Raw genomic sequence first — 108,406 nt, 5'->3', positions numbered from 1 at the left:
TTTTGTAATGCGTTAGTATCATATGGATGACGAGGTGGAAATATGGAAAATCAATAATATCTATAAAAACTTTCATAATCCCGGTAAAGTTTCCAGGTTAACCAGAATATAACCAAATGACTGGACTAGTATATAGTAATAACATATAAGTGGTTTTTGTTGTTAATGTCGATTAGTTAATAGCAGATGAACTTGAAAAAACTTTGTTTTGCCTCATTGCCAAATCGTAGTTTTCATCTTTCGCTTATGATCTCTTTTTTAACTCTATTTTTGTAAATACATAAATAATATTCCCATTTGTTCATTAAGTTAAACTAAATAAATGTTTTTTTTTGCTTGAGTTTTAGAAATTATAATTTTGAAAAGCCAATTTTTTTTTAAATTCATGATCTGATCTATAGATAGATGATAAATCTTTAGATTGGGCTAAAATATCCATAAAGCGTGCATTGTATTAAATAATAATTTATTTAAATATTATTTTTAGCTTTGCATTTTAAGTGTCTGTGTTATTTATAATGTCGACAGTTCTGTGTAAGTGTAGCTACTGTGCTAGACCGCCTAGACGTGTACCTACGTCAATTACTATAAACAACTATACTCATAATCGCCTCATTATATTAAAAGGTTCAAATGACTCATAAATTTTTCAACATGGGCCTGTAGTCTTAAACTCTGCCGAATAATCACGTAGGCAGAGTTTTGGACAATTTGTAAGCGAGATTGTGAGACGAGTTGTTTATTGTACTTCAAAGGCCGGACTTAATATGCTGAACTGAGTTGTTGCTGCAAAAAAAAGCGTACATCCTTATCTTAAAAATTGCCTACTTTCCTTTCCTACTTATTATCCTTGGAAATAATGCATAATAAAAATATTAGTCTTTTAAGTGTTAATCGCAGAGCGCAGCTATTTTATTGGTGTACATATACCTATATATAGTATTTTTATTATTGTGAATTGTATGACTAGACATTGCAAATTATGTATATGTACATATTTTTATAATCATCTATGAAATGTTTGCGTGACTGTCATGTGGTTAATTCAATCTTTATTTAATAAAAAGTATTGTTATATTTTGAAATTGCGTTTTATTTACTCCATATTCCATATCTTTGAAAATAGTTCGTTTAATTTATCTGGTTGAAAAAATATATACTTGTCTAGTTTTCATGATTCTAATCGTTACAATACACCAAATAGTAAAAAAATCGATTACTCTGGCGCGGGACGGACCACGGTCCGGGAAGCCGGCTAAATGACGATTCAAAAGTGCTTCTGGAAGAAGTCTAATTGAATAAATGTTTGAGTTTGAGATGTCGCCACGGCGAGACGAAAGACGGGTTCGAATCCCGCCTCGTAATCGATTTTTTGGGATACGAACCTAAAAAGGAAAAACCCATATAGGATTACTTTGTTGTTCGTCTGTCTGGCAACACCCCTTTTTTAGGAACGTGTGGAGGTATCAAGCTCAAATTTAATATATATACGTATAGAATAAATACTCATGTCTTATAAGAGAACGCAATCAAAAGATACAGCCGTGAATGCTGAAAGTTTTCGCAAATTTCGACATTCCTAAGAGAATCAAAACCTATTTACAGGGTACTTCCCGTAAACTCAGAATCTTGAAATTCAGTACGAAGTTACATCTTATAGCACAGTAAGAGGAATAATTGCAAGAAATGAAAATTTATTTCATCATAATTATAAAAAATATCTTTAATAATTTGTATCGATTAGTATCGAGCTGAAATTTTTAATGGAAAAGCACCCTAGCTCTCTATGGATGTGTAGAGATAACTTATCCGACGTTCTATAATAAAGTGTCACGGTGTTTGTCCGCTATGGACACCTAATCTACTCAACCGATTTTTATAAAATTTTGCACACTGTGTTGTTTTATCCTATTTGAAGAATAGGATATGTAGTTTACATCTCAATTTCATCTAGGTTCAGAAAATATTTAAATTAAATGTATGTTTTATAAAAATGCATTTTCATTATTTCGACAAAAAAATAATTTTACGTCAATTTGCTGATTACATGAGTTATAGGGTGGTTGTATGTATAATATTAATTGTAGTGGTGTAGCCTGTAGGCATAGTAAGAAACAAATTAAATTTATGTTGTAATATCTATCGTTGTAATATAACCATCATTTTGGTCCTTCGAGCCGGATTGTTAATAAATGTTGACTATAGACAGGGTATAAATAAAAATACAGTAGTTTAAATTAAGCAATTTATTTCAAACACTAGTTAGATCAAAAAACGCTATATTTGTAACAACTAAAGCTGTGAATACACACATAAACAGGACGTTATACAAGCTCGTTCGCGTGTGTAGCCACAGCTTAAAATACAATATACAGTAGTACCAAGAAACAAACGGTCCAACAAATTGTTTAAGCATAACATTCTCGTGGTAATACTATAGATTCTTATATTAACAAGTTCATTCACACGCCATTTACATCCGGGATTAATTAACTAAAATTTAATACTATTCACGACCTATGACTAATTCTTATTTGCTTTAAATCACACGGCGAAAATTAGTGTTAAATTATTCACCATAAATATTAACACGCGAAAAAAAACGCGCGGCTTCGGGACGATTCCTGTACGTTTCGAATACACTGTCGTGAACCGGGCGTCACTCGACTTGCGCGTCACTATTTATGTTAGAGACACATTGAAAACTCGTAAAATTAAAATATTTATAAGTTTTTTATTTTTATTTTACAATAATATCATGAAGAGAAATTAGTACCTTTAATGCATATACATATCGGAAGATAACTATGAATTTACATATAACTACTGTGAGAAACTTTAAAATAACTACTGCTTCACAGCGCCATTTCGACACAGGTACTTTTTTAAACGAACGTTCGAGTATTCTTCGAGTTATATATGGTTGCCTTAAAACAACATAACTCCAATTTGTATATATTTAAATTCACGACTGAACACGTTCTTTTTGACATACAATATTCTTTCAAAAGAACATTCTTTCGAACTTTATTCTCTTACGATCATTTACAAATATTACGTTAATCGCAACAACACAGATAATTCCAGATCAAACTTCTAGTATTTTCTCGTAGTTAAAAGCCGTACAAAGCTATACAAATGTTCAAGTTATTATCAAAAGTCCTTATCAGACGTTTTAGCCAAATAGAAGCTCAATGAACACATGGTCCTTCGAGCCGGATTCGTATTTCCTTTTCGTATAAACGTCTTTTTACAGATATTGACACATTTTTACACAAATTCTTCATTGTTTGGCTATAAACGTCCTTAAATAGATGCATCACACGTATTTTTCAACAATTCTTCTTTTCCCTGCATACGTACTGAATACTTCAGACGTATTCTTTCAATCTTCATGTTTTTCCATCGAATCTTTTAATTTTGTCGATTGCACATCGCGTTAAATCTTTTCATTTTGTTAGTAGAGGGTGGTGGACATAGTTTTTCCATCAAATATTTTCATTTTGCTTTTAGCGGATGTATATTTACGTTTTTCCATAAAATCTTCTTATTCTTTGCAAGGTAGGGGTGGTATATCATTTTTCCATCTATTCTTCTGTTTCAGGGGGGTATACATCGTTACAAGTGCATGTAACGAGTCCCCCTGGTTCACATGTTCTGCCACGTGTTGGTCAGTATCATGTTGCTGTCGAGTCCGCGTGCGATCCGCTCGTGCACGGAATGCGCGAGCCACGTCATGCGCAGGCTCTCGTAGCGGGACGGGCATAGGTGCAGGGGATTGCCGCGGCGGAGGCCCTGTGGGTGATAAAATTAAGATATAAAAAAATATCTATTTAAAATAGTACAAGTTTGAAATGTGTGTTTTAACCCATTGAGCCCCAAGCGGTCCGATCGGTCCCAGACACAATAGATTTTCTATTGTGTCTGTGGTTCCGGGGCCTGAGTTATTAACAGAATTATGATTATGAATGTAAAATCACTCTTCAAGTCCACATTATAGTAATAAAAAAAAATGAAAACAACATAGAAGCAGCTACACAATTTTTGAGCGTTTCAACGCCTTTCGCAATCTCTATTAAAATACAGCTTCGAAGTGTCCATCGCCTGTATTATACTGAAGTAATGGCATTAGACGAGCTATATAGCTGTCTCCTACTGAAATAAGTCCTGCTTTAAGACATCTCCCTGGTGGTCCTTCGAGTGTCCCTTCAAGTGCACCCACCTGGTCGGTCTCCCCGTACGAGTCGAGGTAGGGCGCGGGCAGTAGGGCGCCGCGCGCGGACGAGGGCGCCGCCAGCAGCAGCAGCTCGCAGTCGCGCACGCGCAGGAACACGAGTCTCCCCTCTCCCCACCCACCTGGTCGGTCTCCCCGTACGAGTCGAGGTAGGGCGCGGGCAGCAGGGCGCCGCGCGCGGGCGAGGGCGCCGCCAGCAGCAGCAGCTCGCAGTCGCGCACGCGCAGGAACACGCCCGCGCCCGCGCCGCACCACGTGGCGTGCGCCACCACCGCGCCCACCAGCTCCGTGCCCGACCCGCTGCGGCCGCCCGACTGTAGTGCCATATAACGTGTAAGTAATTCATTTGTGAGAGATGTTAAGTGTGATGCAGCGTAACGTGTGTCAGGTGAACGATGTGATGCACCGTAACGTGTGACAGATGAACAATGTGATGCACCGTAACGTGTGACAGGTGAACAATGTGATGCACGGTAACGGGTGACAGGTGAACAATGTGATGCACCGTAACGTGTGACAGATGAACAAAGTGATCCACCGTAACGTGTGACAGATGAACAATGTGATCCACCGTAACGTGTGACAGATGAACACTGTGATGCACAGTAACGTGTGACAGATGTACAGCGTGATGCTCCGTAACGTGTTGGAGATGTTATGTGATAAAGAATTTACTATAAAAAGGAAAAAGGCAACATATCACAAAAATATCAGAAATAGAATGGATACATAACATTAAAAACTAATATTTCGTTGTTTATTAAAAAAAACCAACTTATAACACTAAATAAATGTCATAAAAACTCACCTTCTTCATTTCAATCTGGCAACAATAACTCTGCGAGCACAGTATCTGCCCGCACACGAGGCACATGGTCGGGTTCTTGCTATCTTCCCGCTCTGAGTTCGGACACGAGAACTCAGACACAATATTCATTAGTTCCGAGAAATCCTCCGGCAAGTTTATTAACCTCGGCGGCTCGCTGGGTTCCAAAGCCACTGTTTTAGGTATCTCCCCGTTAAACCACCTATCTGAATAACTACACCATTCCAACGCCTTTTTCCTCGCGATGGGCGTGTCCATTAATTCCCTGAATGTTGTTGGCATATCGAGATATCCGCACATCGTTTCCCAAGTGTCCCCACCAACCACGGTTAATTCTGTAGGCGGGTTGATATCACTCAAAAAGTGGAAGAATAAGCAACAACACCGGAGGAAGTCATGACACTGCTGCTTGACACTCTCCCAAACTTCATTTTCATTCACTTTCTCTATATCTAAGTTGCCGCGTCTCAATTCCTTCATAAGTTGAAGTAAGTTTTGTAAGTCTGGCCGTTTGATTTGTTCCGCGCCCTCCATGGGCTCGCTAGTGTTGACATCTATGACCATGAGGGCTCTAGTTATTTGCGCTCTAAAGGACTGTAGGGCGATTTGCCTCGCTAAGTGTGTCGGTCTCGCCGGACCCGCGGCTTTGCAGAATAAGGAGGGAGCTGTGAGCACTAACGCGACTAATGTGCCGAAAACGTGATGGGAAACTGGGGAGGTGTTTTCTAGGGTGCCTAGCGTGCTAAGTGCGTGGTGGGAGATATGTTTAGGTGAGGACCATATTGTTGGGAGGACGGCAGCTAATCGGATGAGGGCTTGTAGGGCATCTCTGTGCCGGGAGGGCAGGTCGCCCAGGAGAGGCCGGCTCTCCGCTTGTAATATCGCGTTGGTGCTCATTATTGTGTAGGATGTAGATCTGTACAAGGCAGCGAGGGCGTGTAGACCGCTTGATTCTGAGTTGCCGCTTATGGCGGGTAACATCTGTAAAGAAATTCATATATTTTAGATAAAAAATAAAAAAGCAATGTATTATTTAATTACACCATTACAATAAATATAATTATTAGCATTAAACATTAATTCCGCATTTAAATTGGTCACGTAGGTGCCTCGAATCGGTAATCTTCAACTTTCTACTCAAAATCAAAGTCAAAATATACATTAAAATTTCGAAGTGCAGCAGGAGGTAGTTCGGCAGTAGTGTCTCCACGGACACTTACACCTACACTATCACATATACTTACCGCCACAAAGTGTTCCACCAGCTGCTTCGATGTATCCGCATACGTCGGCAGCTCCGTGTCAAAGTGCGCGAGGAAGTGATTAGGCAGTAGTGTCTCAGCGTGTGTAGACACATACACTTCTGCCTCGTCTGCACTTTCGTCTTCGGGCTCGGAGGAAAGTGCACCAACACTACGTGCACGCGCACGGCAGTGCATTTCTTCACAGTACTCGGTGCATAAGTGCACGGAGGCGGAGCACACCTTTAATATAGAGAATCAAAATTATTGAGCAATATAACAAATGAACATTTATTTACTTAGAACAAATATAATCACTATCGCCTATTAAAAGATCGTTAAAAATGTCCGAGCGTTTTAGAAAATAATTATTGAAATTCACACCCATTTCGTGGCAGTACAAAGTCAAACAACACGAATTTCGCTACGTGGTCTTTCTAAAATTGAATGACAGCGCGTTATCAATTGTTTCAGTAGAGACACAACCCGAATTTCACGTTGTCGCCTGTTCAGTGTAACCACTACGTGTTTTAAAATATTTTTTCGCTCAATGAATGATTTCTGCCTAAGATCGTAACATATACATAAAGAACAAGAAAGGGGTTTGAAACTTTTTGTATGGACGCTGGCATATCGACCTGCCGCCATTTTGATTTTTTTTCAAAATCGCGGCGCACGATTAAAGTGGTATGTATGGATAGAGGACACATAGACGAACAAAAAATGTCTCATAACATAGTACCCTAAAGCGTCACATTACCGAGATATTTGGAGGTAAATATTCACTTATGAGTACAACGACAAACACTAAAAATAGACTTATTACGTGTCTATATGCATAATATTATCTCCAAATAATCACTCCCAGGTAGATTATTATTATTACAGGAAGAAATTAGGTATTCATTACATTACTTACATTTTTATGTAAGTATGTATGTTTTTATGTAATGAATGTACCTACTTTCTTCCAATAAACGGTTAATTAATAATAATCTACCTGGGAGTGATTATTTGGAGATAATATTATGCATATAGACACGTAATAAGTCAATTTTTAGTGTTTGTCGTTGCACTCATAAGTGAATATTTACCTCCAAATATCTCGGTAATGTGACGCTTTAGGGTACTATGTTATTAGACATTTTTTGTTTGTCTATGTATCCTCTATCCATGCATACAACTTTAATCGTGCGCCGCGATTTTGAAAAAAAATCAAAATGGCGGCCGGGTTGATATGCCAGAAAGTTTCAATGCCCTTTAAGAACCATACCTGATGTTTCAATTTCAGTATAAGTTTGGCAGCATCAGCGAAGGTCTCATCAGCGAGGGGTGGTGGGGCGGCCGGTGGGAGGGGGGGTGAAGGTAAGAGGGGTAACGCTGTATTGCAGAGTCTTTCACATAATGGGCAGAGGTACTCCTTCTTCTCTACGTCGAACGCTGCTGGTTGTCGGATGCGGTAAGGTCTGGAAATTAAGTGCAAATATATTTTGCCATGAATAGATATTTCTAGAATAGAATAGTATATTTGTATGTATTATTGTATGCGATAAGGTCTGAAATTTTATATTTACAATCTTTTGTTGCCATGAATGGATTTCTCTATTAATCTGTACATTTGTGTGAATGTGAAACGCTTTATTTCATTTGCGTATTGTTATCGATAGGCTAGTTAGTATTAGCTATACAAATGGATAAGGTTATATATTTTTCTTCATATTATGTCACCCACAAGGGTACAACAATGTAATAGTGGATATAGTTTTGTGCTCTTTAGCAAAGACGACATAACATAAGAAGCAATCTATGTTATTGTAATAAATTAATTAAATAAATACCATAACAGCTTACCTCAACTTCTCCTTATCTAGCACTCCATCGACATACTTCTTCCAGCAGCGCGCGTGCAGCGCGTGCCCGCAGCACGACACGTGCGGCTGTGCCGGCAGCTCAGCCGGGAGTGACGCGTCTGCTGCGACCACTGGCCCTTCACCCGACGCCCCGCCCCCCATGATTGTAGCCCCGCCCCCTGTAGCTGTGGCCACGCCCCCAGGACCTATAGCTCCGGGGAGAGGGGCGGGGGGAGAACGGGATAGCACGCGAGACTGTTGCACGAACGCTACTAGCACTAGCGGTTCCGACATCGCTTCGACGCGCCCCTGTGGAATTGTATTAATATGTAATTTATTAGTCAAATCGTCTTCTATAATATAAAATAATGCCCTTGCAAGATATAGGGCTTTTTATTATAATATGTATTGTTGTATGTTATTAAATGATGTCATGAAATTGCTTCCAAAGTACCAATTTGTGCACAGAATTAGACGATAATATATGGAGGCATATGCGTGTATGAAGATGCATACATCAAAGACACCTGGAAAGTTGTAGAATTATGTATATGATAATGCAAAGCTATGTAAGCATTTATATCAATTTATGAAGGTGACATTTTTGTATACACTCTGTATATTATGCGGGAATTTTCGTGCATAAGTGTATAATTATGCGGATATACATATTATGTGTATAAGATATATATATATACTTTATGGTGCAATATGTAAATCGAGTATCACCGATCATGATATTGTCATAGCTCATGTAGGAAACTCAAAGCAACCACAAAAACTACCACGATGGCGTACGAAGATTGACACAGACGCCCTCATAACTTCACTAAGAAATACTAATTGGAAGGAAACTCTTTCGTATACACAAGTCAATGATGCATCCTCCTCTTTTTATAATATATTAACTACCACCATTGAAAAACACTCGGTCAAAATTAAAGTAAGCCGCAGACGAACAATCCTAAAGCCTTGGATCACCCCGGGTTTAATTCGATGCATAACACATAGAGATAAATTACATAAAGATACCAAACTACATCCTGGTGATCTAACACGCCAACTCATTTATAAAAGATACAGAAACTTCTGCAATAAAATACTTCGAAATGTCAAATCACAATACAACAGCACACTTATAGAACAGAACAAATCTAACCCAAAATTACTATGGAAAACCATTAAAAATATAAGTCAAACCACAAATCACTCCAACCCTCCGATGGAACTACTCCAAGTTAGTAATAACATAAATACTTCTCTTAACAACTGTAATAAATATTTTACCACGGTCGGGAAAACTTTAGCTGATCGAATCCTGCATAAACTAAATATATCGCAAGAAGCACTAATAAATTCTTATGAATTACATAGCTCAGCATCGCAATCCTTTTTTCTCTCCCCAACCGACGAAATAGAAGTACGTAAAACAATAATTAGCATGAATAATGACGGCTCCCCCGGTTTGGATAAGCTCACAGTCCGTACGATTAAGGTCATTCTTCCTGAAATTATCACTCCTCTTACACACATATTCAATCTAAGTATAGAATCCGGAGTGTTTCCAGATTGCTGGAAAACCGCAGTTGTGATACCAATTTACAAAAATGGAACAAAAAGCCTCCCAGAAAACTACAGACCCATAGCTCTTTTAAGCATACTTGGTAAAGCACTTGAAAAAATTGTTAACAACAAACTGACCTCTTACTTAGAGAAATATCAACTAATTTCAAACAATCAATTCGGTTTTCGAAGAAACAAATCCACTGATCATGCAATTTCCCTACTGTCCAATCTCATATCCTTGCACTCAGAAAACGGACACTGCTGTCTAAGTGTCTTTTTAGATCTGGCGAAAGCGTTTGACACAATATCACATGGATTACTCATAAAGAAACTGGAGGCAAATGGAGTTAGAGGCACGTCATTAAACTGGTTTAGGAGCTATTTAACTGACCGCATGCAACGCATAAAAATTGATAATAAACTTAGCTCCGAACTAAAAATAGAATTTGGTGTCCCACAGGGAAGCGTTCTCGGTCCAACCCTTTTTATCATTTACATCAATGACATCCTTAAAATGACTTTAGAAAACTCCCACATAATTGCTTACGCCGATGACACTGCTCTAATTTTTCATGGCGCGGACTGGGAACAAACGTACAGGTTCGCAGAATCAGGATTATTAACCATAACAAAAGCCCTTAACAAAAATCTACTCACTTTAAATTCCAATAAAACCAAATATTTACCCTTTTCAAAATCTGCGAACCCCAGACTTCTCCCCAACCAGTCTCTCCAACTTCATTCCTGCACCAGCCCCAAATTCATTCATTCAACATGTAATTGTCATCACATTGAAACCACTCCCTCAATAAAATATTTAGGAGTTACCCTAGACACCAACCTAAACTTTCACCAACACATAACAGAAGTATCATCAAAAGTAAGAAAACTCATCTTCATAATGAAGAAACTTCGTAACTGCACCCCTCCAAAAATTCTAAGACAAGTATACATGTCTCTGTGCCAATCTGTAATAAATTATAGCATCTCAGTCTGGGGTAGTGCTGCCAAAACTCACCTCATGCAGTTGGAGAGAGCTCAACGTGCACTAATCAAAGTGTCACTGAACAAGCCTTTCCGATTCCCTACGAACGAACTGTATCGGGAGTTTAAAGTACTTCGTGTTCGACAATTATACGTTTTATCAGCTGTAAGCTTAACACACAAGTCGATAGTTTCGCGACCTGATTACAAAGATCTACTAAAGAAAAGAACATTCCGTATCCCACTTCCTGCATACAACACAAAACTAGCCAGACGCAGCCCAGCTTACTCACTCATTCACACCTACAATAATGTTTGTAAAATAAAATCTCTGAAGTACTGTAATATGAATAAATGCAATAAAATAACGAAATCTTGGCTTTACGAACTCTCTTACAGCGATACCGAAGATCTAGTTTAAAACATAAGGATTAACTAAAACTAAAACAAAGGCAAACCTCAACTGAAATCTTTGTAAGAAACAAAATTGGAACAGTTATAATATGTACACTAAATAATATTTTTAATGTTGGTTCCTATGCACGTACTTACACATTAACACACTCACCCATACACACACTCCCACACACACCCATACACACACGCTCCCACACACACTCTCACCCACACACCTTTTCACTCCACAAACACACTCCTTTTTAGTTATCATAATTTTTATACTATACAATATAATTCGCCATATAAAGGGACCTGTATACCGTTTCTGATATCCAAGATACAGGCAATAGCCTAGTTTGGATATCACTGCACTCTGTAAACTAATCCTACTGTTATGATCTTAATATTATCAATGTAATGTTTAAATGTGTTTTTGTTAATAAAGATTTTTAATTTTTTTTTTAATTTTAATATGCCCGTCTATACATATTTATGCAAAAAATGCGTGTATGAGTGTATTTGTGTATATATGCGGGTATATGCGTGTATGAGTGGATATGGTTGTATACGCGGGCATATGCGTGTATGGATGAACTTTCATTTTCATATACATATTATGTACCTGTTCCTGACACATGATGCACACACGCGGCGGGTCGCTCCCCCCGCCCCCCCACACTCCAAGCGCAGCACCGCGGTACAAACACGCCAAGTCTTGCTTCTGCTCCTCTTCTGTCGCCTGAACAATACAAACACCATTATATTTATAAACAAAACGGTTGAAAATACGCCTGATTTTTTCCTTATCGCGCGTTGTTTAATGAATAATGTGAATGACAAATGACAAATGAATTAGACACTTTGATTATAAATATGTAATAAAATATGTAATTTGCACGCTGTTAAATAACCCATTGAGCCCCGAGCGGCCCGATCTGACCACGACACAATAGATTTTCTATTGTGTCTGTGATTCCGGGCGCTGAGTTAATAACGGCTAAACATGCTGTTATAATATTATATTGTAAGTTATAACACCCTAAATACCATGTTGAAATGCAAATAAAGGATTGATTTATTTATTGATTTGCGAAAGGGGGCTAGACGGAATAAAGACCAAAAAATGTAACGACACTTTTTGTATAGTTGAAGCCGTGCGGCGTGCGCTTGTTTCACTGTCTGTCTCTCTCTCTCTCTCTCTCATAGACACCTCTCAAGTTTTTTATTATAATAGCAAGAATTTAAAATGGGCGAATCGAGGTAAGAAAAAAATGTTACCTGCTTTAAAGTAAGTGCAATATTACAGTAAATTATCTACCCAAACATCTAATAAATAAAGTGTCTTTACCTCAGTGGTGGTTTCTTCGAAAAGCGTCGCGTTGTTGGTGATAAATTTGTTCATCTGCGCCTGCATTTGAGCCATTAATTTCGCGCGTCTCTCGGCCGCTAGTTTAGCGCGACGTGCCTTCTCTTTTTCTAATTCAATATTAAAAGTTAAGAATTAGATCATTTTACTTGTAAAACAGAATATTTCAATCAAAAAAAGCAAATCTTCGAAATTAACTAAAATTTAGATGCGCTATATTTTACGATAACTTTTTTTTATGAATTTTAAATTTTCCATAATTTTGCAATGAAAATTTATTTGTTTTTACACTTAATATGTTGTTAAATAATTACCGGCTGTCTCATCAGCGGGTTTATCGTCTTGTTCAACTTCCATTTTGTCACCATCTCCCATTTCGTCGGTTTGACCCAGAAGTGATCTGAAAATGGAGTATTGTAAGTAAATATAACGAAGAAAATTTATTATCTTTGTACAAAATCAATCAAATTAAATGTCTAAGGTTTTAGCTAAATTTGTGTGGCGACATTCTGTAACAGTTCGGGCCGAGGCGCTATTACCTTTTTTCGTACTCAATAAATATATTTTCTGTCTTTCTTTCAAAACTCTGCACAACACGCGTAGGCAGAGTTTTTCTTCGGACAATTTGTTGTTTATCGTACGTCAATGCATTTGAACTGACCTGATCTTAGCCAATAACCAGTTGGCCAATGCCCTATGAGCATCCACCCTGGGACTCGTAGCCAACTTCTGCAGCAGTTCCACGAGTCCAGCACGTGCTGCACTTTCCGCAAACGCCAGGAACTCGTAGTGGCCGCTCTCTTCGTCGCGGAGCGCGTAGCCGATTAGATGTAGTGCCTGAAAGAGATTAATATAAATTATATGGTAATATTATGTAAAATAAATAATCAGGTACACTTGGAAATGGAAAAATGATTCTGAAATCGACATATTTTTTTTGCTTTATCGATAAAAATCAGAAGATACCAATACCTACAAAAAATAATGCACATTTTACTAAAATGACGAATGCGGTGGTGTCAGTCTTTGACAGCATGTAAGCCTCATTTGCGTGACACCATTTCTTGTAATTTCAAGGGCAGTAAATGCATGCAAATTGCAATACTTCAGGCACAATAATTGACTTTAAAATAAAGTTTAAACGCGTGTATAAGTAAAAAAATTAAATAAAAACACCAAGTTTTTTTTAATCAAAACATATAGTACAACAAAAAAATAATGTTACGTTTTGTTTAAGTCATTTATTGCTTCAATTTTATCGTATGCAAATTTGTCGTTTATATGGATATTAAAGAAGACCTGGGTATGAAGTTTCACCCCACACACACCTTATGCACTTGCGGCTCAGAAAACGATCTTGCTCGCAGATCTAGTGCCCTCTCTAGCACACAACGCAGCACATGCAATGCGCCATCACATTGTAGCAGATTCGCAAGTAGACGGAACGGTGGTGTTAACTTCGGTAAAGGAGGTGGTGGACAGCATTCGGGGAGACCTGGAATCATACACAATTTCATACACAATTTCAGTATTATTTTTTGGTTTCCAAGAAAATAATCATTTTTTACGTTAATCATTTTCGTGTAAAAATGTATCAAGGAATTAGAACTAAATTCTGAGCTTGCACCAAAAATTCATAATGTAGACCGGATATAAAGTTATAAACTATTAAAGAGTTGTTGTTGTCTTCACCAATTATGTTTGAGGATTATGCTACACGCCAGGTATGTGTTTGTAAATAACCAATAGTATCGCTTCAAACTCCAAACTAAATGAAGCGATATGATTGGTTATGTACAAATACATTTCACATCCTCGCACATTATAGGTGAAAAATCACCCAAACAATCCCCTCCCAACTCACCAGCAGCCTTCCTCCTATTCCTCTGCTCCTCCTCACTCCTCGACAGCTCCTCCCTCGTGTAGTGGTAGAAGAACGCATCGTACTCGTCGTACAGATGCGGTTTCAGCTTGTACACGCCGCGGTTATTACCACCGGTGGGTTTAGTGAAGTCCGCGACCTCGTGGATCACCGCTTCGAGTCCTGTCTCGTGTAGTTGGTCTTCTGGGAGCGATCTGGATGATTAAATAATAAAATATTTGAAAAAAATCGAAATGAAATATAAATAAATTCATCGCTTTATTATAAACACGTAAATGCTAACTGAAGAAAAAAAATAAACCGGCCGAATTAAGAACCTCCTACTTTTTAAATCGGCTAAAAATGCGTCTAAACAAAATCAATTTACATTTAAGATCACAAACACATGCACACACACACACATACATTTTTCCAGGTAATTTAGAATAAGTTTTACTGTATTCATAACAAAAAAAAAATACTTATTTGCATTGTCATTTCTTTTTCTATTTACATCTGAAAATAGTCAATTAAAATTACTAAAATTATTCTGGCATCCCTACAATCAACTTTAATTCTTTTTCTACAATTTTTTTCTTAAAAATATATTGTTATTTTAGGTACATATATACCTGTTAAGCTCCGAATGCGGCATCGGTTTGACGCAGAGCATCTGAATGATCTCCTTCTTTGTCCTGTCTTCATTTGTGACCTCTCCCACACCGGGCACATAGCGGGAACCCACGACTAGATAAAAAAATTAAATAAATAAATAATGTGCGTCACGTGTGTAAGTCACATGTGTGCAGTGTGAGTCACGTGTTAAAGTTACGTGTGTGTTTCACGTGTGTAAGTGTCACGTGTCAGTGTCGTACATGTCACGTATATGTGTTAAGTGTTAACAAACGTAAATACATATTACTATTCGTAATATTATTCTATGTACTTGTTCATCAGATGAGGCCACTTCTAAAGCAACTTATAAATTGACTTTATCCTATTGTATATACAATATTATATATATTTGTTCACCATATAATATACAATATTATATGGTGAACAAATGGGAGATTTCCTCGTATACGAATTAATGGTGATCAAAACGGTGATCAAACTGTACTCACTAGTTATAAGCAGGCCCAGGAACTCCTCCACCATGCTGATGGTGTGCCGCAGGGTATCATCTTCCACTGTCCGGGATTCGAACTCGGCACTCGCCCATTCAAGCAGGTTGAACTTGTTAAGCACGTGGATTATGAATTCGTTGCTTTCTATTAGCGAGGCGCCAATCTGTGTATAATTTCGGAGAAAATTTGAATTATGATGTCACTTGGAAGTATGATTGAGTAGAATTTATTTAAGTTTTAACAGTAAATAAATAAGCTGCTGATAGAAAATTTTCGCTTTTTATTTCTTATCAAGCTATTGCATAGCTACTATCGCAGGCCTTGAGCGCGGGGACCGAATCGAGAAATTCCGTAACGAAAAAACCTCATGCTCCCCACTCCGACGGGCGGAGGTGTGGCTTGAAGGCATAGCATGCAATAGCTTTACCGCGGCAGTCCCCGAGTGCCACACGTCTTTTTTACAAATTTTACATTTTCGACAAAGTTCAAACAAGTTTTGGTCTTTCGAGTCGTGCTTGGAATTACCGTCTATCCTCTGCTCGTGCATATAAAACTTTAGTAAATATTTAATAATGCCGTATTCTATATACCAATTTAGGGTTAACAAAAACACTTTTAGAAAAAAAAACCTTGTAAGATAATGGAATTAAACAAACACACCTGCAACATAACAACATCCCTGTCCAACATCTCTGCGCGACATTTAACATTGTGGTAGAAGTACAATTGGTTGAGAAGCGCGAAGCCGTTGCGGCGCCACATGCCCGCGTGTACTTGCGCTATCATGGCCGCTGTGCGTAAAACTGGCTCTGAAAAAAAAATATTTTTTATGACTCACTTTGACCATATTTACACTTGAAGTAAACACTATTTTATCAGTCAAAAAGATACGGTAATTCGATACGATAAAACAATAGAAATTCGACGTAATAATTTAATATGTATAATCCAAAAATTTGGTTACAGGTATAGTTATATATTTCAGACTTGATAATATTGCTCCTCTTATTTCAAATAAATATAATGTAATATAATTTAATTCCATATTAGTGAATAAGAATGACGTTTTGATTTAGATCCGGCTCGAAGGACCATATTAGAATTGTAGAGCAATCTGTTGTTAAAAATTGCCAATAAAAAATATACATATCTATGAGATCAATAATTGCGGCTATGAAGCGGCACTATGCACTGACACCGGCTCTTACTACACGTTATATGGTAACATAGTTCTATAGTTATGCTCCTATACATATCTCAAACACATCTATATGTGGGGGGGGGGATAGTTCCTTACCAATAAGCTCCTCAGGCGTGGGCTTAGGTCTATCCTGTCTATCAAACTTGCGGCTACGAGATAGTGGCCTATACACTAACACTTGTTCCTTCGACGTGTTATAGTATAATAGCTAGAGATGTGGAGGGGATAGCTACTTACCAATAAGCTCCTCGGGCGTGGGCTTCGGTCTATCCTGTCTATCGAACTCGCGGCTGTGGTACGCAAGTCCGTGTGCGTGTAAGTGTAAGTGCAGGCCGGCTATAAAGCGGGATAGCGGCCTGTGCACTGATACTGGTTCTTTTGACACGTCGTACGGGATCACTGAGGCGCTCTGATTGCCTAGTTCTGGAAAAGAAAATGATAAGTGTTACAATAGTAGTGGCCAATTGTTTCTTTTACATATTATCTGGTTTTTTCTTGCATATGTAATATGTCTTTTTTTCGCATATGTGCATGCGCGTGTGTTCTTAAATGCGTGTGTGTGTAGATAATTTATAATATAGTCGAGTGTATAAATGCGTGTTTAAGCGTGTATACGTACATCTTTACGTACGTGCGTGTGTATGAAGGCATGTTTCATACAATCAAGTGTATAAGTGCGTGCGTGTAAGCGTGTAAACTTGTGTGTATGTGCATGTGCGTGTACGTTTAAACATGTTTCACATAATCGAGTATTAACTGCGCGTTTAATCGAATCTTTTACCGTGTACATGTATGTATATGTATATTCACTATATAGTGCGTTTATAATATACGCGCATATACGTACGTGCGTGCGCATGTAAGCATGTATACAATCGAGTGCGTGTTTAAGCCTATTTTAACATGTTCATGTATATTATTTGTGTGTAGTCGTGCACTTGTGCATTTGGCGTGTTTGTCTCATGCACATATACACACCGGTGAGCCTGGGCTCCGGCTGCTTGCAGGTGTCGGCGTGCCGTCGGAGCGCCATGCGGTAGGCGGACGCGCACAGCGCCCGCTCCGCGCTGCACCACTCCAGCGCGAGCGTGATGCTGTGCGCCAGCTTCACGTGCAGGTTGAACGCGGACTCCCACTCCGGCTCGTACTCCATGTGCTGACCGACCTGGGACCCGACATCGATCGTAAATCATTAAAAATAAAAAAAATAGACAAGACAATATAGAAACTATTGGAAATGCTTTAGATCCGGCTCGAAGGACCAATAAAACGTGGGGACGAGAAATATTAGAGAAATTATGCAAATCGCGATAATTCCGGCTGGTATGACCTACAGGAAGTGGAAATATGAAATAGAAGGACTTATTAGTCGTGAAAACATAGAACGATAGAGAAATTATGCAAATCGCAATTGATCTGGCTCGAGGGATCGACGTGAGCGAAAACATACGATAATAAGTTAATTATACGATAAATTATGAATATTACTAAGTACATATATTTTTGCTTAAACAGAATATTATAAAGTAAAAATATCTTAAGTATTAACATGAGCGTGAACCAACATTTAAGACATCTAATCAAATCAAAATAAAAAATCAACCCACCTGTCTAACAACAGAGTCCATATCCTGCATCATGACGAGTAGATTTAACAACAACGACAGTCCATGCAGGAAGCCCTTGCGCAAATCATCGTCAAACGACGTCGGTACCGAAGCGAGTAGATACTTGACGTCGTACAGTATGAACTGTGCGCGTTTGAACGCCATGGATAAGTGGTTGCGTTCGAATTCTAGACGACCCTGTGGATAAATTGTACTTTTAGATAAAAAAGTGTGTGTGCCGAGCACATGTGTCAGAAGTGAAACTTTTTTGGCAAGATTAAAAAGATGCCAAAAACGTCGTCTTACTCCAATTCGTTACTGTATTGTGAAATTATGTATTGTCACCGATCCTTGAATTGTGCATCTGTTACTTTTACATTTTTTAACTAAATCTATTCCATTAAAGGAAAAGTCAAAATCGAGTCTAAAACGTAATCTCTAAACTCTTAAAATCAGAACAGTAATACAATACATTTTTATAATGCCTAATGGGGGAAGCTTGAAATCGTTTAACAAATTAAAACGCATAAAAAATGTACTAAAACTTGTTGCGCAAACTTCCTCCACTTGGTCACTTTTTGTCCAATTAGTTTTCTGACCGCTATATGTTGTTTATGGTGGCAAATAGACTATTAAGACTTGTGTATTCTTTTGTGACAAATAATATTTTTGTAGTGAAACTTCTTTATCGGGGTTGGAAAAAAATTTAGTGTAACATTTTTCGTTACGCGTGACATTTTTTTCTTATCCCTCGCGTGATTCGACGTATTTAACTGTAAAGTTGCATATCGTAAATTATTTTTGAAAAATAAGGTCATGAAGAAGTTTCACTTCTTACGTGTGTACACTAGTACATGCACACATTTTTTCTATTTCATACCTCAGCATTACACCGCCTCACACACTCGCTCACAAACGTGTTCATGACCACGAACAGCGCGTCATGTTTCGCTATCAAGTGATGTGCGAACGACGCGGTCGTGTACAGTTGGACCGACATGGACGATATCGAGAACGAGTGGTCGTGGTCGTCGCGGATGAAGTCCTTGAGGATCGAGCCTGCGGACGAATTGTGAATTCATGAAGGGATTCTTATTAATAGATATATTGTACTAGCTTGCCGTTCACTTCGTTTGCGTTGTCTAAAACCTTATAAATCTTTATATATAAAAAGTACGCGTCACTTTGTTTGTCCGCGATGGACTCCAAAACTACTGAACTGATTTTAAATCAGATTTGCACTACCTGTACAGTTCGATCTAACTTGAAAGATAGGATAGGTTACATCTCACTTTACAGTCGCAAAATTTTAAATTATTAATTTAATATCAAGTTTTATAAAAACACATTTACAGAAATCTTTAACCCATTGAGCCCCAAGCGGCCCGATCGGTCCACGACACAATAGATTTTCTGTTGTGTCTGTGATTCCGGGGCCTGAGTTATTGCCATTGCGACTAATTCCCCTCACCATAATTCTTCGTAAACAGTATCGCCATGGTCCGCTTCGTGGAGTAGTCCATCATCGTGGTGGCAATGAGCAGCCGGTGCCAGGCAGTTCTGGCGGCTTTCCACATGCGGCAGTCGTTCTGCATGACCCCCGCGGCCACGCCCCCCGGGCCGGCCCCCCCGGGGGTGGAGTCTATCCCCAGGGCCACTTGGCTCACCGCCAGGCGCAGACTCTGCTCTTGGCTCACGAAGTTTTGGAGCCTGTGTTTATTGGCATAGGATTGATGTACAAAGAACAAAGATGATAGAGTGAATAAGTGATGAAGCAGATTTTTTTTGATAACTTTCATAAAAGAAGTTTATCAATAAGTAAAATTTTGCTTCAGTCTCAGAATTAATTCTCTACAAGAAAACATTTACAAAGATAAACAAAAGTAAGACGTATTAAGTGCATTATTTAATTTCTGACTCTTACAATAAAACGAAAAATAATTATTTGTTATTTACGTTTTTTAAACAAAATTGTAACCATCCAACTAACTTATACTTATTCAATCCCCATTTACATGATGCCATTTTCTTGTACCAAGGTAAATCAATAATTTAATTAAATATTTTGGGCGCCATAATTTTCGCGCGATTTCAATTATTGTAAGCAACTATTTACACGCGGGTATAAGTAAAAAAGTCATTTATTGGTTCAATTTAATTATATGCAACGGGCAAGAAATTTGCGTCGTGTAAATGGGCCTTTATTCGAGTAATTCCCAAAAGCATTTTAACAATTTCCAAGTAAATAAAAGCAACTGACCACGTAAGCAGCTTCATGGCGAACATCTGGTGCGCGACGACGTGCGCGTGCATGACGAGCACCCGCAGCTCGGGCCCGTGCCGCGACGTGAACCTTTCGAACATCGCGCACCGGCTGAGCGACGCGAGCGCTTTACACGCTGCGCTAGCGACTAGACGCACACTCACATGTAGCGCTTTATAGCGCTCGATACGCGTTTTAAAACTAGACACGTTACTTTGTATTGTATAATTTACTAGCTGTGCTCCACGGTTTCACCCGCAGGCGGAGCACTGCGGGTGCTGTTGGTCTTAACGAGACGATATACATATAACCTATAGCCTTCCTCGATAAATGGGCTATCTAACACCGAAAGAATTTTTCAAATCGGAGCAATAGTTCCCGAGATTACCGCGTTCAAACGAACAAACTCAACTTTATAATATTTGTACATAATATATAGTATAAATTAGCGTTTGACGCGTTTTAGAAACAGACTCGTGATATTCCTTGTTGATTCAACTAATTACGTGTTACTGACGAGATATTATAATGAGATATTATATTTAAATGGATATTGTAATAACTCAGGCCCCGGAGCCACAGACATAATAGAAAATCTATTGTGTCTTGGACCGATCGGGCCGCTTGGGGCTCAATGGGTTAAAGAGAAATTCAATTTAGAAAAGACCTATCATGATATTTTCTTCTAATGCAAGGCTTGTTCTAAGAATTATTATTAATTACTGGCCAACAAACTTAATCAAATTTTCAACTGCTACATGCCTGAGTAACAATCATGCAACAAAATCAATTTAATTTATATTATCAAAGACGGGTCATTTCGTAGTTTTGCGAGTGTGCATCTAGTCAGTCGTTATTATTTGAATTTGTTTCAACAAATCCAGCTGAAAGACTTTCCCATCAAATAGTTGAAAATTATTGTCTTGGTAAAATCGATCGTATTATTATAATAAATACGTCACAAAATTGCTTGATAGGGCTTTTTATCTTTCAGCCGATTCATTGAGACATACTCGAAATTCATTATGTTGTTAAAATAATCATGAAAAAGAAAATTATTGTAATATTACATCTAATACAGATCTGAAAATTTTCATTTTCTACATAAAACAACAAAGTATAACAGAGTTTAACATACATTAATATTGAATATCTATTTCTTCTAAAAAAATGTGATTTTATAGTACTTCAACTTAAATCTAAAAGTACTTTTTTTAACCTACTAATCACATCCGGTCAAAGGAATCACATCCAAAGTGTCAAGTGTCAAAGGACACCGGATTAAAAAAAAGACTATTTTTTTATCAAAAACTGATTATGAGTGTGAGCGCTTTAAAGACGGCTACGTCTTCAAAGATCGCGTGTTCGAATCCCGGCCCATGACAAAACTTTCCTACACAAAAAAGAAAAAAAAAAACATTTTTTTTTTCAATTTTATCCCACTAAACTTACATCTCAATATCCGTCTTCAGTTTATCGCACACTTGGAACGAGTTGCACTTGACAAGCGCCCGCCCCTCCCTGTCTATGAGACTCACGAGTTCCACAGAGTCGCGGTGGTTGCACTTCATCACGCGCATTAGTGTTGTTATCACCTGGAAGTCATGAGTTTTATTTATAAAAAAAAACATACAAAAATAGTACGAATCTGATCCGCGTACGTAGGTTTCTATACAATTGTATATCTAGAATAAAAAAAAAAACAATTGTGTAGAACAAAGTGCCTTAAATCACGTAATTTAAATGTAATGCATAACAAAGAAACGAATGTATTGGTTTCCTTATTATTACTCACTAGCTGCGCCTCGACGTTGGTTAAAACTTATTCATCGAATAACGTATTAAACTAGCATTTCAAAAATGTATTCTAATTGTCCGTATTTGACAGTTTACAGGTGACATTTTAAAATGTTCGTGTAATATGTACTTTATTGGACGGATAAATTTTAACCAGGGATTGAAAAATCGGCCCTAAAAAGGATGTACAAACAGCAATTCGGTCACTTGTACTTTATAATATAAAAACAAAAACTAAATAATTTGTATCTGCATATTATAGTTACCTGTTCGAAGGTGTGCGTTTCGTCATTGTAAAGCACTGTACAATAACAATCCGGCTGGTCTAGTATCTGTAGGAGATCGCGTTCTGCGTCCTTTAATCTGAGAAATGTAATAATTGTTTAATAATAGTTTTTAATATCATTTTCTTTTGTCGAAAATAACAATACATTTATAATGATTAAACGTTATCTTTAAAAATATTACTAAGAGTTTAAGTTTGCTTTTTGTTGTAAAACAACAGAAATAATTTCAAATATAACTTATTGTGAACACAGGCTCTTGAAAAACAGTTTAGCCTGGGTCATTAAATGTATGTAGCAAATAATGGTGGAAAATAAACGATTTATTTATTATTTAATTTTTGGAAATATTTCCCACTAGTAGATGACACTATTACAAACACACATTCAACAGTTCGTTATTCAGTGTACATTTTAAATAAATGAATATAACCTGAGATCATTAGGCAAGCCGGGCGCGTGGTCAAGCGTGAGCAGCCTGAAGCAGTACGACAGACAGACGGACGCGACGATCTTCATACGCTCCAACACTTCCGGGCTCACGCTCGCCGTTTCCTCTTTGTCGTCTGGAGCCTGTTCATATTATCTATACTAATATTATAAATGCGAAAGTAACTCTGTCTGTCTGTCTGTCTGTTACTCAATCACGCCTAAACTACTGAACCAATTTGTATGAAATTGGGTATGGAGATATTTTGATAACCGAGAAAGGACATAGGCTACCTTTTATTGCGAAATATGTACCACGGGCGAAGCCGAGGCGGACCACTAGTTTTTGATAAAAATTAGAAAGTTTCTTTATTATAATACTAGCTGTTCCCCGCGGTTTCACCCGCATTGCTCCGCTCCTGTTGGTCTTAGTGTGATGAAATATAGCCTATAGCCTTCCTCGATAAATGGGCTTTCTAACACCGAAATAATTTTTCAAATCGGACCAGCAGTTCCTGAGATTAGCGCGTTCAAACAAACAAACAAACAAACTCTTCAGCTTTATAATATTAGTATAGATTGTAATATACTCTCTAAAATATATTATAATGTTACAGAAGGCTATAGCTGAAAAATAGCACAGCTTTTTGGTCATTGTTTTCACCAAATGCTGTGTATATATTTATGTTTTAATGTTTTAAATTTAATATGTATGATATTTTTGAATTGAAACTTCGCCGCGCGTTGGGAGTCAAATTTCAAGTTCGCGTCATGGCAATACCGTCACGTCATGGAGTAAAGCGACGCTTTTTGTATCTTCGAATCTTGTCAAAGATGTTTCACTTCTGACACGTGTGCCCGGCGCACACGGCGTTTTTTTTTTTTGTTTTATTATGTAATTAATAAATATTCTATTCTAACCGCGTGCAGCTCGCAGAAGGGATCTCGTTTCCAGGCTTCTGTATCGCCGCAGTCACAGCATCCACCGCCACCAGACTGGCCCATCTTGTACTTGTGGTGTCGGTGCGCGGACACTTTGAAACACTCGACGCATAGCACGCACGTGTTGTCCATACCTGGATAGTGGTAAATGTTCTTATTAAAACTATATGTAATGACGATTTATTATCATTGATTGATTAAATAAGCATCTAGATCACAGAACAGTAAGAACAAATAGAAGTGCGATGTGGGCGTGGCCCACGTGTCACTAGTAAGGTAAGATCACCTAACTCGCTCTCAGTTGTGCGCAGAAAAATATTCGAGTGGGTTGTCAGCTGTCAAACCTTTTTTCCATATTTATTCATTAATTAGGGCGTGTTGTTCGGTATTAGAGTGGAAAAATAATAGCTGACGAAATAATATCAGCAATCGAGGCATTTCATACCATCGGTAAGTTTTATTTTAATTTATTTTAAATATATTTTATGTTACAACTTCGCTTGTCGTAATTTGTCAAAAATTTATAAAAATATTAAGTCAAAATGAACCTTAATCCATAAGAAATTAGTACTAATATAGATTGAACAGCAAACAAGACTTTCTGGAATATTATTGCAATATACAAACGAATGTCGGATTAGTGATGCATGTGGCGCATATCGACAGTATCGATACTTTAGAAAAGACAAACATTATAAATATTAAATTTTATTTTATTTTTCCTTAGCTTTCATTCGTCCTATTTATTTATAGATTTTCGAAAGAGGCGTATTTAAAAGAGAAATGGATAATTAATGCAACGTGACGAGTTAACTGGATGCCGAACAGCAATAAGCAGTCTAACAAAGGCCACCGATACATCAAACCTACGGCAGTTCCAAGATTTAAAATAATGCATATTTCTGTTTGTTTTGTAAATATAGATTTATACTATTCTATTCCGTTTTTTATTTAAATATAATACATAATATGAAAAGACGTACTTAGTAGTAATAAACATACTCCAAAATGTGACACATTATACTATACTCATATAATAGAAAGAAAAAAAAATGCACAAAAAAATATTTATTTGTGAATTATCGATAACAAGGCTGACATCCCTTAGAGCATAGCATCAAGTTAATGTCATTAATGTAGAGTGACACAAATTTCAACCTTATTTTTTATGTGTTGAGGTTCAAAGTTATATCTATCGAAAACTAACGCCCTCTGTTGTGGAGTAGCTGAATCTTTTTCGAATTTAGAATTTCGGAGCAAAGAGAAACAAAACAGCTAAAATGCCTAGGGATGTTATATTAAAATAAACCGTAACAGGGTGCGTTAGGGTACATATTTAAATGCTGAATTTATAACCTAAGTCAGTTTTTACTCAAATTAAGCTGTCCAATCAAAGGCATAGTTTACTTGTAGTGTACTGTATAACTACCCGATCCCACTCATCGTCGCAGGCGGCCGAGACACGTCTTGGACGACTCCGACGATGATATTACCAAAGCTAACGCACGGCTAGACTCGGCGATTGAAGCCCAACGTCGAACAAACCGCGACACCGCACACACCACAGCAGAAAGCGTACACCGTCTTCGCCGGCGAAGACGAGGTCCCTTGTTCCGCGTTCCCGCGCCCACCCGGGTGAGCGCCTGTCCGATTAGGGCCCTTCCGGCCTCCTCCACTCAAGCGACAGCTCAAGCCGAGGTTCGTGGTCCCCGTCAAGGGGGGACGCCCTTGTGCATGTCGCTACCAGGGTGAACCTTCAGTTCACCCCCGCGTCCGCGTTAAAATGTAGAAGCCCTTCTGGCTAACATTAAGAAACACCTTACAAAAAAAAAAAAAAAAAAACTATAACTATCGGTTTAAATGTGTGGGTTTGGCGACACTGGTTTTCATACTAATTATGAAATTATAGCACTTCTATTTTGTTCTTACTGTTCTGTGATCTAGATGCAGTTGCAGTTGACGTAAGGGGATTCGAAAAGTATTGACAATTAAACAAAAATTAATAATGGAAAACACAAAGTTATTATTAGCTGAGATTGAGAACTTTCATTACCATTTAAAAAGTTAACATTTTAACTTGAAGTGTTCTAAAAATTAAAAAAAAATCCAACACCATGGAAATAATCCGGCTCGAAGGACCACACCCAATACGAACGGTCATTGTGTATATATTATATTGTATATATAGTAGTATCATTCCTGTCCACGTTTCATCTTTAAAACGAATATCTAAATCCATTTTAAAACTAGTAACTCATTGCATTTTTATACTATTTCTCCATACAATCCGGCTCGAAGGACCACACCCAACTACCCTTTTTTATGGTGGATTTTTTTTGCATAGTTAAAAAAATTAATTAACATAACATAAACATGTTAAATGTTATTTAATTATTTCGTTGTGTTTTTTTATTTGCGTGGTACGTAGGATTACACATACACATAACGTAGGATTCCTACCGACTAAAAACTTGCATGTGAGCTCGTAATATCGCTTGCGGCCATGTGTGCGTGTCTGGAAAAACGTGGGGGCCGTTGCTTCGGTACCTAGTGATGGAGAAAAGTATCAACCGTAGCGCTAACACACTGCGGCTCAAGGTCACCGACGCTGCGACACGTACACAGAGTGTCACGGATCTGCCACTACACAATGACGTCACACACACTCACCGCACTGTACAGCAGCACGAGCTGCTCCAGCGGTTGGATGAGCAGTCGGACACACTGCTCGGTGACGTCACAACTCACCGCACTCCCTGCAGCTGTACGCGGGCTCGCCCTGCTTGAACACCTTCCCGCAGAGCGCGGGGCGGCGCGGCGGCGGCGGCCGGCTGCTCTCCAGCGCGCCCCACACGAACTGCTCCAAGGGTTGTATGAGCAGTTTGGACGCTAGTTCCTCGTCGAACGACCAGTCTGGATGATTTAAGGGGAGAAGTTGATTTTTTTTTCAAGTTTATTTATTTATTTATTTACACTTTATTGTGCTGGCATACAAATTAAAACTTATAACTAGTCCAGCACAGAAGGCGGCCTTATCACTTAAGAGTGATCTCTTCCAGGCAACCTACTGTGTGGAGTAATAATGTGAAAGAGATATGAAAGAGATAATAATGTGAAGTTTATACTAATAGTCAGTCATAGTGAAAGAGATAATAATGTGAAGTTTATACTAATATTGAAAATAAATCATGAAAAGATGTTATTTTTGAGTCTATCCAATTGGATTTTAAGTTCACACGAATATTTGTGAATACAATATCTATTTTTACAATTAATATTCATGCGCACTTAAAATCCAATTTGAGACCATTTTTCAATAGCAGAAAGCTCTATATTTTTTATCATTTACCCTGGTTGAACCGTGCTTTCGTAAATATAGAAATGCGTGCTCAAAGCAATGCAAATAACAGGAGTAGTTGATACCATAAATTATGCAAAACCTGCGTTGCGTGCCCCATACTGTTAGAGATATTTATTTCAACGTTATGTTTCGATTAGATGCTAAAATTAGCAAAAAATTTATAGGGCTATTCTTATGAATTCAAAGTATTAGTTATCGTAAGGTTAGGTTAGCTCACTACTATTCTTGCAGTTGGTATTCTCTTATGTACTAAAGATTCACTTTTGAATCTACATTTCTCAATGATACATAACATCGTTACTTTATCACGATTCAGATTTGTCAAATTTAAAATCGCAATATATCCAATCTCAGACCATAGACTCGTCATTGGGATTAAAACTAAGATATAGAAGGAAGGTTGAACATCAACCAGAGCTCAATCCTCCTTCAGCTCAACATTATCTACCAACCTAAACATGTTCTGTTCGGCTGCGGCGAGTATATCCTCGGCACTGTGATACGCCAGTGATCTTGGAAGTGTGTCGGCGATAGCACCCCTTCGGCCATCTTGGTCCGCCATAGTTCCACTATCGCGTCGCCTCGCGCTGGCAATGTGTACCTGGAAATAATTTGAGCACTTTGTTAATTCTGGCCTTCCTGGTGACAAATTATTGGGAGTATATTTCGTATGCCTTTCAAAGAAAGGAATGATTTGACGTTGCACTTTATAGGACAATATCGGAATGATCATACAGTTCTACCTCTGGAACTAGTCCAGGGTTAACAATGCGATCACGATTTATCTTTAGAGTTTATTTATATTTTGATATTCTTTTTGTTTTTGTCGGATCTTCTATTACAATATGATTTCTATTATTATTTTCCTTTGTATTATGTCGTATAATTCATCAAAATATTATAGATATAAGAACCAAAGATTATTATCTACTGCAAGATACTAGGTCATCAAGGCAGCTGCATGCGGAAGGCAATAAATTAATTCGACTTTGAATTAAACAATTTATTTATCAATTAGGTATTTGCTATGCTCAGTAATTTTGCAAATAAAATTAAGGCTAATTACTCAGATATCAGGGCAATCTGAACGAAAAATACTGTATCGAAATCAAACTTTTTTCACTATCTAGATACAAATAACAAAAAATAAGTACCACGACTAGACTGAAAATCGTAAACAAAACATTCGTATATTGACCTCTACATCGTAGGGTTTCCGAGTATTACAAAGCATTTTAGTGTTTACGGAAAATATTTGTAACAAACGCCAAAACTTTTCTTATCAAGGGTTATTTTTAACCTTCCTTTACGTAACGTCCCATGCAAAATATACACAAAATGGTACAGAAAGTAGGGCATTTCTCCGAAGTTGTCCGCCATTTCTTATCTATTTAAAGACGTCCGTGATCTTATTTCATTTGCAAAGAAAACTATAATTGGGTTACCAACTGTTTACACAATTTATTAGTTTTGAAATTATTGCCTATTTATTATTTATATGCGTTCCAGTACTAGGACATTTCTTGAATAATTTACGATATGTTTAATTTCATGCGCGACTCACTATGCAGTGATAAATAAACGTGTATTAGTATTTTCATATTTAAGAAGTATATTTTAAAGTTTTAAAATATGTATTGGTTGAGACTTTTAATTCAACGGTACATATTAATTTATCCTGTTATCACTCAAGAGAATCACTACATTTAAGTTCATTCCTCATCCTCCTCTATCCGCGGCCCTCGTTATAGTGTGTAAGACTTTTCCGTTCAAAAAAATCAATTTACAAAGAAACAAGTGAAGCCCTAGTTATCACAGGTAACAAAATATTCATACAAATATTACGTAAAACAACACTCCGAGCGAAAATAATCGATTACTTACGTAACTTGTATGCGTAAGGCTAAAGAAATAATAACAGCATAGAAACGCAATTAATATCAGCATTATATCCACCATGATGATATAAGTAATAATAATTATGATGTCACCTTTGCTTGATAGGTACTTGTATGTACTGCAGTCGTTTTAACTTATTTATAACAAGTGTACCTGTTTTGAATACATATGGGACATGTAATCAATGCCTCTTAAATAACCTTTAATAATATGTTTATACAATACGATTATCACGATCGTATATCTTTACAAGTTGATTTTTTATCAAGAAATCAGACGGGATTCAATGTAAACAAAACCATCAAGCTTTATTCCAAATCGACCGTCGAACACTCTAAGGTTAAGGTATAGTGTGACATCAGCAGACTGAGTAACAGTATGACTAAAAATAACAAGACAAATGGAAACTTCCCTTTCGTATAAAAATCTGATAATAAAAATACATGAAATTATATATGTAGTAGGTACTTTTTTAACAGAAATGGTATGGGTACGGTGGTAAATGCATGAAATGCTGTGCTACATATTTTACGGGGTTAAACTGATCGGAGTGAACCAAAACTTTAAACATTTGCTTCGAAGTCTCTACTTATCATAACACCAACTTTATTTACGATCTAGTCTTGTTCTAGTTCTAGTTCTAAAAACGTTACTCTACTCACGATGACATATTCGTCCTTCAAACTACCAACCCGTCACTGAAGGTCGCCCATCATATCCCCAAATAACTTGTCATTTGGGACGCATTTGAATCGGGTCACCGCTTATATTTCACAGCCTCAATTCAGGAATAGAGCCTGAGGTAATCAAGCTATTTACTCCATTATACACCTTGCTCCAAAGCGATAAAGTGTAAAATAGAGAAACACACGTCCTGTGTTATTTTTTCGTTCGGTCAACGACTCAACATGACGTACCCTTTATGAGAGACTCCTTTATGAATCGTAAACACAGTAGATTGAGACTTTTTAACTTCCACTAAGAAATCCTTTTTCTTATTTTGAAATCATTTTCATGCTTAACAATGATACATGGATATATGTATTATGTACAGTGTAGTTGTCTGAAGAAATGATTTTTTTTTAAATTTTCTTTTTAGATTCATATTTTGAAAGCGCACCCTGTGTAAATAAAACAGGACCGTGCTTTGAAAATTACACCTAAAGAAAGAAAAACAAGTAATTTTATTTTAAACCTTTTTACATCATCATCGATCAATATAAAATATATTCTAATTAAGATAGATTAGACATAATAAATAATAACATACTATAACCACAGACTAATAATAATATACTACGCTATAACTAAACAAAGATTTGAAAAATGCACACGTCATAGTTCAGCAAACAATGCCACCGTACCTGGCACTGTACCAAGTAGAGCTCATCTCGACTTCCCAAACCTCATCCTGACGCCAATGACCCCGTTAGACAGATGGATAAACAAAAAAATGTATGAACGACACTATTTAATCTATACTAATATTATAAAGCTGAAGAGTTTGTTTGTTTGTTGTTTACGCGCTAATCTCAGGAACTACTGGTCCGATTTGAAACATTATTTTGGTGTTAGATAGCCCATTCATCGACGAAGGCTATAGGCTATATATCATCACGCTAAGACCAACAGAAGCGGAGCCACGCGGGTGAAACCGCGGGGCACAGCTAGTCCTACATGTAAACGAAAAAAATTGTGAGTACGGATGGACTCTCACGAAAATTATTATTTCTTCTATTGACCACTAATTTGCATGCAAATACGAAAACAATTCGATTGGTTATAGACAAGATTTTCTTAGAAAATGGATTACTAGATTAATCTATAGTTGCAAATTTTGGCTTAGGAATGATTATTATTAATATCGAGCGTAAGTCTATAATGAATGGACGTTCAAGTACCTACAGTAAGTATCGAAAACACCGTTTGGCTCTAACTTTATTTTAAAAGAATAGAAAACTTTGTCTTATCTGTAAGAGTGCACTTTTAATGGTGACTATTATAAACTTGATTAAAAAAATTCTAACATACCTATGTCATAACAATTGAACGACATATTTATTGGATTTTTTTAACTGATATGAAAAATAATTCTTGAGCGATAAAATGAAGTGAAAGAATGCGAGAATAGAAGTTTTTTAACTTAGTATAAGCGTATTACTTTACAATTTTAATGATTAATTCATTAAAATTTAAAAAGTAAACTATTTTATCAAAGGACCTCGCCTTCCAAATTTCAAGCAAATTACGCAAGCACAAATAAAATGTACATTGTTTGCGTGACAAAGCAAAAATCCCATCCATGCAAATACCAAACTTACATACAATCGATAATAATATAATGTTGACATAAACTTCTCAACAAATACATACTTAATAAAATTTGCGAACAATACTATTTAATCAACTTAAATACTACGACGCCTACCTATACATTATTTGCTTAATTATCATAAAAACAAATTATAATATACTTAACAAATAATCTTTAAGCAATCATGTAAATTCTTTAAAGAAAATACATTGGGTTGAAGCGCTTATTACTTTCACCACATTTCCTACCTACCTTCAACATTACAAAAAGTAAACTCAATAAAATACCACTAATATGATAAACACGAAAGTTTTTAGGAATGTATGTATATTTGTTACTCTTTCACACAAAAAAAAATATCGGATCTGTATGAAATTGGGTACAGAGATAGATTAAATTATAGTGGGGATAAGCACGTAGGCTACTTTTATCCCGATACCACGAGAGTGAAGCCGCAGGGTTGCTTGGAAGAAATTGCTTGTAAATAACAAAGCCGCCTTCTCCATCAAATGTACTGTTTTATGTAAAATTTGTATGTTTTGTTTGCAATAAAGATTAATAAAAAAAGCAACGTAAAGCTGAGCTGAATCAAAGCGTGCATAATAAACCAACACGTGCCGCCTGTCGCTGCCATATCTAAGCCACTACAGTCTCCAATACAATATGTATTACGTAACCACGACTATATCGTATGCATGGATTGACTAATTACCGTCTATGTCAATGTTACTATTTAATCGTTATCTATTAGCGCGATATCGTTAAATACCAATTCAGACTGAGGATTTGCTTGTATTGGGAGATAAACGTTCTCTATATAAATTCCAGTCTTTTAAAGAACTTCTGCAAATTACGACTCCATTAAGTTCGTTCTCAAGATGAAATGTTACCAATATTCCACATGCTATCATCTAGCCTTATGCTTAAATTCATCAAAATAGGATGACATAAATAGTACATTCTCCAAGCGTAAAGTGACGGGTACCTACTAGGGAAGCGCGTACCATCTTAGACCACATCTTAGCTTTCCATCAGGCAAGATTGTGGTCAAGCGCTTCCCTATCTAGACAAAAAAAAATTATACGTGTGCAATATTGAAAATGGAGAAATTGTATTTATAGGAAACAAGTGACTTGCAATACGTACAATTATCACCCACTTCTTGGCAGATTTATGAAATGTCAACGTAACGTAAGTTACATAAATATAGACTGACTTCCTATAAAATACATACTAGAACTTACATTATATTTGTATACGTAGTATATTATTATTAGTCTGTGATTATATCCTTAGTTTTAGTTTCTACGGATAAAGTACCTATAGCAATCCTAACATAATAAAATCAGGAATAATAAATAACTTAAAGTGAATTCAATAAGATTAAAATTCAAAATTAAAATGATTGCATGTGGTATTTTTGTAACACCTCGGTTATTATCTTTATCAAAACCACACGCAATAAAAACGATAACAAAATAAGGAAACGATTTTTAAAGCAAAACATAAGGAATCACTAGTCATAACAATAGACTTAGGTATTTTATAAGTGCCGTGAACAAGACTTTTTGAGATCAGAATAAAAGTTAATTAATATACTAACACTATTTATGCAAGCTTTTATATCGCTGGATGTAATAATTATTGCTAAAATATTAAAGTAATTTTTTTTAGAATCAAATTATTTGATGAAACTTGACATGCTAGACGGATCTGAGTTGAGTGTTGACTATAAAATTTATTAAAATTTTCACGACTGTGGTTGGAACTATTGTCGACATAATTATGTAATCGAAACATATTGCTCTATTCACCTATTTCCTCCTTAAAATAGGTACTTTTATATGGATCATTATTCTAAATAAATAAAGTTTAAATAAATTAAAAAGCCAATTTTACACCATTTCCTAACAATAGACTAAAATCATCTTTTAATTACCATCAAGGGCGATGTTATCGCAAAGCGATAAAGCCCTTTAAATTAAATAAAAATAAAAAAAAATTACCATCAACTCGAAAGAAAATAGACAAACCATTAACGATAGACCTATTACAAGGTCCCTGCACCTTTTATACATGCATCTTTTAGCAATTTTAATTGGCAAAGATAAGAACGCACGCGGCAAATTTTCCAATTACTTCTGAAGAACAATTCCATATTCCTATGTGCTGTAGACTTTAATAGCACGCCAAAACAACTCACAATTCATACAATGCACATACTCAAGTCCTTGACAAGGTCCCTATATGTACCGTACAGTTAGTTACCTTGAGAACGAGTCTCGATTATCTTATAATTCCTGCCTTCCGACATCCGGGTACGATGCTCTGAGCTGAACTAAACTTATGTTATAATTGCTAATGCGTGTTTCTAATTTGTGCTGTTAACCCTTCGACTGCATATAGGAAGTCTGAGTAATATCCTGCTCTAGCCTTCGTTAGCGGTACGAATGAACGCGTAATTTCGATTTTTAATTCAACCGACCGGAATATCGATCTTTAAAAGTGGGATTTAGCAAAAGGGGTTAACAATAGATATTAAATGAAGGTATGATTATTTTCTTATCTGCGGGGTAACAAGCCCATTGACTCAGTGACTTCGGCACCCCAATTGTTTTTAAAAGTTCAATTCAATTCGTCATGAAGATACTTTTTTCCCTCTATATTTATTCGTTAATTATCCTTTACCCAAGACACTAAATCTAACACGTCAAATGACCATAAACAGTTGGTAAACGTGCTGTAAACACCATAAACATACATTCCTACTACTCTATTTTAATCGGACCAATACATCATATTTTATGCTCGTAACTTCAACGTGGTTTAACCCTCCTATATCGAAGGGCAATCAGATGTGGTTGACCCTTTTAACCTCGTATCTTTAACGTGCTTTAGTGTCCAAGGACAACTAGATGTTGTCGCTCGTCACCCACCTGTCAGCCGGTATCATCTCGGGCGCGTCGTCTTCCATGGACTCGTCGCCGACCTCCACCTCCACCTGCACCGGCGGTGGCGTGCTCATCTCAGTTCACCTGGCTCCCTACCGACTACTGTAACAATATATAAAACTATATGAAATGCACTTTATAAATACATATGATTCTGTTTTCTTCTAATATTATACTCTTTCCCAAAAATCTTGGACGGTGTGAAAGAAACATTACAATGATCATAACAAATCAAGTATAGAAATTAGAAATACTCGATTTTGCTCGAGGTTTCGTCAGTTATACTATAGGTAGGTATATATTAATATTATAAAGTTTGTAAAAGTAAATCTCAAGAACTACTTGTCCGATTTGAAAAATGCTTTCGGTGTTGGATAGCCCATTTATCGAGGAAGGCTAAAGGCTATAAGCCTTTATATCATCACGCTAAGACCAACAGAAGCGGAGACACGCGGGCGAAACCGCGGAGCGCAGCTAGTGTACTATATTATGTAATATGTATATTAACTATAAGCTATAATTCGGTAAAATAATTTAGATTAAAGTAAGAATAGAGAGATTAGAGTTTGACCACGTTTGACACCCGAAAGACGACCGCTCTACCATTAAAAAATGAATATGATTCACCGATTTCATTCGAGATCGTAAGTAAAAGAGACATAGACAAATATTTCATAACGTTCCAATTTATAAGCAAACAAGTTACACATGTGTTCATACAATGTAACAGTGCACTATAGTCTATACAAGATCATATTGTGCTACAGCCAGAAGGCATCAAAGTAATGATGAATCACCCGCGCTTTGTGAATATTTATCAGTCCGCGAACCAGTCTTTAATCGCGTGTTCATCATTTCATGCGTTTGCTTTTCTTTTATTCCTTTACAGTGCATTCAACTTTAAAATATTATTAAAATTAGTTAAACACGGTTTCACCTGCGGACAAAACCAAGGGCAGTTCTTCCATTACCTATTTCAACCTTTCAAGGGTTAAAATTTGAAAATAAGAACTCTCTCCTGAAACGTTAACTTCTCCCCAAATTTTATACAAATTGTTGTTGTGGTTTAGTCCAGACATAACATAAGACTTCCGATTTCGATTTATAAAAAATTCATAACGATTTATTACTTCGAGAAACTGCACGACATGCACAAATTGCGTCATTTACCTACACTGATGTTATTTTGTGTTATTAAATATTAACATTATTAAAAAAAAATACTCACAATTAATAAAATGAACAAAATCACCCACTAGATCCGAAGTCTCAGGTTCGATTGCCAAAACAAACATTTACGCGATAGAAAATTATTTTCGATTCACGTGTGATATATCTAGGTATGGATTATTTTTATACGAAGAACTTCTATTGCGTGGGAGTGTAAATTTCGTTTCCAACGGCCGTTATTCGTTATTCATAACGAAACGAGTAAGCAGCGCAGCGTCGTGTTTGTTTTTCATTTCAGGCGGGAAAAAATAGCCAACGATTTACTTTATAGCGGCGCTACACTACACGCTGTATACAAAATTGTATAGATACACTATAGTACCGAGTACGTACTTTTCACTAGTTTTATATAAATATTCAGGTGTGATTTCGTCTAGAATTTTAATTATACAGGGTTAGTTTTCAATGACCGGCCAAATTTTTCAGAAATGGTTCAGAATCGATAACATTTTAGATCTAATGAAAAAAAAAAAATTTTTTTTTAATTAGATTTCATTCCTGTCCGCCACTAAAAAGCGAACGTGTGGACATTACAAAAGCACAATTCAGTTCAACAACCTAGATAGGTAGAAGTTAGCACACACATAAATTTGACGATGCGCGCACGCACACAAGTGCATTGATTCTGGCGGTGTTTACGATTTAGGAAATTTTTAGGACATTTTTAAATGAATGCTATTATTTTTTTTTATTTTATTCGACAATAATATTTCAAATGTACCTTTGGTTTAATATCTAGATCTTAATTTTAAATTTTGGCTGGTCATTGAAAACTAACCCTGTATAAACATTAAACAGTTAGCAAATGTTTACTTCATACTAAAATGATACAGCTTCTACAACCTGTACCTAGATAACTGATTCTTATTATGCATTACTTGTTAATGTTATAGTGTAGAGGGAATATACACCCCTAAATATTAGTATTAATATTATTTTCAAGCATTATCTTATCAAGTCAACAACCTCTTTAGTCCCCTCTCAGTAGGTCACACAGTCATTGTACTTAAGATTATCGTTATTTTGTTATTTTTCGTCGCCATTTTCATGTACGTGACCGACGCCGAATGGTTTAGAGGTCATGGTATACAAATAAAACAATTTTATTATGCGAGATAACGTGCAAATTATTATTGACAATTAGGCAATCGAAATTAATCGAACTAATAATGTCTCTTTTAAAAATAGTTTTACCATAAATGGAATAGGTACAAGTCACATGTTTCTTTGTGGTAATTTTCGTCTTTACGATATATTCAAATGAGTATGCGACGGTTTGATCTTAATTTTCAATAGAAGTAAGTGTGTATAGTGTCTACTGTCTACCGCAGACGTACCTACGGCGCGGTGTAGAGAGTAGAGATGATGTATGTTTATATAATACCTAAAAACATAAGAAATCTGCTTATTTGCATATTTAAGTGCATACTTGTGTTGGAATGCCTATATTTCAGAATAATTATAAAATAAACTACCAAATAAATTTTATTACAAGTGCATTTAAAAAAAATAAGGTAGCCTTGTATTTAGGGCTAAAAAATTGAACCAATTAGAACAAGAGAAAAGCGCGCCAAATTCCACAACCTCCTAGTTTTTCCACTTTTTTTATCGTCACCTCTAAAATGTCAAGGCAACGACCTTTCCGGGCATAAGGCGAAGCAAATTGCGAACACTTGTCCATATATAAATAATTATTCATATGTTAAATAAAAACTTGTTTCTTATTCTATTTCACCCTTGCAGACGTAACCTTGAATATGTTTATTGAACCACAAAATGTTATATATCAAGGCTTCAAAGTTCTAGGTAACACAGAAGTCTACTAGACTAGGTATAAACTGTTATGACATCGAGATCGTAATTCATGATATATAAATATACGCATTGAGTTACTATGTACTACGATACCTAGGTATTCGGGCATTTCTCCGCAACTTCACGTCAAGCGCCTATTTTACGTGAGAGACGGAGGTGGAGGGAAACTAGCTAAAACTGAAACCACCCGAGTTAAGCAGCTTGTAATTCACGAATGAAGAGGTAGATGGAACTTTCTAGATGAATATGTAACGGTCACTTGCACATCTGATTAATTTGAATATTTCAAAATTTCTTTGTACATAAAGATACTGTACCTTTATTATTTTCTTGGTGAAAATTATATAAAATTAATCAAAGATAAAATAATATATGTGACAAAGCACTTTATAATAAACATTCTAGTAAGAATACACTACATTTCTTTTAAAATTGAAGTAAATTGTCTTTCATAGTCAGTTTTAAATGATTTTCTAACAACAAACTGGTTAAAATAAACTAACCTAACTAACTTAGATCCATAACAACAAGCATCAAATAAAAATACATAATATAATATGTTCCTTAGTGATATTATTCAGGGAAACTTCAACATGGTTAACAAAATATATAAAGCGCTAACAAATTCAGCATAATATGATGCAATGATAATGTTTACTTGAACTACCCAGTGCGTATAATCAAATTATGTTTTTATCACATCTTACAATTTAACATTTGGAAAAATTGTGCAATTATCTTATTAACTAGGTATTTTAATCATTTAAAGATGTGTAACTAAAATAATTGTATACATATTATTTTATTCCTACATGCAATATTGACCTCAATTTTCTGACTAATCCCAATAGAGTTTTACCAAAGAACAATAACTTGTATAAGACCATGAATAATTAAAATGAAGCAATATAAAGAAGTATGAAGTAGCCAGCTACAAGATTTATATATATAACTAGCTGTCCGCGGTTTTACCCGCAGTGCTCAGCTCTTATTGGTCTTAGCGTGATGATATATAGCCTATAGCCTTCCTCGATAAATGGGGACTATCTGACACCGAAACAATTTTTCAAATCGGACCAGTAGTTCCTGAGATTAGCATGCTCAAACAAACTCTTCAGCTTTGTAATATTAGTATAGATTTTTTTTTCAGCAATACTAATCATTTTGTCAGTACTCTCATTGATAAGATGAAGGAGCAAAAAGGCGGCCAATAAAATAATTAGCAACTATATTCTAAAGGCATGATGTGCCAGATATGCATATAGACGTTTTCCCATAGAAATCTAAATAACATGTGTCTTGTTATTTAGATTTCTATGCGTTTTCCTTAGTTATTAACAAATTATAAAATTTGTGAATGGATAATAGATAAATAATAATTATCTTTAGAGATGATAATAATTTTGATATATGCAGTCAAAGATCCAGATAAACTAGTTTATTAACATAATATTAAAATAATTTAGAAATATTTTATTCTGCATTTACATATCGACTTTATTATTAACTAACTGTGCTCTGCAGTTTCACCCGCGTGGCTCTGCTCCTGTTGGTCTCAGCGTGATGACATATAGCCTATAGCCTTCCTCGATAAATGGGCTATCTAACACCGAAAGATTTTTTCAAATCAGACCAGTAGTTCCTGAGATTAGCGCTCAAACAAACAAACTCTTCAGCTTTATAATATTAGTATAGATTATCTACTTAAAATAGACAAGAGCTTTTAGTCTGAATTCATGCTGTAACATGTATAATTTTATTCCAATAAATAGCCTACAACTCATTCAGCTTTAGATTATTATCAACAGTAATAAAGCACATAAATTTCTAGGCTTATCATGTGATTTTCTATCTTAAAAAATTGGTTGCCTGTAAAGTCGGTATACGGGCGAAAGTTTTACGTGACAACGACTTTTTATGTCTGTCTCTCTCTTCTTAGGCGGGCTAACCATGCCCGAGTGGAAGGGACGCGTGCCTCTCACTCGCTCTCATTGTGAGCGCATAACGTGAGCGGAGCGTAGCGCAGTTTCTTGAAGTGTCACCCGGCAAACCAATTTATAAGACGTTGTCACGTCAAAAGCCACTGTTCAGAAGTTAATGAAAGATTTATATTTTATATACTACTAGCGGTCAGCCCCGGCTTTGCCCGTGGTACATATTTCGCAATAAAAGGTAGCCTATGTCCTTTTTCGGGTATCAAAATATCTCCATACCAAATTTCATGCAAATTGGTTCAGTTGCTTAGACGTGATTGAGTAACAGACAGACAGACAGAGTTACTTTCGTATTTATAACATTAGTAGGGATTTTGAAGATTACTTAAAAAATAAATAACTTTTAGGACTGTATGTAGTATTGTAAATCTCCTTGTATTATGAATATATAAACAATACAATAGAGATATCTACTTGCACGAGGAGTAGCCTAATAGTTGGTTATCATTATTTATGTTTCAAGATTGTAATATAAAATAATAATATAACTAATATAATACAGATAAAATATTTGTTTTTGTAGCTTCTTGTGTAGAGCTTTAACACAAAAAATATTGGACCATTATTTAAAACCATTTTACCAGTAGAAAACTTCCTCTTTAGTGAATAACATATAGGCTTTCTTTTATTTCAAGTAAATCCTAGGGAAACGGGGGCATAATTTGTTTAGTTTTTAAACTACAAATCTATGATTTATATCCTTAATAGTGCCTGTTTAAATAAATACATAGCTATTGAATAAATACTTTAAATATTCAGTTATAATAAGAAATAAACATCAGGCAATCGGACATTTCATTTAATAATGTTGTTTCTAGTCTTACAGGTGTCTTCTGTAGTTTTTGTTCACTATAAAAACTGTTGATTAAGAAACTAAAATAGCGAATCTCAATGATTATTTATTGTTTTATTTCTTTCAAACGTCACTTACTTTCAACTTGACTCCACTGTAGTCAATAGCGTGACTTAGATAGTGAAAGTTCACAACAATATTAAATCTCAAATGATGATTTTGTTAAAATTACTTCATAGTACCATAAAATTATAACAGCAGTGTTTATAAATCATGAGCTTTGTTTAAATTATTGATAAAGATTAGTAACAAAGTTAAAAATAACGTCATAGTGACTTTCCTTAATGTTTTTATCAACATTAATTAGAGTTGTATTCAATTTTTACAAAATATTAAATTTTATATAAATTTTTGAGAGTACTAGATTAAATACGATTATAAGTATCATTATCCATTAATTGAAGTTGTATTTTCTATTTTTATAAATTAAAAATAATATTTTATTTATGTACACGTTCGATTTTAATCTCGATCAATCTAGTAATGTTTAAAGATAGGTATTTACAAGCCTATGTTACGTAAATGTAAAAGTGTACATTTTTATTAGTCCGATAAGTAATGCATCAGACATAAAATGAAAACTGCGACGGAATAACCATCATAACAAAAGAAAACCTTACCTACCTTCGTTTGTAATCGCTAAATCATCCAACAGGATTTCTTTGTTCAGAAACGTCTCCTCACTTTCTTGTATTATTATTTTAAGAGCACAAAATGTTTTTATTACCATTGATTTTCAACAGAACGTACACTTTAACTTTTCACAACTGCACGATTTCTCTTTCATTGGCAACTTCAACAAACCACTGAAAAATTTGACGTTTCATCGCAGCATGAATTACCAAAAATAAGTCCAACAAGAAAATGATACAGGAAGAAACTAATTACCTACTGATTACAAGTGTGTTGGTTTATAATTTATAATTACGGAAGATATTAAAAATGACTCTATATCAGGATGAAGTTAAATAAAATTAGAATTGTGCGACAAATCACAATTCATAAATAGATAGTCACAGATTAGAAAATAAGAGTTCTTAGCACGTCTGTCACCGGCATTAACAGATATCACAGATTATTAAAATTAATGCATGAAAATTACCGGTTATAGAATTGGTGATTTTTCGATCAAGATCAAGTCGAGGGCAGGCATTGTATGTTTTATATTTAGATATTATGAGTTTATAAGTATATTTTTTTTTTACTGAAATAACATTCAATATCAACATAAATTAAACAATAAAAAGAATCATCATCATCATATGAGTACTGTAGAACAATAATTAATACTAACTTAGACTAACCTAAACACAGAACCTAAATAACTAGCCTGTTTTAGTAGGGAAGCTATGATTTGTACGACTTGAGTGTGAATGTGATGAGTGATAGGTGATAGACGACAAAACTGTGCGACAAAATATATAGCTCTGTCTTTTTCGCACGAAGTCTGGGACCCTCGCCCCCAGAGTTGTGATTGGATATTGACTAAAAGCGAGTGCAGTGATTGGTAGACTGACAAAAACAATTTTCATTCGATATAAAAACGGATTTCAAATGTGGTCTTTTATAGTCGAGCCAATTTAATAGGCAACATTTGACGTCTATCAATTTTATCTTCGAAGAGAGGTAACCTGCTTAAAAACATCGATTAAAGTGTATTAATCGATACGGATTTGAAACATTTGTCAATCGAATTTATTAATTTATGATGATTTTTATTCACAAGTAATCAATGCATTCGATTCTAGATGTCAGATTTCGATTTTTAGAGTAACGTCTCTAGTATTTAAAAAGAAAAAAGGTTTATTGACACAAAATTGTAGCGACGTCAGTTCTTCAATTCAGAAATTGATTATTATGTTTAGGATGGTTTATCAGTAAAATGAAATCTTAAAATTACTTGTATCGGTCATTATTATTATAAATATGTAATCGTAATTGAAAAAAGTTAAGCAAATGTGCAGTTCTAACAAAACGAAATATCATGTTATTCTATGTCGTCGTTACTAGGTTACGTTGTTGAATTTTGTTTAGTGTTGAACTGTCAAATGTTGCCTATTAAAATGGCTCTACGGCTCTACTATAATTGTTTTTAATTTTTTTAGTTTTTAATTCTACATTGGGAGTGAGAGAGACCGAAACCTGTGCCGAAACTAAGGTAAACTTTTAAATTTTCCTATAATAAATAAGTATATTACCTAATTTTAATTCCATTTAATTTATATAATACAAAACATTTGTGTATACTTATCATTGAGATAGTATTACTACGTATGGAGGAGACACCACGAACAAAATCTGTGCGCAATTTTTTTGCTCTAAGTTTTAAAAATTATGATCTAGTTAGGTACTTACCGATGAAAGTTATTCCTTTGCACTTTTCCGTATTATTTGTGCAATATCGTAACTCAAACTCAAACATTTATTTATATTATTTATATTAAACGTCATTACATATTTTAACATTTACCACCGATTCGGAAAGCAGTATCTACGGAGAAGAATCGGCAAGAAACTCCATACTTAGTTGCTCTTTTAAATCATGTCAGTTTTACAATTTATTTTTACAAAATACATTATATTATGTACATTATAATCATAATATGCCAAAGAACTGTCCTGTGGTTTTTACGCGACAACCCTCCATGGGTTTTTATCGTCCATATATTCCTTAATACTGTAATAGGCTCTCTGAATTAGTACATTTTTTATATAAGTTTTAAATTTAGAACTACTGAACTCTTAAATATTATGAGGAATTCTGTTGTAAAAGCGTCCTTGACCCATTTATGAATTTTTAACTTTAGCTAGCCGGAAAACACACACGAAGGTATATTTGATGCGTTTCACTTTAAAAAAAATAAAAAATGAGCGTGCAGTTACGCCATATGGCGTATGTTGAGCGGAACATAAGTAATGTAGGCGGTGTCATCTCCATATGTTTATCTCAATGATACATATACACATTGCTATCTACACTAATTAGTAATAATTCACTTTTTACCTTGAGCCACAGAGCAATAATATAGTAGCTTGAGCCGGTGTATCGGAGGAGCGATTTCATTAAGCCATATATTTTGAGGATTTGTTGCTTCTTCCCGTTATCTTATAATTATTATTGAACCAGCAAGCAATTATTTTTAAATCGTCATGAATTGAAAAAAAAAACAGCAGTAAAAATTAAAAAAAATACTGTGTGTAGGTAGGTAATAATAATAATAATAATAGACGGGCATTTCTCCGCAACTCGACGTCAAGCGCCTATTTTGCGTGAGAGAGGGAGGTGGGGGAAACCAGCTAAAACTGAAACCACCCGAGCTCCTCCATGAAGCCAAGCAGCTTGTGAGGGCTGCCAAAGGCTTCGGGGAGGGACCCAGGAGACCCCAGGTGTCTTGCCCTGTACTCCGCAACCCCCTTACATTCCATGATGACGTGGGCTGCCGTTTCCTCGGTCGCCATGCAAGCTCTGCATAGCGGACTGTCTGTGATCCCTAGATTGAAGAGATGTTTGTTGAAGGGGCCGTGCCCTGTGAGGGTCCCTGTTATTACGCGTAGTTGCACTCTACGTAGGTTGAGAAGCCGACGTGCAAGTCTCGAGTCAATGTCCGGTAGGGCTTCTCTGGCTTGCTTGCAGTCAGATCTGCTTGACCATTCTGCTCTCTGAGCAGTGCTAGTGAGCTGGGTAATCATCATCCGGGTCCAGCTAGCAGGTATCGGTATAATGGGAAAAGGTCCCATGACCGGTGTTTCAGATGCCCTTCTGGCTAGTATATCAGCAGCATCGTTTCCACGTGAGTTACTGTGTCCTTTTATCCATTGTAGTACTAGGGAATTTCCCAGGTCACATACCTTAGTTAGGGCTAAGTGACACTCAAGGGTCAACCCTGAAGTGATTTCATGGCTTTTGATTGCCATGAGTGCTGCTTTGCTATCCGATAAGATCCGAATCGAATAGTTTGTTACATTTCTTTTAATTATGGCCGAAGCTGCAAGTAGAAGTCCTAGGCATTCAGCCTGAAAGACTGTATTATGGGGTCCCAAGGGGTGCGAGATGTTAATGTTTAGGTCCTCAGAGAAGACCCCAGCACCCGTCCCATTTCCAGTCTTGGACCCGTCCGTGAAGATTAGTAGGTCTTCAACGCTGTTGTGTTCTGACGTGTATTCACGCAGCTGTATCTTATATTTCTTGTCAAAGATGAATTGTTTTGGGATCTTATCACTTATGGCAAGGAGTGAGGACTCCTTCTCGGCTGCCATAGTTAAGATCTTACTGTGTGCTGTAGGCAACATTCTCCAGAGGTTTTGTGTCTTTAACCTTACAGCTGTCGCTAGAGCTTCTTGTCTTACAAAAAGATGTAGTGGTGGCAGGTCGAGCATTGCCTCAATCGCAGCAGTCGGTGTTGTGCTCATGCTGCCAGTGATTGCCAGACAGGCGAGTCTTTGAAATCTCTGCAGTTTTTCTTATAGCCGCCGATTGTTGTGTCTTTGGCCACCAAACCACAGAGCCGTAAGTTAGCATTGGTCTTATGACAGTTTTGTAGAGCCACATTGTGACTTTCGGGGAGAGCCCCCATCTGTTACCAATCATTTTGTGGCACTGCCAGAAAGAGATGCTTGTTTTTTCGATCTTATTCTCAAGGTGTTTGTTCCAGTTGAGTTTATCGTCTAAGGTAATCCCGAGGTACTTAACCTCTTTCGATAACTGAAGTACGGAGCCAAATAGCTTTGGTAGCTGGTAGCTTCCTAGAAGGCGTCGGTTAGTGAATAGAACAAGTTCCGTCTTGCGCGGGTTCACTGAAAGGTCATATTTGTTGCACCAGCGCTCAACTATTAATAGAGCTCTCTGTGTAATTTCACAGACAACACTCGTGAACTTACCGGAGATAAGTATTACTAGGTCATCTGCATATCCAATGGTATGGAATTTGTTTTTGTTTAGTGTGCTGATCAAGTCGTTCACAACTAGGTTCCACAGGAGCGGTGAAAGTACTCCCCCTTGTGGGCAGCCTCTGGTGACCAGCACTTTCTTTGTTTTATCCTTGCTAAGTTGTATCTCTCTACTGCCTAGCATGTTTATAATCCATGAGGCTACTGTGGGGTTAACCTCATGCTGTGATAGGGCGTTTTGTATACTTGAGTAGTGTGTCTTATCGAAAGCTCCCTCAATGTCTATGAAAGTGCCCAGGCACATTGATTTTTCTTGTAGGGCTTCTTCTATTTTGGACACCACACAGTGTAAGGCTGAATCGGTAGATTTACCATGGCTGTAAGCATGTTGGTTCCGATGTAGTGGAATACGCACGAGGGCAGTATCCCTAATGTGTCTATCACAGAGCCGTTCTAGTGTTTTGAGTAAAAAGGATGTGAGGCTGATAGGTCTGTGGGCTTTCGCATCCGTGTAGTCTGTTTACCCTGGTTTAGGAATGAAAATAACGTCAACAGTCCTCCAGCTGGTCGGTATATAGCCGTGAGCAAGACTGGATGTCAGAATGGCAGATAGATGAGACGTGAGTATCGGTCCCCCCCATTGTAGTAAAGCCGGGTATATACCATCTGGACCAGGTGCCTTGTACGCTTGAAAGCTGTCGATTGCCCATTGTACTTTTTCCTTACTGACTATGAGCTCAGCAGTACTCCAGTTTTCATCACATGGTTTGTGGGTTGCTGTGTCTTTCCTTTCGTGTCGTTGTATGAATTTGCAGCCGGGGAAGTGTGTCTGCATCAGAACAGCTTCCGTCTCAGCTGGTGTTTTTGTAAGAGTGTTGTCACCTTTTTTGATCGATCCCAGCTTGGACGTATTGCAGCAGGAGATGACTTTGCGCACTCTGTTTGCTTGATTACAGGATTCAATGCCATCACAGAATTTCTTCCATCCTGCACTGCTTCTGAATCTGTGTAGGTAGGTATTAGTACCTAAATATTTTAGTAAAATGTGGATATTTTCTTTGTTCTAGAAATAAAACACAGCACAAAATTTAAAATAACTATTTATTTACAAGACATAACAAGCATAATGTTACAATGTACATCTATTTAATGGTGAGATTAGCAAAGCCCACGGGAGGGTATTTTTCTAACATTTCTGCCATGGCAGAGGGATAAAACGCCATAAATTTAAATCTTTCTCCCATCTTCTGTGGGTCCACAAGCATGTTGTAAGAGGCTATTAACTTTTCTTTATCTTCTTCATTTTTTGCACTATTTATCAATACCTGAAAAAAATAATGTTCAAGTTAATCACTACATAGTATAAAACAAAGTCGCTTTCTCTGTCCCTATGTCCATTTGTGTGCTTAAATCTTTAAAACTACGCAACGGATTTTGTTGCGGTTTTTTTTAATAGATAGAGTGATTCAAGAGGAAGGTTTTAGTATATAATTTATTAGGTTTTAGACAAAGCGTGCGAAGCAGCGGGCGGTAAGCTAGTACAGAATAATCACAGACAGGCAAGAGGCAACATTAGCTGTTTAGCTACAACAAAAGTTTTAAATTTTACTACTCGTAAAAAAAAAACATTTTCGTCCTTTTTTTATCTCATATATCTTTAATCACTTGCAGCAATATTACCTCTAATCTAGCTTTAGCCTGCATGCGTTCTAAAAAGTCCTTCTGCAGCACTGGACCCATGACGATTGCATAGTTATCTCTTCCCGGTGCCTTTGACGCGGCAACTCGTAACTGACTGAAGTCCACATCAGCTGTGAGATCTGATACACCTGGGTTTTCCAATGGATCAACTACTTGGTGTTTGTGGAAGGCCTGAAATTAAAAGAATTTGGTATTGTGAGTATGTGTAATTTATAATTATAACATAATCAAAAAGCTTTTTGAATTTCATAAATCAGTGTTCTTATTTAGTGAAATGTCATACAGCTACATTTTTCTGTTTTACTTCATTAAAAAAATCAAGTCAATCAGTCATAGTCCATATTTTGAATTAGATTTTGAGGCCTAGAATGCAAACCTAATTCAGAATTCTGTCTACTGTTTTTATACTTGACACGAACAAATCGGCTCAACAATTTTACCAAAAAAAACAATATTACATCCATATTACTACAAAAGTCTTACCCTGAAAGTGTCTCCCTTCTCACCCTCATGCCCATAATCTGCTATCAATGCAAGACCACCAAACTGGTCAACCCTCTCCGCCAATTGTCTGGCAATTCCCAAAGACCTTGGGCTGACTTCTAGCTCAGTTCTATCTCCCGCGTCTAGAGGTGGACGGACAAGTAATTTTACGCTTTGTGTTTCATCTCCCGATATTCTGTAGTATGGCTTCTGATTCTCGTCTAGATCTATTAAAATTTCCCGCCAGCCTTTATTCGTTTTCTTAAAGATAAAAGATAAAATTATTGATGGTTAATCAGAAATATATCAATTGGATCTATTAAAACAATGCCACCTCGTTTCAAACTAACCATTATAAACAAACACATTTGTAAAACATTAGAAAAAATGATGTACGATAATAGTTTTCTAGTAGAGAAATTAGAAATAAATCTATTCCACTATGTTTATTGCATAAAAGTGTTATTCCTTATTACCCAATCACTAATGTACATACACAAATTGTTATTATTGAAAAATCTTAAAACAGTACTTACTTCAAACTTGTGAACTGGTAATACATCGAAGAATTCATGTGCGATATACCATGAAAAGTTCTCTGGGACCTTCTTGAGATCATTATACCAATATACTTTTATGCCACTTACTGTTTCACCCTGAAAATTAAAAAAAAAATTATAATAATATCCCACTATTCATTCATATTTCAACTGCTTTCTAGCTAGCAACTGACAAGCAACTGACTAATGAAGAAAATAATCATGAAAATCAAATTAATTATTTAGGTAAATATGTATAAAAAACTATATTACCTCTCTGTCATAAGGTAATTCAATATCACTTTCTTTATGGCTCACACACAATCTACCAGCTTGCAACAACTGCATCGTCTTTGATATCTCCACAAGGTGTATACTCAGTTCATTGGATTTGTATTTAAACTTGTTTAAGACCTGACAAGGTAATATATTTATTAGAAACTAAATATCTGTAAGAATCTAGTATAAACACATATTCAATATTCAAGTCATTTCTTTCCTGAGTGGCAATAATACATTAGGTTTATAAAAATAAAGATTATGTTGTGTAAATGTTTCATTTCTTATTATATAAAAACTAACCCACCCTTAAAAAGTCAACCATTAAAGTACCATTACCAGGTCCCAGCTCAACGATTTGTAGCGGTTTCCCCGAACCCATCTTTTGCGTTTCCGAGTAAAACCATATTGCTAATACTTCTCCAAATAATTGACTTATTTCTGGAGAGGTTACAAAATCTCCCTGTTGACCAATTACTTCTTTTTTCATATAATACCCCTCTGTTGGGTTAGTTATCACTATGTGCATATATTCAGCTACAGTTAACGGACCATTTAAGCGTATTTTTTCCTTTAATATATCCATAATACTAGGAGCATCGGCGACTGAAGGCATTCGTAGGGTTTTTGGATCCGGTCTCTTTACAACTTTGTACCCTTTTTCTCTTTTACACATCATAGATAGAAGGGCGGGCCTACTAAATATACGATATGTGCTTCGTATATTCATGTTTCTTATTATTTTCGCTTACAAAATAAAAATTTCAAATCAATTTTGCGATTATGAATTCGATTTGACAATCAGCTGTTTTGGTCAAAGAGATGTATTATATTGTTTGTATGCTTTACCGGTTTTAAATTACAGTACTTTTAAGTTCTTAATGATATACTTTTCAGCATAACGAATCACATTTTATTGTTTTTATGATAATTATTATGTTAGAGCCAGCGCGCACGAGCAACTTTGTCTCCGCAACTTTTTTGTCTCCGCAACTATTTTGTCTCTCCCACCCATGGGCTAGTATGAAAGTGCGCGCACGTAGCGACGCAACTCCCCATACAAATTGATGGGAGAGACAAAATAGTTGCGGAGACAAAGTTGCTCGTGCGCGCTGGCTCTTATGTACATATGGGATTCCTTTGTTAATTAATTTATTGAAGAAAATCATAATAATATTTATTTACAATGCACTACAGTGCGTACAACACTACCAAATCATGTCAAAACTCGTGTCAAAAACATTTTTGGTGTCAGTGTCAAAATGACAGTATTTTAAATAACACGAAATTGTGATTTTTTGTGGAACGTAGAAAATTTATTTCTATAATAATTTATACTAAATAGTATAATTACTTTACATAGTATATATCGTAATAAAAAGTATAGATACATTTTTACAGTTGTATATACACAATACGAGCTGATAACCTAATCGGTACGAACAGTGCTCGCCACACGTGTTGATCTTAGGAAACATTAGCCAAAATGCCAGAAGAGGGAAATATGGATTCAGAAGCGAATACCAAGTATAAAGACGGTGTCAACCGTAATGCCCGACTCATAGTAAGAAATATTTCATTCAAATCTACTGAGGAATCATTAAAAGAACACTTTTCAAAATATGGAACTGTTGAGGAGGTCAAATTATTAAAGAAACCTGATGGAAGACTTGTTGGATGCGCTTTTGTGCACTTTACGCATGTCCCAATGGCAAACAAGGCGCTAGTTGAAACACATAAGAAACCATTTCTAGGTAGGTAACTTATAATATTTAATTACTATGACTAGCTGTGCCGCGCGATTTCATCCGCCTGCAAAATCAATTATTCCTATAGCTCGTGTGTTTTTCTGATTTATGACCTATATTATTGTAAAGTTTAATTTAAATCTTTGCAGTAGTTTATTGTGAAAGAGTAATAAACATAGATACATCCATCCATACAAACTTTCGCATTTATAATATTAGTAGTATAATTTGTATAATACTGGGCGTAATACATGGGTATAACACACTCTTGCTCTTACAGGTAGACCAATATATGTGTCGTGGGCAGTACAAAAGGACAAATACACTGGAGAGTTGCCCAATAGAGAACCAAATCTGAAAACTGTTAGCTTTTCTTCTGACGATGAAGAAGGAACACCTAGAGTTAAAGGTATGTTGACTATTGATTAAACAAATCATAGTTTACATAATTATGAAGCTAATAACTGATAGGTCCTAAGATTGATATTTTGTGAAGACAGTGGCATATTGATTTGGGTTGGCTATGATTAAGCATATTTATATATTTTTACTATTTTATTCTATTATTTTCATTCACATTTGCAATACTGTAAATGTTAGTATTTTTCTTCACCACAATTTTTGTAGGTATAAAACTAATTAAAACACACACATTTAATAAATATACGTTTTTTATTTTTTATTGATGTAGTCTACTCTTATTTACAGAAGAACAAAATGGAGAAGTAAGGAAAGCAAAAAGAGAGGAGAAAGTAAAGAAAGAGGAAAAACAAGTACGAATTAATCGTAATGCTCGGCTCATCATCAGAAATGTTTCGTTCAAAGCCACAGAAGAAACACTCAAGGAACACTTTGAGCCCTATGGTACTATACAGGAAGTGAAATTGTTGAAGAAACCAGATGGAAAGCTGGTTGGTTGCGCGTTTGTTCATTTTAAAAATGTACCCATGGCAAAGAAGGCTCTGCTCAATACAAATATGAAGCCATTTTTGGGTGAGTTAGATTTTTCATTCCGTATTCATGTGCTATTTATTATACATATTTTAATTTGTATGGGAATGATAATACTTTGGATATGTCACTTTGAGACTTTGGAATATGGGATTTATATTATAGTAATATTCTCAAATAACATCATAATAAGACTTATTCTAACCACTTTACATAAAAATGTATTTTAATGTTATTTTAATTATCACTACATAGTATAAAACAAAGTCGCTTTCTCTGTCCCTGTGTCCCTATGTATGCTTGAATCTTAAAAACTACGCAACAGATTTTGATGCGGTTTCTTTTAATAGATAGACTTATTCTCGAGGAAGATTTTAGTATACATATAATTCATTAGGTTTTAGACAAAGTGGGCGGAAAGCTAGTAACTTATATTATAAAAGTATATCATATTATTTAGTATAATTTTTGCATTGTAATATTTGTTATGTATTACTTTCGTTTTATTGTTATATATTGTTCTTATGTTCTTTCACAGGTCGTCCCATATCCGTTGATTGGGCTGTAGCCAAAGACAAATACATGCAGCATGTAGTTAACCAACAAATTGAGATGGAAGACCAGGTGAAGAAGGAAGACGATTCTGATTATGATGATGATCAGCCGCCTCTAAATATTTCTAGTGAAGATGTTAAGGAGGAAGTTAAAAGTAAGTGTAAATTTTATAGTTATAAAATAATAATCAAAAAAATGATACCAGAATAATGCTTTTATCTTGAAAAATCTTTGTATTTGCTAGAAAGATTACTATTCAACAAAAGCGCCTTGGACAGAAATCTGTTGTGCCATTTACTTGGGCTGGACAATATGTTATCCCTCAGCCCCCGGAATCACAGACACAATAGAAAATGTATTGTGTCTATTCCCGATCGGGCCGCTCGGTGATCAATGGGTTAATACATAGCTTAATAGCATGTGTTGTGTGCATCATCAATATATCATTAACTTTTGATCTTGAGTGTTTTAATTTTAATTTTTAAATTTTAAGAGATATAATGTAAAGATATAATTTATAACAGGTGAGTCAGACAGCGATAACAGTGACAATGAATCAGATGATGAAAAGCCAGAAGTCGATTCTGATGAGGATGAGAGTGATGAAGATGGTGAAGAGGATGAAGAGGATGACGAGGATGAGGATGACGACGATGAAGATGAAGCAGAGGATGATGATAAAAGTGTAACTAGTACACAACCAGAAAGACAAAGGTATGTTTTGTTTGAAGATACAAACTTAGTTCTTTTGCTATAGTGATTTTAATTTTAGAGAAAAATGTATAATCCCCTGTTTAATTATAATAAAAAAAACTTAAGTGTAAAATTTTATTTAAAGTTAAAAAGGTATGCAACAAATAGAAATTTTGACGTTATTTGTTTTGTCATGTCCAGTTAAATTAAAATTATAAATTTAAAGTATCCTCTTTAAAGATCTCACCAATGCTTGATTTTCTAGAAGTAATATAATATGTACTACGTAATAAAGGTATTAAACTATAAATTTCAGGATAAAACTCAATGACGCCGAGGATGGATGCACAGTGTTCCTAACCAATGTACCATTTAGTATAGACAATGAACAATTACAAGCATTTGCGGAGAAAACTGGCCCCGTTAAATATGCGCTTGTGTGTGTGGACAAACTCACTGAACATTCTAAGGGATCTGCTTTTATTAAGTTTGTGGTATGTATGTGTGGATAACTTTATCTATACATATAATAAATCTGTAGAAGGGTCAATTCTGTACATTGAAAATATTGAAAAAATAAATAGCAGGGGGTGTTACTGGATCGATACCAAGCCCAAATATGTGATTAAAAAAATTTTTCTCTGTCCGTCTGTCTGTCTGTCTGTCTGTCTGTCTGTCTGTGTGTCTGTATGTCCAGGCATCATGTGAAAACTAACGGTTCGATTTCGATGAAACTTGGTATAATTATACCTTATTATCCTGGGCATAAAATAGGATACTTTTTATCCCGGAAAAATACGTAGAAAAAAAAAATCGTAATTTTTCTTAATTTTTCCGCGCGGACGGAGTCGCGGGCGGAAGCTAGTATTTTATAATTTTATAATATTATATAAACTAAATATCGCGCTTTATCAGACAATACGACAAGAGGCTAGGTTCTTTATTATAAGGCGCCGACGTTTAATGAAACAGCTAGGCAAATGATTTGAATCTGTAACGTTTAGTACAAACCGAGTGTTCAAAGTCTAAAGTATCGCTTATTAAAAAATTCTGCCTAATACGCGCACAAGCAGAGTTTTGCTTCAAACAATTTTTTAGCATGATTCTTATTGTTTGTTGTACATCAATGTTATTAACCAAACTTTTATCTATTGCCAAATATCGTTTTCAGAACAAAGAAGACGCAGATCGTTTCCTAGCATTACCGCCCAGTGAACTCCGACTCGACGGTCAAGTTATGATGGTGAAGCCGGCGCTTAAACGGGAAAACGTACTCAAGGATAAGAAACAGCCGAAAGATAATAGGAACTTGTATTTGGTGAAGGAAGGAGGTTAGTTAATATAAATGAAATCAATTTTTAAATTACAAAAACTATTGTTACACATATTTTTCTATTACAAAATTTATCCAAAAATTCTTATAAAGAATGGAAAAAAACATGATGACGCAAATTCTGCGCCACGATCGATATTTTTTATTCGAAAGTATACTTTAGGCTAATGACGATCAAGATCATGATGTTGATGTTGTTATCGACAATGTAGAAGTTGTTGACGGTGATGAGAATGTTGACGATGAACGTGATGATAATGATGAGGATGTTGATGATGAGTTAGTGTGTTAGTGCATGAGTTTGAACTAAGTGAGTGCGTGTGTCAGTAAATACAAAGTGAGTTGGTTCACTGAGGTTGTGGTATGGCAGTGAGTGAGTGTTAAGAAGTGAGTGAGTGTTAAGAAGTTAGTTAGTACAAAGTGAGTTGTTTCACAGTGGTGGTGGCCGGCACGAAGGCGGCGCTGGGCGTGTCCGCGAGCGATATGGCGAAGCGACTTGCGTTAGAGAGGAGCAAGACGCAGATGTTGAAGAATTTAAATAGGTATGTTGATCGTTTTTTTTTTTATTTATAAAAGGGGAGTATTTGGAGGTACGTTAAAAGGTGTTATAAAGGGTGGTTTGCAGTTATCATTTTGTTAATAATTATTTTGTAAAGATCACTTTTTCAGGTGAATTGTTTTTATTTTTTACTTCAGAGTTGGCTTTTCTCTGTAAAAAATGTTTTTCGAACCGGTGGTATATTATTATTTATCTCTATTTAGACGATCCAAAAGTGTTTTTAAACGAAGTATAATTGAATTAATAAATATATGAGTTTGAGTTTCTAATCAGACCATGCCAGAATAGCATTTTTTTTTAATTTTTTTTTGTCTAATTTACATTTTTACTAACATAAAATTTCAATTGATCTTGATTGTGTCTTCTCTTTCGATAGATTCGTGTCCCGCTACCGTCTCGTAGTATCAAACCTAACACCCAACTACACGGACGACACGTTACGACGCCTGTGCCGGCGGTTCGCCAGCAAGGGCGCTGTGATCACTGAGGCGCGGGTCATGAGGGATTTAAGGGCGCCGTTACAAAAGGACGGGAAACACCCGTGAGTATAGCCTTTATAATACACATACGCATAACACACACACACACACACATCTATTATAACTGATAGAGGCAATGTCTGCAATAGATGTGGTCTTGTTGAACAAGGGGAACGAACCTACATTTAGTAGAGGAGAAGCAACCTCGATTGTTGATGTCACATTTGTAAGCAGCGTTCTCGCAAAGGAAAATACCTCTTGGCATGTCTCCGAAGTTTATACTACGAGCGATCATCGAGCCTTATATTGGGAGGTATCGAGCGGGCAAGTGAAATCCAGACCAGTGAGGCAAAAATCAAATAGAAATGGCTGGAAGGTCAGTATTTTCGACCCCGAACTCTTCCATGTAACCATGGACGATCGACCAACTCAAGCACGGCATGCGTCGGATAAGGCTTGGGAGATTATCAAGAGAATAACAACTGCTTGTGATGCAACCATGCCTCGAAGACGAACAGGGAATCTGCCACCGGTTTACTGGTGGAATGACAATATTGCCGAGCTAAGGAGAAAGTGCATCCGTGCTCGACGACTCTCCCAGAGATGCAGGAAAACACCTCACTTTCAGCAACTCTACAAGAAGTATAAGGAAGCTCGCTTAGTGTTAAATAAAGCAATCAAAGAGAGCAAAAGAAACTCTTGGACCAAAATGTTAGAAGAGGTAGAAAGTGATCCCTGGGGTAGACCGTACAAAGTGGTCATGAAAAAACTAAAATATAACCGAACTCCGCCACCTACAAATCCAACCTTCTTGAGGAAAATAGTCACGGTGCTATTCCCACAGCAATCAAAGCTAAAATATAAAAAAATTGATGATAAGAACTCCATAATACCACCTGTCACACACAAGGAACTTATTGACGCCTGCGGTAGAATTGGAAACACCAAAGCTCCTGGATTGGATGGCATTCCTAATGTAGCCTTGAAACAAGCAGTAAAATCCGTACCAGGAATCTTTTTGGAAACCTTCGACGCCTGCCTCAAAGAAGGGATCTTTCCCAAAATTTGGAAAAGACAAAGGTTGGTACTGCTCCCGAAAGGCAATAAACCCCTCGACGAACCATCATCCTACCGTCCTCTATGTATGATAGATACGACTGGAAAAATACTAGAAAGAATAGTTCATAACAGAATTGAAGAAGTGGTCGAACCGCTACTGTCGAACTTCCAATACGGTTTCCGGAAAGGCAAATCCACCCTAGATGCCATTGGACTTGTCATTGACATTGCCAAACAAGCGATTTCCGGTGCTAGATGGAAAGGAGGTTCCAAGAAGTACTGCCTTGTTGCCACCTTAGATATAAAGAATGCTTTCAATTCAGCAAGATGGTATGTTATAATGGCAGCGCTCTCAAACTTGAAAGTTCCAGACTATCTTCAGGACATAGTAGCCAGCTACTTTAATGACAGGGTCCTCATATATGACACTGAAGGTGGACCTAAGGAATACAGTGTAACCGGAGGAGTACCGCAAGGTTCAGTACTGGGTCCCCTTCTATGGAATATCATGTACGACGGGCTACTCAAATGTAAAGTGCCTAGTGAAACACAACTCATTGCATTCGCCGATGACCTGGCCGTGGTGGTTGTAGCCAAATACTCGGAGGAAGTAAATTGGGTTTTCGATAGGACTTTTCAAGTTATTCAAGAGTGGATGAACTCAGTTGGACTGGAGTTAGCAAAGCACAAAACTGAGGCCGTACTTATCACCAGTAGAAAACTGCCAGAAACAATGTCACTCACAGTCGGTAACTATGAGATTACAACGCAGCCATACGTACGCTACCTTGGGATAATGCTGGATTCACGGCTAAGCTTCAACCAACATGCTGAACATATAGCAACCAAAGCAGCGGTGGTAGCAACAACATTAGCCCGACTCATGCCCAATATTGGAGGTCCCAAACAACATAGAAGAAGACTGCTATCATCTGTGTCAACGTCCGTACTTCTGTATGGTGCTCCACTCTGGTCTGACGTGCTGCAAAAGCAACAACCCAAACGACAAGTCGCATCGACGTACAGGGTCAGCGCATTACGCATTGCCAGCGCATTTCGTACCGTCTCCGTGGAGGCATCATGCGTGATCTCAGGATTACTTCCAATTGAAGTCCTAGCAGAAGAACGGAAGAACCTATACAACCGCAAGAAATCCAGCACAACACTCACAATGGCTGAGTTGAAAAGGGATGAAAGACGAAGGAGTGTCGAAAGGTGGCAACGTATATGGGATACCTCCACTAAAGGAAGATGGACTCACCGCCTCATTCCACAAATTAAACCCTGGGTCAACCGAAATCATGGCGAGGTCAATTATTACCTGACTCAAATGCTTTCTGGCCACGGTTGTTACCGAGAATACCTGCACCGGTTCAAACACGAAGACTCTCCAGACTGCACAACATGCAGCGGACAGGACGAAAACGCCGAACATGTATTCTTCGCATGTCCAGATTACCAGGAAGCTCGGCAGACCTGGAAAAGTATAGTAGGAGCAGAAGTTTGTCCTGAAACGTTAGTAGCAGCGATGCTCTCATCAAAACAAGCATGGGAAGCAACAAGCAACTTCGCAACAGAGGTATTAAAAGACCTACGAAGCAAGGAGCAGATGCGAAAAGCTGTGGCGTAACAGCTAAATAAGGAGAAAAAAAGCAGCAATGCTATACGTCCCCCCCGTGAAGTAAAGCCTAACGGCCATCCCGCGGGGATATGGGCTGGAGAAAGAGGGTTGTTTTAGTCGGTATGGATCATGACACCACGATCGAGACCGACATACCAGGTCGCAGATCATGACCTGAGATACTTAACAGTATTTTTTCCCTCTATAATAAAAAAAAAAAAAAAAAACATCTATTATAAAGTCATAATATAGGTGTAAATGTTTTTTATGGAAGTGAATTAAGTAAGTTGAGGTTACACTTAGCATAATAATTCTTGTTCATAAAATATAATGTCGTTTTTAAAAAAAAATTAAAAAAGCAGCTTATTTGTCAACGCATGAACACACACACACACATTTTAGTTTTCTGTATGGTTTTCTTATAATTAATATTTTTGTTTTGTTTGCAGTTCCAAAGGCTACGGCTTCGTAATGTTCACGCGGCACGAGGACGCGCTCGCATGTCTCAGGAAACTGAACAACAATCCCGATGTATTTGACAAAAACAATGTGAGTAAAAAAATCTAAATACAAATGTCATTTCTAATCAAAGTCAAAATATAATCTTAAGTTTCATATGGAATTGTGCACAGAGGATTTTATGCCGTTAAATGTCCTTTGGTGCATTGTTAGAAATTTGTACGTATCGTATCAGATAAAAAAGATACACCTTTTTAAAAGAGACCAAAATGAAGTACACACATACAATAGGAGCGTTTGTGTACTCTGTAATCTTAAAAAATATCCCTTTGAGTAAATAAACAATTTATTTCTGGACTTATTTTTAACTTAAAAGTTCTCGAACAGTCATATTTCATCACTAAATGGGTCACCAAATATTAAAAAACTATTATTCCCTTTCAGAGACCCATCGTGTCCTTCTCAATTGAAGACAGAACGGCGTTAAACGCAAGAAAGAAGAGATTGGAGAAGTCGATAGCAAACAATCCTTTAGCCAACAAGGACACTGAAGATGGCGCTGGCAAAGGCAAAGGGAAGAATAGAAAACGAAAGAGGCCAGCCATACCCGACGAGAGTTACGCTAAGAAAACGAGATTTGACAAAAAACCCCAAGAAACAGTAGGAAAATTCGTTAAAAGACCAGATAATGATCAGATAGATGAATATACAGGGTTAACAGCAAAAGCAGGCGCGCCCCACAAAATGAGGAACAACCATAAACTAAGGATGCAAGCTGACGTCCATAGACAAAACGTTAAAATGGAGAAGAAGAAGAGTAAGAGATCGTGGCATTTGAAAATGGCGGCCAGAGAGCGAGTGAAGCAACCGAAACAAAAGATTAACAAGAATAAAACTGGGAAACGGAATAAGAAGAGGAAATTTAATGACGATTTTAATTATTAATGTGTAAATATATATTTGTTAAATGATTTTTCTGTTTTGTTTTATTCCTCTAGAAATATATACTGCTGTACTCCTTTGTCTAATCCTACTAATGTTATAAAATGTTTAAAAAAGTTTGTGAGGATGGATGTATGTATGTTACTCTTTCACGCAAATACTGAACCGATTACAATTAAATTTACCAAGTATGTAGAGGGTAACTTGTATTAACAGATGGGATAGGATAAAATTTTCACCATCTTCACGCATAAACACAGCGCTTACAGCACATCTACCAAAAATAATATAAATAATGTATCTAACTACTTTACGACATGACCAAAAAAATTTGACCATTTTATCAAAAATTCGTGCCTTTATTTTGCCCATATCTATTTCTTATCATTGATCTGCTCAAACCACATCATGATGTGGCCAATAGACATTCAACCATTTTCATTTAGCCTTTATGCCTTATCTTCACTATAACAAAAATATGGTGCCACCAAGCCTTAGGCTGGGTTGCATCTTGTTACTTAATACTTTTTCAATAACAGACATGTTAAAATAACGGTTAGAGAAAAATATATGAGTTGCAAAATTTTATAGAGATCGTCATAATTTTAACACTAACTATAACCGCTCGTGTATCACTGGTTCAAGCTATTGTTAAAGTTAAGCGTGGTTTACGTTAAATAAGCGTCAATTAAAAAAAAGAGATATCATTTGACTTGAGACTGATAAATACGTGGGTGCATGTCATTGAGATATACCTACATACTACTACTATACTTTTCATCGGTAAGTACCTACCTAACAAGATAGGTTTTTAAAACTTAGTTAGAGCAAAAAAATGCGCCCCGCGCACAGATTTTGTTCGTGGTGTCTCCTCCATACGTAGTAATATTATCTCAATGGTGCATGTACATTTCGTATTCAATGTTAAAGTCGCCGTTAATGTTAAATTTGAAATTAATCTTAACTATAACAAAAAATATTGTGCAACCAAGCCTAAGTGTAATATAATTTTTCAAATAACTTAGTTTTGAACTAAATCGCAGCAAACAAAATATGTATGTACATATTGATATCATTCATTTGGTAGTTTTGCTCTAGCAAAATCGGCTGCCTCATACCCAATATTGACGGTACATTTATTATTTGGTAATTGCGTATTACCAAATGCATAATTGCATATCACTACTGGAAGTCTTTCCAGTAGTGACATCAATGAAAAAGGTAAGGTGAAAATCAAGAAAATAAAGGAACCGTAGATAAATAAAACGCAATATAACTTCAAAAATATTTTATTATAAAAAACCTATTTCTAAATACTTTAATCGAGCTACACTTATATTAGGACATAAAACATAAATATCAAGACATGTTTGTCGATATAGTTTTTATATGTAATTAAATCTAAACAATTTTAATTTGTTTACTGCATTACATTCACCCTGTTGATGTCCTAGCCATATGTTTATTTATCTAGTTTTAAAAATAACTATAAGTGAAGAGTTTTACTTGAAATGTACGTATTTATGTGTAATTACATGTGCCCAATGTGTACAATACTTATTAACCGACTTCAAAAAAGGAGGAGGTTATCAATTCGGCTGGTATATATTTTTTTAATTTTTAAACAACAAAAAACATTTTAATATTAATCTTAAATTCTACCAATCAGTCGATACATTTAACCCGCTACATAATCACCACTCTTATTGCAATAACTTATAAATATAAAATATACTATGAGTGCAATACATATTATAAGGAACTTAAATGAAAAATACAAATTCGGTTGGAATTAAATACAAGGTATACTTTTTTAAATAGGTGTACAAAACGTTTTTATTTTATAAATACATTATAAACGTTCAAAAACTTTAATATTCTGTTACATTTATTTAATTTTACATACAATGATACGTGAAACATGATGAAAAATGAACTTATTTTTGAGGCAAACAAAACGTATCAGCAGCCATTAATATTTACTGCTAAAAATATCTAACAATTAGCAAAAAACATTGGAATAAACAACACATTTATAAAATAATATTTTTAGTTTATCAGTATCAAACATTTGATTTGTGTTGTAACTAATTTTACAATTCGTGTGTTAAATATTAAGTGTTAGTAGTTCATGCAAGCCCTGTGTTGAAAGTGTATGTGAAAGTGTCGATCAATCTTAGGTGCATGTGTGTGTGAAAAGAGGGGAACTTTAAGTAAGCATGTGTGTTTGTGTATGCATGGGCTGATGAGTGGCATTAAGCATGTGTGAGTGAAATTAGTATTCGTGTGTATGTGTGTATGTATATCAAGTGTTAATGTGTGTATATCCGTCTCTACGTGTATGTGTGTGTGTGTGTTTGCATGAATATCTAGTGTATTAATGGTCGAAGAATATCGAGTATACCTGTGTTTCTGTGTATATGCATGAATGCCCGTGTCTACCCATGTGTATGTGTTTGCGTGTATATCTAAGGCCTACGCGTGTGTATCTACGTGTATACACGTGTGTGTATGTATGTTCGTTCAAACAGCAGCGCGTTCATGTCTCTCTTGCTGAACACCGGGCAGGTGTCTCGCGAGATGAGCTCGTACTAGAGACACGTATTCCTCTCGGTGCTTTGTGAAGTGCTGCACGTGTGGAGACCGGTCCCAGCAGTGCCAGGTGCACTGTGGATATGAAAAATAATTATAATTATACATAATTCTTATATATAGTTTTTATATATGGCCGCCTCCTTGATACAGTGGTTGACGCATGAGCGTAGAACCGAGGGGTCCTGGGTTCGATTCCCGGTGGAAACGAAGAAATAATATGTTTCGGTCTGACAGGACACAGAAGGCTGACCTACTTGTCCCTAAAGAAAATCGATCAGTGAAACAGATGTATAATGTATATGCTCCTTACCTCACTAGGGGACATGTGACTTCACTTTTTATTATATATAATATGTCGTGGCCATATCGTAAATTTGCTCATTTCATGAAATGGTTGATCATTTCACGAAATGGTCGCATTTGGTCGCAAAGGATGCGGGTTCGAGTCCCGTCTCGTGATCGATTTTTTTCTATTCTTTATAAATTTATATTTATAAAGCATTTGCATGCCATAAAACCAAAAATATCAAATTCAACGAACTGTAAGCATTTGGATGCCATAAAAAATATCAAATTGACTTGTCATGTACGTACATTGATGCCCATCTTGAGCCAGGAGTCGCAGACGGCGCGGTTGCTGCGCTCGGCGCCGACCGGGTCGGACGCCGACAGCAGGAATAGTGCGGGAGCGCGACACAAGTTTGTGTGGAACAGCTGCGACGAGCGGATGTAGTGCACGGTGGCCGCGTCGTGGAACGTCTTCAGGTGATATCTGTAAAGGAAACATTATTATTACTCTAGCTTTTTGCCGCGTTGGTACAGTGGTTGTTGTGTCTTCAGGTGGTACCTAGTGATGGCGTGGAAAATGACTACTCTTCGATTATTATACATGATCATAATATACAAAACAAAACAGTCGAAAACAAAAGTAAGCCAAAATGAAACTTATTATAGTGGAGCCAATTTAATAGGCAACATTTGACGTCTATCAATTTTATCTTCGTAGAGAGGCAACCTGCCCAAAAACATCGATTAAAGTGAATTAATCTATTCGGACTTGAAACATTTGTCAATCGGACTTGAAACATTCAACAATTCAAGTAATAATTGCATTCGATTCTAGATATCAGATTTCGATTTTTAAGTAACGTCTCTAGTATTTAAAGAGAAGAAAAGTAAACTGACACATCATTGTAGCGACGTCAGTTCTTTATTCAGAAATTGTTTATTATGCTTAGAATGGTTTATTAGTAAAATCAAATATTAAAATTACTCGTATTGGTCATTATAATTAAAAATATGTTATTGTAATTGAAAAAAGTTAAGCAAATGTGCAGTTCTAACAAAACGAAATATCATGTTATTCTATGTCGTCGTTACTAGGTTACGTTGTTGAATTTTGTTGAACTGTCAAATGTTGCCTATTAAAATGGCTCTACTATAGCATTACTTATTTAAAGTTTATTCCGAAAATAAGTTTAGAATGAATGAATGTTTTGAAAATAAATACAAAAAATATAGATAGACAAGACTTAACAGAAACAGAAAAGGGCGGCCTTGTCGCTAGGTAACGATCTCTACCAGCCAACCCTAACAATGCAATGAAAGGAGATATAACTATCTAGTGGATGAGCAAAAAGAAGGCAATTTTCGTAACACATTGATATACATGTACAAATTAAACATAAGTAAAAATTTTTGAAGTGAAACTTCTTGATCGGGGTTGGAAAAAAAATTAGTGTAACATTTTTTCGTTACGCGTGACATTTTTTTGTTACGTGCTATCTTTTTCTCATCCCTACCACGCGTGATTCGACGTCTTTCTGTAAAGTTACATATAGTAAATTATTTTTTGAAGAATAAGGTCATAAAGAAGTTTCACTTCTTACGTGTGTACACTAGTACACATACACATTTATTTTTATTTTTATTTATTATGCCCAAAATTTTCCATCCTGTATATTGTGAAAATTTGACATCAATGACCTACTACAATCGGAAATTTTGATGGTCTTATCGTGATAGATAGCATCGTAAAAATAGATAATTTGCATTAAAATGCATATTACACAATAATTAATGCAATAATCCGATAATGATATTATTTCATATCAAATAGATTATTTGATTACTTTCCCAATACAATAATATCTTTGTGGTATCAGTGTTGACATTAGAGGTCAAATGTGCATGCGTTTGTTGTTAGGGAAGATTTTAAATAATTTAAATACATATAGATACATATAAACCGATTTGACGCAGTTTCGGTTTAAATTTGGAGTTTTGATAATTGTCACTATTTCGCATAGGAGCTTAAAGATATACTTGATTTTGCATACAGGTTCGTACGCGGGGGAAACCGCGTGCTATAACTAGTACATTACACATTTTTAACGAATACAATTAGGTTCTACAAAGTTCACCGAATCATTTAATAAAATAAACCAAACACACTCACTCCATATACGCCTTGAGGGTCTTCTGCATGATCTTGTTCTTCGGGAACACGGCTGCTGGCACTCCAATGGTTATCTCAGTTATATCGGCCGCGGAATCCCATATTTGAGCCGCCACACGGTCGAGGAGCGGTTGGTAACTGAAATTATGTATAGAATAAATAAAGGGGAATATAATAGATGAGGTATTATTCAGCTTGACGAAAACCACATTAATTATCTTTAAATAGTAGTAGTGTAGGATGTAAAATAAAATAAAACGCGTGTTTTTTTTGTTAGAAACGAAATAAACATCTTGACGTGACAACGTCTTATAATTCGATAGAGCCGGCTGCACGCACGAAAAAACATGACTCATACGGCGTTACCTCGCTCTGAGGCGTTCCGTAAGGTTTGAAGTGCAAGCGAGAGCGCGGAACGAGCGACAAAGAAGCACAATCGGCCTGACGTCACGTTCGACTACCGTCAGTAAACCGACTTTACAGACAACCAATTTTTTTTTGTGTATGCGTGTGTGTGTGCGAGTGTGTGCATGTTGCGCGTATGTGTGTGTGACTGTGCGTATGCGTTGTGGATGCGTGCGAACACGTGTTAAGCGTATTTGCATGTGCATGTATACGTGTTGTGCGTTAGTGTATATTGCGTGCGTATGTATGTATGTGCATGCGGACGTAATAAGTGCGTATGTGTGCGTGCGTGTGTATATACATATTGTGGATACATACGTATATGAGCGCCCACTTTTACCTGCCTGTGTCTGTACGAGCCAGTGTGCGTGCGAATATGTGTCTGTGCGTATATATGTAATTGCGTATTTGTGTGTTTGTGTGTGTGTGTGTAGTGTATACTCACAGCTGCTGATCCTTCATGACGTGCACGCAGAGCTCGCCCCACAGGTATCCGCCCACCGAGAAGCCGTGCACCACTAGCGGTTGCTCGTTGTCGTTCGCAGACATGAAACGTAGTAGGTCACCGGCTACTAGCTATAGGGAAATAGGGATTTTAGTAATTTAAAAACATTATTTCAACATTAAATTAGGATATATTTATATTAATAATCTTAGGAAAGATTTATAACAGAAAGATATTTTTTCTCTGTGCATAGACCAAGGGGGTTAGTAGTAATAGATTTCATATATTCACATATTATCATAGAACATTTTGATTCTAAAACATACCATATTTTTTCGATGTTTACTTTTACAAATTCGAGCAATCGTAATTTAGTAAATGTACAGATAAATTAAAGAATCAATTTTATTTTTCAATTATCGTATAGGCATGAAGCCCCGGTTTTTTTTCGAAGGTTAGATGGCCACCACTTAATCCTAAAATAGAGATAAAACCTAGCCTAATGTTACCTGCGATCCCTTCAAGGGCCACATGAGTTGCCAGGGCGTGCACGACACGGAGACCACGTCGAAGCCCTGCTCTAGGTACAGATTAGCGTATTTCATAACGTGCTTCTGCCGCGCTAGCAGCCAGTTGATCATTATACATCGGGGACGGTTTAGCTGTTTGTCCAGTCTGTGTAGGAGAATATTATTTTTTATAATATGTTTAGGCATAAAGGTTTTTTGCACTCTAGCCAAGTTTGATTAACGTAGTATAAAACAAATCAGCTTCTAGCTGTCTGTCTATGTATTCCTATGTATGCTTTGATCTTTACTGTGCATCGGATTTATATATTACTAGTGCTCCGCCCCGGCTTCGCCCGTGGTACATATTTGACAATAAAAGGTAGCCTATGTCTCAGGTATCAAAATATCTCCATACCAAATTTCATGCAAATTGGTTCAATAGTTAAGGCGAGATTTTGTAACAGACAGACAGACTGATATTACTTTCGCATTTATAATATTAGTATGGATTGATAGATAGGTTTCCGAGTAAGTTATTTGGTAAGTTTTAAACAAAGTGGGCGATGGCACGGTTGGAAAGTTAGTTTAATTATTATTAATGCCATATCCAATTAAGAGATTACTTATTAACATTTATACTCCCTGATTATATTATACATAGTATGTAATTAAATTAATATTTTTTAATAATTTCTATTAAAAAAATTAACATAGGTATACCTACACGAAAACCCGAAGTAGAACCTACCTACATAATTTATGAGTTTACAAAAGTAATCCAATAATAAAAATTATTAATAACCAGTCTACGTCTAATTAATGCGTGAATCAGAGATAAAATCATAAATAAAGAAACAAATCACACACGCTTTACGTGATTTGCACGTTGTTTCAACACCGTTGTTTGATGTTTCGTGGACTATGAACTTCATTCGATCAATACCAGTACACTTATTATTAAACACTAGCTGCGCTCCGCGGTTTCACTCGCGTGGTTTCGCTTCTGTTGGTCTTAGCGTGATGATATATGTATAGCCACCCTTCCTCGAGAAATGGGGTATCTAACACCGAAAGAATTTTTCAAATCGGACCGTACAACGTTCAAACAAATAAACTCTTTATAATATTAGTATAGATTAATAGACTGGTGGTGATTCTCACCATAATTATGATTGATTTTGTTTTATGTGAATCTAGAGGAGCTAAAGTTTAACTGTATTTGTTTTTGGCTCTGGCATTGTTGATAATTAAAACAATTACTTTCAAATATGTAAGGTAAAATATTATGTAGTTTCAAAAGCATTTCATACGACTGTAACAGACATAGTTAGTTCTCTTTTTTTCTAATTCTACTGCATTTAATTTAAAATTAAACCATGGTTTCAATTTCCTTCTTATAAAGAGTATGATAAGATAATTTGCAGAATCGATTGATTCAGAATAAATTATGCCTTTTTGCCTTCTTGATGGAAATTTCATTTTATGAAAATTGAAATTATTGTTTATTATTAAGTAGGTATGTATTGCGTTCGAAAATAATGATTTCAATGAAGTCACTACTCAATTTTTTTGCCAAATTATCAAACCTTCAATAGAAACATACAACATACCTACATAATTTTTATCAACTTGATTACCAATTCATCATTATTTTACTAGTTTGCATGTAAAAAGCCCATATACCTAATAAATCTATTTTAAATTATTACCCAACTTTATACGCAAGGCAATCAGACGCATTAATAATATAAAACCAAACAAAAAATAAAGTGAAAATAACTGTTTATATGCTAATGGTTAAATTACATATCTTATTACAATAATCAATAATTGATTGCTAACAGTTAGGCCTACGAATCATTGTTTGACCTTATTTAATATTAAGAACTTGTTTATACACTAATTTATTCTTTTTTTTCATTAAAAGCTTTTTTTTGGCATTTTTTTTATTTTTCTTAATTGTAAGAATGAAATGGAGTTTATATTTTTATATAATTAATAAAAAAATCAAACGGCGCTTAAATCCTTTATGATTTTGGCATCAGAGCGCGCCAAAATTCTTTACGACTATTATACTTCCAAATCTTCAGTAAATTTTCTATTCAAACTAAGACACAATAGCGAGATGCTCATCAAATAAAAAAATCGTACCTTATTGATTTAAATCTTCACAATAACTCATACGAAACCTATTTAATTCAAATGTATGTTAATAAACATACAGATTAACTAGGCTTATAGGTGTACAACGCTGACCTGTGTCGTAACACACGCAGATGTAGGACACTTGACTATTAAATAGTAAAGTATTGATTATTGTCTTGTTGTATTCACGGAAGCATCACAGTGGTTTATACCTACTTAAATATATTGTGCACAAACTACGCAGTACACATGAAAATTATATTTAGTCCATATTTACTATACTGTAATAAAAGTAAATTTTAGTGCGACTTTTATACGTAAATGAAGTGTTCATGATTTTTCTATTGTTAACTAATTTTTTAAACGTCAACAATGTTTTGAAATATATGTCTAAAATATATTTAAAGTTCAATGGGTCAGAGCCAAAGATATAAATAAGCTTCTTGGTCAGAGCAAACTGAATATTATCCCATAAAACGATAGTATATTATTTGAGAATATAATAAAATAAAGCATCTGAATCCTTTATTTTAAAATTAACTAATTTAGTATGATAGATTCCATCTAATAAATAATCAATAATAATTATCAGAGGAAAAAGACACAACTGTGCTTTCTTTTAACTCTAACCCAGAGGTAATTATTCCAAATGCATTAAACAATCTGATGTACTTTTATGATTTATCCAAATTTAACACACAACCACAAACCCTCGTTTAATCCACAACATTCACTATAAAGTGACACACTCTTTCTCCAACGAGAGGTCACAAACCACTCCATAATCTTACACTTACTCTACAAAGAGATCAACACTCACTTCATAGTCTTCGGGTCCGTGTTGAGCTTGACCTTGTCATTGCTGATGTACTGTATGTTCTTGGTGACGTCCTGCGTGTGCGCGCCTCGGTCGCTCCACGCCATGGCTACCGGCGCGCACGAGAGTAGGGGACGCAATCGGAACTGAAAAAAAAAAGACTTATAAGTAGGTATAATCTAAATCTTGAAAATATAGGATCGTGTTTAACTATGTATAGTTAACCCATTGAGCCCCCAGCGGCCCGATCGGTCCACAACACAATAGATTTTCTATTGTCTGTGATTCCGGGGGCTGAGTTATTAAAGAATAACTGAAGACGCTTTTATAAGATGAAGTTATTTTATTGTCACCGATCCATTTTATGGTCCATTGGGTATTTATTAGGTACATACAAACATACAGTTGAAGCTTATGAAAGCGTGTTAAAATAGTCAAAACAGTATGGTTACAGGTTGATTTTTATTAGCGTTTGGAAATCCTTCGTTCAACGAAAAAAATATATATACGCGGTATTTCTAACCACACCTCCTCCCCACTTCCCCTTGTGTTATTAAATGTTTTTTTTTTTCTGAAATATTTTTTTTAAGAATGAAATAAACCATTTATAAAAATATTACTATAATAAAATATAGCCTTTTTAATTATTCGATAGATAAATTACATTCTACACTTATCTCCGCAATAACAGTTGGAAAAAAAATTAAACAGCTGATATTATACAACCCAAAAATAATTACAAGTTTCTTTGAAGTCAGCTTTTTGCGCTTGACACAGACCTTGGTTTTGCTTGGCCTTGGTCAATGACATGGGGTCCGAAAGATATTTAGAGCAAGTTGAATCGAATGGATACTCCGGAAAGTTTAAATTGAACGTTCACAGCTAGTAACTGCAGTGGTTACATCATCAAAATTTTGTTTAGAAATAAAAAATCAATGAATTTTTATTTTTGAATTTTGAAAGAAACAGGTAATTTTCCATTAATTCATATTAGAAACAAAAAAATTTTAGCTAAGAAGCTAAGGTCTAAAGTACTCATTTTGAGTTTTTTTTTTTTTCATATTAAATTACCTACAAGTTACTTCTCTAACTTCCTCATTCTCAAAATTTATTTGAAAAAAAAAAATAATTATTTCCTAATTACTAATATTATAACTTATATAAAGCATTTGTTTCACTGGTTGGTTGAAAGCGCTATTAATTTCAAGCTAGGAAGAGTGGCAATAAAAACAGTTAGCAAAAATATTATTTTTTGACGAACGAAGTCAGCTAGTAGTTACATATAGGAAAAGTACAAAATGAGACCTCAGTGACATTACTATTCTTAGTTATGGATTGATTGACAATTGGCTCGAATGAATTGAACTGTATCTGTCTGAGTCTGCGGACCAAGCGGGTCCACATTCCGTTTCTACTGTTAAACGATGGGTAAACACATGTACGTTTGAATTTTGAAACAACACCGGCTCTGCTCTGTAGAAACTGCTAAACCGGTGGTAAATGGGAAAACTATGTTTTGAAGATTCAAAAGTTCTAAAATGTTTAAGTTTTAAATTAAGAGAAACATCAAAAACCAACCAAAAGCAAAGCGAACTGTTTACGAAATTAATTTAGCAACGGGAAATTATTGATTACATTTACACTGAAATTAATACTATGAAGAAAAAATTACGTTAGTCTATGTGACTACCATGTGAACCAATCTCCCAGTTTGATGTATCTCTTTTCAATCCAGCCAAGTTTCTGAATAATCGTGAACTTATTTTTACCTACTCTTATGTATATCTATGCTAATTTTATATCATAACCACGTTTTGTAATACCAGGAAGCCTCCACGACCTATACCAACAAAAATATCAATTACAATAACCACATCCATACAAACTCATCTCGATTTAACCAGAATTATAACTAAATTATATGTATCACTCGATTTGGCATGGCGATAAAATATTTGCATATCGTACGATATTGCGTCGTAACTGCATAGCTGCATTTGCACATTGCAATTGCCAATTGACACCACACATATATAGGTTACGCACACATACGCGTTCTATTTATGTGTCTACCCATGTCCGTGTGGGCGTATCTAACATTGTAGTTGTGTTTAATAAGTAGTGATATAATAATCTTTTAATAACTGCATCTATGCTTGGATCTGGTCAAACCAGGATATGAAATATTTCATGAGATTTATAGGCTGTCAAGACTCAAAAAAAATTAAGACTTTTTTAAGAAATTCTCCATCACAATAATATTGAATAGATTACAAGGATACGTAAGTTATGCTGGTAGGAACACCAGTTATTTTTGGCATTGACTAGCATTGACACTGTTAGTTTTATGATTTATCATTCTATCAGCTAAAAAAGGATAAAGAACACGTCCCAATTTCATAGACTCTTATAAAAGTGAAGTCCCATGTCCCCAAGTGGGGTAAGGAGCAGATGCATACATCTGTTTCACTGATCGATTTTTCTTTAGGGACAAGTAGGTGATCAGCCTTCTGTGTTCTGCTAGACCGAGACACTACTACCTCTATTATTTAAATGCTTAACAATAGAGGTCAAAACTCGATGAACTTTGTAACATAGAGTCACTGCATGAAATAAGCTGATAACAATTTTCTTTACAGCTGAACACTATTAAATTCAGAAGTACCTTCATATCAAAAAGGTTCAATTATAATTATCTTTTCGTCTTACGCAATTAACGGATATCGGAGATAAAAATACATAATTCGATAAGATAAAAGCTAGACACAACATAAATTAGATATTTTTGGTGATAAAGTGGCACGAGCACGATACTCATGAATGAACATAAGTTTATAAATAGTAAAAGATTTTACACTGATAAAAAATTCATGAATGTAAATATGAATATTATATTTAGTAGCGGCTTCGTTCGTGATAAAATTGTTTTTTAAATCAAAGTAAGTAGTTATGTATTGTTGTCTGTTGACGACTTATTGTGTAAAAATTCTTTATTTTCTTGAAAATGCTTAAATTGAAAGAAGCGTCTCAATGGTTTTTTTCTATAAAAAAAATCAATTACAGTCCGCTTGTTTCACAAACTCGGAGAACGGCTGGACCGTTTTAGATTATTTTGATCTCCACCGGGTCATCTAGTCATTGGAGAATATTTGATCAAACCACTAAAGCCCAATAGATATAATGCACAGCTAACTTGTTTCCTAATCGTGTTATCTAAATGCGAGTTTTAGATTATCGGAATTAAACATAATAAATACCTACATTAATATCTTGCCAAATGAAATCCTGATTTTACTAACTAGCTGTGCTCCGCGGTTTTACCCGCAGTGCTCCGCTCCTGTTGGTCTCAGCAAGATGATATATAGCCTATAGCCTTCCTCGATAAATGGGCTTTCTAACACCGAAAGAATTTTTCAATTCGGACCAGTAGTTCCCGAGATAAGCTCGTTCATTGTTTGAAATTCACAAGCAAACTAATCAGCGTTATGGCTGATTCCCACGACATGTTTGCTTCACAAACCCGACCGCGCCACACCATACCACATGCCATGGGAATCGGCGCGCTTGTGGTAGTTTGACGATGTTTGCCGACGCATGTGCTATCCATCGGAAGTCGGTAAGATCAAAGGTGCGCGCTTGGCGCGGTGCGACGGCGTTGGTCGACGTCCGTCGGGGCTTGCCGTCTGTAGCGCGTCATTGTTCGGAACCGTACGATAATTATTATTATCGTACAAATACGTCATCTCTTCAACGAGCTGTAATATTTTTATTTATACATAGTTATGTATTATGTATCATGTATGATATGTATGTATGTAAGTATATATGTGTATATGTATGTGTATTTATAGCATGTATTTATAGATATTGTTTTTACTTATTTATTTATTATTAGGTATCTATTTTTATATATATATACGTATATAATATGTATATGTACATATTTTTTTTTTTCTCCTTTTAAATCAAACACCACCCATCTAATTTTAATTAACTTAACGTATCACTTAACATCTTGTAATGACCCACAGATTAGGTATTAGTAGGAATACCCGTCCACCGTGCTCGCCAGTGCTTGCCATACGCAGACATGCCGTGGGAACGCTCAGTTCAAATCGCGACGGACGGCGACATGCGCTTGTCGTCTGCCGATGCTTGTGAAGCAGACATGCCGTGGGAACCCACCTTTATAATATTAGTATAGATTAGTATAGATATCCAAAATAGCAATTTTTAATTTACTTTGCATTAGATTTAAAAATAACATTACATGTGTTTGTTATACATTATAGAGTTGTGATTAAAATTTAAAATCTATTTAACCTAGGTACTAAATAGTATCATTGCTCGCTTCTAAATATGTTCTTATCTATCGTCACTTTGTATTAGGTATGTATATGTACATTTACTCTAACTCTCCATACTGAAGTCTGAACCCTCCATACATTTAACCTACTAAATATGTATCATACATTAATTGCTACTAGGTCAGGAACGTGACCGTTCGCGAAGTGCATACGCTTGTTTCTAATACTGACTTATCAACCGTTTGAAGGTCAAATGAGTGTACAGCACACACACATGTGCCCATGTACATACTTTGTAGTGCATTTCCTAGTTATATCAGATACATATACAAAGTTTGACGCAAATAGACACGTTAAACGAATATAGCGGCCCTTTGTGGCATCAAGCATGTACCTATTATGTTTCATATTTCAAATTAAAATATCTTCAAAAATGCTTCTATGGATTGTTGGCTGTTGCTAGATGCAACTGGTTATCATTACCTGTATTTTACCATAGGTAAATAAGGTTAATGCGAAAAAAAAAACATACCTAAATAAACATAAAAAATAGTAAACGACTGCGCACTTGGAACGCCGATAATAAATCATATTATATTCTTCGCAATCCTAGGCAATTTTTTTGATTATAATATTGGTGATTAATCCATTACTACAAAAAATTACTCCTTTGATCGAAGTCGGTTGATAATAATGCAATGATTCTATACGATAAAACATACTTCCAAGAACCAGTAACGGAATACATAATAAGCGGACAATTAAAACAATACAGACGCAGCAATTTAAATGTATACATTCTTATCTATAACTATTATATGTATGGATAAATGTGAAATCATTTACGATATCAAAGCATTACTTCAGTTCAACCTGAACTCAATTGATAATAAAGAAAATTATGTAATAATCGAAACAGTTCCCAGATAATTATTAGAAAACATAGCTTATTTTTTTTTTTATTCCTGAAATATGTTTTCCATTTTTATTGCTTCATTTTATTATGGAACTAAGGTTTCAGTAATTCGTGCAAGGAATTGTAAGCTTAGGTCTTAGGCTGGTTGCAGAGCTTGACCGACCATCAGTGCGTACGTCAGCCGCGCTTGTCATATGTATGGAAATTCATAAAACCGTTCATAGCTAGACCGACCATACGCTCGCGTATTGTCATGCGCATTAGTGTCATAGTCATACAATTGTTGATGCGTATCGTCAGGACCGACGACTGACGGTCGGTCAAGCTCTGCAACCAGCCTAAGGATAACCAAATTGCTATTTAAAAGCAGAAGCTTCAACATTTGGAGTGTTACCTGACCCCTTGGGTCAACTATAGCAATAAATGAAATGGTGACTTACATTTCCATTATATTTCGTCCCCATTCTTCCTCCACTTACAGCAATAGTAACAGCTGTTTTAAACAGACCCATTTTTACCTGAAACAAAAATACAGTCAACTTATTATAAAGTCAAAACTAAAAAAATTAAAGTCATTATGAACCGATTTTTCAATCCTTGGTTAAAATTTATCCGTCCAATAAATTATTACACGAACATATTAAAATGTCACCTGTAAACTGTCAAATACAGACAATTAGAATAAATTTTTGAAATGGTAGTTTAATATGTTATTCTATGAATAAGTTCTAACCAAGGATTGAAAAATCAGCCCTTAATTTACTTCTATGGCATCTTAGGTACAGTAAAGACAAACAAAAAATGTATCAGTCTAGTAGGACACAGAGGGCTCATAGCTAAAACTAGTCTGAACTAAAAGAAATTGATAAATGACACACTCATATGAACTCTTATATTAATAACTAGCTTTCTGCCTGTGGCCTCGCTTTTTCAAAGAAAAACCCGCATAGTTCCCGTTCCCGTGGGATTTCGGGGATAAAACCTAGCCTATGTTGCACAGTGAAGATGCAGCTTTCTAATAGTGAAAGAATTTTTGAAATCGGTCCAGTAGTTTATGCGTGAAAACCATACATACATACACATAATTACAAACCATTCCTCTTTATAATATTAGTATAGATATCAAATAATTATAATGTAACGTTACATTATCTTAATAAATTTATGATAATGTAAAAATTTATGAGTTATGAGAGTGTAAGAGTTTGTAGTGATTGTTAAATGCATGATAGGTATGTTAAGTTAATTATTAAATCATTACATTTTCATCCCTCATTGATTAAATTTCTTTTTAATGAAACAACATAAAATTGGCTATTATCTACATCCTGTTCATTCAAATAATATTTTACTTCCTCTAAAGTTATTTTCACATCAAAATACCATTAAGAATACATTTGAAATATTATAATTTTCTAAAGTATATCACTACATAGTATAAAACAAAGTCGCTTTCTCTGTCCCTATGTCCCTTTGTATGCTTAAATCTTTAAAACTACGCAACAAATTTTGATGCGGTTTTTTTTAATAGATAGAGTGATTCAAGAGGAAGGTTTTAGTATATAATTTATTAGGTTTTAGACAAAGCGGGCGAAGCAGCGGGCGGTAAGCTAGTATATTATATTTCTTTTGTTTAACCCTCTATACCTGCGAATAGGATTCATAATCAGAAAAACAAAGAACAATCTCTGACTCAACAAAAGCTAAACACATTTGAATTGTGTCATCCGTTCCATTGTTTACAAGAAGCTTATATCTAATACACTGGAGATTGCACTATGACCATTGACTTGTCACAAGAAAATATAACCTTGAATGACGTCAGTGTTGTTTTTTGTCTCTTTCTGTGGGTGACCACACTGGTTTGTATATTCAGGACTTTTCGAAATAGAAAAAACTAAAAATCATGGTCTATAAATAATAACGACATATATTTTTAACAGTATTAATTATATTATAATATTACTACTACTATACTTTATAGGTACATACAATTTTAATTAGTATAGAATGATAGTTTTAAATAACTCTTGGCTACAAAGCTTGGATATGAACCGATATATAGCATTAACATCCTTTGTAAATAGAGGAAAGTTGTGTTTTGCATCAGATGCTGTTTACCAAATTGTAAGCTACTCAGATCTTCTTTTTAAACGCGTTGCTTCGACGGGTCAATTTCAAGCCAAAATCATCAAAGAAAAACTGTTTATAATAAACGCCTTGCACAAATTTCAGCTAACTTTACAAAGTTTATTTTTCAAAAGGTATTTTTTTCTGGGTCGTAATCCTCAGTAATTTTACCCTTGATGGGCACATATATTTCTTTTTATTTTACTTTTTGGAAAGCTGAAATACCTAAAAAAAAAATATGAGGTAAGTTAAAAAAGTATAAATTTCAATGTAAAAACGAACAATCTTATAACTACATGTGAGTGCAATACCGATGTCGAGTGTTGTTTCATTACTAGTAAAAATCTTGAAAATGGTGTTCTAAATTTCATCATAATATTGTTATTATAATATATTCTCTTCACTATCCATAAAAACTCGTCATCATGGTTACCTTACTTGTTAATTTTGTTTATTGAAAACTTGTTGAAAAATGATAAAGTATTAGGAAAATAACAAATTTAACATGACTGCTTTCTAAAATGATGCAAAATTTTACAATTTTTGCCATTGAAATGATTCTAAACAGGTAAATGCAGGAGTATTGAGGAATATTGTAAATAATGTAAATATACACTTGCCTGTGAAATTCTATGCCAGAATTTGGTGTCCAAACACTTCTGCAATTTTTCACAATGCAATACATTATTTATATTCGCAAAATATTTATTAAATACGCAACAATATTAACTTAAATATTCGAAGCGACGCAATTTTTTTGACACTTATGCCATATTGTCAAAGTGAGAGTTGCTACAATTTTATTATGGTAACTACCCATAATCAGGGAGTATCGCTTTTTAATAATTGGTCCAGATACTTATTTTATTTAGCATAAATAATAATTGTCTCATCCAACAATGCTTCTGAATGACGTTGTTGGCAATTTATCAACAAACTCATGTACAAAAACTAACCTTTTGCACAGAATATTACGGCATACATAGTAGCCTTGGGAAAACTTCGTATTAACAGTGGCAATACCAAGTTAGGTGTGAAAGTGATAAAACACAACAATTTTCTTATTACACGTCAAATGTTCATACCGAAATCTCCAGTGTATAAGATATAAGCTTCTTGATTGTTTACAACTCTTATTTATTTGTGAGTATGTTTGTTCATCTTCTCCTTCGCAACAAAGCTACCAATTCAAATAAGAGATAACAAGGAGATAATGGGTTGGAATGGACTTAAGCTACGTTTATAATACATGGCTGAACATTCTCATTTTATTAACTTATTATTTTATTTTTAATTCGAATTACTATGTTACTGAAGAATGGATATTTTTAATAATTTATAACTATTAGAAACGTTTATCATAATACATATAATGTTAAAGAAGTGGACTTGTTTTAAGTACCTAGATATAAGTAATAATATTTTTTTTAAATAAAAAGAAGAAAAAAATATAGACAATATAATATCACAGAAGTGCGGATACATATTATGTATAGTTAAATGACTATAAATAAACACGAGCAAACATTAAATGACCGTCAATTAAATAGATGTTTTCTTAATTACTTTCAAAGCAATATACAAATTAAATCACGCAAATGGAAACCGGCACCAAGCACGTGTAAAATGCATTTACGTAGCATTTGTGGAAGATATTTATTGATTTTATTACACAAATATGCTGATAATAAACCATTAATATTTCGAGTATAATAAAATGATTAAATATGTATGGAATAACGCTACATAGTGGGTTATGTATTTTAGAAATTAGAGTTCATGATAAAATATGTCGGGAGCTGCATCCGAAATAGTTTTTTATTATTGTGTACCTTCCAAAGTAGTTTATTGATTTAATAAATAAGTTTCTCGTAGAATTTAGTCTATAATAAATAATATACTTACCGGATACGTGTAAACTTCCACTTATAAAATGCAATTATAAAGAAAGCAATGAACTGGAATCCTATAGATTCGAAAAAATTGTCACACTTCTATGCATGCATTTTTATAAAGAGAAAAAGGCCGAGAAGTTAGAAATGTTTCGAAAAATATAACACAGGTTGTAGATAAATTAATAAATCAGAAATCTTAAACTTTCATGTATTTTTCCAATTTATTTTTACATAAAATAAATTAAAATAATTTTGATACGTTTGAAACACAGATTCGAAACTTCAACTTCGGGCGAAGGCCGATTACAGAAGTGATAAAAAATAAACTAAATTAAACACACCACAGAGTAACAATATTGTAGATTGTAGTGAATTACAATCTATTAGCTGTAACAGATTATGTTTTCCATTCACAACTAGAAAAATGGGTATATACATGGTATATACTATCGTAGTATATTATTATTAGTCTGTGATACTATATACGTTCTTTGTCTAAACTTATGTATTTATTAGACATATTTTAGCTTAATCGAGTAAATTTTAACTTCGATTTTCGTATATCTTAGAAACCACAGAGCAAGTAAATTAGAAACCACTAGATGACTAGAAACCTTTGAGTATATATACTATCTATAGAGTGCGAACAACCAAGTGGGAACAGTAGGCACAGGTGGGAACAACACGACGTTCCCGCCGCGAGCGCTCGCAGTCGTGGTTGAGTGCTCACGAAGTGCGTTGCTCTGGATTTTTTTTCATATTACGAATAAACATGGTGAAATGTGCTGTTCTATCTTGCAAAAACGATACTAGAAAATACACAAAATTGAAATCCACTATCACATTCCATCAGTAAGTCGATTGTTATACTTATTTTTATGAAAATAAATCTAGCATCGCGGGCGTGAAGGGTAGGTGAGAGGCGGACACGCGCAGGCTTGCTCGCGCGCCTCACTGCCGCCACGTGATCATAGTGATGTGACCTGACCAACGCTGTACTCGATATAAAGTTTACTAGAAGAACTATATTTTAACAAATTATTTATTTAACTTAAAATTTAAAACTCTTTTAAAAATGTATTATAAATATATTTGTGGTGTGTTTTGTATGATACACTTTCTAATATTATGAATGCGAATGTAAATGTAAAGTATGTAATGTTACGATATATTTTCTGAACCGCTAAATTGATTTTGAAGATTTTGATAGTAGAATGGATAAAATTAAATAAAAAAATTATTAATATTATTTATTAACTATATTATCATTTTAAATTATTAATTATTTTTATTTCTTAATATTTTTTACCATTTTTAAAACATTATTATTATGGTTTGATTTATTATTAAAGAAATAGCACTAAACCTGATCTTTTATTTTATTAACTTTATTATTTAAAAAGTACTCACGTTTTTCTGATATTCCAATTAAACATATTTTTTTAAAGTACTTATAATTAATACAAGAAAATTTCATATATAATATTTAATATTCAAATGGAATAAACAAACTTTATTCAGTTGGTAGACAAATTTAAAATTACATATTTATACTTTATTCGTATATTTTTCCTTTAATAACTTATTGAACATAAAATTTACTTATGATACATATTTATTTACATAACTTATCGACAGTTCAACACGCAATTGATACCTACCCATCCCTATTTGTCACACACACATCTATATAGTATCTATAGCTCATCTGCCTACGATGCGCAATAAGCAATTTGTGCAATACACTCGCTCTATACTATTGTAATATATACTCTAAGCTAGAAACTATAAACAAAGTTAAAAAAAATCCTGGGGTTCTTTTAGTCTTTGACTTTGTCTTTGAAAATGTCGACATTTTATCAGTCTGTCAACACTCAACAGTCAAATGTCATAACAAAGTTTGACAGATGATGTGATCATGAATCCCAATTATTCCATGTGATTGTGTTGATTATTCAAAACAAACTTATGAAAAGTTGAATAAAATCTACATAATGTCGCAAGAAAACGACGGAAAAGAATTTGCCGAATTAGGTGTAAAACCCTGGCTTATAAAGCAGTTGGCGACTTTAGGTAGGTATTATTTTTAAATATTTAGGAGGTTAAAATGTTGTATGTTTATTCATTTATTGCCCATCTATGCATAATAATATAATTTTAATATAAATTCACAGGTATCAAAACTCCAACGCCTATACAAAAGGGATGCATTTCAAAAATTCTAGATGGTCATGATTGTATCGGAGCAGCTAAAACGGGATCCGGAAAGACTTTTGCCTTTGCACTGCCTATTTTGCAACACTTGGCTGAAGATCCATATGGGATTTTTGCACTAATATTGACTCCAACTCATGAATTAGCTTATCAGGTACAATAATACTAAATAACAATAATTGTTTTGTGTGAAAATGTTTCTTAAAATAACTTTAGTTCTATATTTTTTCCACCTAATTTCATCCAGAAGAGAATAGTTACTTAAACAAGACTTTCTAATATCAGGATCCAAGGTAATCTTTCTTTTGAAATCTGTCGGGTAAATTTTAATTTTTATCAAATAATATAGCCATCCAGTAAAATTTAAGACCATGGTAAAAGTTATACAAACGATTTCAGATAGCCGATCAATTTCAAATACTAGGCCAGCCATTACAACTAAGAGTATGTATAGTGACAGGTGGATCTGACCAATTAGAAGAGTCACTGAAACTGGCCAAACGGCCACATATAGTCGTGGCCATGCCTGGCCGATTGGCCGACCATATAACAGGCTGTGATACATTCTCATTGAAGAAGATTAAGTATTTGGTGTTGGATGAAGCTGATCGGTGAGTGGTGTTTAATTATACCTGTTTGATTCTAAAAAAAGTAGTTACTTGCTCTACCTTAGCCCCTGTTTATGTGGAATACAATAAAAGGCCTATGTTACTTACTAAATCAGTACATTTCTAATAATTATGAAAAAAAAAATCAAAATTGATCAAGTAGCTTAAACAAACAACTTCACAACTCCTAATATTAGAAACATAGATCCTTAAGGTTTAAAATATTTACAGGTTGTTCAGTGAATCATTTGAAGAAGATTTAAAAACAATATTTAGTGCATTATCTCCAAACAGACAGAACTTGTTGTTCTCCGCCACAATAACTGATGATGTAAAGGAATCTAAGATATTGCCACTTAATAAAGAGGTAAGTTAAGTCAGTTACATTTACCAATATTAACTTTTTTGTTTGCAGCTACTAATGGCTTTAAGTATAAACCAACATTCACCTTACATTACACTCTTACTTCTTCCAGCAATTCAAAAGTTGAGACACATTACTGAGTGTTACCTTTTTTTTTATAACATTTAAAGTTCGTTTGATGCAGTTACTTAGTTAGGTAGGTGTGCTACCTACTCTGCACCTACTTACATGGTCAGAATCCTACATATAATTAATGACACTTTGCCTTACAGTTCTAACATACATATACATCTCGGGCGCCCGTGACCATTAACCATAAAAATTTCACCTCTCGGCCACACATGGCCAATACCCATTTTTTTTCAGAATTCTTCTTTAATACAATCTACTTACAGAATCTACTAACATGGTCAGAACAAGACGGTCAAGTGACAGTGACCACACTCGACCAACGCTACGTAGTGTGTCCCGCGTATGCGCGGGATGTGTACCTCGTGCAGACGCTGCGCAAGTACAGGGAGGGGAGACCGAGCTCGCATGTCATTGTGTTCACGGATACTAAGAAGTGAGCATGATATTATTTAAAAAATCTTGGCTTTGCATATAGTTAAACTTTTAACGATATAAAGTAGTACTTTGACTACTGATCCATATCTATGCATAAAAATTCATCAAAGTCTGTTTGACAGTTAATGTATACACACAACAAGCAAAAATGTACTTAACACTACTACACTAAACTAACTACACTTCCTTAAGGTGATTGCTACGATCTGTTCCCAGCCAATGTCCCGCTAGATGGCGCTGAATTCTACATTTCTAGTTTATTTGAGTTTTTGCGTAATTGGAAAAGATTAAGGTCGTAGGAATAGTCATGGCGATTACTGAATATTATATTTTATTTAAATATGTCATATCATTGCCTTAAAATCCACCCAATTCGGTAAAACCATGCGTTTTAACATCTGTCATTGCATACAGGGTCGTTTACACACACAGACGTATACAAAAATGATAAAGATTGAACTCTAGATGGCGTGAATGTAAAACAAGTTTGGCGTGTATGTATTTGAGTAGTTAGTAGCATATTATATTCTGAATTTCTGATCCATGCCTATTCACTCAAAACTACCTAATAACACTAATGATTTGTAACAGTAAATTATTTCAATATGTAGGTATTTGAACATTTCCCAACAAGACGTAAGAATAATTATTCGTAGGTATACAAGATACAATAACAAATCTAATACACTATTTATTATTTTATTATTTACTAGCGGTCCGCCCCGGCTTCGCCCGTGGTACATGTTTACGTTTTCTCTCCATAAGAAGTAAGAACCATCCTCGTACTTCAAGGAATATAATAAAAAAAGAATTATCGAAATCGGTTCAGCCGTTCTCGAGTTATGCGCTTACCAACACATTTTGCGATTCATTTTTATATTAGACTAGCGGTCCGCCCCGGCTTCGCCCGTGGTACATGTTTACGTTTTCTCTACATAAGAACCATCCTCGTACTTCAAGGAATATAATAAAAAAAGAATTATCGAAATCGGTTCAGCCGTTCTCGAGTTATGCGCTTACCAACACATTTTGCGATTCATTTATATATATATAAGATTATGTGAAAATAACCAGGAAGGTGAAAAACATATTTACGAAAACATAGTAACATATGGCTGTCGCTACAATAATTATTATATTTCAATTTTATCTTTTTATACCTAGTAGAACTGGCCGACGAATAAAAAAAATCGTATTAGAATACAATATATTACGGAACAAAAAAAGGATTGTAACTGAATTAGGTAGGTATGTTTGTTTCTGGGCGCACCGTTTTCGACGACGCGACGCGACGCGCGACGTAAGCGTATAGGTATAGGTACCTACTTTGCTAAAACAAACTAATAAAATTGTGTGTCTGTCTGAAAATTCGGAAAAGCATATTTTGCAAGTTTGTGATTACTTTGATAGTTTACCGATTTATAATAATTGTAATTGTAATTGTATAATATATAATTTGCAATGTGGTGAAATTTCATAAAAATCACGGGCCAATTTTTTTGTTTTGAATCCCACCGAAAATATAATTGCGTTATTAGAATAATTAATTACTATACCTACCCACGATCAATTATTACAATATAGTCTCAAATGCATACTAGATAAATATTGCAATTTGATTCAATTAAAATGCATAGCATACAAAAATAAATTCACAACACAAGAAATTCCGCGCGCAAATCATAGCGCGTGTCAATGAAATCAAGAATGTTTTATATCAAGCCGACGCGGACGAGCGACGACGCGACGCCGGTACCTACGACGGACGACCACGCTTCGAGTTGCCAAACACACAGCCAAACAACAATAATGAGTAATAAATTGTTTACAAAAAAAACAAGTTTTCCATTTTTCTGTATGAGTAGACAGAACTTCAAAACGCCACCTGCTACGGTTTATATTATGAACGATGGTTATAAAAATAAAAGTTATATTTGTTGGTGTAAACTATTTTATTGATCAATAATTTTGGAATTTAAAACTGTCAACATTGATTACAATAAAACGCAGTTTTATTTTATTACACTATTGTTTTTTTATCAAAACATGTATTTGAAGTACCATATAATATTATGCTGATCCAAGCATTTTCACTCAAAACTAATATCACTAATGATTTGTAAAAGTAAATTATTTCAATATACATTTCATAACCAACAAGTAAGAATAATTATTATTATTCCTACCTACAACAACAAACCTAAAACACTATTTACTATGGGAAAATAACCAGGAAGGTGAAAAACATTATATTATTATTTACGATTTCGACGCACTCGACTTTTAGTAAAATATAGTAGGTAAACATAATATTATGGTTTTGATTTTTGCTACTAGTATAAGAAAACTGCGTGTTCAAACTACTTGTTTGTCTGTCTGAAAATTCGGAAGTACTTTGGTAGTTTACCGATTTATAATAATATTGTATAATATATCGTTGTTTAAAAAATATTCAAACACAATAAAATATGATATACTGATTTATCACTGGTTTCAGTGATGAACTGATGAGTCAATGTTAGCCACTATACTTTCGTCATACGTGTGTATGATTGATGTGATTTGCAACGTGGTGATATTTCATAAAAAACACGGGTCAAATTGTCCCACCGAAAATATAACTGCGTTATAAGAATAACTATACCTACGATAAATTATACATAATACAATATAGTCTCAAATGCATACTAGTGAAATATTTTATTTGAATCAATAAAATAAAAAAAAAATAAAAAATAATAATAATACAAAAATAAATTCACAACACAAGAAAATCCGCGCGCAAATCATAGCGCGTGACAATGAAATCAAGAACTTTCGAGCCGACGCGACGCGGACGACGAAGGAGCCTAACAAAAGTACCTACAATCATAGGCGGCTCGTGACAAAATTGTATGGCCGTGTTCACTTGAAATAAAACAACGAAAATAGGTACCTACAATAGCGTTAGCAGTACAAAAAAAATGAGCACCACATTATAAATGTCTATTTAATATTTATACACTAAAAATTATAGAGTATTTCAAAACGAATTCAATTATTATTTAGCAATAATTAGAAAATCCCCGAATTTGCATTCGTGATCGTATTCATAGTGTTTGTCTACACTAATATTATAAAGAGGAAAACTTTGTTTGTTTGTTTGATTGTAATGAATAGGCTCATAAACTACTGGACATTTTACCAATGTTTGCAAGTTTGTGATTACTTTGATAGTTTACCGATTTATAATAATTGTATACTTATATCATTGTTTAAAAATATTCAAACACAATATGATATAGGTACTGATTTATCACTGGTTTCAGTGATGAACTGATGAGTCAATGTTAGCCACAATACTAATCACTTTCGTCATACATGTGTATGAACTATGATTGATGTGATTTGCAATGTGGTGAAATTTCATAAAAATCACGGGCCAATTTTTTGTTTTGAATCCCACCGAAAATACATATATTACTAATTGCGTTATTAGAATAATTAATTACTATACCCACGATCAATTATTACAATTTACAATATAGTCTCAAATGCATACTAGAGAAACATTGCAATTTGAATCAATTAAAATGCATAGCATACAAAAATAAATTCACAACACAAGAAATTCCGCGCGCAAATCATAGCGCGTGTCAATGAAATCAAGAATGTAATTTATATCAAGCCGACGACGACGCCGAACTAAAGTACCTACAGTACCATTTACCTTCAGTGTACAATTGTGGTACAATACAGTTTACAGACCTACGACGGACGAACAATAATGAGTAATAAATTGTTTACAAAAAAAAACATAGTTTCTAAGGTCATTAGTTTTATTTTATTTTATTGTTATTTTCTTTGAACGATTGGAAATGAAATTACTCAATTTTTACACAGAACTTTGATTTATTAGAATTATGCTCATTATGTATAAGATAACGAACGCGAATGCACGACATCTAGCGCGTCTTATGTCTAAACATCGCCTTTCGTTTAGAGATTGACGCGCTAGATCTGTAATAAGTATATAGTCTATGCGCTAGATGTCGTGCTTTATGTCGTGTTTCGCTTGGCAAAAGTCACGCACACTACTGTAGAAGTGTCAAATTTTTCCGGTATTTTACTGTTGTTTTTCTAAGTAAATATTGTAAATTATTGATTAAAAAGGTCGAACGCGCACACATTTCATTATAGAGAAGTGATAAAATGATTAGTTTTAAAGAAATAGTGTCTGTGTTAAGTGTTTAGAGGTAATCAAAAATGTATGGAGGGACGGTCGGAACATCCACCTTAAAACAAGTAATATAGTAACATTAAGTAAAAAATTAAATTATTATATAAGAATATAATCTCAATCGATAGAAAATTTTGAAATTGTCTACCACCACAAAACAACTTTACCATACACACTTTACATGTCATCAATACTACAGTAAATGTATTAAATCCGCCATTATCTACAATCCTTAATTTAAGACATTTTCGGTAACATTTACATGTAACTCAATTCATATTTCCTTTCTATCCAACTCCAGAGAGTGCCAAGTCCTCTCAATGATGCTAAACGCAATTGGTATGGACAACGTCTGTCTGCACGGGTTCATGCGGCAGAAGGAACGAGTGTCCGCCCTCACGCAGTTCAGGAGTAACTTGAAGTGTACACTCATAGCTACTAATGTGGCTGCTAGAGGCTTGGATATACCCACTGTGGATCTAGTTGTTAATCACAAGCTGCCGTTGGAATCTAAGGAGTATATTCATAGGTAGGTGAACAATTTATTATGAAGTTCAAATTTGTAACTTATTACTGTTGTTTAAAGCACATCAAGCGTAGAGTGAACAGGTACCTTCTAGGGAAGCGCGTTCCATCTTAGACCACATCTCAGCTTAACATCAGGCGAGATTGTGGTCAAGCGCTTCCCTATACCCAATAAAAAAAAATAAGGATTTGAATTTTAATTGGTGAAGCCGAATAGTTTTGCAAAGCAGTTTTGGTACTTAAACCGAGCAAATAGTCAAAGTAGTATTTGTCATTTTCAATAGTCTCATCTGCAATCTTGCATATAATAATATGCTTAATGCTTATGTGTCTTATATCATGCCAACAAGAGAACTTTTAAATTCAATGGAATAGGACAAAAAGGATAATTATAATCATTTATATTTTCAGTCATTTTATTGTTTGTATTAATTGTATTAATTATTTGTTTTAAAAATGTCCATTCGTCGTCTTTATATGCCAAAAGTAATTTTTCAACTAATAATATAATAAATATAATTTTTTAACATAAAATGCTTTTTTGTTTTGATTTAAAGCTTATTGCTACAAGCATAAGGTCTAATTTTCCAAATCTTTCATTCCAGAGTTGGACGTACAGCGCGTGCAGGTAGGAGTGGGATGGCGATATCAATCATCACTCCCTATGATATACTACGACTCGGAGAAATTGAAGAAAAAATTAATACTAAATTGACAGAGTATAAAATTGACGGTAAGGACTAAGGATGGTAAAAAAATAGTTTCATACGTGAAATTAACGTTATTATATATTATTGTAAAAATCATATGCTTTAATTAGAATTTAATTATATTTTAAACTTTCCGTATACAATTACTTACATCAAATTATTTATAACATTGTATGAAATTATGTCAGATGTAATATGCTCATATTATGTATTCGTAAAAAATATATAAACACAATTGTTATATTTGTTTTATGTTTTAATTAAACATAAATTCTTCTAGCAGGAATACACATAAAATACAACAGATATTTATCTGTGCGCGTTTTTTTTAGCTTTTTTGATATAGTTTTATATTGATATCAATACGGTTTCATACATTTGTTACTTAATTTTATTTTTTCCCAGACGAAGAAGCGGTCAAAGTGTTCACAACAGTGAGTGTAACTCGCCGTGAGCAAGAGGCGCAACTCGATAACGAAGAGTTCGAGGTGCGCAAGCGCAACTATAGGCACAAGCGGTGGATATTAGCGGGGGTGGACCCGGATGAAATGGAATCTGGGTAATTTTATTTATTCATTTATTTTGGGGTAGAAAATTAGCAGGGCCAAATTGGACGATTTCAAATTAAAATTGAAACGATTGAAAAAAACATGCAAAATTAGACGAAGGGTTCGAGCTGCGCAGGCGCAGATATAGATGCAAGCCATACGGAACATTTATCTTAATATTTATTGGATTAGATTTGGATTGGTTTTAAGACCACTTTCGAATAGCTTTTAATTTATAGTATTAAAACGAGCAGGGTAAAATTATTGCAGGCATTATCAAAATCTTAAAGTTTGTGATTTGTTAATAAATTTCATATAGTAATTACAGTATACAAAATAAATTATCAATCATTATTATATCCAGTAACCACAGTACGATAAATACGTATCTTACATTTAAAAAAATGGTCTAAGTATTTAATATAAGAGAAAAATATCGTGTGAAAAGATTTTTATTACAGAAACTGAGTGATATGTTTGTTTTTTACAGATTGGAAGAAATGCGCCACAAACGTATCAAAGCGGCGAAAAAAGCTAAACTAGCAAAAATAAAAGAAATCCAAGCACAAATTAAAAATGATGAAATGAAACAGAATGATAGCGATCGCCTACAACAGAATGAGATGGAAGATATTGACAAAACTATTAAAGATGGACTCAGGAAAGTCAATAAGACTCTAATGAAAAAGGACGATAGATTTAAAAATGTTATTGGGAAAATAAGTAAGATTAAAAGGAAAGCAGAGAACATTAAACAGAAGACAGGAGAAGAAAAGACTTCTAAGAAGAAGAAAAAAGTTGTTAAATAAACGCTTTGTTATATGTGATGTCTTGTTTTTTATGATTTTCCTTTAATGCAAAATTATAAATATTTTATTACAAACCCTTCTTAATATAATGTTACTCTGTCTACTACGCTATACGTTACACAAATGATATAAAATAGGAAATATGTACCATGTGGCACGATGTTCGCTAACGTCATAGGACCAATAAGCGAAGCCGCAGGCGTAAAGCTAGTTTAAAAACTATCATGGAATATAACATCACTTTTAGACAGTTACTGTGTAAGATATAAATCATTGCATAAAAATTCCATACCTTCTGTTATGAACATCTACAGTTATGCAAGGCGACGGCTGCGTGTGAAAATGAACGCTCGGTCGCTCGACAGGTATTCTCATAAAGGAATACCACAGACTAATAATAATATACTAGTTATATTCTAATGCGACAGCGCAAGTGTGTAAGTTTACTTCTTAGAATTAAAAATAGGTACCTATATAATTTTGAAGAATTTACTAATCCATACTAATATTATAAATGCGAAAGTAACTCTGTCTGTCTGTCTGTTACTCAATCACGCCTTAACTACTGAACCAATTTGCATGAAATTTGGTATGGTATTTGGTATTTTTATACCCGAGAAAGGACATAGGCTACCTTTTATTGCGAAATATGTACCACGGGCGAAGCCGGGGCGGACTGCTAGTAATTTATAACTCCTACTACTATACGCATCATATCCTATGAAAAACATAATAATGGGGGCCGATAATAATCAGTTCACACAATCTATTTTAATTTAAAAAATATTATTATTATTTGCGTATGCGTCTGCGTTTGTTACTTTTCGAATGACCAAAGTAGATTGTTAGTTTTGGGTCTAGTGTTATAATAAATGAAACACAAGTAACTATAATATAAATTATTTATTTAAAGTATATCCATATAATTACAAATAAATACGATAACAATTCTTATACAAACAAAGCGATTGCTTTTCGTCGAGCGTGGCAATTTTGGCACATTTTAGCTAGTCAGTAGTCATATGTGCCGTGATAAACTATACATAGTAAAACAAGCTTTAGCGTGCTTTTCCACCAATAATTTGCGAGGAATGTGTTTGTAAATAATCAATAGTATCGCTTCAAACGCTAAACGTTCCAAACATCAAACTAAACGAAGCGATCTGATTGGATTTTAAAAACACATTCCTCGCACGTTATTGGATGAAAAGCACACTTATTCTAGTGTAGATACGTGCGATTTTTGGCTGAACTTTCGAACAACAAATTATTCTAGATGGTTACACTTTAAAAAGGTGTTGTTTGAAAATTCGCGATTTTAGAAGATATAGTGCAAGATTACAATTTGGTAATTGTGAGAAATCTATCAGATATCAATTAAATAAAATAAACAATTGACTTTATTGAAATGAACATATAAAATATTTTTTTAAATAAGAATTGATCATCAAATTAAATATCTCAATTCATTAAATAAAACAATATACCGAATATAATAAAGTAACTAAAGTCATAAAAAATATAATTATTTATTATTATTAGGTACCTATAAATAATTTCAGTTACATTTTAAATCTGGTAGTTATTTAAGTAGAAAGTTTAAGAGTGATATTAGCACTTTAATAAGTAGAATTTCATATACTTAGTTTATAGCCAAAGTCAAACTATACTTGTCATAGTTAAAATTGCTAAATAAAAATATGTATTTACATATAAAGTATTTGTTTAGTGCAACATTCCTGAGGAAATTCGCGCATGTATCAATAAATAACACAGAAAAATACTATTACTTGAAGTGAAGATTTTACCAAATGCAAGTTGACACTTTGGAATGTCTAAACATAAAATCTGTGCAAAGTTATAAAATGATTTTTAGCAGATTTATACAATAAAATCAGCTCTAACAACTATATAATGTGAAAATGAACTATTTCAAAGCGGAGAGACAGCAATCACAGTTTTATAAAAATAAATAGATTAATGTCATATTGGGAGCTTAAATTTCTCATATATTATTCTGTACTGCATATATATAACTTTTAACTTCAACATTTATTTGTTGAAATGTACCTACGGTACTTTAGTCCACAAAATATAATAATTAAAATTTTCATATTTAATTAATTAATGAAACTAGAAAGTTTGACTCTCCGCTTTAAAACAGTTTAAGGCAGCCGATACACTTAGCTTATAAACGTCACGTACTTCATAATGCGCCATAGTGCGTGTCTAACGCCTAATTTAAAATTTAAAGTCGAATAATTTAAATATTATTATTTATTAACGAAAAACAAAGCCGCCTGCGAATCGTCAAAATTTAAATGGTGCGGAGGGCACAAGCTTAAGAAAAGAATCGTCAAATTGGGTTCAACCAGTCGAACGTTCTCAGGTAACAAACCAAAAAAACAGCCGAATTGAGAACCTCCTCCTTTTTAGACGATTGCAAACACTTATAATAATGCATGATTATTATAGCTTACTAGCTTACCGCCCGCGGCTTCGCCCGCTTTAAACGATTGAGATTTAAACTATCCTATCTCTCAAGTCGGATCAAACTGCACATGGTGTGCGAATTTTATTATAATCGGTTAAGTGGTTTAGGAGTCCATTGAGGACAAACATTGTGACACGAGATTTATATATATTAAGATAAACAAACATAATTTTACATATGGCAATTTTATAGAAGGCAAGTGTCTCTTCAATGGGAGCAAAAACACATAAAGATGGCATTTTTATGATTAATTATATTTATTTTTAATGATTTCGTTGATGATGGTGATATCAATAATTATGGTGATGCATTGACGTACAATATACAACTAAAATCACAATCGCGCTTGAAAATTGTCCTAAACAATACTCTGCCTTTGCGTCTATTAGGCAGAGTTTTCTAATGAGCGCATACAATAGACTTTGAACATTACTGCCACGAAATAAGGTGTTAATTTGAATGAACGTTTTATATGTACATATACAACGATGTTAGGACATTTTTGAACAACTTTAGAACGATTGGGAGTTTAGTTAATTTATGTTTATAGTACGTCAATGTGATGATGATGAATGAACAAAGATGATAAACTTTATTTACGTAAGTTACATTTCAGGTATTTTATGAAGAACTTTTTATAGATTAAGATTAGTTCTTTAAAGCTATTTTAATGTGGTGATGATGTCGATGAAAATATTAATATTAACTTTTAACTATGATAATTTTTCCAATAAACTAGACGTTAGACAGAACATATATATTATAACATCTATTCTGACATTTGCAATAGCGAGTTAATAGTTGCCTCCTTGTTCCCGCGGTTCGCTTCAGCTACGGATTTTATAACATCCTTATCGATGCTCGGGAACATCTCTTGGATCTGGAATAAATAATTTGTTACATATTAATAAAGAAACATATTCTTAAATAGTCTGATTTTACAGAGCAGATAAGAAAAATGCTTCGAAAATATATTATGTACTGAAATTGTACATACAATATGGTTATTTGAAATGGTACAGATTTCAAACTCCATCATAAGCTTGATTCATGTAAATAATTTATCATTTTTTGTTCATACACCTGCGCTAGCTGCTGTTTCTCCGTGATCTGATGCTGCTGTTGCTGACGATACTATTTTTTTATTAAACCAATATTTTGTTTTTAAGCTATTGCATAGCTTCTATCGCGGGCCTTGAGCGCGGGGACCGAATCGAGAAATTCCGTAACGAAAAAACCTCACGCTCCCCACTCCGACGGGCGGAGGTGTGGCTTGAAGGCATAGCATACAATAGCTTTACCGCGGCAGTCCCCGAGTGACACACGTCATTTTTTTTCCTATTCACCTGCGCCAGTTGCTCCTCAGTGATCTGTTGCTGCTGTTGCTGACAATGCTATTTTTGTTAACCAATATTTTTTCTTATTTACCTGCGCAAGCTGCTCCTCAGTGATCTGTTGCTGACGATACTATTTTTTAGACCAATATTTTTTTTTTCCTATTCACCTGCGCCAGTTGCTCCACAGTGATCTGTTGCTGCTGTTGCTGACAATGCTATTTTTGTTAACCAATATTTTTTCTTATTTACCTGCGCCAGCTGCTCCTCAGTGATCTGTTGCTGACGATACTATTTTTTAGACCAATATTTTTTTTTTCCTATTCACCTGCGCCAGTTGCTCCTCAGTGATCTGTTGCTGCTGTTGCTGTTGTTGCTGCTGCTGCTGTTGCTGCGGGTGCGGGTAGGGCGCAGGGTACACCGGCATGGTCGCGTAGCCCACGCCCGTGCTGGGCACCACCAGCACCGGTGGGAACGTTGCTACTGTTGCTGGGCCCACCTGTGCAGAATTATTTTATTAGCTCTTAGCTGCTTGGTAGACTTTTTGGGAGTATTCCAACAAACTAAAAAATATTAAAATCGAATAATAAGGAAGCAAGAACACGGTTAGAAGTAACATTTATTGTAAAATTGAAGCGACATGGTAATATGTACATCGATAAATTAATTATGACCAGTAACATATTGCTTACAATTTAACGCATTATTTCACGTTAGATCATAATTTATCAACATTTTCACTTGCAAAGATTAAATTCTGAAAGGCATATGACGGGACACATCTCGCGCGCTGATTGTTTCAATTATATTTGACGGTTTAGGCAATGACCTATTATACTAGTAGACGCGGCATACGCCAACATCATTGCACTAAAAAACAGCGTAATTAATACATACCTACTTACTAACGCATTATCACCAATACAGTTGTTCTCTCTTTCACTCTCACGCACGAGATATAATACATGTCTCACTCATGTACTTCGTAATAACAACTGCCGATTAAAATACAAAAAGAACGTCCAGCCACGACGCTGAATGGTGCGTGACTAAGTGAAACTCGGGCACTTACCTGAGTTTTTTCTTGCCAAAATAGAGAGCGGGTAACGTATCTAGCTCTTTTATATATCATAGGGTTTAGGACCGAATTTTTCGACAGCTAGCAATCAATCGAATTTATCGAAATTTGGTAATAAAATAGACTTAACCTGACTGACAGATATTATTCATATAAATAATGGATATACATTAAAAATATACTTTTAATAAAACTAACCGAATAGCTGAGAACGAGATTGATCATCCCCTCAACACCGTCGCCCTGTTTCCCGTTCAAGGGATACCAGTCTTCGTGAGTTTCACCCTGGAAATGAGACATTTTATTTCAAATAATCTTATCTCTGCATTCTTATTGGAGAGACAATACAATAGACAAGTAATGCAATAGAGAAAGAAATAGTATTACTTGTTATTGGGTTTCTTAAAATCGAAATTATTTTACACACAACATTGTTTTATTACACTATTGTTAAATCAAACTTTTATTTGCTGATCAGTGAATCTAATCGTGGAATCAATTTCCATAAATTCAGTAGATATCTTTTAAGGATAGTGATGGTGATTTTCACAAGACTATTCTTCTGGAGTGACTGAACCACTGATGTATTAGAAATTGATTTTAATCAGTATTTTATCTCTAATGGACAAATCAATAATCAGATGAATATTGGTATTTGGTACTCTATATCCGTCTTATTCCTGAACCTCATTTAGTAATATTTTTTTATATTTATACACTAGCAGTACAAAATACTCACATTGAGAACAGCAGCTGGTATCGTGATGTGGGTCCAGGCAATCAGCTCATCCATTGTGAACGAGCATTCGTCGTAAATCTCCAGGTAGATGGAATTTACGCCTGGAGGTAAGAGGCTGGGAAAACAATTGTTGTGTAGTATTATTTTATTAATAAGCAACTTTCGTAGTTTGTTTCGTATGGGTGTAAAATCTGATATAAATAAATTTTAACGGATTTCCAGAAAGGAGAGGTTCTCTGTTCGTATAAAATAAATAAATATATTCGATTTCCAAAAAGAGGAGGTTTAATGTTCGTTTGTATTTTGTTCAAAGGTAACGTTTTACATGGTCAGTGACGGAGTAATAAGAAAGTACATGTATGTAATAAATGGAGGGGGAGGGGGGGTTTATATGTCAAAATTACAGGATAGGATGAAGAATAAATTGTCTACTTAATAACCTAAACAGTCTCTCCAAGTGGCAAATTAGGAGAACTTCATGACATTGAAATAAAATTTCCGTCAATCCTAAAAAAATAAATTTAGGGGCCATTTTTCAATCCTTGGTTAAAATTTATCCGTCCAATAAAGAACATTTTACAAGTGATAACTGCGTTAAAAACAACCGACTTCAAACTTGCACTTGCAAAATTTACAAATACCTACAGACAAAAATGCTCATAAAATAAAAACTACTGGGCCTATCCGAATAAAATTTTTATGGGACCAATTCGACACCATCCCGCATCGAACAAAAAAAGAATCACGTAAATCGGTTCAGAAACCTCGGAGTAATCGGTGTACATACATAAAAAAAAAAACATACCGGCCGAATTGATAACCTCCTCCTTTTTTTTGAAGTCGGTTAAAAATATCACCTGTAAACTGACAAATACGAACAATTAGAACGTTATTCGATGAATAAGTTTTAACCAAGGATTGAAAAATCAGAAAACCAGATAGAAAACAGCAACCTTCTAGAACTGATTATTAATAAAGAAGCCACAAATCTTCCTTGCGACATAAACGCGTGTATTTCAAAGGAAATGTCCATTGTCAATCCTATTTCACTTCTAATTCTTGAATTACGTCAGCATGTGCGTGTTTGAGGGTTTTATATAAGTTGTTTTTAAAGTTATTTGAATAGTTTTAACTTTTCATTGTATACATGACTTTATAATACGGTATTACAATCACTACATAGTATAAAACAAAGTCGCTTTCTCTGTCCCTATTTCCCTTTGTATGCTTAAAATCTTTAAAACTACGTAACGGATTTTGATGCAGTTTTTTTTAAATAGATAGAGTGATACAAGAGGAAGGTTTGAGTATATTATTTATTAGGTTTTGGACAAAGCGCGAAAAGCCGCGGGCGGTAAGCTTGTTAGTTCTATAGGCCTTAGCTCTAAGATTCGAATTTTGCCACAAAATCATGCTCGTTGATAGTTCTAGAGACATTTAAAAGGCTTTAATTTGAAATTTATGTGTTTACTAGCTTTCCACCCGCAGCTTCGCCCGCGTAGTCAAAAAGTTTCAAAAAGTTCCCGTTCCCGTGGGATTTCTGGGATTAAACCTATCCTATTTCCCGGGGTAAAAAATAGCCTATGTCCTTTCACGGGTATCAAAATATCTCTATACCAAATTTCATGCAAATTGGTTCAGTAGTTAAGGCGTGATTGAGTAACAGACAGACAGACAGAGTTACTTTCGCATTTATAATATTAGTATGGATTGCTGCATTGAATAAAAATTGTATTGTTTGAAAGTTGAACGCACTATCCAGCAATTGACGATGTATTTATTTAACTTTTTTTTTATTTAGGGAAAAGATAGGAACAATATTATAGGTCATTGGTTTAGTACTTTAACCTAACTTGAATTGAAGGGTACATAAGCAGTTGATCGGTCATCTAAAGGTGAAAATTAAATTTAAGATGCTATCAATATCAACCGTCGCGGTCGTATAAAAGTTGATAAGATCTAAAGTGTATCGGTTGTTCAACTTTAAACTTTCGTATACATTGATATAAATATAATGCCATTTGTATTATATTTAAAACAAACATCATGTTGCAATAATTCTAAAAGATAGTGCCTTCGTCCGGCTTCGTCCAGTTTGTCCCAGGATAAAAAAATACCTATAGGTTTTGCTGCTAAGCAAAGATGTGTATGTATCCTAATGGTAAAATAATTTTTTAAAATAGGTTGAGATGTTGTTGAGTTTAATCATAACATAAACAAACAAACGAAAAAATCAAATCTAGGAGAGATGAATCTTTATGACAAAAATTGTAACACTACAATTTTTCTTTGTTCTCTAGTTGAATTGTAATTTGTTGCACCAAAAACCAATAACTTTATTTATGTGAACTGAATGTAGGTCGTGCCTGCATTGCTTTTTTTAAGTGAGTTTTAATGGTGAGGGAAAGAATTTATTATGATGAAGAAAAAAATATACCATTTTAGAACATATTATTTTGTTTTATAGCGTTCAAATGCACTATAAATGAGAAAATTTTAAAGAACAGAAAACATGATTTGGGTTCCAATTTATTAGAATATCGATAGGTAATATGCATTTATCAGCAGAATAAGATTATTTTGATTTAAAAAGGGATCAAAATTATACATTGTTAAACTCAATATTAATAAATTCAGTCTAAATAACAAGGAAATAAAACGATTTACAAAAACTTCTCCAATATTCTGGCAACATTTATAACAACCATGAATATTATTCGCGCACATGCAACATTTCATCATAAAAATATATTGCATTTTTAAAGAATGTCGCGAAGAATGTTTTCGTAATTTTGTCGTGAAATCGAAAAGTATTTTAATTAAAACCGTACCGTTTTGCGTATAAAATTACGTTGACAAACATAAAATGAAAATATGTATCATGTTTTTTATTCATAACTTCCTGAATTAAATGTGTTGGTTTGAAACGTGTTTCTTAAACCAGTTTTTACAAAACACATATGTTATTTACATACCTAAAATTGTTAATACGTTATTATAAATAGTTTATTTAAATTACTTATAATAATGATTAAATTTATAAGTTTATTGAAAGTATTTATAAACTTTGTTGTTTTTTAAACTAAGTTAAAAATATAAAACAGCCAATTTACGCGTGGTGTGTTAATATTACAGTTAATTATAATAATTCTTCGCTATTTTTATAATTCGCATTTACAAATGGCAGTAAATAGTGTAAAATGTATATTGCACACGCATTCGTTTGATCAAATAATAAAAAGTTGTAGTTTTAAATGAAATTTGTAACAAATTTTCAAACGATAAGCCTATATTATTGTGTAAGTGAACTATCTTTCAAATCTAAACTTTATATGTAAAATTCGAGCGACCCAGCCAAGACGACATGTCTTTCAAACATTTTTCCTTCGACAGTTATGATAAAAATTGCTTATAATAATTATTTTTACAAAAAAAAAGAAATGCACACTCAAATTGTCAGAACTAGGCCAAAAGGACCACACGAAAGGCAAAAGCTTAAAAAAATATAAACATCACACAAACACACACAAAAATCAGTATTCGAAATTCGAGACTTTCTATGAAGTCATTTCAACTCTCAGTTAATTTTAGTTCAGGATACATCGCCCATTTTTGCAAGAGACTACTATCAAGCTAATTTTCCGTTTGTAGCTTTATTTTGATGAGACACCGAATAATTTCGTGTACGAAAGTCTCGATTGTGGTAGCTAACAGAGATAACAAGGATAAAAATTTTTGATTTGATGGTTCTCAAATATTTATTACTAACTGATTTTTTTTTTGTTCAATCTCAATGATAATTACCTAAATTATTCGAAAAAATATTTGTCCTACAAAATCTATGGTTTGTTCAAAGAGTCCCCCTTTCCAAAGTGTATCGATAACGAGGTCATCATAAATGATTACTAACAAGCTGATTTTTTTTTGTTTTCACTTAGTTAATGTTTATATAATTCAACAGACATATTGTCCTACAAATTGCGTAATAAATATTTGAGAACCATCAAATCAAAAAATGTTATCCTTGTTATCTGTGTTAGCTACCACAATCGAGAGTTTCGTACACGAAATTATTCGGTGTCTCATCAAAATAAAGCTACAAACGGAAAATCAGCTTGATAGTAGTCACTTGCAAAAATGGGCGATGTATCCTGAACTATTTTGCAAATAAAGAGCTAGCGCGCAAGAGCAACTTTTGTCTCCGCAACTATTTTGTCTCTCCCATCAACTCTATGGGCTAGTAAGAAAGTGCGCGTACGTAGCGACACAACTCCCCATAGAGTTGATGGGAGAGACAAAATAGTTACGGAGACAAAAGTTGCTCTTGCGCGCTAGCTCTTAGTACAATAAGCTTTTTTATACAGATGAATAAAGAATTATAATTATACTAGCGGTCCGCCCCGGCTTCGCCCGTGGTACATATTAACGTTTTCTCTACATAAGAACCATCCTCGTACTTCAAGGAATATAATAAAAAAAGAATTATCGAAATCGGTTCAGCCGTTCTCGAGTTATGGAATTACAACGAAAAGTGGCATTGATTTTTATATATTAGATAAATAACATATGAACCAAACTCACCAATGTATCATTTTGTTCCATTTGGGTGTTTTCCCGCCGCTGGGGTCCGTTTGCGTTTCGTATATACAGTGGCCGACGCGCAGGCGCACGTACGGGTCCATGCGGGTGAGGCCTAGCGTGATGGACGGACAAACAGACATTTAATAAAGTTTTCACATGATAAAGAAACAAATAAGATAAAAAATAAAATATCATGTTTAAATCATGAATCCAAGATGACGATATTTTGACCGAAATTAGTTCCGTTTTTTTGTCTGATACAATACAAAACAAGCTTTTATTTTAAAAGTAATTAAAATTCAAATCCATTTATTTTCGAATTTAGGGAGATATATCAGATAAGATTGGTCATAAAATTGTACAATAAAAATGCATTAAACATTTTATTTGAAGTTGATGACTGCGACTCCGACTTGACTCTATTAATTATTTATTTATTGAATGCAACTTCAAATATTAATTAAATGAGATTATTTCTCGGATATAGTTAAATTCTTTAATTTCTATTTAAAACAGTTTATTCTTTCATATTCTTGATTTATATTTGAAAACTCACCATAATTCTTGACAAGTTTCGCTTGCGCGATGGTGACGCTCAGCCGAGCTGTGAGAGGCGGGCCGGCCGGCGGCATCTGCGAACGTAGACTTCATTAAAACCAATAATACGTAATACATAAAATACATAGACTATACATATATCCTAGTAACTATCTAGTCTCTACTCTCTAGTTACTTAGACATAAGTACGAGTGCTGACGTCACGAGAAAAACTGTGTAAAAGAGAACAATGTATAAAATATGTACGTCTCTATATTTTGCGTATGCGAGATAGGGACGAAAGATATACGACTGCAATTAAACTTAGTTTAGGAAATAGATATGTAAAACAATTTTATTGAAAGCTTACATCAAGTATATCCCGATGTTTAGAAGTCATGGTAGAATACAATTGATTGAAGAAACTCACATATTAGGTAGGTATAATCGAGGGAATCCTTACAAGACAATTTAAGACCTTCAAAGGGGCCCTTAGAGGTAAAAGCGTATTATGTTATGATGAACGAATTATTACTAGTAAAAAACAATCTTTATGAAAGAATTCTATATATCAAGTCCATAAAATTTTGCACACGTTTATTTGAGTGTACACTTCACAAGCCTATAAGTAGATACTATAGATACAAATAAACAAAAAATAATTAAAATATATCGAGATAATTTACGACGTTTCTAGGTCGACATATTCACTTAAAAACAATTAGTTACACAATAAATACTTCGATTCTTCATTAAATACACACTGGCACTGCTAGCATTATACCACGAAGCTGTTAATTACTTTCAAAGCCATATAAAAACCTCGTTCGAGGTAGGTAATAGCTTATACTGTACTGCCCAAAATGAAAACAATTTTCTTGGTATGTACTGTACGTCATAATATAGTTATTTGTATTTTGTGTCGTTCTCAACCAACGTTGCTTAAACACGAAGGTTTTTATTTCTACTTTTAAAGTACTGTGTCTGCGGTTTAGCCCGCTGATAAAACAACGGATTTTTTTTTAACAAATAAGTGATCCTATATTACACGACACGCCTTGTACTTTTTTAAATACAGTATAGGTATTATGTTATTAAAACCGATGTTGGGGTTTAGCCGTGACAGCGACATACTTTCGTATTCATGTTGTTCTTACTTCTTAGTATGGATTTCACGCTACATTATTTATTAAATTTATTAAACTACAAAACAATCCATTATCCAACCTTAATATTATAAATGTCAAAATAACTATCTAGTATCTTTCTGGCTGCCTTCTTAACGCCTCATCCACTGAACCGAGTTAGATGGTACAGACATAGCTTGACATGTAATAAGGACACAATAAGGACAAGGTTTAATCCAAGAAATTCCATGGGAAAGTAAAGTAGTTTAACGAGTGTACCTACGAGTACGCGGGCGAAGCCGTGGGTGAAATGCTAGCTAGTATTTTATATGTTTTCAAACAATATTTATTGTAACAAATACCTGACACTAAAACAATTATTAAAAACATAATGCATGCAACTAATTATTATCAAGGTCAATGGTCTATTGGGAGGTGCACGCACACACGCATGTAGGTCATCGGCTCGATACTGACCTAGAGCAATGTACATCTTTTGCGTAATTAGAAATAGTGCATAATATAATTTGTTGCTTATATAATTACTTTTTTCTGGGGACAAAGTATTAAATTATCATCTTCTACTAATTCAAATAACAAGATGTATTAATATGGATGTTTGAAGCTATCTAATACAGTAGAAACACTTTTATTCTTTCCACTAATATATTGAAAAGAAATAGAAATGGGTTTAGCAAGTTACAGATCAACATTTTATGTCGAACTAGCTTGAGCCTATAGAGACTGATATTTATTATGCAGAATCTTCCAACCGTTGTCGACAAATTCCTATATTTACTATATCTTTATATCTACTACCTACTATTGAGTTTGCAATAATCAATATGTGTTAAAAATAAATCCTGTGCGACGACTTATAACTCAAGATCTACTGAATGTATTTTAAGATTCATTCGATTTCTATGCATTGGGATTAGGACAATCATCAATAAAATGATTAAATATAAAATAAACATTACTACCGGGGCGAGGTTGCGCATAGTTAGTAATTTATTATTTATTTATTTGTACAAGGTACCTTGCAGCTAATCTACACTAATAGTAATAATATTATAAAGAGGAAAACTTTGTTTGTTTGTTTGATTGTAATGAATAGGCTCATAAACTACTGGACCGATTTTTAAAATTCTTTCACCATTCGAAAGCTACATTATCCACGAGTAATATAGGCTATATATAATCACGCTAAGACCAACAGGAGCGGAGCCACGCGGGTGAAACCGCGCGGCACAGCTAGTCATACATTAAATATATGCCGATTACATACGCCATACGCCAATTACAAGGTACACCAATAATAAGTAATAAGATAAAATCCACATACCGTAGCTCCACACAACTGCTGTTGGAGGGCCAACGCAGCTTGGTAATCTGCGTCCACGGTGTCTGCAGGTGCATCTGCTCTGAGGAAACCAGCTGGCAGCGGACCCAGTAACACCTGTTATGTTACAATTTTAGAATTGCTAATGATCTTATCAAATGAATTGTCATTAAAATCGGTATGATAGATGTGCTACCATGTCAGAGGACAGTAACAAATGTTGTTAAACATCAATAATTACAAAACTATTTCACGCAGATACGTTGAGATGCATGAATCTAGTAAAAAGTCAGCTTGCTATTAAATATGTTAACACTGATATAAAAATTCAACATTAAAATTTGTGAGATAATTAAAAAAACAAACTGTCAATTCCTAATTAATCTACACTTTGTTTGAGGATTAGTTGAAAATATCTATTATAAATAATATTATAATATTTATTTATATTATATTTTGACGCACCTGTGATAATTGATAAGAAATACAATCAAGAATTCAAAGTTTGTTGACTCATATTCTTATCTGTCAGGTTTTGTTTAACAAATATATTATAAACTAGCTTTCCGCCCGCGGCTTCTTTTAAAAGAAAAACCCACAAAGTTCCCGTTCCCGTGGGATTTCCGGGATGAAGCCTATCCTGGGTATTTCTTTAGAAATTTGCGGCACGAATTAAGGGGGGGTAGGGGAGGGAAAGGGAGGGGGGAGGTAAGGGGAGACCCCCTGTGAAGTGGGGGGGTGCGGAAACCCCCCCTTCTATTTTTTTTTTTTGAATTTATATTTATACTAGCATACCGCCCGCGGCTTCGCCCGCTTTGTCTAAAACCTAATAAATTATATACTAAAACCTTCCTCTTAAATCACTCTATCTATTTAAAAAAACCGCATCATAATCCGTTGCATAGTATTAAAGATTTAAGCATACAAAGGGACATAGGCAAATAGGGACAGAAAAAGCGACTTTGTTTTGTACTATGTAGTGAAATGTAGTTAGAAATATACTGAAGATTATGGGCTTTCTTGACTGCTCCGGCGCTGCAGAACGTGGCGCTTGCCCCCGTGTACCTCGTTGCAGGCAGGAGTCTTCACTCGCCTTCGTAGCTTCGGCTTTTTGGTTGCCTTTGGCGACCAGCCTCAGCCACTCCGGCTCGCTTGACTCTGCCTGCTCCTCAGCACACGCGGGCGCCACGCTCCTCCGCGCCTCCGACTTTTTTAATACACTCTAGTGTATGACAAGCAAGCAGGATTCAGAAGAAACTTTTCTACAATAGACCACATTCACACACTAAAACAGATAATCGAAAAGTATAACGAGTTCAACAAGACATTGTATATAGCTTTTATAGACTATGCTAAGGCATTTGATTGCATTAGTCATAAAGCAATATGGGAGAGCTTAGGAAGGCAAGGTATACCTGCTACGTATATTAACATTATTAAGAATATATATACAAACAGCAAAGCAAGAATACAATTGGAAGCCTTGGGTAAAGAATTCAGGATCAAGAGAGGAGTAAGACAGGGTGACCCAATGTCGCCTAAGTTGTTCTCAGCAGTCTTGGAGAACGTCTTTCGTAATCTGGACTGGGAGCATCTGGGCCTCAACGTAGCTGGAAGAAAACTAAACCATTTAAGATTTGCGGATGATCTTGTTCTACTGGAAGAAAATCCAAAGACACTAGGGAAGATGATCAAATCTCTAAATAAAGAGAGCTCGAAAGTGGGTTTAAAGATGAACATTACAAAAACGAAACTGATGACCAACTCAGTAATGGATCCCATCATAATCGAAGATCAACAAATAGAATATGTCGATGATTATTGCTACTTGGGTCAGATAATCTCCACTAGAGACCAAACAACCAGAGAACTAAATAAGAGGATTGCCAATGGATGGAAAAGATTTTGGTCTCTAAAAGAAATTGTAAAATCAAAAGATCACAGCATGGCAATAAAACGGAAAGTCTTCAACACCTGTATCCTTCCATGCATCACCTACGGCTGCGAAACATGGTCCCTTACGAAATACCATCGAGATAAATTAGCAAAGTGCCAGAGAAGCATGGAACGGAGCTTGACAAGAACCAAAAGGCAAGATCGAATAAGTAACCTGCAATTAAGAGCGAAAACAAAACTTACCGATATCCTGGAAAGAATAGACCTCCAAAAATGGAGATGGACCGGCCATATGTTGAGATCTAGACAAGAAAAATGGAGCCAAATTGTCACCAACTGGTATCCAAGGGATGGCAAGAGAAGTCGAGGACGACAACATATGCGCTGGGAAGATGAGCTTAAACTTACCGCAGGACCCAAATGGAGGAGAGTCGCCAAAGACCGGAAGCAATGGAAATTACTGGAGGAGGCCTTTGCCAGAAGGCACACTGAGTTGAGAGATATACTTTAGTGATGAAAACATTATAGCCAAAAAAATAGTAGAAAAACCATTCTCACCCAGTCAAAAAGGCTAAATAAATAAATAAATAAATAAATAAATAAGTGTATGACAGACAAGTACCACGTGGAGTCGGGGTGGACAGATTCGGTTCTGTTACTAACAATTTGTGTGCAATGTACATACAATAAAAAAAACATTTTTTTAATAATTAACTATACATGTTTGATACAATTTACAAGGGCAATGAATGGATCAATTTTATTTTTTTCAAATCAGCGTCTCCACATATTATATTCTTTAATAATATCATCGAAGTTTGGGTGGTTATAGTTTAAAAAATCTCTATACAACACGCCACTGGGACTCAATTCTTTGAGTATGAGTCCCATCAGGGGCAACAAATGTAAATGGGTTGTCTGGGTCTGAGTCACAGAACAGTAAGAACATAATAGAAGTGCTATAATGTCATCATTAGTATGAAAACCAGTGTCGCCAAACCCACACATTTAAACCGATAGTTATACAGTACACTACAAGTAAACTATGCCTTTGATTGGACAGCTTAATTTGAGTAACAACTGACTTAGGTTATAAATTCAGCATTTCAATATGTACCCTAACGAACCAAGTTACGGTTTATTTTAGTATAACATCCCTAGGTATATTAGCTGTTTTGTTTCTCTTTGCTCAGAAATTCCAAATTCGAAAACATTCAGCTATTCCACAACAGATGGCGTTGGTTTTCAATACATATAACTTTGAACCTCTACACATAAAGATAAGGTTGAAATTTGTGTCACTCTAAATTAATGACATTAACTTGACATTAACCTGATGCTATGCTCTAAGGGATGTCAGCCTTGTTATCGATAATTCACAAATAAATATATTTTTGTGCATTTTTTTTTTCTTTCTATTATATGAGTATAGGATAATGTGTCACATTTTGGAGTATGTTTATTACTACTAAGTACGTCTTTTCATATTATTATATTTAAATAAAAAACGGAATAGAATAGTATAAATCTATATTTACAAAACAAACGGAAAATATGCATTATTTTAAATCTTGGAACTGCCGTAGGTTTGATGTATCGGTGGCCTTTATTAGACTGCTTATTGCTGTTCGGCATCCAGTTAACTCGTCACGTTGCATTTATTATCCATTTCTCTTTTAAATTAGGCTCTTTCGAAAATCTATAAATAAATAGGACAAATGAAAGCTAAGGAAAAATAGAATAAAATTTAATATTTAAAATGTTTGTCTTTTCTAAAGTATCGATACTGTCAATATGCGCCACATGCATCACTAATCCGACATTCGTTTGTTTATTTCAATAATATTCCAGAAAGTCTTGTTTGCTGTTCAATCTATATTAGTACTTATTTCTTATGGATTAAGGTTCATTTTGACTTAATATTTTTATAAATTTTTGACAAATTACGACAAGCGAAGTTGTAACATAAAATATATTTAAAATAAATTAAAATAAGACTTACCGATGGTATGAAATACCTCGATTGCTGATATTATTTCGTCTGCTATCATTTTTCCACTCTAATACCGAACAACACGCTCTAAATAATGAATAAATATGGAAATAAGGTTTGACAGTTGACAACCGACTCGAATATTTTTCTGCGCACAACTGAGAGCGAGTTAGGTGATCTTACCTTACTAGTGACACGAGGGCCACGCCCACATCGCACTTCTATTATGTTCTTACTGTTCTGTGGTCTGAGTGATTAACTTTTTTAAAAACATACCCATGTTGCCCCAATCATATACTACTCGCCAATAATCCGTATGAATTGTTGTCCCTCAGCAACATGCTTTTGAATGAACTATGAAGGAACTATGGTTTTTAATGTACATTTTGACATTTGTTATCTCTTTCAAACACAATTCTTGTAGGTAGTTTTGTCAATGCAACTCAAACAATTTTGAACATAACCTCAAAAATTAAAATTAAGATTTCTCTGTAATTACAAGTTTCCGCACGAAAAGCCGCTAATGTATGTTTCGGGGCATTATTATCGATCGAAAAAAATTTAAATCACGCCGAAATTCGTGCCGCAAGTTTCTAAAGCCAACCCCTATCCTGTGTTAATCCAAGTTACCATCTATATGTGTGCTAAATTTCATTGTAATCGGTTAGTCAAGTTATATAAAGAAAATATTTAAGTAATTTAAGTTACTTAGTTCCAACGTTAATAAAGATTGTTGATATAATATGACGCAATTTTATCAAAGCGAAATTACGTTGTTTTTTTTATAGACTAGCCATATAATCTCAGACGAAATATTGTTAAAATTTTTTGTATTTATAAAGAATGATCCAGATTTCACAAACATTAAAGAAATTTATACTGTCAGAGAGTTTTAACCGATTTAATAACAAGACAAGACTTATTCTCTTAGTGCAAAGTGATTGCGACTATAGTTCTTTCGAACAAAATAATAGTGATTCACTATACATAAGAAAGTAAGCTTTTTATAAAAATTACCCGGCGACGTCGCTCTTCCGTAGATTCATTTGTAGTTGCTGCCATTTCGTTTATATCAATGCACACTCACAATTAAACAATGTTTTAACAAACTTGGGAGAAAAATAAGCAATTAGAATATGCGAACAACACAGGAACAAGACAATTGACAAATCGCAAAGATAAAATGACAATTTTTGTGAATGTCAAAATGACATTCATTTTTTTTATTCATTTACGGAAGCGTGTCTATCTGACTTCAATACTCACATTGTAACATTTTAAACAAAATTAAGAAAAAACATGCTGTTTTCATTAGATCCTGACTTGGATCCTGAAATGGTATCGTAGTCGTATTCACTGTATTTTAAATAATAGTATTTTTTTTCAAACTCAAACTCAAACTCAAACATTCATTTATTCAATTATACTACTATTTAGTAGCACTTTCGCATTACATAATTATTTTAACATTTACCACCGATTCGGAAAGCAGTGATCTATGGAGAAGAACCGGCAAGAAACTACATAGTTGCTCTTTTAAAATCATGTCGATATTACACACAGATATTACATAATATGTAACATAGATCTAAATACATAATATATCATAATATACCAAAGAACTGTCCTGTGGTTTTAATTTAATTATAATTTTCAGATATTGTATGTATAATTATGAGATAATCTTTATTAATTATTTTTGCGTCATGATAAATTTATAATTACGTAGTTACTTATTTAAATCAATGAAAATGGTGATAAATTAGTACTTTAAAAAGATGACGGCATTAGTTCTGAATTATTATTATTATGCCTCCTCCACACTACTCGCGAAGTTCCTCGGCGAAGTACTCGGCCGAAGTTGACTGAAGTCCGCGGTGCTACACTACGTACACTCGTTCAACTTCGCGAGGAGCGCATACGATCATATTCAGAACGAACTTCAGGTAACTTCGTCCCCTTTGACTCGGGCGCAAAAACCGACAACAAACGGAAGTCGGCCGAGGCGAGGTAAAGTTGGACGAAGTAAGCCGAAGTGCCTCTCTACACTATTCTATTCGTCTAACCTCGTTCAACTTCGCGAGTAGTGTGGAGGAGGCATTATGTTTTCTGTATTATGTTTTCTGTGCCGAAAGTTCCGAGCTTATCCAAAAGCCACCAACGCAAACTTAGCACCCCATCATTGGAATTTTGGGTCGAAAATGACCTTAATCGATAGGTCTTCGTTAGGTCCTTTAAGGTCCCACAATTTTTTCGTTAGGTCCCCTTTAGTTTTTTTTAAATAATTTTTTGAATTTTGGGTATAAGAAAATTACACTTTAGCACCCCATCCATAGAATTTTGGGTCAAAAATGACCTTAATCGATAGGTCTCCGTTAGGTCCTTTAAGGTCCCACAATTTTTTGGTTAGGTCCCCTTTAGTTTTTTTATAAATATTTTTTTTTTAATTCTGGGTATATAAAAATTACACTTTAGCACCTCATCCATAGCAAAATTGGCAAATTTTATCAAAATCGTATTCTATACCGTTAGGTCCGTATAGGTCCATCATTGAAATGATTAAATTATTTATTTTATTAAAATTATAAAATAATTAAAACCTGCGCATATCGATAATCGTCGATGCATCGTTTAGCGATATGATCAAGACAAATAATCGAGTCATGTTTACTCGATTATTGATGTGGCCTCACGAGACTTGAAAAAAATATATACTCAAATTTAATCGTTGAATTTAGAACGCGATATTGAACTGTACTCCCTACGAGACTATTTTGGAAAGAAATACAAATTTAATCTTTATGAACTAAGCGATAAAGTTGAATTTAGAACGCGATATTGAACCGCACTCCCCACGAGACTATCTTGAGAAAGAACTATCTTGGGAAAGAAATACAAATTTAATCTTTATGAACTTAGTGATAGAGTTGAATTTAAAAACTTGTCGCTTAAAAGGTCAAAAATTTTTACGACGGATTTCTTAGTGACGGACTACTTCCAGCTATAATTTTAAATGAGATGAGAAATAATCTTTATTATATTAAAATTTTACACAACTGCACAAAAAGGAGTATAATGTTTATTTCGTAAGTATATATTTATTAAAATTTTCGCTCCGTTACTTTATTTTTTATATTTAAATGGCAGAAAATTTTAATGGTACTTAACCCTTCGTGCGTGAGTCCGACTCGCATTTAGCCGTTTTTTTGTAATGTTAATTAATCTACTAAGCTTTCTATATGTAATTATTTTGTTTATATGTATGTATTAATATTGCGTATGTTTCAGATATTTATGTCATTTCGTTCAGACTGTCATAAAATTTTAGTACCTGCTACGTCTTTTGATAATGTTCTCAGAGATTTATTTATTTTATTGAGGTGTGCTGTGATGAATGGATACATATTCAAATACTTA

At 34.7% G+C, this 108,406-nt stretch overlaps 7 protein-coding genes across 10 annotated transcripts; 2 read left to right on the top strand and 5 right to left on the bottom strand.

Moving 5' to 3' along the window:
• Positions 1 to 2,231: 2,231 nt before the first annotated feature.
• LOC123701314 (E3 ubiquitin-protein ligase UBR1) lies at positions 2,232 to 41,455 on the bottom strand. Of its 3 annotated transcripts, none has more exons than XM_045648740.1 (29): positions 41,019 to 41,455; positions 34,488 to 34,601; positions 27,791 to 27,939; positions 26,726 to 26,890; positions 23,957 to 24,111; positions 23,040 to 23,179; positions 22,589 to 22,685; positions 21,978 to 22,120; positions 20,523 to 20,636; positions 19,734 to 19,972; positions 19,143 to 19,321; positions 18,263 to 18,460; positions 17,634 to 17,820; positions 16,893 to 17,078; positions 16,115 to 16,263; positions 15,452 to 15,617; positions 14,960 to 15,074; positions 14,331 to 14,542; positions 13,795 to 13,961; positions 13,128 to 13,303; positions 12,781 to 12,866; positions 12,449 to 12,576; positions 11,723 to 11,839; positions 8,153 to 8,460; positions 7,575 to 7,767; positions 6,305 to 6,544; positions 5,043 to 6,041; positions 4,357 to 4,548; positions 2,232 to 3,795 (listed from the first exon to the last, which is right to left on the bottom strand). In XM_045648740.1, exons 2-29 carry the CDS (start codon positions 34,574 to 34,576, stop codon positions 3,649 to 3,651), a joined length of 5,436 nt encoding a protein of 1,811 aa, XP_045504696.1. In that variant the 5' UTR covers positions 34,577 to 34,601; positions 41,019 to 41,455; the 3' UTR covers positions 2,232 to 3,648. The 3 variants fall into 3 exon arrangements, with proteins under 3 accessions (XP_045504696.1, XP_045504695.1, XP_045504697.1); XM_045648739.1 differs by having other exon boundaries at positions 34,488 to 34,604; positions 41,019 to 41,454; XM_045648741.1 differs by having other exon boundaries at positions 20,523 to 20,615; positions 34,488 to 34,604; positions 41,019 to 41,454.
• A 2,236-nt stretch (positions 41,456 to 43,691) lies between these two features.
• LOC123701541 lies at positions 43,692 to 44,771 on the bottom strand. Its single transcript, XM_045649044.1, has one exon. The coding sequence runs from the start codon at positions 44,769 to 44,771 to the stop codon at positions 43,692 to 43,694; it is 1,080 nt and encodes a 359-aa protein (XP_045505000.1).
• A 1,594-nt stretch (positions 44,772 to 46,365) lies between these two features.
• On the bottom strand, positions 46,366 to 49,089 carry LOC123701323 (protein arginine methyltransferase NDUFAF7 homolog, mitochondrial). Its single transcript, XM_045648754.1, has 6 exons — positions 48,591 to 49,089; positions 48,278 to 48,418; positions 48,002 to 48,121; positions 47,466 to 47,726; positions 46,962 to 47,153; positions 46,366 to 46,606 (listed from the first exon to the last, which is right to left on the bottom strand). Exons 1-6 carry the CDS (start codon positions 49,011 to 49,013, stop codon positions 46,424 to 46,426), a joined length of 1,320 nt encoding a protein of 439 aa, XP_045504710.1. The 5' UTR covers positions 49,014 to 49,089; the 3' UTR covers positions 46,366 to 46,423.
• LOC123701318 (RNA-binding protein 28-like) lies at positions 47,068 to 58,711 on the top strand. The gene is made up of 12 exons (XM_045648747.1): positions 47,068 to 47,177; positions 49,685 to 50,037; positions 50,312 to 50,440; positions 50,740 to 51,024; positions 51,521 to 51,691; positions 52,062 to 52,251; positions 52,547 to 52,724; positions 53,402 to 53,561; positions 54,000 to 54,105; positions 54,499 to 54,663; positions 57,731 to 57,830; positions 58,185 to 58,711. The coding sequence occupies exons 2-12, from the start codon at positions 49,770 to 49,772 to the stop codon at positions 58,683 to 58,685; spliced, it is 2,253 nt and encodes a 750-aa protein (XP_045504703.1). The 5' UTR covers positions 47,068 to 47,177; positions 49,685 to 49,769; the 3' UTR covers positions 58,686 to 58,711.
• A 1,244-nt stretch (positions 58,712 to 59,955) lies between these two features.
• LOC123701327 lies at positions 59,956 to 77,634 on the bottom strand. The gene is made up of 8 exons (XM_045648759.1): positions 77,315 to 77,634; positions 73,720 to 73,797; positions 68,060 to 68,202; positions 65,095 to 65,260; positions 64,586 to 64,716; positions 63,736 to 63,873; positions 61,872 to 62,049; positions 59,956 to 61,349 (listed from the first exon to the last, which is right to left on the bottom strand). The coding sequence occupies exons 2-8, from the start codon at positions 73,789 to 73,791 to the stop codon at positions 61,206 to 61,208; spliced, it is 972 nt and encodes a 323-aa protein (XP_045504715.1). The 5' UTR covers positions 73,792 to 73,797; positions 77,315 to 77,634; the 3' UTR covers positions 59,956 to 61,205.
• Positions 77,635 to 79,223: 1,589 nt separating this feature from the next.
• LOC123701322 (probable ATP-dependent RNA helicase Dbp45A) lies at positions 79,224 to 87,886 on the top strand. Its single transcript, XM_045648753.1, has 9 exons — positions 79,224 to 79,377; positions 79,479 to 79,672; positions 79,918 to 80,129; positions 80,358 to 80,493; positions 80,886 to 81,055; positions 85,578 to 85,805; positions 86,407 to 86,534; positions 86,917 to 87,070; positions 87,550 to 87,886. The coding sequence occupies exons 1-9, from the start codon at positions 79,299 to 79,301 to the stop codon at positions 87,866 to 87,868; spliced, it is 1,620 nt and encodes a 539-aa protein (XP_045504709.1). The 5' UTR covers positions 79,224 to 79,298; the 3' UTR covers positions 87,869 to 87,886.
• Positions 87,887 to 90,523: 2,637 nt separating this feature from the next.
• On the bottom strand, positions 90,524 to 106,145 carry LOC123701328 (toll-interacting protein-like). Of its 2 annotated transcripts, XM_045648761.1 has the most exons (9): positions 106,007 to 106,145; positions 101,104 to 101,217; positions 98,651 to 98,726; positions 98,095 to 98,206; positions 93,514 to 93,628; positions 92,973 to 93,059; positions 92,049 to 92,195; positions 91,949 to 91,972; positions 90,524 to 91,242 (listed from the first exon to the last, which is right to left on the bottom strand). In XM_045648761.1, the coding sequence occupies exons 1-9, from the start codon at positions 106,049 to 106,051 to the stop codon at positions 91,132 to 91,134; spliced, it is 831 nt and encodes a 276-aa protein (XP_045504717.1). In that variant the 5' UTR covers positions 106,052 to 106,145; the 3' UTR covers positions 90,524 to 91,131. The 2 variants fall into 2 exon arrangements, with proteins under 2 accessions (XP_045504717.1, XP_045504716.1); XM_045648760.1 differs by lacking the exon at positions 91,949 to 91,972 and having other exon boundaries at positions 92,025 to 92,195.
• Between the last annotated feature and the right edge of the window lie 2,261 nt (positions 106,146 to 108,406).

This window comes from Colias croceus, chromosome 21, assembly GCF_905220415.1.
Source record: "Colias croceus chromosome 21, ilColCroc2.1".
Taxonomy (NCBI): Eukaryota; Metazoa; Arthropoda; class Insecta; order Lepidoptera; family Pieridae; genus Colias; species Colias croceus.
The sequence above is the reverse complement of the archived record's forward strand: the minus strand, read 5'-3'. Positions and strand labels throughout refer to the sequence as shown.

What these genes read in the sequence shown, in the direction of transcription:
- LOC123701318 (XM_045648747.1), top strand. Translation starts at nt 49,770, where the DNA reads ATGCCAGAAGAGGGAAATATGGATTCAGAAGCGAATACCAAGTATAAA. An exon ending in AGGAACACCTAGAGTTAAAG is followed by an intron (nt 50,441 to 50,739) that starts GTATGTTGACTA and finishes TCTTATTTACAG; the next exon opens with AAGAACAAAATGGAGAAGTA. An exon ending in AAATATGAAGCCATTTTTGG is followed by an intron (nt 51,025 to 51,520) that starts GTGAGTTAGATT and finishes GTTCTTTCACAG; the next exon opens with GTCGTCCCATATCCGTTGAT.
- LOC123701323 (XM_045648754.1), bottom strand. Translation starts at nt 49,013, where the DNA reads ATGAATATACGAAGCACATATCGTATATTTAGTAGGCCCGCCCTTCTA. An exon ending in TAATGGTTGACTTTTTAAGG is followed by an intron (nt 48,419 to 48,590) that starts GTGGGTTAGTTT and finishes TTACCTTGTCAG; the next exon opens with GTCTTAAACAAGTTTAAATA. An exon ending in AATTACCTTATGACAGAGAG is followed by an intron (nt 48,122 to 48,277) that starts GTAATATAGTTT and finishes TTTAATTTTCAG; the next exon opens with GGTGAAACAGTAAGTGGCAT.
- LOC123701322 (XM_045648753.1), top strand. Translation starts at nt 79,299, where the DNA reads ATGTCGCAAGAAAACGACGGAAAAGAATTTGCCGAATTAGGTGTAAAA. An exon ending in CTCATGAATTAGCTTATCAG is followed by an intron (nt 79,673 to 79,917) that starts GTACAATAATAC and finishes AAACGATTTCAG; the next exon opens with ATAGCCGATCAATTTCAAAT. An exon ending in TCTAAGGAGTATATTCATAG is followed by an intron (nt 85,806 to 86,406) that starts GTAGGTGAACAA and finishes CTTTCATTCCAG; the next exon opens with AGTTGGACGTACAGCGCGTG.
- LOC123701328 (XM_045648760.1), bottom strand. Translation starts at nt 106,051, where the DNA reads ATGGCAGCAACTACAAATGAATCTACGGAAGAGCGACGTCGCCGG. An exon ending in AGCAGTTGTGTGGAGCTACG is followed by an intron (nt 98,727 to 101,103) that starts GTATGTGGATTT and finishes CTACGTTCGCAG; the next exon opens with ATGCCGCCGGCCGGCCCGCC. An exon ending in TACCAGCTGCTGTTCTCAAT is followed by an intron (nt 93,060 to 93,513) that starts GTGAGTATTTTG and finishes TCTCATTTCCAG; the next exon opens with GGTGAAACTCACGAAGACTG.
- LOC123701314 (XM_045648740.1), bottom strand. Translation starts at nt 34,576, where the DNA reads ATGAGCACGCCACCGCCGGTGCAGGTGGAGGTGGAGGTCGGCGACGAG. An exon ending in GCCGAACAGAACATGTTTAG is followed by an intron (nt 26,891 to 27,790) that starts GTTGGTAGATAA and finishes TAAATCATCCAG; the next exon opens with ACTGGTCGTTCGACGAGGAA. An exon ending in TGGACTCTGTTGTTAGACAG is followed by an intron (nt 17,821 to 18,262) that starts GTGGGTTGATTT and finishes GTCGGGTCCCAG; the next exon opens with GTCGGTCAGCACATGGAGTA.
- LOC123701327 (XM_045648759.1), bottom strand. Translation starts at nt 73,791, where the DNA reads ATGGGTCTGTTTAAAACAGCTGTTACTATTGCTGTAAGTGGAGGAAGA. An exon ending in ACCCTCAAGGCGTATATGGA is followed by an intron (nt 62,050 to 63,735) that starts GTGAGTGTGTTT and finishes TTTCCTTTACAG; the next exon opens with ATATCACCTGAAGACGTTCC. An exon ending in GGCTCAAGATGGGCATCAAT is followed by an intron (nt 61,350 to 61,871) that starts GTACGTACATGA and finishes TCATATCCACAG; the next exon opens with TGCACCTGGCACTGCTGGGA.
- LOC123701541 (XM_045649044.1), bottom strand. Translation starts at nt 44,771, where the DNA reads ATGCTCGACCTGCCACCACTACATCTTTTTGTAAGACAAGAAGCTCTA.